This window comes from Punica granatum, chromosome 7 (genome assembly GCF_007655135.1).
Source record: "Punica granatum isolate Tunisia-2019 chromosome 7, ASM765513v2, whole genome shotgun sequence".
Taxonomy (NCBI): domain Eukaryota; kingdom Viridiplantae; phylum Streptophyta; class Magnoliopsida; order Myrtales; family Lythraceae; genus Punica; species Punica granatum.
Genome location: NC_045133.1, coordinates 21788136 through 21928246, shown reverse-complemented (window position 1 = coordinate 21928246; position 140111 = coordinate 21788136). Strand labels below are relative to the sequence as shown.

Sequence of the window (140111 nt, the reverse complement as noted above, 5' to 3'; positions counted from 1 at the left end):
TTTCAAGATATCTCTTCAATTTAGTCGTAGTGTGTGACCCTGTAGGTTCCCAATTACGTTGACAGTAATATCAAAATCTCTATTTCAATATTACAAACAGTGAGTGGCATCTAGCAATGCATCACTGTTACTCAAGTAATCGGAAAGTCAATTTCTCGACGAACCTTGTGACCTCCGTTACCGTGTAATATAATCCCTTTGTCCTCTATATCTCTATTGAGCTCAAGGCATGGTCGATGACATCCTTGTATGGCTCAATATCTCTTTTTCTTGGTTTACCGGGTAAGTCTATCAGAACAAATGAGCTCGATATCATTATATCGACTCATTTGGGTATGCATACACTTTTAGACTTAACCACCAAGTGGCCGTGAGATATCGCTCCCGTTTCGTAGGAGGGACAAATCCTATCTTGATCACTCACATTCCTCTCCATACTCTGTGGTATACCCAATAACTGTCTTTATAACCATCCTGTTACAGTGGCGTTTGACAGTATCAAAGTATATGACATTACATGTAGGAATCTATGGTGACCTCAAGTCAAAGGACCATTACATTATAGTCACTTTGAGATATGCTAATGACAGTCACGTAACAACCCATGTAGCAATCTCATGGCGGATCAGTCCAATACACATTACTCTTAATGTATACATGTGATGTGATTTGATATCTCCATATCCATGACCTGTGAGACTTGGTCATCAATCAATACCCACAATAGTCTAACCGTATTATCGTTGTCCTAATTAACGATAATACTTTGACTATGGACATTTAGGAATAATGTTCAGTAATTATAGGATCTCACAATCAAGTCACACTTGATGCCTATTGAACATACTATTCCAAGGACATTATTGTATAAAATCATATTTAACGCAATCTACACAATAACAGATATGCCTCGTAATATAATGAAATACATGTCATATTACAGAACTGATGATAGATTGCCTCTAGGGCATACACCAATTCCCAACAATCTCCCACTTGCACTAGAGCCAATCTGGCATTTGTCTAATGCCAATAGATCTAGTGTGAGCCTCGTGCTTGCGCTGCACAAGAGGCTTCGTAAGTGGATCTGCGAGATTCTCATCTGTTGGTATTTTGCATATCTTCACATCTCCTCTGTCGATAATCTCGCGAATGAGATGGAAGCGCCTGAGTATATGTTTGGATCGCTGGTGAGACCTGGGTTCCTTAGCCTGCGCAATGGCTCCATTGTTGTCACAATAGAGATCCACTGGGTCTGCGATGCTAGGAACCACAACAAGTTCTGTCACGAACTTCTTGATCCAAACGGCCTCTTTTGCAGCGTTAGAGGCAGCAATATACTCGGCCTCTGTGGTAGAATCGGCTACTGTCTCCTGTTTGGAACTCTTCCAACTCACAGCACCTCCATTCAGGCAAAACACATACCCTGACTGCGATCTACTGTCGTCCTTATCGGTCTGGAAGCTAGCATCGGTGTAACCTCTTACAACGAGCTCTTCTTCGCTTCCATATACCAAAAACATCTCCTTAGTCCTTCGTAAGTACTTAAGGATGTTCTTTACTGCAATCCAGTGTCTTTCACCTGGATCTGATTGGTATCGACTCGTCATACTCAAAGCATACGAGACATCTGATCGAGTGCATAACATAGCATACATGATAGATCCAATAGCTGACGCATATGAAATCCTATTGATTCTGTCCCTCTCCTCTCGAGTAGAAGGACTCTGAGCTTTCGAAAGGCTTATGCCATGTAACATAGGCAGCGACCCTTTCTTAGAATCCTGCATGCTAAAGCGCCGAAGCACTTTATCTATGTATGCACTCTGACTTAGGCCAAGCAGTCTCTTGGATCTATCTCTATAGATCCTAATACCTAGCACGTAGGTAGCTTCGCCTAAGTCCTTCATAGAGAAACACCTTCCCAACCAAGTCTTCACAGACTGTAGGGAAGGAATGTCATTCCCAATCAGAAGTATGTCGTCTACATACAACACCAGGAAGATTACTACGCTCCCACTAACCTTCTTGTAAACACAGGGTTCATCTTCATTCTTGATGAAACCAAACTCTTTGATTGCATCATCAAAACGAAGATTCCAGCTCCTAGAAGCTTGCTTCAGTCCATAAATAGACCGTTGTAGCTTACAAACCTTTCCGGGACAATGTGGGTCGACAAAACCCTCAGGTTGTGTCATAAACACATCCTCGAGGAGCTTCCCGTTCAGGAAAGCAGTTTTGACATCCATTTGCCAGATCTCATAATCATAATAAGCTGCAATTGCAAGCAAGATCCTGATGGATTTAAGCATAACTACCGGGGAAAAGGTTTCGTCATAGTCAACACCATGAACTTGTCTGAAACCTTTTGCCACAAGTCGGCCCTTAAAGGTAATCACATTACCGTCCATGTCAATCTTCTTCTTGAAGACCCACTTACACCTAATGGGTTTTGCCCCTTCAGGTGGATCAACCAAAGTCCATACTTGGTTAGTGTACATGGACTCCATCTCAGATCTCATGGCCACCAGCCATTTCTCAGAGTCAGAGCCTATTACGGCTTCCGCATAGGTTGTAGGCTCATCATTATCTATGAGCAATACGTCATTATCTTGAGTCACGAGAAATCCATATCTCTCGGGCTCATGACGTATCCTACCAGACCTACGAGGCTCCTGTGTCACTTGTGCAGAAGATTGTGCCACAACAACTTGTGGTACTTGTTCTGCAACATCGCCCGTCGATTGGTCAATGTCATTTTGTGGTAGAACTTCCCCAAGTTCTAATTTCCTCCCACTAGTTCCTTTGAAGAGAAACTCTTTCTCAAGGAATACCGCAGTTCGAGCGATAAACACTTTGCCCTCGATGGGATTATAGAAATAGTATCCTCGAGTTTCCTTAGGATACCCCACAAAGTAACATTTGTCCGATTTAGGGCCAAGCTTATCCGAAGACAATCTCTTCACATAAGCTTCGCAACCCCATATTTTTAGAAAAGACATCTTGGGACGCTTCCCATACCACATCTCATATGGTGTCCTTTCAACTGATTTCGACGGAGCATTGTTTAATATGAGAGCAGCTGTCTGTAGAGCATATCCCCAGAAGGAGTCAGGTAAATTTGCATGACTCATTAAAGATCGAACCATATCTAATAAAGTTCGATTCCTCCTCTCAGCTACACCATTCCATTGTGGTGTTCCAGGTGGAGTCAGTTGAGATAAAATCCCACACTGTTTAAGATAGTCAGCGAACTCATAGCTCAAATATTCACCTCCTCGATCTGATCAAAGAACTTTAATGCTCTTACCCAACTGATTCTCCACTTCATTCTTAAATTCTTTGAACTTTTCAAAGGATTCAGATTTGTGTTTCATCAAAAACACATATCCAAATCTACTGAAATCATCAGTAAATGTAATGAAGTAGAGATACCCACCTCTAGCAAGCTTGTTCACTGGTCCACATACATCGGTATGTATGAGAGCCAAAAGATCACTAGCTCGCTCACCTTTTCCGGTAAAAGGGGCCTTAGTCATTTTCCCCATTAAGCAAGGTTCGCATGTCTCGATCGATTCTAAATCAAACGAGTCCAGTAATCCATCCTTATGGAGTCTAGAGATGCGATTCTCGCTAATATGGCCTAAACGACAATGCCAGAGGTAAGTCGGGTTCGAATCATTAGATTTGAGCCGTTTGGTTTCCACATTATAAATAGGCGTATCTAGATCAAGAACATACAGACCATTACTTAAATGTGCACTGCCATAATATACATCATTCATGTACATAGAACAACACTTGTTCTTTATAGTGAAACAAAATCCCTTCTTGTCCAAACAAGAAACAGATATTATGTTTCTACTAATAGCAGGTACATAATAACAGTCGTTAAGATCTAATACAAGCCCAGTAGGTAAAACTAGGTGATAAGTACCTACAGTTAATGTAGCAACTCTTGCTCCATTTCCAACTCGTAGGTCCACCTCGCCCTTTGTCAACGATCTACTGTCCTTTAGGTCCTGCATATTTCCACAAATATGAGCACCACATCCGGTATCTAATACCCAAGATGTAGAAGTAGTAGATACATTAATCTCTATAACATGGATACCTGAAGTGGAAGTCTCACTTCCCTTCTTCTTCTTCAACTCTTCTAGGTATATCTTACAATTCCGCTTCCAATGTCCAGTGTTGCCACAATGGAAGCAGTAATCATTCTTCGCCACCTTGGCTTTAGGCTTCAACGCACCCAAGCCAAAATTAGATGCACCTTTAGCCTTCTTGCCTTTACTCTTGCTCTTGCCCTTTCTTTTGGTCCCTTGGACCATTAGAACGGACGTCCCCTTGCTGATATCATGCTCAGCTGTTCTCAACATACTAAGCAGTTCAGGCAATGGTTTATTGTAGTCATTCATATTATAGCTCATAATGAACTGACTATAACTGCTGGGCAGCGACTGTAGGACTAAATTTGTGGCCAACTCTTGACCAAGAGGAAATCCCAGTCTTCCCAGAGTCTCAACGTACCCAATCATCTTGAGTACATGAAGACCCACCGGGCTACCCTCAGTCAACCTTGCCTGAAAAAGTGCTTTAGAGATCTCGAATCTCTCATGTCGGGCCTGCTCTTGATAGAGCTGCCTGAGATGCACGATCATATCGTACGCCTTCATGTTCTCGTGTTGCTTCTGAAGCTCCGAGTCCATGGTGACTAACATGAGACATCCGACGTTTACGGCATCATCATGATGCTTACTATAAGCATCTTTCTCAGCTTGGGGGGCATCGTCAGGCGGTGGCGCAAGAAGAGGTTGCTCTAAGACATATAGCTTCTTTTCTTGGGTGAGAACAATTCTCAAGTTTCGATACCAACCAAGGAAATTATTCCCTGACAGTTTGTCCTTATCAAGGACGGATCGCAAACAGAAAGTACTAGAAGTGCTCCCTGCCATGGTAACTACCATAGAAATATACAAAATAAGTATTATGACACATCAATATTTAATGAGGACTTTATAAATATTGCTCCCACTATTTATATCAAATCAATGACCCTCAACATTGATTCAGAGAATATCATTCTCATAGTAGCTCAAGATCCAAATCTCACCAAGCTCTGAGTCAGCGAGGGCTGATTCACCCAGAACTGGCTATTTAGGTAGGGAACTCACTTTCCCAATTGCATCACATGCAACTCTTGATTAGTTGAGTGAATAACTCCTTATTCAAATCTATCTTATAGATCGATGCCCAACTACATGCCTCTGAACTCCTAATCCTATTAGGCTTGCTCAGTTAAGTCCGACCCACTGGTAAACACCACGTCTTACTAGGATAGATAAGGGCATCCTACGAAGGCAAGGTCTACACACTCATCGATCTTGGTCTTGACGAGCGTTACACGGTGGAAGGATATGGACTTAATATTTTGAGGGATTTGATTAACATTTAATCGATCTCACTATACACTATTATGTAACTATTACATAATAGTCCACACGTATAACTATTATACTAACACAACTAGGACATAGTCCATGTCTAACAGTCATGCACCGCAAATATCAAACATAATCATACCAGTACCAAGCATAAAATCATATTTTATGCTATTATCTACTCAGATTCTAACTAGCTAGGCTCTGATACCAATTGCTAGTTCCACGGGGCGCAACGGAAGCGAAAAATGAACAGAAATTCAAAATTTCCTACCCGTGAAACTAATTCCAAGACCTACTAGAAGAGTAAGAGTAAATAAAAGCGTACCTGGAATATTTAAAGTTGTCGACCGAGCGTCCCACGCGTGACGCCTCTACTGGTATCCACACCGACTTTGTCGACGAGTTTTCGAGATCGGCGGTGCTAGCGACCAACACTCAAAAGAAACACCCCGATGCGACACCCGAAATTTATTAGACTAATGGACCTTATTTGAGTTGAACAATTCAACTCAAATTATATATATATATATATATATATATATACTTATAGGCACACACATGCATACACTACGTGTATATATATATATATATTAGCAAATATATATGCAGCACACATATATATATATGTCTCTGCTGATTTATATATATATATGCACATTGCCCCCCTTTTTATAAGCAATATGGGGGGGGACAATTCAAGTCCCTGGCCGATGTGGGACTAACCCAAATTGGGTTTCCACATTACATGTGTCCATACACATGTCTATTCACGTAAAAGCCATGTGTCACCATATTGATCGTGCATCAATTAGGTCCATTTAATCTAATAAATCGAGTCTAATTAATCAATAAATTTAATCTCATTAAATATCCGATTAATCGGTCGCACCATAAATCATCTAATCTCTATTAGACGATTTTATTTGTTTCAAGATATCTCTTCAATTTAGTCGTAGTGTGTGACCCTGTAGGTTCCCAATTACGTTGACAGTAATATCAAAATCTCTATTTCAATATTACAAACAGTGAGTGGCATCTAGCAATGCATCACTGTTACTCAAGTAATCGGAAAGTCAATTTCTCGACGAACCTTGTGACCTCCGTTACCGTGTAATATAATCCCTTTGTCCTCTATATCTCTATTGAGCCCAAGGCATGGTCGATGACATCCTTGTATGGCTCAATATCTCTTTTTCTTGGTTTACCGGGTAAGTCTATCAGAACAAATGAGCTCGATATCATTATATCGACTCATTTGGGTATGCATACACTTTTAGACTTAACCACCAAGTGGCCGTGAGATATCGCTCCCGTTTCGTAGGAGGGACAAATCCTATCTTGATCACTCATATTCCTCTCCATACTCTGTGGTATACCCAATAACTGTCTTTATAACCATCCTGTTACAGTGGCGTTTGACAGTATCAAAGTATATGACATTACATGTAGGAATCTATGGTGACCTCAAGTCAAAGGACCATTACATTATAGTCACTTTGAGATATGCTAATGACAGTCACGTAACAACCCATGTAGCAATCTCATGGCGGATCAGTCCAATACACATTACTCTTAATGTATACATGTGATGTGATTTGATATCTCCATATCCATGACCTGTGAGACTTGGTCATCAATCAATACCCACAATAGTCTAACCGTATTATCGTTGTCCTAATTAACGATAATACTTTGACTATGGACATTTAGGAATAATGTTCAGTAATTATAGGATCTCACAATCAAGTCACACTTGATGCCTATTGAACATACTATTCCAAGGACATTATTGTATAAAATCATATTTAACGCAATCTACACAATAACAGATATGCCTCGTAATATAATGAAATACATGTCATATTACAGAACTGATGATAGATTGCCTCTAGGGCATACACCAATTCCCAACAGAAACTGATGCGGCTGAAGAAATCAGAGAGTGGATTGCGCGAGAAGACGAAATATCTTGATTTCCTCTCTGGTAATAGCACCTTGCCTAGTGATTTGCCATGGAAAGACGATTGATCATAGTCGATCTGAATGAAGCCTTTTTCATTTCTTGTTCCTGCAGGTTCGCGTAAGTCTGACTGATGAGATTTGGTTTATATAGACTCTAACCGTGATAGAAGAACGAGAATTCTTTCCTGACGTTTGTTCCGCGTAGAATTCGCTACCCTAGCATTCATCGCCTCCTCCGGGAATGCTGCCTCTTTTTGTTGGTTTCGACTTTTGATGCAGATTACTGTGATACTGTACGCATCGATGAGAGGGCCATGGCAATACTGGATGAGTAGAATGTTGACAGTATAAATGCAAATAGAAACTATAGGCCAAAAACTTGTGCTCTATTACTTTTCCTTACCCCCATTTTTTGGTAGACTTGTAGATGCTCTGATCTAAACTTGTGGTCAGCTCTTGTAATTCCGACTTCATATTGAGGCTCCTTCGTGGACCTTCTAGTCTGGATCCCAATCTTTCGAGATGTGCGGAGAACGTGATTCCAGTCGATGTCTGTCCATATTATTGTGACAGACCCGGTCTTTACCGTGGGGAACCTCTGCGTGTGGCTGTGTGGAACAGTCAAAACCATTTTTAGATGGGTCTGGTACGGAGGCCCAGGCCCTGTCGATGTAGATTCACCCGGTTTCTCAGGTCGTGCCGGTCAATTCCGGCCATCCTGAATGTGTGGCGTGGGCTATTTTCTTTGCATCGTACACGATGCATAATTAACTCCACTGCCGGGTATACCGATGTAGCCTACAGCTGCAACCGAATTGGCAAGACGTTTCCGGCTGAAAAATGTTAGTTATTTGGTGGAAGCCCCAATATTTAAACTATTTTCCTGGACAAGCCTCTCCAACCGATCTTGGTGCTGCATTCACCGAGCATTTTTGAAGCGGTTCTAGTCTTTACAATCGGGATTAATAGCAAAGATTGTTCATTTGCATCCCATCATGATTGTTCGATAATTGTGATTAGACTAGGCGATGATTATGATTGATCCTGTCTGAAATATCAACCCACTGCAACCAGCTTCATCTTCCATCATCGTATAATAGGACTAGAAATGGTCAACAGAGAGACCAACAAACAAACTCAAATTGGTCCTAGATTTCCAATTTCTTACGCCTCGAAGTTCGAAGAATATCTCATGACGAGTTCATAAGGATATACATGAGACTCAAATAAGTATGAAAGAAGTGCCTGCGCTGTTCTGCGCTCGGTACTTTCTGTTGTGATGGATCATTATATATTTAGTCTTGGCTAGGACGATTACATATTCTCATACCTCGTAGAGCTTTTAAGAAAAGACCGACATGAACTGATTATAGCGCAATTTAGACTCAACCCTCCATTGTGCCATTCCATGTATCAACAATGACAGTGGTCTATTGATCATTGAAGCACTACTGAGGGAAACCAAAGTTTTTACAGAGGGCCGAGCGTATTGAAATGATTCCAGGCTTCCTGCAGCCAATCGGGAAGACGCGTTTATATCACTCCAGCATGTAGGCCAAGAAGATATTTACGTAATGTTCGAAAATGAACTATTTCTCGACACATATTCTGACTCATGGAAGTTACTTATCATTACCTGCAATATTTCGAAAACTTGTTGAGCAATGTACTTCTGATGTGGAGCTGCGCCCTTTTGCTGCAACTTATCTGGGTGTAAATACAGCAGAGCCCTCTGGTACGCTCTTTTTACTGCAGGCACTTCAATTATATCGACAAGAGGAACAGGCTTCCACCCACTCCCTGGCAAAAGAACCTGCACGTTAAGTCGTAAAACTTAATAACTTGATAAGTATCATTTAGCTATTAAAACAAGCTCATTCTGATGATTGTCAAAAATATGAAGAATGGCTTGATCAGACTTCTTTCTTTGTTGCCATCACTAGGGAACCAGAAATTGGATCAAAACGGTCTAGGTCTGTTCATTAGGTTCCGGACTGGACTTGTATAGAAAATCAAACCGACTGGAATCACAGTCCAGTGTGCACTTATTGGCCAAAAACCGAACCCAAACCTGATTCTTACCCGTTCTCCATCAGTAGAAAGCCACGAAAGTGGAGCCAGACCGGAAGAAAGGGATTGAAGAAATTTGCCCACTTCCAGATTTTCATTAAATTCGTTTATGGTCCGGTCCCTATACAATTCCTATATGAACTTTGTCCTGGATAATGAAACCGAGCAGAAAATTTTATTCAGTTTCAGAAAAAACTGACCATTCCCACCTCTGCCTGCTACATCTAACGAAAGCTGTATACTTCAACCTAACCCTTAGATTGATCACACAAGTGAAGAAGATATCCCATGAAAGATCGATAAAACTGAGGAGGTATCATTACAGGAAAACCTTTTAACCGTGTCTTTGAGAAAATTTATTTTCCCACCAAGCAATCACAAGATGATCATTTTACCCAAGATCAATTGAGCGGAGAAATTGAGAAGTGGAGCCAAATCTACTCACGTATTGTAGAGTTGAAAGGAGGGATCGTATGTTTCCTTCCTTCCCACGTGACCACTGTCGTATTTTATCATCTATAGCCTGCACGAAGGACGAGTATAGTCAATATGTGTTGCATGAGATCCTTCTCTGCATATATGTGTCGAAAAGTCTACAAAACATTAGCTGGTTTTCTTCGCGATCTTCAGTAGCCTGTCCTTGCTTATTCTCATCTTGGGGTAATTCCTTTTATCTGCAAGGTTGCACATTTCAAATTGAGCAAGGAGGTGTAAATCTATAGCTTCTCGCGTAGGGAAGGTTTCAAGTAATTCCTCGTAATGACACGTACAGTAAAATAAGTACAGGACAATTCGTCAGCTTCTTCAACTGAAATTTTTGCGTCATCGGGAACTGATTCTGAAAAGCCAGAAGATGTCTTTCATATTAAGCTTAGGCAAATGAATTGCAGCTTGTGACTGAATCAACCAGGATGATCATACCATCCAAAACAAAACTCAGACGAATTTGAATAGCTCACCCGTACTTGATGCCGAGTTATTCTTCTGACCAGAAGAAGTGTCGCTGAATAAATCGTTGGCATTATTTGAGGCAGCATATTCTTTCTGAGATTCTATATGAGGATCGACTACCTGAGAAGAAGTTACATGCTAAGTTATACATTGTTTGCTGCAGAAGTACCAAACTCTATACATATTTGGATACTCGGTACCTTGTTGGAAGCATCTGTGGGCTTCTCCGACCGGGTAATGGTTACTTTCTTATCTATGGCCACAGTTCTGTGAATATTTTCTTGTTGGGTTGCTTCTGAAGTTCCTCTCTCTTAGATTCCTGATTGAAATAAATTCTTTGACCTTCCCTTTGGATCCTTTTTCCCCGGTGTCGTCTTCTGAACTCCTCGGTGATCCTTTCTTGATAACTTTCTCGACTTTGCCTTTCTGAACCAGTATCTCTTTGTTCCGTCTCTGGAAACCTTTAACAGCATCACCATTTTTAGAGAACCCACCCTGCACTTCTTCTTTCCGTCCTGCTTGTTCGTCCCGTTTTTCTGTCAATGACATCCTTGCTGTAACCCGCAGTGGAAGAAGAAATATTCATCACAAAGTAGCAGACGGGAAAAGGAAAATTTCCAAAGGAAGCACATTACTTTGCTCATCTTTATTGTAGAAGAAAGTTCACAGGGATTTCAAATCAGCCCTGCTTTCTTCTTGCAACCCTCCACGCATTTCCTTCTCTAAACTCTGTCTCGAGTTAGACAGAGAGGGACTCGAAGACTGTCTATCATTGTTGGTCGGTGTAGATCTAACAGAAATATCTTCAATGGTACTGTTCCATTCACGTGCCACGGCTTCCTGATATTGAGAGGGAAGTACTTCATCCTCAGAAGATTGGGATGCTTCCACTTCGATTTTCGAGCTCAAGTTACGAAGTGACTATTTCTCCGCCTCTCTACTATTCGAAGGGAAACTGACGTTGAGCGGAGTTGCAGAATGATACTCTGATATCTCGCTTCTAGTTTCCATCCTTTCAGTAAAGCTTGGGCTTTCAATTTTGCTCTTCTTCCTCAACCTCAAACTGCTCACTCTCCTTAGAGGCATCATTGACGGTATTCCTTTGCTAGCCCATTTATATATCGAGAAGTGAAACTGGGGACTGCTCGTTACATCTTGTTTATCGCCCTTATCCTTCTGTGGGTTGCCTGGCTTTTCAGGTTTGATCTGGCCTGAAGAGTCCTCTGTTCCAAGATAGAACTGCTGGGACAAAGGGCTCTTTGGGTTGTCTGGCTTTTCAGGTTTGATCAGGCCTGAAGAGTCCTCCTCTGCTCCAATAGAGAACTGCTGGGACAAAGGGCTCGGACGGTAATGAGTACCGCTATTTCTGGTCTCGTCATGGACCTAGACAGTTCTGCTCGAGAATCAGAGTACAGAGATTTTCGGAGAATGTATGTGGCTTGTCCAGTTTGAAGCGGCACCTTTGTACTCGGTTCCGGCAGTGGAGCCGAATGCTGGAGAGTCCACCGACTTGCTCAACGTGTCTGGAAGGCTGCAAGTGACACATCAGGACAGTCTAAAGTTAAAGAACGAAGCATCTCCCAGCTAATGAATCAGCGGATATCAAACACAAAGCACTGTATTGACTAATGCTATGATCAATTAGCTGGGGGAAACTGAAGACATTATCGTGTGCTCGTAATGTCCTGTTCCTTTAGGCCTACCATTAGGCCTATCGACTTTCAATATTTACCAGGAAGAAGCAGCCCAATCGACTCGAGCGCCCCATGTTTCATTTGGCCATTATCATAGCATTGCACTTGCCATCAGATTATCCCAATATTTATTTCGACTTTAACCCCAAACTTTGACCATTATATTTCGTTTTATCATCAAATCATTACTAAAAACCCGTATCGTTAAAACAAAATGTTCCACTTCTGTAAGTCGACAGTTTTGGCGGGTGTATCCTTTTTAAATGATCATTAATTAATAATTGATGACAAAGGGAGATTCTTTGGGTGATAAAAAACCTGGAGCAATAATATCTAACCATGTCTCATATATAGATATTGTGTTTCACATGTCTTCGTCCTTTCCGAGCTTCTTCGCTAAGGTCTGTTGACTAATCACATGAACCTTAGTGACTGCTGCCATACGTTCACTGACATTTTCTTTCCAATTTTGCAATTGTGATTGCTGAAGAAAGCAGTGGCTAAACTTTCCCATCGTTGGTCTTATAAGGTTAGTTCACTTCAACTTGATGTGAGATCTTTACCAACTAGATTATCCCGATTTTGTCAATTTTGTTGCTCACTCAAGTAGGTTTCATTTAGCGGGCCATAAAAGGGGGGGAAAAGTAGGTCTCATTTAAAGCCTTTCCTTAGATTGAAGATCTGACTGAATGTTCAATTTTCGCTCGCCGATATCTTCCTTTGAATAAACTCCTTCCTTAGTACCTGATACGACCAAAGAGGGGAGTGGGACGGGGGAAGAGAGTTGGCCGAAGTTTGAATTTACTGCCATAGTTTCCCTTGGATTCCAGAATGTAGAAACTTTATTTATAGAGATTTTTAACTTGCTGGTTTGCTACAAGAATAAATTTTATCTCGTGACATGTATTATTATATCTGCTGTCCTGGTTTTTATTGAGGTCTGAGTACTGATAGAATGCTTGAATTTTCTTGGCTGTATCTAAATTATTGCAGCAAGTGCCTTGGCTGCATTTATGTTAAGCGGGAGTCGAAGTCATTTGAGTAGAAGCTCAGGGGTATTTCAGGTAGGTACATGTGATATGCGTTATGTGATAACTAACTACTGTATAGATATTTGTTACGATGTTGCCATTTAGCCTCAACCCTCTGTTTTGCCATCTCATGTACGATCAATGATGGTTGTCTACTGATCATAAAAGCACTACTGAGGGAAACCAAAGTTTCTATAGAGAGCCGAGCGTATGGAAATGATTCCATGCTTCCTGCAGCCAAGAAGGAAGATGCGTTTATAACTAGTCCAGAAAGATATTCGCATTTTATATGTTCGAAGTGCATTTTCTCGACATATTATCTGGCACAGGGGAGACATCATCAAGTTTTCTTTCATGGATAAGTTAGACGTGGAAGTAAACTATCACTAACAATGTACTTCTGATGTACATACAGCAGAGCCCTCTGATATGCTCTTTCCACTGCATGCCCTTCAATTATATCGACAGGAGGAACAGGCTTCGACGGCCAAAGAATTACCCGCAAAGTTTTAAAAGATTGTCTGGCTGAGACTATGATAGGACCTTCATTATAACACGAACTCGAGAAGTAGCATTTAGCTATCAAGAGAAGTTTGATCTGATAGTAGTTCAAATATGGAGATGAATGACTTTATCGGTATTCTTTCTTCCCTGCTGCCAGGACTGCACAAGGAAACTAGATATCGGATGTGAACCGATCCCGGTCTGTTTATAGGTGTAATCAACTTGCGGTCAGGATTAGAAAATTGAACAGACTGGAATTATTACAGTACAATGTATTTCTTCAGCCAAAAACCAACAAAATGCTGATAACATCCAACAAAATGCATCTTTGTTTGCTAGAATCATCATATTTTATTAATTTTGCTCTCTACACATATAATGTGTTGTAGGAACCTCATGCAGTTAACTTCGAATGAACCATTCGATGTTTAGATCAAGCCTTTCTCCATGTAACAAGGCAGATGCAACACACTCCTCGGGTTTCCAGTGGCATCATATGATTGAAAAAATTCATTTATGAAGTACTTGTTCGTTGTTGGCGGTTGTACTCTTCAGACAAAGGAGGGCAGGTGCCCGCTGAATGCTAGCTCAGTGAAGCTTTACATGCTATAAAGACGAGATTCGTGTTGACTTTGTGACGGAGACATTAATCCTTGAGACTACAGATGACATGAGAGGGCCATCGCAATACCATCGGAAAAAAAGAACGTTTACAGTAAAAAAGCAAATAGACCTCCTGCCTGGACCTTCTAGTTTGGATCCCAGATCTTTCGATCGAGATGGTGTGGAGAATCTTTTCCAGGCGTCTCCATATTTATTGTGATCGACCCGGTCTCCACACAACGTGTTAGAAAGGAAAACGTTTGCGTATAAAACGAGCTCATCGCTTCTAAGTGGAGATCGTTCATCACTGAAACTATAATGGGAAAGATGGTTTTTCCATTGATCATTTTATGGCTTCTTTTGGCCCGCAGCTATGATTGCAGCCAAATTTACTTTTCCAACCGCAGGGAAATGCCGAACTTCATCGTTGCTTTTGGGACAAACTTAACTAACAAAAGAAAAGACAGAGGAGATCCTAATGGCAGTTAACAAAGAAATAACAAAAATCTCAGCTAGATTTCTTTGTTTTTTTGATGATCGAATTCTGCTTCATTTACGTCGATGTATCTTAATATTTGAGGAAGAACGTTCATTTATTAATCTAATCACGTGAATGAAAATTTACATTTATAGGACAGGTTGTGATTACACCGATTAATCTCCTAAAAAGAACAGAACAAGAAAAAGTAGATATCCGATCCAAGCTGCTGCTGCTCTCTATTTAGTCCCAGCTTATAAGGCTATCAGTATGATAAACATAATACGGTTGACCACCAGGTGGACCAAGTTGGTCGAAATCGACCATCGCAATCTCTCTCCATTCACCAGATCTCATGTCACATGCAAACATCTCGGTCCGTCCGCGTGTGATAACCAAATACTCGTCGTCACCATCTAGAATAGCCAGAGGTAGCAAGTCTGCAGCATCAACATCATAAACAAGACGGGGAAGACTAAGTACCCTGTGCCTGGTCCATACTGGATTATCAAAATTGTCGAGAACCCATATCTCCATGGTGTCGGGGGATGGGTAATGCACATGGTAGAACCTTCCATTTGATGCGAGCCGGTCAGTGTGATAAAACACCGTCTCGGGATAAGGTTCTGGAAAACCGGAGGCGACAATGTTGAACTCCTCGGTTGCTATATCAAGAGAAAGCAAGGCTGCTGCTATCACTTTTTCCTCTCCCGATGGGTATTTATGTACGCTCAACCAATATAATTTCCCGTTTGCATAGAGGTTCGCGTTAATAAAAGAACGACCGCGCATCGGAGGACAGCGGAGCTCCTTCCATGAGACCCAATTCCCTTCTTCTTGTTGTTTATGCAGCTCAAAGTCGCAGATATGGCAATCCAGAATTTCTATACAGACAATCCACCCGATGATCTTGTATCGTCCGAAAGTAGAACTGCATATTATCCTCCATCGGTGGTCTTCTAAACGAGGTCTCTCAAATTTAGATTTCCAGAAAGGCAACAGCTTGTAGCATCTCGTTACGGGATTGAAAACAAGCAGCGGAATAGTATTCTCGAAGAAATAATAACCGAAAATTGCAACGAGGATTATCCCGTCGCAAGAATCGAGGACATCAATACGCAATTTAGAGTACTTCCGCATGCCATGCCGGTGAATGAGGTAGTTAACTAGACATTCTAACCGTAGACTACGGCTCTGGACCCTCTCATCCTTGCCGTTAAGCTCCAAGTTTAGGTAGGAAATAGGACCCTCACCAAAATTAATATTGAAAAGGTTCCTCGGGACCGTTATAGCAATAATTCCACATGGAGAATTAGAACGCCATCTCTCGAGATGAGAAGCTGCAAACTTCTTGCTGGTAATCTCTTTCCACCAGCTGGTAGAAACCGACTTTAGTCTTTGGAGATCTTCAGCAGGAACATGAGTCAGTATTCTGAACCAAATTTCGTCGGGCAACCGAGGTAGCCGTGTTTGCTCCGCGTCTCCTTCGGTCTCATGCATATCCATAAACACATGAAACAAGCTAGAAAGGAACCTTTTTGCGGACGCGTATAAAGAAGAAAGCAATGAACTCATCATCGTTGCTTCCAAGTCCTGATCAGACACAATAATCACTGAAAAATAATAACTTTTAAAGATCTTAAAAAAATAAATTTATCATAGATCGGGTTTTTGCTGTGATTACTAAGTATAATATTATCACTCACAGGAAGAACAAACCTGATTGCGATAGGTCTCGGACAAATAGACCGATGAATCACCCAAAAAAATAAGAAACAAGAATACTGCAGAAGAATTTACGACCTTATTGGAAATAACTTCATCATATATAGTTAGAAATATCGGAGATAATATTTTGTAATCAGGAAATATTTTTATTAGATATATTTTGGAAAGATTTTACGAGCTTAGGAAAGATTTAATTTGATTACAAGCAGATATGGTAGTTTAGATTTTTTTTTTAAAAAAAAATTTCCGTATTGATTATATCAATAGGGAAAAATAAGGAAATTGAAAGATAAATGATACGAATTACCAAAACAAAAGATAAATGATACCGAATTCGAAGTTTAGGTACGGAATTCCATAACCCTCGCTAAAAGTTAGTTGTTCGAGAAAATTGTTCTTCTCTCGTATTGATGCAACGAGGAAGGACCAATAAAATTTCCTTGACGAAAAATAATTTTTGACAATTGTTAGAGTGAATAGTCCCAAATCAATTCTCCATTACATGCAATTTAATTGGTGCTTTTTCATGCTACGTGGCGATATAGAATTATTCGAGGACTTCTTTAGTCATCGAGCCCATGCATTGCACGGTATACAACGTAATCTTTTTATTTTCTAATTTTATTATATAATATGTGTATCATAAATTGTTTGGAACATACCAATTTACAATGGATAACAAGATACTATTGGATATATAACTTATAATTTAGTTTTACGAATAAGATAAGGAAAAAATTACATAAAAGAAGAGAAATCAATATAAATCTTGATAAATCCAATATAGTCAAGAAAATGTATAAAAAAAATTAAAAAGAAATATTTTGACCATGACATGATGAATTTTTGTCTTCAACACATCATTAAGATTCATATGGTGTTATATTAAATCATATATTAACCAAAAAAATAAATAAAAAATGGAGAACGTAGACACTCTACAAAAGTTTATGTGTAAGAAAAAATAATTCAAAAACCTACCTTCAGAAGTCTCTAACCGTTGACATACTGAGATAAACTAGCAGGCCTCCAAAAAATTGAACAATGGATATTAGCTTTTATTTGAAATAAAGAATTTAGGATAATTTAAAATAAATAAACAATAAAATCTTCTAAAAAATTTAAACTAAAAAATTATCGATTTATTAAATCATCGAATAATTAGAGAAAAAAATTCGGATCATGTCACGAAATATCTCTTAAAGTTTTTATTTCCCCGTAAGATCTTTTAAAAATAAAAAAAATATATTTTTGTATTGAAAATCTATCTAAATCTATATATCATTTTATAACAAACCCTCCTCATTCAAAAATAAAATTCTTATTTCCCACATTACTATGTCATCACAATCCTAAATCCTTTACTGTCAGCATCTTTTATTTATCTTTAGTTTTACAAAAATAAAACTTTTTAAGATATAATATCAATATATAGAGTTCCCGCTATTAATATATGGAAAATATTTTTACTCGATATCTTAAATATAATATATTATTGAATAATTGTCTCATAAGGTACGCAATTTAATTGGTGCTTTTTCATGTTACGTGGCGATGTAGAATCATTCAAGGATTTCTTTAGTCATCGAGCCCATGCATTGCACGGTATAGAACGTAATTTTTTATTTTCTAATTTTATTATATAATATGTGTATCATAAATTGTTGGAACATAGCAATTTACAATGGATAACAAGATACTATTGGATATATAACTTATAATTTAGTTTTATGATTAAGATAAGGAAAAAATTACATAAAAGAAGAGAAATCAATATAAATCTTGATAAATCCAATATAGTCAAGAAAATGCATAAAAAATTAAAAAAGAAATATTTTGACCATGACATGATGAATTTTTGTCTTCAACACATCATCAAGATTCATATGGTGTTATATTAAATCATATATTAACCAAAAAAATAAATAAATAATGGAGAATGTAGATATTCTACAAAAGTTTATCCGTAAGAAAAATAAAAATAATTCAAAAACCCACCTTCAGATGTCTCTAACTGTTGATTTCCTGATTCCGTGGAACTTTGACTTGGTCGGGGGGACTTGAACAGTGATTAGTAGTACATGGCATAGCAGTACAGTTCCTGTATGAGCTGAGCTAAAACCTTTAAGCTTGCTAGTTTAATTTTCCTCCAAATTTCCCCTACTCTTGACCATCTGTTATCTACTAGGATCGCATTGAACCTTAAGGGGCGTTACATACATATATATATATATATGTATGTATGTATAAATATTCTGCTCTGCAATTGATTTGACTATGAACCCTAATAATTTAATTTTATGACTCACATGGCGGCTTGGTGGGGTGATGAGGTGGTATCTCACGTGCCCAATCATGGCGTTTGTTGATGATATGGGAGTGGGAAATTGTAAATTGCTTATTTATTTATTTAGTTAATTGATTAAAGCCTTTCCAAGGTCCCCTTAAAATTTGTTATATTAATCGACCAAGAAGATTGATTCACACTAATGGGGAGAGACATGATAAAGAATATGATCGATACATTTTCATGCATGATCCCACATGTAACGGGAACCAGGAAGCTTCAATATATAGTAATTACACGATGACATAACTTGTTCATAAACATATTTATCCCTCTATACGCATAGCCTATTAAAAATTGAGAAGATTTTACAATGTTTCTAATGCTCTATATATATATATATATATATATATGTGCGTGTGTGTGTGTTAGATTTATCAATATTGATCATGAGTCATGACTATATACACCAATTGAGTAATCCTGATAACTAACCAACAAGAGTACGTGAGAATTTTCTGAAAGAGAGGTCAATATAAAGAGATTTCATGAAGTATACATATGTATCTCTTGGGATTCTCTTTGAGATTGATTATGTGTTACAAGTGGTGTACTATAGCTAGTGGGATGAAGAGGGTGGGGCTGGCCCTTTGCCTGCAGAAGTAGAGGCTAAGCCAAGAGGGAAACCTCTCATGTGATGATTACCCTTTTTCGGTATCAACCTGGTCTTATAAGGTTAGTTCACTTCAACTTGATTTGACATCTTCACCAAGTAGATTATCGCAGTTTTGTCAATTTTGTTGCTCAAGTAGGTTTCACTTACTTACTTATTGGGCCCAAAAAGGAAAATAAAATAGGTCTTAGTTAAATCCTTTCGATGCGTTGAAGATATCAATTTTCAATTTTGGCTCGCCAATATCTTCCTTTGAGGAAGCTCCATATGTACCTTATATCAGTATCGCAATACTATTGCAGATCGGCCTTGCATCGTGCTTCTTATTATTTCTGTTGTTGGCTATTCATTAAAAGTTAGGACTGGCAAATAGGCTTTCCTGACTGAATTTTACAGCCACGGTTTCCGTTAGATTCATCAGAAAGTACAGATTTATTTACTGAGATTTTTAACGTGCTGATTTGCTAAGAGAATAATTTTGCTAATTCTAGATAATAGATTCTTATTGAGGTTTGAATACTGACAGATTGCTTGAATTTTTTATCACTCGGCTGTATCTATGTTAAAACAGCAAGTGCCTTGGTTGCATCTATGTCAAGAAGGAGTCAGAGTTATTCGGGAACAAAGAAGCCCAACGCTGGATATTTCAGGTGCATGTGATATATGATATGCTAGGAAAGATTATCTAGGATAATTACTGCATAGTTGTTGGTTTGCACTTTCTCAAATACCTCTTTAATTGGAGAATTTCATGATTCTCGCTTTCCTTTTGTTCAGGACGTGTTTTATTAGTCATTTTGATTACACAGCAGTTCTGGAAGAAAGAATACGAGCAGCTCGTCAGGATAAAGATGCTCCACAGCTGGTGCTTTTTCCAGGTTATCATTTCCTGAACATCACCACTGGTATATGAATGTGGTTTATGGTTGTTTTCCTACAATTTTTGGACTTGTGGTTGAAAGTTACTTCAACTCTTTACAGCCCTTGGCATGACCCATCGCCTTTACTATTGAATATCTGCAGAGCATTACAACTGTTACTGTGAAATGTGAAATAGAGTAATACAACTATTTTGTTTAGTTGGTGCAACTGTATCTGATGATACCTGCATGTTATGCAGAAGGCACTACCACGAACGGAGACTTTCTTCTTCCATTCAGTCCCAGTGCATTATCATCAAAAGCCCCTGTGCTGCCGGTGATACTAAGATATCCGTACGAGAGGTTCAATGTTGCTTGGGTTTCAATGCCTTGGGTCAGTCAGTGGCATGTCTTTTCATTAGCACCTTTTATTTGGCTAAGCATGTTCTAATTTTCAAGATAAATATAAATCCTGAAGCCTTATTAATTTCACTTATCTGGTTGACTTTCACACGATTTGTGTATTCATACAGTAGAAAAAACTGTGGATAGAGCTACTTATTACACCTTTCCTGATTTGGTAATACTAGTTTCACGGGGCGCAACGGAAGCGAAAAAGGAACAGAAATTCAAAATTTCCTACCCGTGAAACTAATTCCAAGACCTACTAGAAGAATAAGAGTAAATAAAAGCGTACCTGGAATATTTAAAATTGTTGACCGAGCGTCCCACGCGTGACGCCTCTACCGATATCCACACCGACTTTGTCGACGAGTTTTCGAGATCGGCGGTGCTAGCGACCAACACTCGAAAGAAACACTGATGCGACACCCGAAATTTTCAGACTAATGGACCTAATTTGAATTGAACAATTCAACTCAAATTATTTATATATATATGCTCACATATATACATATAAAGCATACACACACTATATATCTATAACCCATTCCTGTTAGTGCTTTTTATAAGCAATTTGGGAAATGCTTTCCCTTTGAATTGCCGATGTGGGATGAGGGGAATTAATGTCCCCAAGTGACATGTGTCCATACACATGTCTATCCAAATAAAAGCCATGTGTCACCATATTAATCGTGCATCAATTTGGTCCATTTAATCTAATAAATCGAGTCTAATTAATCGACAAATTTAATCTCATTAAATATCCGATTAATCAATCGCACCATAAATAATCTAATCTCTATTAGACGATTTTATTGTTTCAAAATATCTCGTCGATTTAGTCGTCGTGTGTGACCCTGTAGGTTCCCAATTACGTTGATAGTAATATCGAAATCTCTATTTCAATATTACAAACAGTGAGCGGCATCTAGCAATGCATCACTGTTACTCAAGTAATCGAAAAGTCAATTTCTCGACGAACCTCGTGACCTATATTACCGTGTAATATAATCCATTGTCCTATATATCTCTATTGAGCCCAAGGCATGGTCGATGACATCCTTGTATGGCTCAATATCTCTCTTTCTTGGTTTACCGGGTAAGTCTATTAGAACAAATGAGCTCGATATCGTTATATCGACTCATTTGGGTATGCATACACTTTTAGACTTAACCACCAAGTGGCCGTGAGATATCGCTCCCGTTTCGTAGGAGGGACAAATCCTATCTTGGTCACTCACATTCTTTTCCATGATTTTTGGCATACCCAATAACTATCTTTATAACCAGCCTGTTACGGTGGCGTTTGACAGTATCAAAATATACGACATTACATGTAGGAATCCATGGTGACCTCAAGTCAAAGGACCATTACACTATAGTCACTTTGAGATATGCTAATGACAGTCACGTAACAACCCATGTAGCAATCTCATGGCGGATCAGTCCAATACACATTACTCTTAATGTATACATGTGGTGTGATTTGATATCTCCATATCCATGACCTGTGAGACTTGGTCATCAATTAACACCCACACTAGTCTAACTGTATTATCGTTGTCCTAATTAACAATAATACTTTGACTATGGACATTTAGGAATAATGTTCGGTAATTATAGGATCTCACAATCAAGTCACACTTGATGCCTATTGAACATACTATTCCAAGGACATTATTGTGTAAAATCATATTTAGCGCAATCTACACAATAACAGAAATACCTCGTTTTATAATGAAATAGATATTATATTACAGAACTGATTATAGATTGCCTCTAGGGCATACACCAATTCCCAACAATCTCCCACTTGCACTAGAGCCAATCTGGCATATGTCTTATGCTAATAGATCTAGTGTGAGCCTCGTGCTTGCGCTGCACAAGAGGCTTCGTAAGTGGATCTGCGAGATTCTCATCTGTTGGTATTCTGCATATCTTCACATCTCCTCTGTCGATGATCTCGCGAATGAGATGGAAGCGCCTGAGTATATGTTTGGATCGCTGGTGAGACCTGGGTTCCTTAGCTTGCGCAATGGCTCCATTGTTGTCACAATAGAGATCCACTGGGTCTGCGATGCTAGGAACCACAACAAGTTCTGTCACGAACTTCTTGATCCAAACGGCCTCTTTTGCAGCGTTAGAGGCAGCAATATACTCGGCCTCTGTGGTAGAATCGGCTACTGTCTCCTGTTTGGAACTCTTCCAACTCACAGCACCTCCATTCAGGCAGAACACATACCCTGACTGCGATCTACTATCGTCCTTATCGGTCTGGAAGCTAGCATCGGTGTAACCTCTTACAACGAGCTCTTCTTCGCCTCCATATACCAAAAACATCTCCTTAGTCCTTCGTAAGTACTTAAGGATGTTCTTTACTGCAATCCAGTGTCTTTCACCTGGATCTGATTGGTATCGACTCGTCATACTCAAAGCATACGAGACATCTGATCGAGTGCATAACATAGCATACATGATGGATCCAATAGCTGACGCATATGGAATCCTATTCATGCGGTCCCTCTCCTCTCGAGTAGAAGGACTCTGAGCCTTCGAAAGGCTTATGCCATGTAACATAGGCAGCGACCCTTTCTTAGAATCATGCATGCTAAAACGCCGAAGCACTTTATCTATGTATACACTCTGACTTAGGCCAAGCAGTCTCCTGGATCTATCTCTATAGATCCTAATACCTAGCACGTAGGTAGCTTCGCCTAAGTCCTTCATAGAGAAACACCTTCCCAACCAAGTCTTTACAGACTGTAGGGAATGAATGTCATTCCCTATCAGAAGTATGTCATCTACATATAACACCAGGAAGATTATTATGCTCCCACTAACCTTCTTGTAAACACAGGGTTCATCTTCATTCTTGATGAAACCAAACTCTTTGATTGCATCATCAAAACGAAGATTCCAGCTCCTAGAAGCTTGCTTCAGCCCATAAATAGACCGTTGTAGCTTACAAACCTTTTCGGCACTATGTGGATCAACAAAACCCTCAGGTTGCGTCATATACACATCCTCGAGGAGATTTCCGTTCAGGAAAGCAGTTTTGACATCTATTTGCCAGATTTCATAATCATAATAAGCTGCAATTGCAAGCAAGATCCTTATGGATTTAAGCATAGCCACCGGGGAAAAAGTTTCGTCATAGTCAACACCATGAACTTGTCTGAAACCTTTTGCCACAAGTCGGCCCTTAAAGGTAATCACATTACCGTCCATGTCAGTCTTCTTCTTGAAGACCCACTTACACCCAATGGGTTTTGCCCCTTCAGGTGGATCTACCAAAGTCCATACTTGGTTAGTGTACATGGACTCCATCTCAGATCTCATGGCCACTAGCCATTTCTCAGAGTCAGGGCCTATTACGGCTTCCGCATAGGTTGTAGGCTCATCATCATCTATGAGCAATACGTCATTGTTTTGAGTCACGAGAAATCCATATCTCTCGGGCTCATGACGTATCCTACTAGACCTGCGAGACTCCTGTGTCACATGTGCAGAAGATTGTGCCACAACATCTTGTGGTACTTGCTCTGCAACCTCACCCGTCGATTGGTCAATGTCATTTTGTGGTAGAACTTCCCCAAGTTCTAATTTTCTCCCACTAGTTCCTTTGGAGAGAAACTCTTTCTCAAGGAATACCGCAGTTCGAGCAACAAACACTTTGCCCTCGATGGGATTATAGAAATAGTATCCTCGAGTTTCCTTAGGATACCCCACAAAGTAACATTTTTCTGATTTAGGGCCAAGCTTATTCGAAGATAATCTCTTCACATAAGTTTCGCAACCCCATATCTTTAGAAAAGACATCTTGGGACGCTTCCCATACCACATCTCATATGGTGTCTTTTCAACTGATTTCGACGGAGCATTGTTTAATATGAGAGCAGTTGTCTGTAGAGCATATCCCCAGAAGGAGTCAGGTAAGTTTGCATGACTCATCAAAGATCGAACCATATCTAATAAAGTTCGATTCCTCCTCTCTGCTACACCATTCCACTGTGGTGTTCCAGGTGGAGTCAGTTGAGATAAAATCCCACACTGTTTAAGATAGTCAGCGAACTCATAGCTCAAATATTCACCTTCTCGATCTGATCGAAGAACTTTAATATTCTTACCCAACTGATTCTCCACTTCATTTTTAAATTCTTTGAACTTTTCAAAGGATTCAGATTTGTGTTTCATCAAATACACATATCCAAATCTACTGAAATCATCAGTAAATGTAATGAAGTAGAGATACCCACCTCTAGCAAGCTTGTTCACTGGTCCACATACATCGGTATGTATGAGAGCCAGATGATCACTAGCTCGCTCACCTTTTCCGGTAAAAGGCGCCTTAGTCATTTTCCCCATTAAGCAAGGTTCGCATGTCTCGATCGATTCTAAATCAAACGAGTCCAGTAATCCATCTTTATGGAGTCTAGAGATGCGATTCTCGCTAATATGGCCTAAACGACAATGCCAGAGGTAAGTCGGGTTCGAATCATTAGATTTGAGCCGTTTGGTTTCCACATTATAAATAGGCGTATCTAGATCAAGAACATACAGACCATTACTTAAATGTGCACTGCCATAATATACATCATTCATGTACATAGAACAACACTTGTTCTTGATAGTGAAACAAAATCCCTTCTTGTCCAAACAAGAAACAGATATTATGTTTCTACTAATAGCAGGTACATAATAACAGTCATTAAGATCTAATACAAGCCCAGTAGGCAAAACTAGGTGATAAGTCCCTACAGTTAATGTAGCAACTCTTGCTCCATTTCCAACTCGTAGGTCCACTTCGCCATTTGCCAACGATCTACTGTCCTTTAGGTCCTGCATATTTCCACAAATATAAGCACCACACCCGGTATCTAATACCCAAGATGTAGAAGTAGTAGATACATTGATCTCTATAACATGGATACCTGAAGTGGAAGTCTCACTTCCCTTCTTCTTCTTCAACTCCTCCAGGTATACCTTATAATTCCGCTTCCAATGTCCAGTGTTGCCACAATGGAAGCAGTAATCATTCTTCGCCACCTTGGCTTTAGGCTTCAACGCACCGAAGTCATACTTGGATGCACCTTTAGCCCTCTGGCCTTTACTCTTGCCCTTGCCCTTTCTTTTGGTCCCCTGGACCATTAGAACAGACGTCCCCTTACTGATATCATGCTCAGCTGTTCTCAACATGTTAAGCAGTTCAGGCAATGGTTTATTGTAGTCATTCATATTATAGCTCATGATGAATTGACTATAACTGCTGGGCAGCGACTGTAAGACTAAATCTGTGGCCAACTCTTGACCCAGAGGAAATCTCAGTCTTCCCAGAGTCTCGACGTACCCAATCATCTTGAGTACATGAAGACCCACCGGGCTACCCTCAGTCAACCTTGCCTGAAAAAGTGCTTTAGAGATCTCGAATCTCTCATGTCGGGCCTGCTCTTGATAGAGCTGCCTGAGATGCACGATCATATCGTACGCTTTCATGTTCTCGTGTTGCTTCTGAGGCTCCGAGTCCATGGTGACTAACATGAGACATCCGACGTTTACGGCATCATCATGATGCTTACTATAAGCATCTTTCTCAGCTTGGGGGGCATCGTCAAGTGGTGGCGCAAGAAGAGGTTGCTCTAAGACGTATAGTTTCTTTTCTTGGGTGAGAACAATTCTCAAGTTTCGATACCAACCAAGGAAATTATTCCCTGACAGTTTGTCCTTATCAAGGACAGATCGCAAACAGAAAATACTAGAAGTGCTCCCTGCCATGGTAACTACCACAGAAATATGTAAAATAAGTATTACGACACAACAATATTTAATGAGGACTTTATTAAATATTGCTCCCACTATTTATATCAAATCAATGACCCTCACCATTGATTCAGAGAATATCATTCTCATAGTAGCTCAAGATCCATATCTCACCAAGCTCTGAGTCAGCGAGGGCTGATTCACCCAGAACTGGCTATTTAGGTAGGGAACTCACTTTCCCAATTGCATCACATGCAATTCTTGATTAGTTGAGTGAATAACTCCTTATTCAAATTTATCTTGTAGATCGATGCCCAACTACATGCCTCTGAACTCCTAATCCTATTAGGCTTGCTCAGTTAAGTCCGACCCACTGGTAAACACAACGTCTTACTAGGATAGATGAGGGTATCCTGCGAGGGCAAGGTCTACGCACTCATCGATCTTGGTCTTGACGAGCGTTACACGGTGGAAGGATATGGACTTAATATTTTGAGGGATTTTATTAACATTTAATCGATCTCACCATACACTATTATGTAACCATTATATAATAATTCACACGTATAACTTTTATACTAACACAACTAGGACCTAGTCCATGTCTAACAGTCATGCACCGCAAATATCAAACATAATCATACCAGTACCAAGCATAAAATCATATTTTATGCTATTATCTACTCAGATTCTAACTAGCTAGGCTCTGATACCAATTGCTAGTTTCACGGGACGCAACGGAAGCGAAAAAGGAACAGAAATTCAAAATTTCCTACCCGTGAAACTAATTCCAAGACCTACTAGAAGAATAAGAGTAAATAAAAGCGTACCTGGAATATTTAAAATTGTCGACCGAGCGTCCCACGCGTGACGCCTCTACCGGTATCCACACCGACTTTGTCGACGAGTTTTCGAGATCGGCGGTGCTAGCGACCAACACTCGAAAGAAACACTGATGCGACACCCGAAATTTTCAGACTAATGGACCTAATTTGAATTGAACAATTCAACTCAAATTATTTATATATATATGCTCACATATATACATATAAAGCATACACACACTATATATCTATAACCCATTCCTGTTAGTGCTTTTTATAAGCAATTTGGGAAATGCTTTCCCTTTGAATTGCCGATGTGGGATGAGGGGAATTAATGTCCCCAAGTGACATGTGTCCATACACATGTCTATCCAAATAAAAGCCATGTGTCACCATATTATCGTGCATCAATTTGGTCCATTTAATCTAATAAATCGAGTCTAATTAATCGACAAATTTAATCTCATTAAATATCCGATTAATCAATCGCACCATAAATCATCTAATCTCTATTAGACGATTTTATTGTTTCAAAATATCTCGTCGATTTAGTCGTCGTGTGTGACCCTGTAGGTTCCCAATTACGTTGATAGTAATATCGAAATCTCTATTTCAACATTACAAACAGTGAGCGGCATCTAGCAATGCATCACTGTTACTCAAGTAATCGAAAAGTCAATTTCTCGACGAACCTCGTGACCTATATTACCGTGTAATATAATCCATTGTCCTATATATCTCTATTGAGCCCAAGGCATGGTCGATGACATCCTTGTATGGCTCAATATCTCTCTTTCTTGGTTTACCGGGTAAGTCTATTAAAACAAATGAGCTCGATATCGTTATATCGACTCATTTGGGTATGCATACACTTTTAGACTTAACCACCAAGTGGCCGTGAGATATCGCTCCCGTTTCGTAGGAGGGACAAATCCTATCTTGGTCACTCACATTCTTTTCCATGCTTTTTGGCATACCCAATAACTATCTTTATAACCAGCCTGTTACGGTGGCGTTTGACAGTATCAAAATATACGACATTACATGTAGGAATCCATGGTGACCTCAAGTCAAAGGACCATTACACTATAGTCACTTTGAGATATGCTAATGACAGTCACGTAACAACCCATGTAGCAATCTCATGGCGGATCAGTCCAATACACATTACTCTTAATGTATACATGTGGTGTGATTTGATATCTCCATATCCATGACCTGTGAGACTTGGTCATCAATTAACACCCACACTAGTCTAACCGTATTATCGTTGTCCTAATTAACGATAATAATTTGACTATGGACATTTAGGAATAATGTTCGGTAATTATAGGATCTCACAATCAAGTCACACTTGATGCCTATTGAACATACTATTCCAAGGACATTATTGTGTAAAATCATATTTAGCGCAATCTACACAATAACAGAAATACCTCGTTTTATAATGAAATAGATATTATATTACAGAACTGATTATAGATTGCCTCTAGGGCATACACCAATTCCCAACAGGTAATGTTATTGATTTTTAGGATCGGCGTGCTCTCTTGCTATTATGTCAATTTGTGAATTACATGACGGTGATACGCACGCCTGTCTTCTATCCTTCGCAAGAAGAAAAGGACGACTCAAAAAGTTATGCAGAGAACCTCGGACAGTTGATGGCAGCTAAGGTATATGCGGTTCATCAGAACATTATTTAAGGCTATGAAGTAATATAGGTCCTCGGGAGTTCGCGCAATCACCCTATTCCTAGAAAGTTTAGAACAACCGTATCTGTCAATGCCTTGAATGCATAGCCACTATTGCCTGCTAACTCTCGACCTCTCTGATGGTTTTTCTTGGGTGGATAATTGGGGTGTATTTTGATCAAGTCATCACCAAAAAAATCTGGCAACATCCAGAAGACCCCTGATAAATTTTGGAAAACTGTTAAGTTTAGACCGAATCCCTTTTTTATTGCCATCTAGATATGAGTGCTTCCATTACTTGAGTTACTTGTTTCGATTCGTATCTATTTGCTCTATTTTCAGTTCAGTGTTGCTGATTACTTCTCTTTGGTGCATCTTCTCCTCTGATTACAGAAGAAACTGAAGCGGCTGGAGCCATCAGAGAGTAGATTGCACGAGAAGAAGCAATATCTTAAACTCCCCTCTGGTAATAGCACCTTGCCTAGTGTTTTGCCATGGAAAGACGACTGATCATCTAGTCGATCTGAATGAAGCCTTTTTCCTTTCTTGTTCCTGCAGGTTCGCATAAGTCTGACTGATGAGGTTTGGTTTATATAGACTCTAACCGTGATAGAAGAAAGAGAATTCTTTCCTGACGTTTGTTCCACGTAGAATTCGCTACCCTAGCATTCATCGCTTCCTCCGGGAATGCTGCCTCTTTTTGTTGGTTTTGACTTTTGATGCAGATTACTGTGATGCTGTACGCATTGATGAGAGGGCCATGGCAATACTGGCGGAGTAGAATGTTGACAGTATAAATGCAAACAGAAACTATAGGCCAAAAACTTGTGATCTATTACTTTTCCTTACCCCCATTTTTTGGTACAATCTTGTAGATGCTCTGATCTAAACTTGTGGTCAGCTCTTGTAATTCCGTCTTCATATTGAGGCTCCTTCGTGGACCTTCTAGTCTGGATCCCAATCTTTCGAGATGTGTGGAAAATGTGATTCCAGTCGATGTCTGTCCATATTATTGTGATTGACCCAGTCTTTACTGTCGGGAACCTCTGCCTGTGGCTGGGTGGAACTGTCAAAACCATTTTTAGATGGGTCTGGTATGGAGGCCCAGGCCCTGTCGATGTAGATTCACCCGGTTTTGGTGCTGGACAAGCCTCTCCAACCGATCTTGGTGCTGCATTCACCGAGCATTTTTTATGCGGTTCTACTCTTTACAACCGGGATTAATAACAAAGATTGTTCAGTATCGCAATATCTTCCTTTGAGGAAGCTCCTTATGAACCTGACATCAGTATCGCAATACTACTGCAGATTGGTCTTGCATCGTGCTTCTTATTATTTCTGTTGTTGGCTATTCATTAAAAGTTAGGACTGGCAAAAACGCTTTCCTGACTGAATTTTACAGCCACAGTTTCCGTTAGATTCATCAGAAAGTACAGATTGTTCGATGATTGTGATTAGACTAAATCCTGTCTTAAATATCAACCTACTGCAACCAGCTTCATCTTCCATCATCATATAATAGGACTAGAAATGTTCAACAAAGAGACCAATAAACAAACTCAAATTGGTCCTAGATTTCCAATTTCTTACGCCTCGAAGTTTGAAGAATATCTTATGACGAGTTCATACGGATATACATGAGACTCAAATAAGTATGAAAGAAGTGTCTACACTGTTCTGCGCTCGGTACTTTCTGTTGTGATGGATCGTTATATATATTTAGTCTTGGCTAGGACGATTACATATTCTTATACCTTGTAGAGCTTTTAAGAAAAGCCAAGAAAAGACCGACATGAACTGATTATATCGCAATTTAGCCTCAACCCTCCATTGTGCCATTCCATGTATCAACAACGACAGTGGTCTATTGATCATCGAAGCACTACTGAGGGAAACCAAAGTTTTTACAGAGAGCCGAGCGTATTGAAATGATTCCATGCTTCCTGCAGCCAATAGGGAAGACGCGTTTATATCACTCCAGCATGTAGACCAAGAAGATATTTACATAATGTTCGAAAATGAACTATTTCTCGACACATATTCTGGCTCATGGAAGTTAATTATCATTACCTGCAATATTTCGAAAACTTGTTGAGCAATGTACTTCTGATGTGGAGCTGCGCACTTTTGCTGCAACTTATCTGGGTGTAAATACAGCAGAGCCCTCTGGTACGCTCGTTTTACTGCAGGCCCTTCAATTATATCGACAAGAGGAACAGGCTTCCACCCACTCCCCGGCCAAAGAACCTGCAGGTTAAGTCGTAAAAATTAATAACTTGATAAGTATCATTTAGCTATTAAAAGAAGCTCAGTCTGATGATTGTCAAAAATATGAAGAATGGCTTGATCAGACTTTTTTCTTCGCTGCTATCAAGGGTGCACTAGGGAACCAGAAATTGGATCGAAACAGTCTAGGTCTGTTCATTAGGTTCCGGACTGGACTTGTATAGAAAATCAAACTGACTGGAATCACAGTCCGTGTGCACTTATAGGGCAGAAACCGAATCCAAACCAGATTCTTACCTGTTCTGAATCAGTAGAAAGCCACGAAGTGGAGCCAGACCAAAAGAAAGGGATTGAAGAAATTTGCTCACTTTCAGATTTTCATAGACTTCGTCTATGGTCCCTATACAATTCCTATATGACCTTGTCCTGGATAATGAAATCGAGCAGAAAAATTTATTCAGTTTTGAGCAGAGCTGACCATTCCCACCTCTACCTGCTACATCTCTTGAAAGCTGTATACTTCAACCTAACCCTTAGATTGATCACACAAATGAAGAAGATATCCCATGAAAGATCGATAAAACTGAGGAGGTATTGTTACAGAAGAACCTTTTAACCGTCTCTCTGAAAAAATTCCTTTTCCCACCAAACAATCACAGGATGATCATTTTACCCAAGATCAATTGAGCGGAGAAATTGAGAAGGGGAGCCAAATCTACTCACGTATTGTAGAGTTGAAAGGAGGGATCGTATGTTTCCTTCCTTCCCACGTGACCACTGTCGTATTTTAGCATCTATAGCCTGCACGAAGGACGAGTATAGTCAATATGTGTTGCATGAGATCCTTCTCTGCATATATGTGTCGAAAAGTCTACAAAACATTACCTGGATTTCTTCACGATCTTCAGTAGGCTGTCCTTGCTTATTCTCATCTTGGGGTAATTCCTTTATCTGCAAGGTTGCACATTTCAAATTGAGCAAGGAGGTGTAAATCTTTAGCTTCTCGCATAAGGAAGGTTTCAAGTAATTCCTCGTAATGACACGTACTGTAAAATAAGTATGGGACAATTCATCAGCTTCTTCAACTGAAATTTTTGCGTCATCGGGAACTGATTCTGAAAAGCCAGAAGATGTCTTTCATATTAAGCTTAAGCAAATGAATTGCAGCTTGTGACTGAATCTACCAGGATGATCATACCATCCAAAACAAAACTCAGACGAATTTGAATAACTCACCCATACTTGATGCCGAGTTATTCTTCTGACCAGAAGAAGTGTCGCTGAATAAATCGTTGGCATTATTTGTGGCAGCATATTCTTTCTGAGATTCTATATGAGGATCGACTACCTGAGAAGAAGTTACATTCTAAGTTCTCCATTGTTTGCTGCAGAAGTACCAAACTCTATGCATATTTGGATACTTGGTACCTTGTTGGAAGCATTTGTGGGCTTCTCCGACTGGGTAACTGTTACTTTCTCATCTATGGCCACAGTTCTGTGAATATTTTCTTCTTGGGTTGCTTCTGAAGTTCCTCTCTCTTTCTTCATAAAGCTCTGACTCTGAGGGTGAACACTAGTCTTAGATTCCTGATTGAAGATTTTAATAAATTCTTTGACCTTCCCTTTGGATCGTTTTTTCCCGGTGTCGTCTTCTGAACTCCTTGGTGATCCTTTCTTGATAACTTTCTCGACTTTGCTTTTCTGAACCAATATATCTTTGTCCCGTCTCTGGAAACCTTTAACAGCATCACCATTTTTAGACAACCCTGTACTGCTTCTTTCCGTCCTAGTTGTTCGTCCCCTTTTTGTGTCAATCATATCCTTGCTGTAACCTGCAGTGGGAGAAGAAATATTCATCAGAAAGTAGCAGACGGAAAAAGTACAAATTTCCAATGGAAGCACATTACTTTGCTCATCTTTATCGTCAAAGAAAGTTCGCAGGGGTTTCAAATCAGGCCCGCTTCCTTCTTGCAACCCTCCATGCATTTCCTTCTCTAAACTCCGTCTCGAGTTAGACAGAGTGGGACTGGAACACTGTCTATCATTGTCGATCGGTGTAGATCTAACAGAAATATCTTCAATGGTACTGTTCCATTCACGTGCCACGGTTTCCTGATATTGAGAGGGCAGTACTTCATCCTCAAAAGATTGGGATGCTTCCACTTCAATTTTCAAGCTCAAGTTACGAAGTGACTGATTCTCCTCTCTACTATTTGAAGGGAAACTGACGTTGAGCGGAGTTGCAGAAGGAGACTCTGATATCTCGCTTCTAGTTTCCATCCTTTCAGTAAAGCTTGAGCTTTCAGTTTTGCTCTTCTCCCTCAACCTCAAACTGCTCACTCTCCTCAGAGGCATCATTGAAGGTATTCCTTTGCTAGCCCATTTATATATCGAGAAGTGAAACTGGGAACTGCTCGTTACATCTTGTTTATCGCCCTTATCCTTCTCTGGGTTGTTTGGCTTTTCAGGTTTGATCAGGCCTGAAGAGTCCTCTGTTCCAAGAGAGAACTGTTGGGACAAAGGGCTCGGACGGTAATGAGTACCGCTATTTCTGGTCTCATCATGGACCTGGACAGTTCTGCTCGAGAATCCGAATACAGAGATTTTTGGAGAATGTAGGTGGCTTGTCCCGTTTGAAGCAGCACCTTTGTACGAGGTTCCGGCAATGGAACCGAATGCTGGAGAGTCCACCGACTTGCTCAATGTGTCTGGAAGGCTGGAAGTGACACATCAGGACAGTTTGAAGTTAAAGAACGAAGCATCTCCCAGCTAATGAATCAGTGGATATTAAACACAAAGCACTGTATTGACTAATGATATGATAAATTAGCTGGGGGAAACTAAAGACATTATGGTGTGATTGTGTGCTTGTAATGTCCCGTTCCTTTAGGCCTACCATTAGGCCTATCGACAACCTGTGTTTCAATATTTGCCAGGAAGAAGCAGCCCCCATCGACTCGAGGAGCGCCCCATGTTTCATTTGGCCATTATCATAGCATTGTTCTTGCCAACAGCTTATCCCGATATTTATTTCAACCCCAAACTTCGACTATTGTATTTCGTTTTATCATCAAATCAATACTAAAACCCCCATCGTTAAAACAAAATGTTCCATTTCTGTAAGTCGACAGTTTTGGCGGGTGTTTCTTTTTCAAATAATTGTTAATTAATACTTGATGACAAAGGGAGATCTTTTGGGTGATAAAAAACCTGAACTGCGTGGGCCCAGAAGACAAGCCCTCAGCCTGGGGTGGCAGCGGCCAGGCGGGGCTGAGAGCCCTCGACCCCGGAGACGAGGCAGAGAACACGTCCCTGTCGTGCTTCCTCGGAGTCGTTGGTGACTCGCTGCCTCCGAAGATGTCAACGAAGAAGTCCTCCTGGAGGTACCGCCTCCGGTTCCCACCCTCCCCTCCCCCGCCGAACACCGGCTTCTCCTCGGCGTCCGTCCACGGGTCCCTGATCGAGGGAGTCTCCCCAAAGCCCCTGCTATCCACGAGCGAGTCGGCACCCTCGGTGAAGCTGTGGCGCATCATTTCATGGATTGACGACCTGCGCGGCGGCCCCCCGAAGACGTCGCGGAAGTCGATGTCCGACTTCCTGAAATACGTAACGGTCGGGGACGAGGAGCCATAGCTGCTATATCTGTAGTCCGCCACAGTAGACTCCCTCTCCATCCTCCAATCAAGGCGTTGCACTGCCACTTGCCGGACAGTAAAAATATAAACTTCACCTCGTCGATGCTCGAAATCGAAAGACTCATGCGCGATTCAGGATCGAGCTCTGTCAGGCGAAAACGGGCTGGAAAATGGGGTCGTCGGAGCAGGTGGGTAGGTGAAACTAAGACATGGTTGAAGGGAGAACATGGGTCTGGTTGGAGATGGCGAGGAGGAGGATGGGGAGAGACGGGAAGAAGACGAAGTGGGGGCATGGGGGAAAGGCGGGCCGGCGGGAATTGGAAGCCACAGAAGGGATGGGGACAGAAGAGAGAATCTGGGTGGATAAGGAAGGAAACGACAACAACGACAGATGAAAGAACGAAGAAGAGGCAATTTTCGAATTACTTCCGACGTTTGACATATCAAAATAGGCTCTACCATATAATGTGATGTGAATGATTTTTCGGATTTAGACGATAATTCTCGTGGCCGCTATTGATCGGGGATTTTCTGTGACACCGCTTCTACTCCAAATTCGGCTTTCGTTTTCTCGGGCGATATGCTGCTGCACGATCAGTGGCGTAACCTGCCATCTGTTTAGTGAAAAATTCCAAACTGTCTAAAAGTCTCACATGAAAGTCCATCCAAAGATTTTTTTCCATCCACTAATTCGATATCGAGCAATATACGGTTGGAAATGGTAGGAAAGAAACGGAGGCAATTCCGTATTGAGATTGCAACCTCAGTTCCGGGAGGACTGTAGAAAAGTTAGCCGTCCGGAAGACTCTATATGACCTCTCAACTGACCATTACTAGTAGGTCCACTAGCCGTCGGATTGACTTAAAACGGATACTCACCTTTGCATTTCTTGAGTGTAGTCGCTCGAAGTGATCAAGGAATTCTATTGTGAAGAATATAAATGCAGCCAGCCTCATGTGCCGGACCTACCCCGTAAGTTCATGATGCCATATACTCCCTGTCATTGCATGGATCCCACCCACTTCACTTCACCATATGGTCAGGAACTTCTAGGACCTACTACTGACAGAATCGTGGCAATAGGAGAGTATTTGATTGTCTTGTACCACGTATAAAGGGCAGACAAAAGACAGGGGATACTGCCTGCTAGAAAACTACAATATATATCGGCATATCGTAACTGATCCTTAAAAAAGGAAGTAAACCACTCGATCCAGGGTACGTACTAGACAAAAGAAGCCTCACATTGTTTGTTCAAAAGGAAAACTCGTGTGTAAAATACAGATGAAACATTTCTTGTTGAGTTCGGAAGTGCAATCAGATTGGACCTACCTCTGTGTGCAGTAAACCCAAGCGACAAGAGAAACAACATTTGCAGCTCAGGACAAGATGGCATATGGTTTTGCTCCTACCTACCACTGTGAGCCATCCGGGAAAGGCTGCAGCGCATCTTTCTTACCATTGACATAGAACTCCACAACCGCCTTCATTCTCGGAAGTTTATCTGGGTGATAGTTGATGTGAACAATGACTGGCTTCAACTTGCTGAGCTTAGCGTCCTTCCTAACCTCCTTAAAGAGGACCTTGCTGTTCATGAAAAGATAGTAATCCATAGTTCTCCTGGCCGCATGGAGCCCCTCGTATCCAGGATGTGAAGGGAAAAATAGCTCCTCGTTGAAGACTGCTTGGTCCCAAGAATTTGGTTCCCGAGAGAGCCGACCAGCCACACGATCTAAAAGCTCAATGGAAGGGATAGTGGGCCTGATGTAGAAGAAACCCGAGTTGTAAACCCATATTCTCATCGTGTGGGCATACCGAGCCCAGCCCATCGCAGGTTCATCAAAGACGTCATTGTATCCATAGGCTGTCATGTTGTTGTGACCATCGGTCATTGACTCCACATCAGAATCACGGTGAAGATGATCAAACGGATTCTGCAAGTATACTATGTCTACATCTGAGAGAAGAACACTGTATCCCAGCTGCAAAAACTCCCTCAAGATGCGAAATTTCAAGCCTGAGACTGCGTGGTTACCTCCTGTCTTCCCTATTGTATCGATTCCCTGATCTGGATCTCTCTTATACATCGGAACTTCATTTGCTTTGCAGAACTCTGCAATCTCATCATCTAATGCTACAACCAGATAATTAGGTATGCCCACTTTCTTAATGCTTGTGAACCAAACCTCTAACATGTCCTTCACGTTGGAGTTAGCAAGTGCTACTATAAGCTCCTTTCCTATGGCGACTTCCTCCAATAACTTACCAAGCCTCGGGCTCACAGATTCATCGGGAATCACTGTCGGATTAGTTCTCAAACCCTTGACAGTACCAAAAGGCCCAGCTTTGTGCTGCTCACCCAAGACTAAGAACTGCTTCTGCGCATTATCTTGTCCCTGCTCAGCCAGTCGTAACTTTTCAGTTAACTCTCTGACCTGCTTTTTCAACTCCATATTCTTCTCTGACAGTGAGGCAATATCAGACTTCAGCGCATTAACCCGTTCTTGAGATTCACATGAGGATGAAGCAGTCTAACAAAAAAAATTCATGAAATAATAAGAAAAAAAATATTAACATGCAAAATGTATGCGATGTATCATATGATGTATCCATGCAACCATGAAATCAAATCTGTAACAATCTCAACAGGCCAAATAAGAACCAAGCGGTAAGTGCATTAAGCAACATGATGTGCAAGATAACTGAATCCCGAAAAGGTTATGCCATCAACTAAAATTTATAATAACCCTCGGCAGGATCCAGTTTCTGAGCAGATTAGCCAGTAATATATATATATATATGGTTTTAGTAAATTTCATACAAAAAGCACATGATAGGTGGCTCAAGCATCAAAGACCACCGAAGAGGAAGCGAATCAGCATCAGAGACTTAGGGCCTGTTTGGTCCAACTTAACAATGACGTACTTAAAATTAGCTACAAGTTAGGCAGGAATGACAAAGAGAGGAAGGAAAAGAAGAGGTGGGTGGTGGGCACACATCTAAAGCCCCAATCAAGTGATAAATGACATAGCAACTAGGCAGACTGAAACCCACTAAGTGAAGTCAGTGGTTTTGGTTGATTTAATGCTTGCAAACCTCTAGTGAGATGCACCCGGAATCTGAATGTGATCGGTCCAAAGTTGGAACCAAAAAAGAAAAAAAAAAGTCCTATATCTGACATGCTCACTCCCATCAAAAGGACAATGCAATAGACATCTAATGTAGTCATTTGGGAAGATGACAGGAACCAAAGCATCGTATTACGAAGTCAACATTTCACCGTATTCATCCGTAGCATTTCCCCTGCCCATCAAAAGGACAATACAACAATACAATAGACATGTAATGTTGTCATTTGGGAAGATGACTGGAACCAAAGCATCGTATTACGAAGTCAACATTTCATCGTATTCATCCGTAGCATTTCCCGTGATTGTTGAAGGGAATACATAGACTCAGCTTTCCAATTGCATAGAGCTCATGGATGATTCAATCGCATAATCAAAAGTCAAAGCAGCAGAGCAAAAAGGTCAACTCTTCTGATCCTATGGATATTCACGGGAATTGATCACAAGAACGTAAACGGATCAGAAATAGCAACCCCATCAGCTAATCAGTTGCAGTGATTCGTGAAACTAGGAATTGAAATTAGGGAAATTTAAGCGGGAAAAGGCTTCGGACATGAATCGAAGATGATTTGGTTAAGGATACGGAGTTCGGACCTGGAGACCCGATCTGGAGAGCTTCTGCAATTGACGGGGCGGATTGGAGCTGAAGAGGCCGTTAGGGTAGAGCAAGGCCAAGACGCAGCCCAGCAGGACTCCCACCGCAATGGCGACCGCAATCCGAGATCCGCGGAAGCTCTGGCCTTTCTCCCGCATCAGCGAGCCATCTCTGCGACCCGCCATGACCGAAACTCACTCACACCTCGCACAGGACGGAAAGAAGAAGAAAACGGAGGTGAAAGGGCGACGAATTGAGGTTAGTCTTTGATCCCCACGGCGAATCGGAGCATGTGAGCTCGAGAGCGGTGGCTCACATGGAGGCGAAGCTCCGGAGGGGTTGACAGACTGAGAGCAAAGGGAAGGTCCGCTTCTTCGTATATGTCAGAGAGAGAGAGAGAGAGAGAGAGAGAGAGAGAGACATGGAAGAGAAGAAGTTGAGCTCTGCAATAATTTTATTTTAGATTATTTTTAAATTTTTATGATTATATTAGTTAGGCAATAATTTAATGAAGTTCGTTCATTGACCGAGGAAAAATATCAAATTTTCAATTTGATGACTCTCTTGGGCCTAGGCCTCGAGCCAAGAGGCCCGCTTTCCTCTCGACCCATGTTGTGGTTCGGGATCATTCGAAATGATATGATATGATATGATACTAGTCCGATACGGGCCGTTAGGTACGATGAATGATCATAACTTGTTGAAATCCTGTCCGAATAGATCGGTTTTTAATTCAGTTATAGTCGCCAAGATCGCTTCATGTCTATGTCATCTCCTCTCTAGTCTACTTTGATTCATCAGGCAAGAATAGAATTCTAATTTAAGAAATGTATACATAATTCCGGCGATATCGGAAGTCATTGTAACTCAAACTATGATCATCCTCGATGATGTTACATCCCAGCAAGTATTAGATTTCGAGCAATTATGTGATTTATGATTTATCAGGTTTGCTTCCCTTGCTATGGCAAGGGATTAGCTAGGGAATTGCGAGATCCATTCCCTTGCTAAAGACGACGTAAAATAAAATAAAAATAATGCCCATGTTTGCTCTTCAAAAGTACCTCACTAATTTCCTTCAAAAAACCAAAAATATTCGACCCGGCTTCGTTCTCTGCCTTTTCTTTGTCATTCCCGGATTTCGAAACCGAGACCTCTCCCACTTGTTCCCCCATTACCGCCTTTTGGCCCGTTTATGTCAATCTCCTTAACCGTTGAGTTATATATCAAACATCACTTGTCATGTTTCTACACTTAATTATATTTATATTACTTATAGTTTTTTTACAAAAAATATTTAATATTATGTATTTTTAATTCTCTAAATAGTAAATACCGAAAGTTGCTCCTGTTACAAACCAAACATACGAACATCAACATTAATACAATATCCACTCACAAACACCCACACAAACATGAGACTTACTATTATCCACATACATGACCAAGTCTACTGTTCAATAAACAAACCAAACATACAAAACAACCACTTATAAAAACTATTATCCACTTAACACGTATTGAAAAGAAACCGACTACTCATCATCATCTGAATAATCCTCGTCCTCCCCCTCGCCATGGGCACTATCGCTGCAAGGTTGCTTCCTCCCCATAGCTATCGAGAACGGATTTTCCCGTCAGTTCTGCTATGCAACCTACAATAAATTATAAAAGCTTTTGATGCTCCTCAAATTTCGACTTCAAAGTGCTCAATTTAGTGGTCACTTCCTGGTAACCTTCGTCACTTATCCCTACCGTGCCAGACGGTCTACAATAAGTAGGTAGTGAGCTACTGGAATTGCGGCGATACCAATTAATCCCATGCGCACGACCCTTCTTACTCGTCTTGACCGTCTCTGCTCAAAGCTTGGAAGCGTCCTCATTAGAAAGGTTGGGGCTAACAGACTGGGATACCTGAGTGAACTTTTCATGTTAAGATAATGGGAAAAAAATCCACATATCAATAACATTCAATAACCAACAATCCAAAGTTCTCGTTAAGTATTAAAAAATAAGTCCTTTCAATCTTAATTAGAACTTACCACATTCTCTCATGCATACGGACTAACCCAAGCCTAAGTGATCAAATTTAGGATGTCCTCAATTTATTTGGTCAAACTAATTCTATTCGGACGTCAACTTGAGCTGTCCAGAAAGTGCTTTTAACCTCCACACATAACACATTTTATTACGTCTTAGACTAGCTAGACAGATGCAAATGTAGGATCTGAGCCGGACGTTCAGTAGCTACCAACATTTTACCATGATCAAGATTTTATTTATAGAATAATTTATATTACAAAACTATATGAACTAGGTTGCGTAAAGACCCAAGGTATAAAAGGATCGAAATTAAAAATAAAATAAAATTGTGTAGCTCATTGAATGATCAAGTATATGTGCATAGGTTTATTTATCTCATAGGCCAAAAAAGGTCAGGTATCCAGTTCGGTGTAACATAGAAATGTAAGAGTGCATTTAGGAGTGCAGTGGGCGGTACTATACTATAGGTGCTTTAGGGTGGCGGGCGGTCCAATAAGTGCTTTTCTTACTGTTTCTTATGCGGATTCACTATTTGGTAGAAAATTTTAAGACCACAGCAGAGTTAGAGTTAATTTTGGCGATTAGAAATTGGACTTTCTCTAGTTTGTAATGTTATAGCTTATAGATAAGTATTCAGTTCAATTAATTAATTAATCAACTAATTATTAGTTAGGCAGTAATTTAATGAAGCTTTGGCTGTTGACTGAGAAAAAAAAAATTGATGGCTATGTCTTGGACCTCGACCCTAGAGTGCCCACGTTCCTTCCGGCTTCTCCTGGGTATAGTGATTTGGAGTCGTTCCATCCAGAACGATGATTGTTCGATACGGGCCATTAGCAACAACAAATAATCATAACTCGTTAATTCTCATCCGTAAGATAAATTTCTAATTCAGTATAGTAAATCAACATGATTGTTTCTTATGGTTCGGGATCATTCCAAATGATATGATATGATACTAGTTCGATACGGGCCATTAGGTACGATGAATGATCATAACTTGTTAAATCCTGTCCGAATAGATCAGTTTTTAATTCAGTTGTAGTCGCCAAGATTGCTTCATGTCAATGTGAATTCCTCTCTAGTCTATGATTCATCAGGCAAGAATAGAATTCTAATTTAAGAAATGTATACATAATAACGGCGACAGCATAGTCATTGGAACTCAAATTATGATCATCCTCGATGGTGTTATACCCGGCAAGTATTTTGCTATGTTTGGTTTCAAAGTAGGATTTTAAAATCAGATTTTGATTTTGAAAAAGAGTGGTATAAATGGGGCTCACCATTTGACTTTGTATGAGTTATTTTGTTTTGTTGTGAAAAAAATGATATAAATGGAGTTTACTTTTTGACTTTGTATGAGTTATTTTGTTTATTGTTGGTAGAATTAGATTAAAGTTGTGATTTTAAAATCACATTGGGAAACCAAACAAGCATTGATTTCAAGCAATTATGTGATTTATGATTTATCAGGTCTGCTTCCCTCGCTATGTCAAGGGATTAGCGTGGGAAATTAGCGAGTGATATTTCCCTCACTAAATTAGAGAGGTAATTGCGAGGTCCGTTCCCTCACTAAAGACACTAAAGACGACACAAAATAAAAAAAATAAAAATAAAATGCCTATGTTTGCTCTGCGAGGAATTATCCCTCTCTAATCCCTCGCTAAAGCCGGAATGCAAAAGTATCTACGAGGGATTAGCGAGGTACTAAACCATGCGAATCCCTTGCTAATTCCCTTCAAAAAAACCAAAAAAAGTCAACCCGCCTTCGTTCCCTGCCTTTTCTTTGTCATTCTCGAGTTTCAAACCTAAAACCTCTCCCACCTATTCCCCCATTACTATCTCTCACCCCGGTCATGTCAATCTCCTTAACTGTTGAGTTATATCAAACATCACTTATCATGTTTCTACACATAATTATATTTATATAACTCGCATATTTTTACAAAAAAAATTAATATTATGTATTTTTAATTCCCTATATACCGAAAGTTGCTCCTGTTACAAACCCAACATACAAACATCAACATTAATACAATATCCACTCACAAACCAAACATACAATACAACCAAACATATTGAAAAGATACATAACCAAGTCTACCGTTCGATAAACAAACCAAACATACAAAACAACCACATATAAAAACTATTATCCACTTAACACATATTGAAAAGAAATCGACTACTCATCATCATCTGAATAATCCTTGTCCTCCCCCTCGCCATGGGCACTATCTCTGCAAGGTTGCTTCCCCCCATAGCTATCGAGAATGGATTTTCTCGTCTGTTTTGCCATGCCACCAGCAATAAATTTCAGAAGCGTTTGATGCTTCTCAAATTTCAATTCTAAAGTACTCAATTTAGTGGTCACTTCCTGGTAACGTTCATCACTTATCCCCCACCGTACCAAATGGTCCACAGTCAATAGGTAGTGAGATAGTGGAATTGCGGCTATACTAGTTAATCCCATGTGCACGACCCTTCTTACTCATCCCGATCGTCTCTGCCCATTGCTTAGAAGCATCCTCGTTAGAAAGGTTGGGACCAACAGACTGAGACTCTTGAGTGAACTTCTCCTATTAAGATAATAAAAAAAAATCCACATATCAATGACATTCAATAACCAATAATCCAAAGTTCTCATCATCAAGTACTAAAAAACAAGTCCTTTCAATCTTAATTAGAACTTACCACATTCTGTTGTGCATATGGGCTAACCCAAGTACCATCATTCTTTTGATGGTTTTTCTCATAGACCTCCAACAGAGTGACCTATCTTCCTTCTTTCTTCGACTGCACAAAAAAAAAAGATGAATTCATGAACAATGCTCGGTTAAACCATATATTGGATTGTTGAAAATGTTAATAATTACAAGTCAAGTTCCATAAAAAGGATCATTCCATTGATGATGACAAGCATCGTGGCTTACCATTCTATAGGCAAGGGTACTCGTCGAATTTGATCCTCTGGTATGGAGAGATGCTTCAGCGTTCGAATTTCTATTCGCCTTATTCGCTTAGAAATCTTCTAAAAGTCATGCTTCTCCCAATGTTGGAGCATAAAATTAACGGTCAGACAATCATCAAATCGAGTAAATCTATCATAAATTGAGCAATTTTATTATTTATGATTTGTCATGAATCTATCATAAATCGAACATTTATATCTTGCTCAATTTATGATTGATCATGAAATAATTAATTATGTAATTCTATCATAAATTAGAACGAATATAGCGGACAAATTATAACATCATAAATCGAGCAATTCTACCATAAATTAGCAATTTTATCATGAAGCTATCATAGATCAAGCAATTCTATCATAAATTACAACGAAGAGAAGAGATGGATCACAAAATCAATGGTCAGGCATTCATAAAATCGAGCAGCTCTATCGTGAATAATAAAATCGAGCAATTTTAGCATAAATTCTAGCAATTCTATCACAAATTAGAATTAAGAGAACAGATGGATCTTAGTAAAATACTGGGTATTCTGCCACAATTTTTGATGATTGCGCCATCAAATTTCCCCAAGCTTACAGCCTGTAGTGTCTATCGGCGGCAGTCCAACCTCAAGTTATTGTCGTATCAAATTTTTCAAAAGCATATATATGCTCTTCAAATACTTGCTCGTACGAATTGCTAATTTCTATGAAAACAGATAAATAAACATATATGAACGACATTGTTTACAGCAAGATCGAGTAGGATGGTTTCATATGCAGTTTCTTTCTATTTCTTCGTACCGAACAAGAAATAAGCTATTTGCGTCATGAATTAATACGAACATACTCGTAATTTGGATTACACTGGCCTCTGTTGATGATTGTGAGTTTCCAAAATGAGCACATTACTATTGAGATACAAAAGAGAAACATTATTGTTGAAATACAAAACACAACAGCTTTGGTGAATACATTGTTAAATTAGTCTCTACAGTGACAGCCACCCAAGATAGTGGTCTAGTGGTTCGAAATTTACTCCTACATAGTTTGGTAACCCCAAGTTCCGTGTTCAAATCCTCTCTACGCATTTGTGTCAGAACATTGACCATGTGCTCTTCGCTTGGACTTGGGGGATATTGGCTTCTTTGAACTACACTAATCAAATGGCTTAACTTTCTTTCTTGAGAGCAATTTTGTGAATGTCAAAGAAATTCATCAAAATATTACCCAAAAGAGAGGGAAAAAAAATCATCATATAATAACACGATACTGTAAGTTTGGAAAAACGAGAGGATGCTTCGCTGATATCTGAAGTTGATCGACATGGTCTCTCTTGTGCTTTCATTTGTGTTCAGATAACTATATCTTCGTTACAATAATATTGAAAGCACTTCCTGTATTTACTGGAATCCGATAAATCGGGATTCATTGTCGCAAGCCAAGCCTTTGTAACAACCTTGGTTGAAGTATATAAACTATACATCCAGCGATCATTTGCTTCGTCAAATCAACATGGTCGTAAGATTCAAAGTCTAAACTACCCGGCCAGATGGAGAGCTGTGTAAATAAATACTCATAAATTTAGCAAATTAAGGTTCTACATATTATCAAAGGAACCACATACAGTAAACGCTGAGAAGCTCCAAAACACCCACTGTTTAAGAGATACAACTCATATCGATCCTCTCACTAGACATCAAAACAAAACTTAAAAAACGGAGACCAAAGACAGCTTGACATTCCGCAGCCGGGCATCTAAGAATTACATCCCCTGCAGGTTCTTGGACTTGCCGGAGTTGTTCTCCTCAATCCTTGCTCGAAATGTCTTGGGTGGAGCGAATTAGCTCCCCTCTGGGTCACGAGGGCCATAAAATTATGGAACTTCGTCACTCCATAGCAATCAGTGGCCGTTCTACATCGCTGTGCTTATGGTGGAAATCCAAGGCCGCCTCGATGAGCATCTTGCGGTCCGCTTTATTTCTCAGGATATGTGCATTGAGGTCGTAGTCGTCAGTGGCATATATGACATCTTTGCTGAATGTTTTGAAGGTTTAGGGGCATTACTACCCCCGCCACCTTTAGAGCCCTTCTTTGCTTTGCCGTACTTAGAGCCAGATGGGGTGTTGGGGTCCTCTCCTTCCTCATGGATATTGAGGTTTTCAGGATTAACCTCCATCGTTTCAAATCGGATCGAATTGGATGGCAAGTGGATTGGGACCTCACATAAGAATTTCTCGGTTGGTTTGTCAAGAAGAGGGAGATTATAGAATCCCATAAAACCCTGTAAGAATCAAACCAAGTTTAGCTTTGTAGTGTTCATTAATTTCTGATTATTTTGAAAACAAACTGGGATTAGTATACCTCAACTTCAGCTTTGTATTCTCCATTCAATATTTTCTTTACGAGTTTGGAGGACTGGTTAGGAGTTCTTGGGAAATTTCGCTGACTTCCATGCCTGAAGAATCTTGTCATACCTCTATTTTAAATGAAAATTGATGTCAATGTACTTAAAAGGAAAATGAGATTTCAGTGAAATTAATTTGGTGTCAGATAATTACCGATTGACCTGGTCATTTGTGGAAGAGACCACATGACTGCTCAACCGAGCTGGAACCTTAAGTTAAAAAAAAAAAAATTTAAAATAAGTACACTTAAAACATTTGAAAAGAAGGAAATGAATGATGAATTAATTTACCTTGCTGGTGATCTCAAAAGTTAGGAGATCGTGGCCGAGAATAGCCAGGCCCGCGGAGGCCTCTGTGACGCTGTGGGAACCTGACGGAACCGGAGCTCCCAAAAAAGCCACCAACGGATCCTTATCAACCGAGCGCTGAAGCTTTAGGGGCATTACTAGCCCCGCCACCTTTGGGGTATCTTTGACCTCGTTGCTGAGCGATGAAGGTTCAGGGGGATTACCAGCCCCGCCACCATTAGAGCACTCATTCACTTTGCCTGCCACGCGCAGCTGCAAAATTTCGCCGAAATAAGATGAAAGCTGCTTCCTTGTTGCTGATGGCACTCCTCAATGACCTGATCAGCCGGTTCATCGCCATAATTAAAAATCCCTACAGAATTGGCCAATCAGAAAGGAAAAAGCTCTCAGCAGCAGCAGATGATTACATGTCTATTTATGCCTTAGGACAAACTCCATAGGGCATGGAAATTAGACTAATGCAAGTAAAATATGATCATGATGATCGATTTATTATATATCCTTCAGAAATCAATATAACTGCCATCATATATACACGAAGTAAAAATCAATAGTCCTTTCAGAAACAAATATAACGGCTATTATTCCTTCCTTCCAAAAGAATGTTTTTGCCCTTCAACCCTACCCTACGGTGCCCCTAAATAATCCATGTGCATCAGGAAGAAGTACAACGTTTGAATATATGTCTGATGCAAGAGCAAATATGATTGTAATTATAAGGCTTAGCCAGCACAGATTCTCTTCTTTCTTTCAACATATCTCCTCCAAAAGGATTTCCTCAATATTAATTCATAAATGATTGCAATCAGTCAACGATGGAACGACCGAATTCAACCACACACACTTGATATCCTACAGAAGAACACATCAAATAACAAGGAGAGCATCTCCAAGGAACTGATTACCATCAGCTAGCTAGTGTGTATGCCCCCATGACGGCGAGAAGTACCAAAGTTTACATGCAAAAGAATTCAGGTCACGTCCTCACCAGCCGACAAAACCAAACCAGCCAGATGGTCTTGTTCTAGTTTTACTTATTATTTGCGTAAATAATACATGCAGAGGCCAATGCCACAGCCAACAGACATGTATCGGATGTATCAACGCTGGTGGTTGAAAAGAGGAAATATATGTATATAAACAAAATACGAATCGAATTTTGACGCTGCTTTACCACATAAGAAAGTTCAAAAAAAAAAAAAGAAACAGGACTGTCTTGCTTTACCGCGTCATCACTTATGTATTAAAGAAATTTTTTGTCATTAATTATGCAGTTGAATACATATTATTTGCATATAACACAACAAAATATATACAAGAGAGCGAAATATGCAATAGACTATAAACATTAACTGTTACCATGAAATCTTTTATAATGTAAATTTATGTATATACCCCACACAAACTCAATAAAAAGAGGCAATGCTATATACTATATTGATCTCATTATATCAATATATATATCATCGCATATTCTACATAAGAAATATATGCAATGCTATATTAGTCAGTAAGTTTAAATGCATTTTTAGAATTATATGATAAGGTGTAAAACTATATTAATCGGGAATTATATGCATATTTAACTATAAAATCCTTACTCCATGCGGCACCAAATTTACTGGGAAATCCCTACTCCATGCAAATATTCTTACCTCTCTTCCAAGCTCTATGCAAAGGTTCTCTCTGCCTTCCAAGTTTTATTAGTTATCTATTATACACAATCTTATTAATTTTATTTTGATGAGTATTAGCATATTTACTTTAAACAGTAGTTAAGTAGGTTTAAATTTTTTATAAATAATGCATGTTGTTTGATTGAAAATTTGTATAGATGGTTTTATACTATTTGATGAACAAATCAACAAAGAATGATGGAAGTTAGCATGAGCTAACCATAAAAAAAAGGTCATGTCCATCATGATATACATAGATTTTTATCTTTTCAACTTTTAAGAATATTTCTCTCAATGTTAACTATTTTTTTGGCTAGTTTATACAGTTTTATGATTTCATTTAATTATATTGCAAATTTAGATTTAAATACCGTGATTTCTCGAGAAAATTCTTGGAACAAAGAAATTTGTGATACAACTTAAGTCTTTTTCATCGCTCTCCATTGTAAATTTTGTGTTTTTGAACCATTTTAGTCGTCAATAATTCTTTTCCTTTAAAGTTTCAATTAAAAAATGATGTACAATATAAACTTTGTGTTAATCTAATCTTACATGATTAATTTTTAATATTATTTTTAGTATTTACTGTATATTTTCTCTTTTTATCTTATACTATGTACTCTTTATTAGACAGATCTTCGAATTATTATATTGTTATATTTTATTTTCACCACTGGTTAGTTATATATGGAAATTATATGTAATTCATCTATTAGAAAAGTATACTTTCTAATATTTTTTCTCTCCTAACATAATTTTCTTAAATAGTATGTATGCCTTTAATATCGAGGAACTATATATTCATGTATATATGACTTAAAATATTTTATGTACATATGTCAATGAGTATTTAGGAAATATACTTGTATCTCAAATTCTATATCTATATATATATATATATATAAGAGTTAAACTTAATAATAATAGATTTTTATATATATTGGGTCGACTTTTTATGAAACTTTTAGATTATTATGCTATAAATTTAAATTGAAAGGAATAATATGAAATTAGTATTTACGTTTTAAATTCTTTTTTCCAATTTTTCAACTTATATAAATCTCAATCAACTATTTATGTATAACAACCATTTGATTATTTCATGATTTCTCCTTATGATCAAAAACGATAAAAATAATATATAGTTGAAAAATCTTTCTTTCTATAAACAAACTTCATATATATATATATATATATATATTATAAATATTAAGAAAATCATTGTTCTTTTTCAGTAGGAAGAAAGTATTTTTGTATAGATACAAAAAATTTTCCTTGTGATTTTATTGAATATAATAATAGGGCTAATAGTTATGTAAAGGAAAGTGAACATACCCTCACTCAACAAATTCCTAATTTTCTTTCTCTAATAAAATTTGGGTTTATCTATATTAAATTTTGAGATATTATTTTTCCACTCGATCTTCTATAATTGTAAGTATATTCTCCATCTTCTCTTTTCGTTTTTTTTCAATTTTACATTAGAATTTTACTTTTATTTAAAGATCAGTGATGCTTCAATAATCTCATTTAATTTTCAATTGAAACAATTTCTAAATCAATAATATTTTTAAAAAAACTTCTTATCTTAAATATTACTTTCTATCAAAAAATTATCAATCATTTCCTCACAACGCGATCTAGTTTGAATGAATGAATTGGGGTAGTCAAATAAGTGGGCCTGAAAGTTCCATCAAATGTTGATAACAACTGCTTGCGTCGACTGGGTTGAATGAGACTCTCTCTCTTTATCTCACTGAGTAAGACTATATCCATCTCATGTCTCTGATTGAATATCTGATCTGAGCCTCACACTGCCACATAAGCACCATGTCAGACAGAGACAAACTCATTTAAATCTCTGATAAAGCCCACATACATATTTATATTCATTTAATGAATATAACTCAAAATAATTAAAACTAATTAATTAATAAATCATAATATTAATTAAATAATTAATTAGGAGTAATTACTAAAATTCATAAAATAACTGGAAAATTACATGACGGAAAAAAATACACAAGCAATGGAAAGAAAATTACACGAACAACGGAAGGAAAATTACATGAGCAATCAAAAAAATATACACAAGCAACTAGAAATAAATTTAGCCGATATTGCGGGTATTTTCAAATTGCCAAATATATTCCACCAAGCCCGCCTATAGTTGTCAATGGTGTTCTCTATCCCGAATCCGGATATATTGCCTCTTATGGAGCAAATTTTTTCTCCCCTCATTGAACTGAAAATCAGCTAGCAGAGGAGAGATCCCAGTCGGGGAACTGAAGACGAGAAGAACCGACAGTGGATACAACTAGAAACTAAAATTTATATTGGCATAATGTGATGGGGAAGTATATTAAATTTCCATTGGGCTTATACGGGCTCGGGCCCATATCCACTTAAAAGCTCAAACTAATAAATGGTAGTACCTAAATCTCATATAAACCCATGGATATTCTTTTTCTTTTCCGATGTGGGATTTATCCCATTTTTAACTCCTCAACAAAGTAAACCATTCGATCGGGAGTACTAAACAAATTAAAAGGAGCCTTACATTGCCTGTTCGAAAGGAAAAACTCGCGTGTAAAATACAGATGAAGCATTTCTTGTGGAGTTCGGTAGTGCATCCAGATTGAACCTACCTTTGTGTGCAGCAAACCGAAGCAAGAAGAGAAACGGCTGAGAACATTATGGCTCTGCTCCTACCTATTTCTCTATGTACCATCGGGGAAAGGTTGCAGTGCGTCTTTCTTGCCATTGACATAGAAGTCCACTATAGCCTTCATTCTCGGAAGTTTATCTGGATGATAGTTGACGTGAATAATGACCGGCTTCAATTGGCTGAGCTTAGCGTCGTCCTTCCGGACCTCCTTAAAGAGGACCTTACTGTTCATGAAAAGATAGTAATCCATAGTTCTCTTGGCGGCATGGAGCCCCTCGTATCCAGGATGTGAAGGGAAAAATAGCTCCTCATTGAAGACTGCTTGGTCCCATAAATACGGTTTTTCAGAAAGCCGACCAGCCACACGATCTAAAAGCTCGATGGAAGGGATAGTGGGCCTGATGTAGAAGAAACCGGAGTTGTAAACCCATATTCTCACTGTGTAAATATGCCGAGACCAGCCCATCACTGGATCATCGAAGACGTCATCATACCCATAAGCTGTCTGGTTGTCATGACCATCGGTCATCGACTCCACATCAGAATCGCGGTAAATATGATCAAACGGATTCTGCAGGTAAACTATGTCAACATCTGAGAGAAGAACACTGTATCCCATCTGCAAAAATTCCCTCAAGATGCGGAATTTCAAGCCCGAGACTGCAATGCTACCTCCTGTTTTCCCGATTGAATCGATCCCCTGATCTGGATCTCTCTTATACATTGGAACTTCATTCAATTTGCAGAACTCTGCGATCTCGTCATCTAATGCTACTACCAGATAATTAGGTATGCCCACTTTCCTGATGCTTGTGAACCAAACCTCCAACATGTCCTTGACCTTGGAGTTAGCAAGTGCTACTATAAGCTCTTTTCCGATGGCAATTTCCTTTAATAACTTAGCAAGCCTTGGGTTCACGGATTCATCGGGAAGGACCGTCGGATTAGTTCTCAACCCCTTGACAGTACCAAAAGGCCCAGCTTTGTGCTGTTGGCCCAGTACTGGGAACTGCTTCGGTGCATTATCTTGTCCCTGCTTCAGCGCGTTAGCCCGTTCTTGAGATTTGCATGAGGATGAATCAGTCTAGCCACAAAGCATGATTAGATTATTAGAATATAGGATAAACAAGATAGATGTTTATTTTGTGTCAGATAATGTATCCAAACAAACATGAAACCAAAGTTGTAACCGGATCAGAACTAGAATTACGGGAACTTGAATTAAAGGAACAGAAGACGAATCGAAGATAATCGGACCTGGCGATCCGTTCTCCAGAACTTCTGCAACCAAGGAGGCGGATCGGAGCTGAAGAGGCCGTTAGGATAGAGCAACTCCAAGACCGAGACGCAGCAAAGCAGGATTCCCATGGCAATGGCTACTGTAACTCGAGATCCGCAGAAGCTCTGGCCTTTCTCCCGCATCAGCGAGCCGTCTCTGCGACCCACCATGACTGAACTCACTCTCACCGTAGGCAGATACTCACACCAGACGGAGATGAAACAGATTTGTTTCTGGCAGCGAGTCGAAGGATGCGAGCTCGGGAGAGCTGGCTCACATGGTGGCGGAGCTCTCAGGCAAAGGGAAGGTCTGCTTCGCGCATGTATGAAAGACAGAGACAGAGAGAAAATGAAAATGGAGGGAAAAGGAGTCGTTGAGCTCCGTAGTCGTTTGATGGAGGGAAGAGGAGTTATTAATTTATTTATAATAATTATAATAATTGATTAATTAATTATTAGTTAGGCAGTAATTTTAATGAAGTTCATTCCTTGATCGAGAAAAATTGATGGCTATATTGGGCCTCGACTTAATTATTTTTATAATTAGGGTGTGACCGTGCTATTTGCATAATTGAAAGTAATTTGTTCTTCATTTTACGAGTTACTAATAGGCATGCGCACACTAGACGCGAATACAATAGGACAACTTGAGTAACTCTGTAATATATCTGTAATGACTAATTTATCAAAAATTAATTTTATATTTTAATCATTACGGAAGAAAAATAGAGAATTTTATTTTTATGTTTGATGATTAAAATATCAAAAATTAACTTTTTTTTAATTGGTCGATTAATTTTTAAATAGATAATTAAGTAATTTTAATATTTTTTTTTTCTTATTTTCAAGAATCGAAAAGAGCGGTATATGCCTCTTTACTACATATATAAGCAAGATATGAGGTAACCAAGCTAGATGACCTCATAAAGCTATGTTAATGAATAAACTTTTCTAAATTTTTTGAGTTTTTAAATTTTTTAAATTATCAATAATCTTCCAGACAAAATATTTCAATTTTAAAAAAAAATCAGAAATTAAACAAAATGTTTTTCATTTTGAAATTATATAAATAGATATATAGATGGCGATTGAGAAATATATATATATATATATATATTGCTACGGGCATTATATAGGTAGATCATTTTTGCGGTATATATCCATATATATAGATTACTATTACATAGATCAAAACCCTAAATTAGAATGTTAGAAAATTTTTAGAAAATCAAATTACATCTTTTTAGAATTCTTTGTTGTCCATTATGAATAGTACAAATCGTTTTCAAAATTGCCAAATTGTCTTGAGACGCCACCTTCAAACCTACAAGAAAATTATGGATACGTCTCTTATGCACGAGAACCAAGATTCAAATTTGATGGAATTCTTTTAAAATTATTTCCATTCCACGTCTCCTTTTCGTCGGGGTGTAAATGGCACTGTTCAGGTCCGTACGCACACATCGTGCTTTAGCAGTACCATTAGAAATATCATCTGTGATCCGATGCTAAACCGGCTTTGAACTTTTCGGGTTTGTTCCTGCTGTGATTGGCTTTTATCTGATTGATGGAGTTATGTTAGGATATTACTTAGTAGTGAAAAGAAAAAAAGATCTTGATACACTATTCAGTTTGATAGCATGTACTATTGATAGTAACTTTTTATAGATAACTATTTTCCGCATGTCAGTTTCTATTATATTCTGAAATTTGCTGAAGTGCATGAACTCCCTTATGGCGTATAACTGTATGTGTATGCTACCGCAATCATATACGGTAAGTAGAATACACATACAGTTATGTGTTTACACGTACGGAAACATAAGAACTATATATTTGAAGTCATATGTAGTCTCCCTTAAGAAGTTCATAAGAACCTCAAATATAGACATACGGAAACATATAAACACACACATGTATACAGATACATTAACGTGTACATATATATACGTTAATGTATCTGTATACATGTGTGTGTTTATATGTTTCCGTATGTGTATATTTGAAGTTCTTATGAACACGTTGTCATATTGTCCAACGTTTGCTTTTCTTTTTGCGATTATTATTAATTTTAATTTTTATCTATGCAGAGTGCATATGTTTCTTTTACATGTTGTAATTTGAAACCTTTTTTAAATTAATTGTTAACTTGTTATTTTATTTTTCATGATGTCTTATAATTTATTGAGAGAGCTAGCACTTGAATAAGATTCATGGAAAAATAAAAGTTAGAGTGATGAAATTATGTGATGCTATGAAGACAAAAAGCGATGATTTAACTAGCATGGATATGATTCCTCTAGATGATGAGGTAAAATTTCTTATTATTTGTTATATTATTAATTAATGATGAAAAGTAAATTATATTTTTCTTATTATTTGTTATATTATTAATTAATGATGAAAAATAAATTATACTTCTAAATTTTAGTTTTGATAGAATAACTCAATTTATGCAACTGTGCGAAAATATCAACCGGATGAATTTTGGAGCCAATAAGATGAAGGATCTGTATATGCCATTTAGAATTTCAAACTATCGATAGTTTTTGCTCAATATTGCCCATTCAGGGGTGATTTGAAGATCATTTTTTTGGTAATAATATCCGTACAAAAATTAGAAGAGGGATCTTTAATTCCTAGATATAAGTTTGACTTTGCATATGTGCAAACAATTTCTGATAGATATAATAATGATATATATTAATATACATATATTTTTAAAACACAATATTATAAAATTCCTAAAAACAATTATCAGATTCTATCTCGTGCAATGCACGGGGCTCCACGACTAGTAGTAATAGATACATAGATAGATAGATAGATAGATAGATAGTAGATAATTATATCAATTAATTAATAGTTAGGCAAGTTCGTCGGTTCACTGAGCACAATTGATGGCTTCTTTAGGCCTGAGCCTGGGCCCAGACCAAGAGAGCCGACATTCCTTCTAGCGTCCCTTCCGACATTGCGGTTTGAAGTCGTCCCAATCAAGGCGATGATTGTACAATACGGGTCATTCGGAGCAATGGATGATCGTAACTTGTTAAATCTCATCCATAAACAAAGTTCTGATTTAGTATAGAACGTCACCGGAATTGCTTCTTATCAGTGTTATCTCCCCCCTACTTTGCATCGATTCATCGGGATGGAACGCCACGCTTCTTATTATGTATAGTCGAGTCGTAAAAGCTACGATTGTTTTAAGTGATACATAGACCAACAATAGCATACTCATTCTAATTGAAACTATGATCATCCTCATTCCTCAACGTTATACCACAGCACATATTCCATTTTGAAATTAGTTTAAGAAAAGAACAATACACGATGCTCTCTCATCGATATCTTTCACGACACGGTCCGGGAGCGAGCTTGCCTACAAGTTAGTCCTCCTCAAGATGATGTGGGCGCCATGCTGAGGCTGCAATGTGATGAAGAGGACCGGGGCATGGACATAGGTAGGGGAAACCTCAAGAATGTACTCCCTGATCACCATGGCCAGCACAACCTTGGCCTCGACCAGGGCAAGGTTCTGGCCCACGCAAATTCTCGGGCCCAGCCCGAACGGGACGAACGAGGCCAGGTGCTTCCTCGGCTCAGCAAACCTCAGGGGGTTGAACTCATTGGCATCTGGTCCCCAAATCTCTGGGTCATGGTGTACCGCAGTTAAGGCTAAGTAGAGCTGCGTCCCTGCAGGGACCTGGAGCTTGTCCCCGAGCTTTGCATCTTTCGTGGCTTCCCTCATCAGCATCACGGCCGGAGGATACAATCTCATGGCCTCATTTAGTATCATGCCCACCTGTAATTGTATACGATTGAAATAATCTAAAATGAGTTGACGCCTAAACAAGATTAGTCTCCATTATTGAGCTATAATAATACCTGTGATCTGAAAAAAAGAAGGGGGGGGAAAAAAACTTAACATCATGATATTATATGTGCAAATGACGGTTGGAACAAATATGAGTATGGCAAAACGGTTGGAATCCACTTACAAGCTTGAGGTTGCTAAGTTTGTCTGCCGTTGGAGCGGCTGTCGCCCCGCAGACACGGACCACCTCCTCCCTCGCCTTTCTCTGCCACTCCGGGTGCTTTGCGAGCAGCAGGAGGGCCCATGTCATGAGCGTGGCGGTGGTCTCCTTCCCGGCGAAGTAAAAGGTCTTGCACTCGTCGATGATCTCCTCTTCCTCCAATCCCTCTTCTCCGTCGTCCCCCTCCTGGCTCCTGCCCGGAGCCTTCAGGAGGCTGAGCAGGTTTCTCGAACCTTCTCCCGATACGGTGGCCGCTCTGTTGCTCCAGATCAGATTCCGGATCGAGTCTCGGGTCTCCTTCTCCAATCGCCATCTCTCCCTATTCTTACTTGTCGGAAAGAACCTGAGTTGGGCGGACAGTGGCAATTTGGTAAAAATAAAATTTTCATGTTTCTTTTGGTAATAAGGGAGATACAACGACTTAATATGAGATAATGAAATGTGAAATAAAGAGATATAAGAGTCTTTGGATGTTTTTCTATTTTAGTCTTTTCTTCCAATATTTCTATTGTTTAGATACTATATCGTTGAATACTTTTTTTTATTTTAGTCCTTTTCCTTTTCTTTTTTTTCGTTTTCATCCAATACCTTTAATTACTTTTATATTTTCGTTCTTTTATCAAAAATTTTATTAGAGAATATTTTAACTTTGATCCTCAATCTTTTAAAATTAATCTTTTATCCTAATTCTTTTTTTGGTTTAATTTTTTCTTAATATTAAATGCTTTTTTTCCTTATACTTCTACCCCTCAAATTCACATAAATATGCACACACGATATTTTTGAAATTTATAAAAAAAAATTGTTATTTGAAATCCAAAAGCAAAACAAAATCTATCAAAATATATTTCGTGAGGAAGGATGGTAAATTGATAGGGAGAGAGGCGGCGGTAGCCGGTAAGGGAAATAATCGCACTACTGTCCTAGGGGAGGTCACCTTGAGCCTACACCTCCATACACCATTACACTTGCAACATCATTGCCTGCATCAAGGTTTACCATATCCTTGCATAGTGTGCCACTACCAAGCTCATGGGTGTGGTTCATGGCTATCGAATCACAATCGCCTTTATTTTTCCCTTATTTTTCCATTTCATTAATAGCAAATTTGAGTTACCGATTCTCTTAATACAAACCGCCATTACCCCTACCAAGATTGCCTGCGACCTAAACGCTCGTTCCTGCTCATTCTCTCCAATAGGTTCACGGTTTTTATTCTATTATTTTGATATAATTTGTTTTATTTTTGAAATTAAAATAATAATTTTTGAAATTTTAAAAATACCGTGTGGGCATTTTATGAGAATTCTAGGGGTTAGAAGTATAAGAAAAAAACTTTTAACATTAAGAAAAATTGAACAAAATAAAAGATTTAGGATAAAAAAATAACTTTAAAAGGTTAAAGGCTAAAGTTAAAATCTTCTCTAATAAAAAATCTCATAAAATGATGAAAATATAAAATTAATCAAAGGTATTGGATGAAAATGAATCAATAAAAAGGAAAATGGCTAAAACAAAAAAGTAATCAAATGTATAATATCTAAACGATAAAAAAAAAGTAGAAAAAAAGACGAAAATAAAAAAGTATTCAAACCTAAATGACTAAATGTATAGTTTTTCTTTTCAATATGCGACGTTTCAATATCCCTAGTTAATTCAATTCAAGCCGAATATTTCTCCAATTTTTCAGCTATACGAGAGTAATGTTCTTAGGCAGCATTCAGTCAATTGTGGGCCCCGCCTGGGCTCTACCGCGATGCCGAAAATCACTTGACTCAGTTGATGAGCTAACATCTTGGAATCAATAAAATCTTAAATGGTTCTCTCACCGTACTGGAGAAAGAACCAATAAAATTATTATATCATGTAAATCTATGGCTCACTATTTATGTAATAATGAATTCATTCATCTGTTTACTGCAATTCTATCGGTTTTTCCCTGAAATCATTCGAAGAAAAGAGTGAGGTGAACAAATACCGTTACCTGAATCCTGGAATGTAGATGCTCCTTACGGCCTGGGAGAAGAGATGAACCTGCTGCTCCTGAAGCATGAATATCCGTTTCCCTTCCTCGTAGCTGCTCCCGAAGGCTGTTCTTGATATGACGTCGCCGGAGAGCTCTTGCAACTCTTTCTGCACTTCCATCTCGAACTCCTCTCTCCCTCCTCGGATTTCCTCCCACCCGCTGAGCATCTTTCGAGTACTCCCTACTATCTCCGGCACCCATCCCTGCAGTTTGGATCGGCTCATTCTGCATTATCCTTTGAACGTGTCGCAAAACATGGACCGACTAAAGTGCGCGAAACGATGTGAACGGGATAAAACGGATCACGCTCTTGGGCCAAATGCACGGCAATAGACCCGATTCAAAACCCAAAGTAAAATTAACACATTTGGTCTAAAGGCAATCTCAACTTGTAACCATCCATCACAAGCTTACAACTTGCTGTGTGTCTGCAGTCCAACCTCAAGTTATTGTCTTGTCACATTTTTCGAAAGCATATACACTTTTGAAGTACGTGTTCGTATGAACCTCGGTTCGGATCATACGCTAATTCTTCGAAAACAGATATATCAACATACATAAACCGCATAATCGTTTACAACAATATCAAAGAGAACAGTTACAGTCTCTAATTTTTTTCATATCGTATCGGTCATGACAGTATGACATGAGCTACTTCCATCGTGAATTAATACGAACATACTCGTCATTAGGATTTGACTGGCCTTAAGTCATGATCGTGATTGCGATATTCCAAAATTAGTAACCAATAAAAACGAAAATAGAAAGGGAAGAGAGACGCGCACCTTGACTCTCTCCAAGTTGAAAGCTTGATTGGCTATCCTCCTATGCACAGCCCACTTCTCACCTTCCAACCCCGCCAGCCCCTCCCCGAACAGCATCTTCGCCTGGGGATTGTGACGCACCTTCCCGAACAGCCCGCTCGGATTCACAAGCACCTCCTTGATCATCTCCGGGTCCGACGTCGCGAGCCTGGGCGTCGTCCCGAACCAGTATACGAAGCTCTTCCCGAACTGGGCCGACCAGTGGGCATAGAAGGGGGCCGCCCAGGGGAGGATGTTATGGTGGAAGCAGGGCATCGCCCTCGACTGGGCTTTGGCGTACAGCTGCCGGATCTCGGCACTGTTGCCGAACACGGGGCGGTACCGGGGACCGGAGATGCCATGCCGGAGGAAGTGGGCCTGGGTCCTCCGTGGGAGGTAGAGGACGGAGTAGCAGAGCTTGGAGAGGAGTATTGTAATGGAACAGAGGATGAGGAGAAGGGGAAGCATGATGAGAGCCTTTGACTTCGCATAATGAGAGACAGATGAGCTTTATTAATGGTGAGGTTATTCATCAAAAAAAAAATGGTGAGATTGGCGCATATGATTGTTTTCACATGGAGTAGTTTAATAAAGTATATATAACCTTAGGTCGGGGCCTAAGGAATGGTTTCTCAAACAAATCGGATAATTTTCTGAACTTTGAATCAATTCGAATCGGTTTCAGAAAACAAAATCGAATGTTACTCGTATTACGATGAACATAAGAGATACGAAACACGGAACAGTAATAAATTCGAACAAACATGATTATTGAAATACAAAACACAAACAGCTTCGGCGAATACATTGCCATCTCTACACAGTAACGAATAACTAGCAATATAGTTCCTCTACTTTGATACCAGCAATAAATTAAAGACCAGACTGTACATTATTTCTAGTCCTCCCCCGGAACTATGACTCTGCCTCCGGAAAATCAAAACTGACCAAGTCGATAATTCACGCTCTCTATAATGGTGTTGATACACCAAACTTTCCGGTTGGGGTGTCATGTTTTCTTACGGAAATCACTGGATTCAAGAGAACGAGTTTCTGTCCAATGGGGAATGCATGAAATGAGTTGCTCGGCAGAGAGGCGTTCATGCACGGCAGGTGTTGTAGATCTCGCCCCGCATGACGTCGATAGGCATGTGCTCTGCCGTGTAGCGCTCGGGGCCCAAGTAAACGCCTGTCCTGTCCAAGAGAGCAAGCCCTTCCTCCCGGCCATACCTTGACGAATAGAGCTTCAAGTACTCAAAGTCCTGATGAGATTAATAAGGGGAAACATTCTTAGGAAACTGGATCAGGGTTCACCATAACTGCCATCGAACAAAGTCAAAATTCAATGTGCATATGCGCACCCAGCTTTCTTTCTTGAGCACAATATGCCAATGTAAGAGGAATTCATCAGAAGATACGAACAAGAAACGACCCCTAACGAGGGAGTCCAACTTATTTTGGTTTCTTCCTTACCTGCAAGCCACTGAGAATGCGTTCTAGTCTGATCGAAGCAACGGGTTCATGAGAAGACGAGAAGACCTCTCCAGGATAGTACAACACGCCATCACCAGGGGGGAGGCCTCGCCTAAATCTTACCTGCTCCAAAGAAGCAATAACCACACATAAATATATGATTAAATGATTTGGCAGAGTGCAGAACATGTAGAAGTAATACCTCGGCACTGGGGATAGTTGCCTTCTCGTAACAATTGGCTCCCCAGTACAGGAAACCAGTTCCACCTTCCTTCCACACACGCCACATAACAGCACGATGCTGAGTTCCACGCATTCCGATATGCCAGTTAGGATGAGGATCTGAGGGTCCCATGCATACATATGTCCACCATTCCTGCAAAAGGCAAGCTTCCATGATTTACAGGAATAGACATCTATAATGTGCAAATAGAGGGACCAGACTAAGGCGAGCTTCTCAAATTATTGGTAGCAGAATTTTCCTCATCATAAAATCAGCAGATACATCAATTAAAGAAGACCTAACGGAAAGAATGTCGATAGTCATTAGACAATGCTGGAACATGATAGAAACATTAAAATGTCCTCATCATTGCCACCGGATTTGAAATCCTACGGTTCTAGATCAAATGGAAGTAGAAACAATTGACTAGACTTAGCACAACAGGTATGCACCTGACAACACTAAAAACTCCAGCCGAATGAAAAAAAGGAAAATTCTAAACTACGCTGGACTTGTTATAAGTGGGTGAGCAATACTGATAATAAGCTGACTCAGATACTATGCTATATGTGTGCATTGTTAAAGTTTCTTGAAATCTTAAGCAGCGAGTACTTGGAACCAACCACGTCGTTTTACTGTCTCAAGCCTAATCCTTGTAAAAGCCTCAGTCGAAGTATATAAACTAGATACCATCAGAATCACCGGCATAAACACTGACTCATCAATGCCATCATTGCTCCATCAATTTTTTTTCTTTGTGGAAAGTCTTTGCTGTGGGCATAAAGAGAAAATCAAAGCTCAATATCATCAACCAAGATAACATGACAATGTTGTTGATGAAAGATCTTAAGTTTAATTTCAGTACCCAGATACACTTAATTACCCAACTGTCAGATGCGGCTCAGTTCAGTGGTTCAGAAAGGCCCAATTCAGGCTTTACAATTTTGTGAGTAGTATGCTACCATTGAGCTAGACAAATTTTAGCAATTAATGCATTCAGTACACCGAGGGCTTTGGAATAAGTTAATAAGTGAAGTTTGGTGACTAAACAATGCAACTAAAACTTCCCCAATTGATGCCCCAAAAGCAAAAGTAGCAGCTCGACAAGCCAGATGAGCTTCTCTCATCCTGTGGATTGAAAAAGCCTACTTCCTAATGTGTATAATCTGCAAATCTCAAATTTGATTCATTTATTTTTTGCCGAAACTTTTTTGCAAGGACAAGTACATAAAAGTACACCTCTGAAGAAAGAAGCTTCTCTTCATAAAATTGCACATGACAGCAATTTTCAGAGAAACCAAGCCCTAACCTACCTTTACTAGTTTGTATGCTGGACCCCTTACCAAGAGGTCACTTGGGACATGCTCTGCATGTTAACCGAATCACAGCTTCTATGGACCCTGTGTAACTAATGAGGAGCTACATCAATTGCTTACCTGTTAGTTAACACATTAGAAAGCAATATAGTTCATCATTTCAGAAAGCCTTAACCAAATATAACAGTTCAGAACCCTACAGACTTCACCAGTGAAGCTGCTTCCACCTCCAGCAGTCTACTACTAGCCTTTATAAACTAGTAACTGGCACGCCCAAGGCTCAACAGACTGCAGTTACCAGTTGCCATGTTAGTTTGCAGATTTAGGTTAGCAGACGTCCTTCCCAACCACATGACAGATATCCGATATTTAAATCATCAATAAGACGGAATTTGTATCTGAAAGCTACTTCCATGTTGGCATAATAAATATGTAGATAGGGTGCAAATACAACTAGAGTGACCTGATATGGACGATAAAAAGTGTAAGATGATCAGCACATTTTCTCTGCAATTCCTGGATGAACAACAATTCCAGGAGATAGAACTGACCAGGAAACAGAAACATGGGTGCACATATCAATGGCAGAAAAGGAAGGCTCAATAGATAGAGGCGAACATTCTGAAGCAAATATCTGCTTAATAAAACTCGCATCTCCAGAACAACGAAAAATATTATGCAGTAAAAAGTGTTCTGATGCTACTGTTGAAAACGATAATCAGATCACTGTTTAACACAAAATTCCATGTGAAATTTAATAATACAAATGAAAAGGAAACCTAAAGGGAATATTCCTCGATATTTACCTCACCATTCTCTGGCTCTAATTCAGCAATTATATCCTTGGCCAAATCCTCTCGATTACCAAGCACCCACTCACTGCATAAACACAGCTTTATCATTAAATCCGCACAAAGCAAACAAGGGAAAAGAATAAGCAGCCTCAAAAATTTCTTAAATGACATGTTATAACGAAGCTTGTTCAATCCTTGCGGTATCTGACAACTGGAATCAACGACAAAACTTGTTACAACACCCTGAGGATTTCAACCACCTTGTCAATCGAACAGTACCTCAAGAACAGAGGAAAGTGCCTCCAAGAAAACTTACATAGCTGACAACATTTACAATTGACATGCACCTTATTTCAATAAGACAAGAAACAAAAAGCTGGTGGGATTACTACACAGTTCCTATTATCATGATACTCAGGAAGTCATTCATTAAACATCTAATCGTAATAAACTCATCGTATGCTTTGAGCTGGTAGCAAATGGCTATTCTATATAATGCATGCAAAGAGAAAAGGGAACCAATTTCTCAAGAATAGAACAGGAATTCTTAGTATCATTAGAACAATAACGCAAGTCTTGGGTATGAGACAATTAAATGCCAATCAATTAAATGCGACACCTTGTGCAAAATATTTGGGTATGAGGACGCAAATACTTCGGAACTTTCAGAAACGCCTCAAAGGAATTAGGTGCAAGAGGTTTATCATTCGGACCTGTAACAGAAATCAAAGAAGAAAGAAAGCGATATCAGAATATCTTTATAATTAAAAAGCATAACAAAAGCCCATAAAAGTATATGTAAAAAATTTTAAAATGTTGAATAGGACAAACATGAAGTAGCAACCATGACATGTTCATGTTTCAATCACTTGAACAATAGAGTGGAGAGATAATAAGATAATTTGCTATAAGAATCTAATAAGGCAGCTCTAACCGCAATAGTAAGTTGTTAGCACGCGTGCATCATCAGCATAGGCATGAATTTCCCTAGCAATGTCGCATAAGGAATCATATTGTTCAGAATTCAGGGGCTGCCATGGAATGTAGAGAAGACACGAACATTAGAAGGCATTGGGGCTTGGACCACCCAACATTAACAACAATAATCAAGAAGCAATATCCGGTAGAAGGAAACAGATCTTTAGAAAGAATTTCCTAATAATTGCTTCCTGCAACACTTAACAATGTTGATGGCTGCCCCACAGCATTAGACAACCTTTAGATGAGAAAACACGCCATGGTCACAAAATAATAATTAACACACAACTTTATCGTGCTGATTTATAATGCATCCTACCTCATCCCATAAATAAAAATAGGCCTTTTTCCAGTGAGATTTTGTCTTCAAGATCTCAACTTCTTTTCGCAGGTAATCATCTGCTACAACGTTTCTGTTTCATTTAGAAAGCTGGTGTTATATTTCAGTTTACTGCAAATCTCTGCAAAAGAGAATGAATGCCCAAATTGGCACTCTGTAATACCCTGAGATTGCTGGAGCATATGGTACAGCATAGGCTGCTAGGCGTGGATCTGAAAAGTATTCATCTGATTTTGGGTGATCAGCTGCAAAGTAGAATGAAATTCATGAGTTCAACATAAAATACAATACACCAATCACTTAACTGAAACTCCTCAAACTAATTATTATAGGTCATAATGGATTACCAGGCCAAGGGCAGGTGTACGTCAAAACACGCATGCTGTTTCCCCATCTACAGAAATATGGACTGATTTTGTATTGAAGGAGCCACTTAAAATGCAGATCCAAAGTGCGGAACCAATTTTCGCTCCCATGTTGAACGCCAAATCGGTCCTCGATTACAGTATCAGATATCTAAATGTAGTTAAAGGAGAAGGCCATAACATGAATCAATTGAAACCTCAGGGAAGCAGAAACGACATCGCGCTGAGACTTGCTGTTGCCAGGTTTGAATAGCGAAAGTAGCACGAGGTTCTTTTTGTTTTAGTTTTCTTTACCACTTCCACCATCAATACCAACACATCCCACATTTATTTCCAAATTTCAAGATGATCAATAGGACAGCATATTTTTGGTTTCAGAGTTTCCATGTCTGTTGATCATCTTCACAGGCTAACATTATTATGTAAAACGCCTAAGCCTCTGTCATTTCCATGTCTTTTTTACTTCTGTATCCTTTTCCCCTCTTCCGAGCTTCACTTGAAGAACTTAAAGCAACAGACTAAATATAAAATCAAACTCTCCAGAAATGCAGGCTTTAACTCCAATCCTCATGTTCAAATGCAAAAAGTGGTTCTTTCATCCAAAATACATTACCAATGAGGATACACCAAAAACTGCAGGGAGCGAAGGCGTAGCAGGAAGAATGAAGTCCCAAACGGTCAAATTTATCTTCACACGCACTGAGAGGTTGGAAGTAGCATCCTCATCCATCATATCATCAATTCCATCATCTGACAAGAACTCGGCAAATGATGGAGACAAGAGGATCCTTCTTAAAAATGTACCTGCAGATTTTGCTCTTTGCACCTAAAAGATACTCATATTACATCAATAATGATCAAACACCATCTAGATGTTAAAAGTGAAGCATCATTATCATTACCACTTCATCCAATGGTTTTTCATCTATGGGCTCCACAATGTCCAAACAGCTTTTAAGTTCCTTATATAACTGATGCTTCTCAACTTTGCCAGAACCTTGAGATGATGATCTGCAATTTATGAACAAATTTTCAGCACATAGATAGTAAAACTGATTTTGATTAAAAAATAGAAAATATTAATTCAACTTTTTTAAGGCAAAGAGTTTCTAAACCAGAATAACAAAACCATGAAAGAAGTGAAAGGAGCAGAATAGTACTCCTTTTCGCCTTTAGTTGCGGTGATAACAATCTCTCCCTCGTACTGCCCTGGTGGTTGTTCACTTGGGACATCTATGGAAACCCATATAGAAGTCGTCTCTCTGGAAAGAGAATAAATAAAGCATCTCACTCTTAATAAATATAAATTGGCAAACCTTCACATCAAGTTGCCTTTATACAAATGCACAGTACCCTGGAAGTAGGCTAATATGACTCGAGGGAAGATCCATAGGTACAAGAGCATCAGGAACACCCAGTATAGGCACCACGCGTCTTAATGTTACTGACTGTCCCAGAGCCAACCTGCCCATCATCATATCAGCTAAAACTTCTGGAAGCAGATCAACAGTAGCAGAGGAGGGTATATAGTTCCATGAGACTAACCGATCACCAGAAGTGGAACATAAGTCGCTACTCTGGACCTGCACCACCCCTGCAATGCCAGAGCCAAGCCAAGAAACTTTTGGACGCATAGCAATTTGAAAACTCTCTCTCTCATTCCTAGCTGCCAAAAGATTTGCCTTCAAAGTGAAACAGAAGTTAGATAGAAGATTCCATTTTTCTCTCTTAGAAGGTATCGAATTCACTTACTGTCTCCAGCTGCCTGGGCATCTCTGAGTGTCCAACATTAGCTGTGCTCGGCATGCACCACACATGCACTAAATTGGATGTTGGAACCTCAGCAGGGTCAATACATCCCTTGGGTAGATCAGAACCACGTAAGCCTCCTTCACTCCATCCATAAGCTGTTCCACCACCAGCAACGCCTTCAACTGGTACAGCAGCATCTTGATGATTTCCTGCTGATCAGAATTCCCATGTCATGTAACGAGGTACAGCAGATAAAATTTCCTCCTTTTCATATTAACGACTGTGTAGATGTATTTTGATTTCATGGGAAGTATTGCCCAGATGAAACTGGCACAACATATGAACCATTTACACAGAATATGAAATCAATCATCGTGATGATGAAGAGTGACTAAAGCAAAACTGTCGAATCCAATGCACATTATGATTTTTTTCCCCCTGCAATGTTGCAGCCTCAAAAAAAAAAAAACAACTCAACACTTGCAGATTTTTCGTCTGTTCAGCAATGAAACGAGAAAAAAGTGGATTTTGATCAATTCATCGAAATTAGGAGCACATAAACATCAAATCCTTCATCTAATATATTCATTGAGGTTTCAACTTCACGACTACCACAATCATTAGCATTTCCTGTGTGTAAAAGAAACAAAGAGAAGAAAGAAAAATCATATACGGGAAATAAACAAGCCATTAGAACTCAATTTCAGACAATATCAAATTCGTGATTGCGGACACTGATAACAAAGTCTAGCCAAAAGATGATCAGAGCCAGCTCAGACCTCAGTCAAGCATTCCTCTCCCTAACCGCGCACTACCGATAACAAAGACCAGACAACTAGAGAGCACAGACACTGAATGGACAGAGGATAACCATATATGGCAGCGATCGCCATGAGCTCAGCGCTCGAATACTGAACCGGTACTGAGTGAGAGAGACTTCTGGTACTAACCGGAATTCTCCATTTCCGCTGCCGAGCTGATGGCAGTGATCTCAGGGATCGACGGAGGTGAGGCCGAGGGTACAGGTTCGAGCTGGCTCCGCGCTTTGAAGAAGCAGAAACGTGACACAGAGAGAGAGAGATATATGATTGCTTTGAGAGAGATATGATTGCTTGAGAGAGAGAGAAGGTGGCCCTGCCATTTTATATCTATCTAACGGTTCCACTCTCTCCAAGTGTCGGGTCGGGTAGACCAGACTGGGGAGCAAATTGGAGCACGACATTGGATGTGTTTGGATTTGAAATAATGTTTAACTCAACTCGATTCTACTTTATCTTCAATTCAACGTCACAATCATTACTTTTTTCATTTTTAAAATTTTTTTAACCATTCAATTCAATTTTTAATATTAAATTCTCTCAACTATTCATTACTCTTTCACATTTCAACAACACGATCATTACTTAATCATTATTTTCTCTCAATTATTTATTACTTTTTCACACTTTTTCTCGTAATTCAACAATACAATCATTACAAACCAATTAAAATCAAAACTCAACTCAACTCAACTCTCAATCCAAACGCATAACGTACGGAAATTATTAGCCCCGTAAATTGGTTTCGGAGCTCCGGTTGTGAGACACACGTAGTCTACGTCGAGGCCCGTTTGGCCGGGGCCGCAGCATGTCAGAATGAAATGGAAACAGCAATAAGACGGAATATGAGTCATCAGCCCCTCTTAGGCCCCGTCTGGTCAGGGCTGTGGCATGCAAGAACGAAATTGAAACCGACACGTGAAGGACTGTGAATTGCCTGATTAGACAGCTAATCGGGTCACAACCTCCTCTTAAGGCCCAATTAGACCAGAAGCAATAAGGAACCTGAGGCCTCACCAAATAGCTAAAACGATTACAAGCGCCTCTAAAGAAAGCCCCGTCTGGTCGTGGGTGTGGCATGTTAAGAACAAAATCGAAACCGGAATAAGGCGCAAATCCCCTCACCGCATAGCTAATACGGTCACAAGCGCCTCATTTCATGAGCTCCTCTATCTCAGCACGGCAAGGTATGATCAGGTTTTTTCATTAAGTTGTGTGTCACATGCCAAATTTGATACGGCAACAATAAAGAGTTACAAGATTACCATAAACGAAGCAGAAGAATTTTCTTCTGATTCTCCAATGATCATGTACTGGGATCCGAGTTTGGATCTCACACCATATTCAGCGCGCGAGAGATTTTCTCGAGAAAGCAAAGGGGATTCGACACAACCAACACTAGCAGAAGAGATTCTCAAGATATAGGAGAGAGCTGTGTAAGAATCATTTAGTCGATGAGGATCTTTCCCTAAATATGTATGCGCATAGAATATCAGATCTTACAACTGGCTAAAGACAACATGATGCTACAACAATTACTGGGCAGATCACAAGTCCAAGTTCCATGTTGTCTCCGCGATCAATTTTGGCATCTTCAGCTCTTCTTCTAAGTTCAAGGAAGCCGAGATCTAGGATATAAGCAAGACAGAGTCAGATGCTTCACTCACTGATAAATACATATAATCGGCCGAAACTACATTCAATAAGTAAACAAATCCAGAGAACAAATTCTCTCTTAAGGGGAAAAGAAAATGACCAACCTGTGAAAGCCTTTCCTAACAATTGGTACAATTGCAGAAACACGATTAGTGTAGGTAAGTTCCCCAACTAAGATCTTTCGACCTAAAAGACAGCCATCTATGGCTGCCATTGAAACATGGGTTTCACATATTGTCTGAGAAAATAACCAAACCTTTTCTTTGTCCACTTATAACACGAGACTAGGTGAAACTCTGTATGCCAAGTGGATGTTTAAGTTTATAGATTAAAAAGGTATTGAACATGTCATATTGAAACTTTCTTGACCCATGAAACAGTAGTATAGCAGAGGCCTAATAGTGAAAACTGTAACAATATAACGAAGTATTAGTCATTTGAAGGATATGCAAGGATCTGTTAGGAATTAAAGTGTTAAACCAATAACTAGTTGGTTATGTTGATCTTAAAGCATATCAGGAGAAATAGGAACTATGTCTTTTATTCCAATTTATCCAACTTCTTAGGATTTCTCGTTTCAATTATTCCTTATATGACACTTGATTCCAAAGCCAAAATTCTATTATATATCTTACAAGCTTTCGCATCAGCAGACATAATTATATATTAGCCTGATTTTGCTAACGATCCTTAACAGACCTCCACAAACTCTTCAGGATAACCTTGGATTCTTTACTATTACTATGAGACTCTTGATATGCTACAGGTCATGATAGAAATCCTTTAATTTTAAAAGTAAATGCAAACTTCACTTTCTTTCAGATCCCTAAGGAAGAAGCTGTGGGGAAACTATCTTAACAGCTCCAAACAGATATCAAGGCAAAAAAGAAACTCCATGAGTTACCGACACTAGTAAAAAATAAAAATTCAGATTAAAACATAGAGAAGAGCATATACCTTAAAGCAACCATTCAACTTTGAATTTCTCGACCACTCCAGCCCCAAGGCCTTGGTCAAGGGCTGATACGTCGCCTTGAGCACATCATCATCGAAAACCTTTTGAGACATAGCAAAGTCCCATGAACTCCTTCCCGTATCATAGCTCGGCTCAAATGTTGTCCGCGCTCTGTGCACATACGTATACTTCAACTTGCAATTACTGGAACCGAGAATGTAATTGGCTGAAACCTTGTTGGCAGGGTCGAACACAAAGGACCCCTCTACAATCGTAAGGTTGTCGCCTTTCCCATGAATGTATGTCAGGTTCAGTGGCTTGTTCACGACCTTGACTGTATTCATAAACTGAAACCGATAATCCTGCACAAAAAAGTTCAAAGTTAGTGCTTAAAAGTTAAAATGAAAATAAATGTTGAAAAGTATGGGGGAATATAAAAGAAGACCCTTGCTTCTGTACTTCTCCGAAAATTTAAAGAAAGAAGCAAGGGGAAAAGGGTGATAAATATTAAGTCAGAGCACATGTACAAATTTGATAAGATATTGGAGGAGATCTCCAGGCCACACAGATAATGAGCCATGAACAACTTTACGAATCCCATCATTCCCACTCATGAAAACTTCCCGCTCGTTGAAATTCTCTGCTCAATTCTATAGTTCGACCTCTATTTGCTTTCAACTAGAATTACCAATATACAGTAGTAGAATGTCCCCGGTTCAAATCTCCGGAATCCCATTTGCCTCCATTTTCAAAGCAACAATTTTTGAGCTTGAATCCATCTACTACCTAATACCTACCGCACATTTGGATGGCTAAAAGATTTATGTTCCGTTGCAATAGCACAGGTCCATTTAGTGACAATGGATACTAGAAGTCATCATTCGAAGTCTATCATCTTCCCCCCTCGACTCCTCGAAATACTCCCGAAATTCTCACTGGCCCTACATATCCTCAATCGAAATCAAAGATGATGGGAAAATCATGGGAGGACTGACCAGTTGGGCATCCTTAACTAGCAAAGGAGCTTCTTTTACTCACATTTTCACTTTCTAGCTCGAATTTTCAGAGGATACGAACCTAAAGACCCTCAATCAATTGAATTGAGGGAGCAATCACTAGCTATGAGTTCCTCTACCGCGATTGAATAGACGAAGGAACAGCAGGGAAAGTCCTGAATCTTACATTCTTGGGGACGTTGTAATCGATGATGAAGGAGCCGGGCTTCTCGACGGCGAGGGCCAGGCCGTTCAGGCTGGGGCCGTTGACTATGGTGGCGTCGGTCAGGGAGGCCCTGAGCTTGACGTCGCCGGCGCTGACGCCGAGGGTTGCGGCGGCGCCGTTCTTCTCGACGTCGTACCGGCACTTGAGGGACCCCTTCATCTTTGTACGGAAAGAGGGAGGGATAAGAGAGGGTTTCGAATTGAATGGCGTTGGTGGCTCGCCCTTTCTGTGTCGAGGGGGGCGGAGAGAGGCAAAGCGTCTGACCAGAACCACGAATTTCGGGTCGGGTCCGAAGAACATGGGTCGGGCTGCCGGGAAAGGAATCTACGGCTCCTTTCTTTCCGAGACAGAGAGAAAGAAAGATAAGATACTGTGTCCCAGATTTCTGGCCGTTTGATTTCGAAATTTGATTTTAGAATCATGATTTTAATTTTAATTCTACTTACTAGATAATAAAAATATACATTTCCCAAGTTAAATTTATAATAGCATCTCATTTTTCCTTTTCCACAATCAAAATCAAAATCAAAATTACTTTTAACTCTGAAACTAAACGCACTCTAAAAGTTCAATTTGATTCCAGATTTCATCATCCATCTTTGTTTTCACCTGAAACTCTAATTTTGTCTCATTCCACCCACATAGTTTAGATTATATATATAAAGAGGTTTTTACCGAAAATAGTCCATGATTTATCCGTTTTGTCAAATTTATTTTATATTTTTTTAGTCAAATATATCACATGGTTTACTTTTTTCATCAAATCTATCTCGACGTTACATTTTCCGTCGACATCTAACGGCCGTGCTGACGTATCACGTGGAGAGATAGTGGGCCACACTTGCCACGTGGGCACCACGTCAGCACAGTCGTTAGATATCGACGAAAAAGATAATGTCGGGATAGATTTGATACAAAAAGTAAACCATGGGATAGATTTGACAAAAAAATATATGATAGATTTGACAAAACGGGTAAACCATGAGCTATTTTAGGTAAATTCCTCATATATATATATATATATATATTTGTTGGAATCTCGTAGTTCATATTATATAAAAGTCTCATTTGGTACGCCGTAATGAAATGAAAATGAATTGAATTGATTTTTGTATAGTGAATATAATTATAATTTGAGGAAAAAAAAAAGATCCTAATAATTCCAAAAAAAAATCCTAACAGCACAGTTCAACTTCAATTTTTCATTTGTCGTATATTGATTCACTTGTCGTCACATTTTTGCAACTTAATACAGTCAAAAGATTATTCTCATATTAAAAGACAGTTTGTTCATATTTATAGCAGCTGAATAAAGCCGATAAATGTACTTTATCAACAGTTATTAGTGTGGGGTAATCGTCTTTTAATTATCATAAAGTCAAGCAGGTGCAAGATATGAGTTTGATAACGTAAAATCCAATCGATAGTTGCGAGAGCCGTAGCAGACCGATTTTTGCACAAACTAATATGCTATTAGTTCAAGATTGTCTAGAATCAGTGGCGTTCAAACTATGATGTCGTCGTAAAGCGTCGGATATTGCCGTCCGACGTTGCCCAGCCTAAGCCTTAGATTTAGAAATTCTTAATGGCCTCTCTTTTTTCCAGCAAGTGCTCAAAAATTTTCAAACTAATAAAATGTCCGGAAATTCCCAATCCATCCCACAATCTTCGGCCTGATGTTTTAGTTAGATGGTTTGAACTTGAACACAAGCTTTTGACTTTGAGGTGAACACGCAGCTAATCAATCGTTGACTAAGGACGCAAGTAGGTGACTCCTCTTCCGAATTCCGAGTCTTTCTCTTTGGGAAAAAAATCATTTATAAAATTTATTTGAGATTTTCATTTTGCTTTGCTTCGAGAATGCACAAAAGAAATCAGTACGTGCTGAATTGCATTTTAGAGATCTATTTTTTTTATTAAAATGTAAAACTTTTATGAAAATTAGAAGGGAAAAAATTGAATAGGAACACGGGCAAGGTTGTCAGAATCGCGATTCTACCTAGAATCGGTCGAGGGTCGTAGAATCGTGAATCGCGATTCGAATCGTGAATCGTAAGATTCTATCTGTAATTAAAAAATATATATATATATATATATATGTAACATACTTTTCTGAGAAAAAAAATTAATTCTTGTTCATTCAAATAAAAACACAAACCAACAAATCAACAATAAGTCATATTGTGAGTGGAAATCCCTCCAGCAACTGATAGTACTTCAATGCTGAGTTGCTTGTATCCGATGCGAGAAATATAGGCCCAAGGAAATTGAATCAGATAAGCTACTGGAGAGAGAGATGTTTTGGTTTAGAAAGAGAATTAAATAAGTAAATGGAAAATTCTAGACAGAGCATACAAATGGAGCCATACTAGCACATATAACAGCAAATGACTTTGTTCATAGAATCATGATCAGATAAAGGAGGTTTACATTTTCCAGATCATCAACATATAAAAATCACAGGTCGAACAAGAGCCTCAACGAGAAATCTAAGTCTGATGCAGAGTCCGAGTTTAATGCCCTGATGGGAAGGCTGGACTCGATCGAAAAGGAGAATGCGTTCCTTAAATATGAGTTCTGTGTGCTGGAGAAGGAGGTCTCTATCCGGAATGAGGAGCTGGAGTACAACAGACGGGCTGCAGAAGCGGCCCACCAGAAGCACCTCGAGAGCACCAGGAAGATCACCAAGCTAGAAGGGGAGTGCCAACGTACTCAGGTGACAACAAAGTGAATACGCATTACAAAGTATCATGAACAACTATCATCCCCCTCCTCCTCACCACCACCATCGTCATCATCATTATCATTATCATCATAACCATAGTTATCATAAACTAGGTTAGGGGGGAAAAGAAGTGGTTTTTCTTAACTTTCAAAAGTTCAAATTTGAAGTTACCCTCAAAACATGTGATTTTTTTTTTCGGAGTTGAAATGGCAGTAGCTTATCCAGAGGTAGAGCTACATTTTTAAAAAATTTGAGCTTACAATGAGCAGCAAATTGAGCTGCGAAACAAACTAAAGATTTGCTGGAAGGAAGCTTGTGGATGACAGCATTTCTTCTAAGTGGTAAATTGTATTTAGAAAAGCTCTTATTGGTGGTATTTTTACAAAGGGAAACTGAGGAACCGAAGATGGAACCCCGCGATGGCTGCGAGATGCTCCAGCATCGCCAAGCCAAGAACGGCCACTTCCCTGAGGATATTACCTCACATTTCCATTTCAATACATGTAATCATCAAAGACTCGAAGATTGCCATTTTGATATCGGAATGGGGGATACTCGTCATCTGCAGATAATGCTTCGGAATATTATGTGTGTCATTTCAAAGGGCAGAGGCTGATTTGATTTTGCAGAAAACCAAAAGGTTGATGACAGAGATAGAGATCCGGCCGTGTTTCCCCTTCACTCCAACTGAACAAAAGATCGAGAAAGTGACAAGAAATCAGAGAGAAATGCGAGGAAAAGTACCTGGAATGGAACTATCGAAGATTTCGTCCGCAACCGCAATCGAAGCTTGGACAAGCTAGCTTCTCGGAAGGAAAAGAGGAAGAACCGCAAGCTAGCTTCGAAGATTTCGTCGAAGACATTCGAAGGTCGAATTGGAAGGACTTCAGCAGGGGAGAAATTAGGGTTCGTGACAGGAAAAGAGGAAGAAGGGCGGGTGGGAGAGGGGTTTCGGGTTTGGGCTTTCGGGTCCAGGCTTCGGCCCGCTTATTGGGCCCGGACTTGGGCCGAATCCAGCCTGAACATAGAATCGCAGAATCGGCCCGATTCTGCGATTTTACGATTCAACACGCGATTCAGCTCCGATTCTACAATCCCGACTCACCTAGCTGAATCAGAATCGGTAATGCTCCTTGAATCGTAGAATCGTACGATTCTACGATTCGAATCGCGATTCTGACAACCATGAACATGGGAGAAAAAAAGATCTTCATCTTTCATCAGCGAGGGTTCAAGCTCAAAAACATGTCGGGTTACTGATAGTGTGTTTGGTTTTAGAGTTGAGTTTTGATTTTAATTGGTTTGTAATAATTATGCCGTTGAATTATGAGAAAAAGTGTTAAAAAGTAATGAATAGTTTAGAGAAAATAATGATTGTATTGTTAAATTATAAAAAAATAAAAAATAATTGAGAGAATTTAGTATTAAGAATTGAATTGGATGATTAAAAATTGAAAAAAATAATAATAATTGTGTTGTTGATTTTTGTTGTGTAATTAGTAAAGTTAAAATTGAAATTTTAAAAACATAACTCACAAATCAAATAGGGTATGAAATCTCGTAAGTATTATAAACTGTACAATACTATTTTTCGCATAACCAAATAAGAAGAATCATTGCAGAAGTCCTTTTTTCTTTTTCTTTTTTTTTGGGTATTTGTGGACCGTAAGCATTTATTTGATAATTGAAACGACAGTATCTCGAATGAAAAACTCAGTGCAAACTGCAAAGCCAGGTTAATAAGTATACTCCTATCATATGAACTGATCCGATAGTTTCTTTTTTTCCCCTTATCTTAAAGATCGGAAGAAATTTTTCTTTTTCTTTTTTTTTCCTTGAACAAATTGAAGAAAATGAAGAAAAAGAATGGCAGTTAATGGGAGAAGAGCCCAGCCGCATTAGATCACCGACACGGCTGTTCCCCATCGACAGTCTGCCTTTATTATGTCTACCTCTTCTGACCATTAATTTGAGCTGATAAATTATTTTATTTTATTCACCTGTGCTTGCTAGCTAATATGCATTTGTATTTTACATTGAAGGGTAAAATGAGAAGTGTGAAAGTTTACACCGATATTTACTACAGAAGAGTGATCATTTACCGAGCGACTTCATGATAAGGTAGATCGATACGGAGATGACCTACATCCCCACCAATTGAAATCTTCTTTTTCAAGTTTCTACCAAGGGGGTAAAAAAAAAAAAAATTTAAGCTACGAAAGAAATCCAAGAGTATGGCAAGTGATAACAGAAGGAAAACAAAGGGGCAGTGTGAACCTCGGTTATAGGAATCAAATCAATTTGAGTCGTATGGACTTTCATTGTATTGATATATTTCATTATCATCTTACCTGGCTTCCCATTGTTGATGGTAATTTACCATTAACACAGTCTTATTTTAGAAAACAGTTGAGAAAGATTAGGTTTATATTTTGATGAAATAAAAAGTAAACACTCCAAAGAAGCTAAAAAACTATAGTTAACCTGTACGGACGAGTTCGAGAATCACTGAAGATACTTCTTGATTCGATTAGATTTATATAATGTGTACGAGTAGAGGCCTGAGGGTAAAAATAAGGGTTTGTTTACTTATAGAGATTTCTTAAATTTTTCATGAAATTTTTTAAAAGTAGAGAAATGTAAAAAATTTGTTTATTATGTAAGAATGAAATGATTTTTTCTAAAAAGAATCTTTTTCATTATTCAAATTTGTACAGTGATTGAGAAAATTATCCTTATTTTAGTTCTTCAATTTTCTATTAATTCAATTCTTTCCATTTTCTAATTTTTAATCTATAATATATTCCTTTCTTATTTGTGTATCATTATTTATTTTCATAAGACTTGAGACTCAATACTAAATTAGAGAGGGATTTACTATGAATTATAATTTTCTAACTTTAACTTCAGTAAAAATATTTTTATATTTTTTGAATAAATAAATTTTAAAAATGAAAAGAAAAAACAAAAATCAAAAGTGAGAATATGCAATTTAAAATAAATAGACTCTAAGCTTGCGTTTGGTTTTCGAGTTGGATAAGCGATTTAACTCAAATTAATTTTGTGCAATAACTGTAAGTGTTGACAAATATATTGAATATGTACATATATATGAATGTAAAAGGAGATTGAAATTTTTTTATTAAAAAGTTAATTTAAAAAATGATTAGGAAAAAGTATCAGTGATAAAGAATTATTAAATAGAAGTTTAAAAATGGTAGGAAAAAGTATGAATAAGAAAGTATTATTAAATGGAAGAAAAAGACAAAATAGTAGTTATTATATTATTAAATTTGGAGAATAATAAAGTTGAATTGGGTAGAGTTGGATTATTATATAAAAAATCCTAACATTGCGTTTAGTAATGGAGTTAAGTTTAATTTAGATTGATTAGTTTAATTTGAGGAGATGAAGACAAAGTAGTTGGAAAAAGTATGTGAGAATTTGAAGAATATGATAAAAAAATAATGATTGTGTTGTTAAATTGAGGAATAAATGTTAAAATTGAAGAAAATGTGTTGAATAGTTGAGAAAATTTAGTATTAAAAATTAATTTAAATAATATATAAGAAAAAAAATATTAGAGATAATTCGAAGAAAAAGATAAAAAAAAAGTAATGATTATATTGTTTATAACTAAAATAGTGAGCAGTGATAATAAAATTGCTGTCCTCACTACGCAATGTTCGGGTTCTCGTATTCAATCACGAACTTATCAGACGAACTGAACAACCAGCTCAAGAACTAATCCCGTCAGTGTAGCACCACCGTGGGCCTAATATAATTTACAGAAATTGGAGATGACCCTAGGCGCAAGTCAAAGAGCTCACCCTATCATATGTTCCTAAGGGGATTCGAATTCGAGACTTGAGGGTCTCAAAATCACATGGAAGTGAGTTTCGAACTATTAGACCATCACCCATAATGGTTAATGATTGTGTTGTAGAATTAATGAAAAAATTAAATTAAAATCTTTATTTATTTTTTTGTTACCAAACAAAAAATTTTCTATTGAGAAAAAAAAAAGAAAGAAAGTGGGCACTAAAAATATGGTCAATGAGATGTCGCGGGAAGTGGGTCCCAGAAGCTGCAGGAAATTGCCCTTCCCAAACGTCTCGACTAAATCGAGTTTCTGCTTTGGGTCGCTGAAACCAATAATTCCGTGTCCCAACTTCCAACCCCCACTCCCCCCGCGATCTAATACAATAAGTATTGTGTATCCGTCCCCAAATAAATAATTTTTATAAATAAATAACTGAAATAAAATATTTTATATACCACCAAAAAGATATATGCACATACATATAGTCAACATATATTTGATAATGGTAATAACAGCCGGATCATCTTAAAATAATCCAATCCTAATCAACAAATTGATATTAACGCCCACCCGAATTGGTTCAGATAATTCGACATCACTTTCGCTAGAATAACGTTTTAGGTTTGAATTTTAAAAATGAAAAAAATCTATGATTGAGAGAGTTTCATTTATCAATTGGCCAATCCGACCTCAAATTTGAGTTGGTTGAAATCATTATGCTTTGCTGTAGCTCGCAAAAATATGTTATCAATTAATTATGGTGATCGCTTACCTGACTGAAGCCTTTATAAAGTAACAATTTTTAAATTGACCAAGAGAGACAGATCCCGTGAAGTGATCATGCAGTTCACTTATCTAAGTAATAATCACTTAAAAATGGGGGGAAAAAAAAAGAAGTATTACCGACGAACGAAATCTCTAAAGGACATTAATTTCATCTTCGACTATGCCAAGATGCACATTAACATTTCACAGGTACCACCAGCCAAATATGAAAGGGAAAGATCACAATCACTCACTCGACTTTGAAGGGTTCCGGGTTTCGATAAATCTAGGTATAAATCTAACAGGCATCAATTCCTACACTCCAACGAGTCATCGGAGTTGGGTACTAATTGGTTCTACTCGTACTCGCAATCTAGCCAAAATCCAGAACGTGCAATTATTCATACCAACCTTTTATTTTTCTTTCTTGTTAAAATCACGAGATATCCTCGACATGTTGACCGATGACAACGGGGCAATATATTGATTGATCGATGCTCTTGTTAAATGGCTCTCGTCCAACCCAGTCGGTTACCTTTCTCCTCTGCAAAAAGAGCTGCCATTAACACGCACACACACACACTGTCTGTGTGAGTGAATGTGCGGAGGGGACGAGTGACAGAGCGAGTGAACTGATTGGTGGTTTCCTCGGAGTCAGAGCAGCAGCCCAATCCGAATTCCCCTCGGAAACCTCGCCCGACATGAGCAAGGACGACCTTCATCATCATCATCGCTACCCACCGACAGCATCGGCGGCAGCAGCTGCAGCTCCTGTTCCTCCGCCGGCAGCAAAGAGAGAGAGCTCAGAGGGCGGCGGCGGCGGGCTGTTCGGCAAGCGCAAGTACAAGCTGTGGGTACTCGCCGCCATCCTCCTCCTCGCCTTTTGGTCCATGTTCACCGGCTCCGTCACCCTCAAGTGGTCCGCCGGCAACCTCACCCGTCTCTCCGACCGCCTCTTTGATGCTCCCCTTTACGAGGATCTCGATATCCTGGTAAACGAGCTGTGCTTCTGAGCTGAAATTCATCGTATTTTGTTTCTGGGTAGGACCGGAAACCGAGTTTTATCCGCCATTGATGCCTGCTCGGAAGCTTCAGGGCTGCTGAATCTGACGGTAAAGTTGTAATTTTTATTGGTCTTCTTTGGGCAGGAAGTGGAGGAGAGGGAGAAGGTAGTGAGGCACATGTGGGAAGTCTACATTCACAGCAGCAGCAGCAGCAGCAGGCTGCCTCGGTTCTGGTCGGAGGCTTTCCAAGCGGCCTATGATTCCTTGGCCAGCGAAGTCCCCTCCGTCCGAGAAGCCGCCATCTCGGAGATCGCTAAGCTCTCCCTCGATCCGACCTTCTTATCCTCTTCTTCTTCTGATGATGATTCCTCCGACCTGTATTTCCTGCTTAATCGTTGGTCAGTTCTCATTGTCATCTGTTTTATTATTGCAAGCGAGCTTGCTCCATTACTTCTGACGCCGCCTTGTTTTTTCCCCGTCCAGAGTGCACATTAGGCGAAGGAGCTTTCCCGATCGAACAAAGGAGGCCGAGAAGCCACCGGATATTTTCCACAAGCAGGACTATCAGGAGGATGTTCGGGACGAGCTACCATTTCGGATGGGCGAATGTTATGAAGCCTATGCATAAACCATATTTACTAGAAGTTGGATCATGATAGAGATACAAAGAATAGCATTTTCCACTCTCCACTATGTAAAATCTTGCCAGTTGAATGTAACTGTGAATAAATCTGTGCCTTGGGAATATGTCAGACCCTTTACATCTTATGGCTTCTCCTTCCTATGATGATTCGGAATTTTCTCTCGAGGGAAATAAAGTGTTAATAACAAACGAAGAGGCAAGAAATCGAGATGCTGGAACCGTGTTCAGCTGAGACTTCTTTTGCACAAAGACGGAGTGAGCCGGTCCGAAATGAGATGTAGAGGCCTCAACTAGTTTTTATTTTCGATGGCTCGGATGTGACTCGACTTGGTCCAATTACTCACAGCCTTGAATCCCGAAACCAAAGGACTCTCATTCGATTCATTCCCTTCGTCTTGCTTCCACCCTCAGAGGTCGTTCCATCTGCTAAATCACGGTCTGTCACCTTTTCTGTTGCTCAGGTACTTGAGCCTCCGTGCACAAAAGAGCTTCTCCGAGCTGAGGAATTTATTGACGAGCTCTTGCTACCCCAGCTTGATGAAATTGAGACTGCAAAAACTGAATAATGTCCAATGTCAACTAAGAACTCTGACTACACGTAATGATGGGGGCGCCACCGCGTGAAAAGGGAAAGGGGCTGTGCTGGCCGGATCCAATGGCAGAAGCTGGAGCACAATTGGTTTAAGCTGTTAACGTAAGTGTCGGCGAGACGCTTCTCGCCCGGGAACGGCTAGTGCATGGCACTGTTCAAGTCGAGGGCGCAACACAAATGTGTCAGCAAGAGGCAACCCGGGGGTGGCTACTGTGGATGGCAACCAATGAACCAAATCTTTTAAGTTCATTCTGAACATCGGAGTCACTTTGTCGGTGGTTGCAGAACTTCTGGGGGCGCGACTCTGCAAGGATCAGATTACAAACTCGTCCGGCAGATCCATATTATAGGTCGATAACAAGGTGGTCTTTGTGTGTTAATGGGACAAGTAAAAACCTCGGCAAATCGCAGAATTCAGCTCAAAACGAATGAATTGAATATCTAACTTTGTCGACTCCAACTGGCACGGAGAGGCAACGACTAAGAGCGGACCTCAAAGTCAATGGGTTTGGTCAAAGCTTCCATTCTTCATAAGTATTAACCAAAAACAGCCTCTCCCCAAGTCCCAAACTATATCCTACAGAACAAACAAAACTTCTGGAGCAGATTCAAAACACTTCTGCAGCCATTCGGTCTATAATTAGAAGGGAAAATCACAAAATCGTCTATAGATACGCACAGAACTAAAGATCAATTTGTATGTACAGTCAGTGATGCCGCAGCATTGAGAAAGCTCCCTCCCCAGTAGTCTTCGATGGTATGGATCTCACCCATCGTGATCTGGTTGCAGCTCCTTTCCACTAGTCTTCAACGGTTTGGATCTCACCCATCATGATCCGGTTGCTCACGACGTTAAATCCCAGAACCGAGGGGTTCACTTTCTTCCCTTTCTTCCCCTTCTTCTTGCCCCCACCTTTGGAGGTTGCCCCATCAGCCAATTCCTGTTCTGCGTCATCTCCTGCGCTGCCCGTTTTCTCGGCGGACTTCTTCTCGACGATGTTGAAGCCAGTCACCTTCCGGTTGCCTGGGTTCTGGAAGGCTATTTCGAGCACGTCTGCAGGTAAGAGCTCCTTGTAGTTGAGGAACTTGTCAATGAACTCGTGATTGGGATCATATGCTCCCAAGTTCTCTTTCAGGAGCAACTCTGCCTCTGACCTCGACTGCTTCACGCAGAATTCCAGAAAGCTCATATCTGGCAAAGTGTAAACAGAACAAGTAGGTATCAAAGAAGATTCAAAAGACCATAAGGACGTGAGCTAAGCTTAGGGGGGGTTATATCACTTCTTCCTCGAGATTTGTGTTTTGATTGGCATGGATTAGGCCTAGAATTTCCTTCTAGAACTAGCTTGTTAGCAAAGACACATCTCAAGCCATTTTCAAGAGTAAAAACAGTGGTACTAGAATCCGTAGGAAAAAGTTATGCCGGACTATGTACATAGGAAAGACATTGGAGGGCCTCACGACCAGAGGGAGGGAATAAAGGACACAGAGACGAGAAGGAAAGAGCAGAGATATCTGACATTCTATTTTAACATTCCCTAATCCCAAGAGTATTGTTTAGTATACCCACCATTAACTAACCGCTGTTTCTACAACCCTCTGTGATAACAAATACAAATAAACTGCTAGCTGCTCGTGGAAAATTAACTCCTTTTTAGGAAAAATACTACAGACGTGTTCTACGGGTTTTGTCTGACATCTCTGGATCATCAAATAAGAGGGAGACAAAACATTAGGTTAGGTAATAATACCTGTTGTCCCAATGAGCCTCGCACACTCACTCTGGCACCAATCTCGGAAGTCCATTGCCTCTGCAACGGAAGATTAAGACAATAATAAGTCAATACATCATGACAAAAGTAAAACCTTAAAAGGGAAGTATGCATGGGTATGCTGTCATATAACTCGCCTGAATGGTTGTTCATGGCTTCTTTCTTCCCTTTCAAGGATGCTTGAGCTGATGCAGGTGATGATGAAAGAGAACGTTCAACAGGTTTGACTCCAGCAGATTTTTGTCGGTTTAATGACCCCCCAACCATTCCTTTCACTGGAGTACTTTTGGTAACCCAGCCACCCTGATTTCCAAGTCCAGGAAAGTCCATTCTGCTTCAAAGAAACCAGATAAGGAAAACCAATCAAACCTTTGACCCTCAATACCCCCTAAATAGAACTATAACAATCAAACTGCAACTATGTAAAAGGAACTAAGCAATGCTTTGGTGATAATTGCTAGCAGGCAAAGAGTGAGAATACAAGAAATCCGAATCAGAAAAACTATTAATCCCATCTTGGCAATCCAATTCTATTACCCTGAGAAATCTATTTAAGCGATGTATTACATCCACCAAATACCGTACTTGGAAGTGGGTATTTCCATCTAACTGGATAATCCACGAATTCCAACACAATTGGTTCTTACTAATTATATTATATATTATATATATATATACCCATTAAAAAGCATGACATTGAAATAACCTCCGCGTCAATCAGTGAATCCCTGATATCTGGCTAAACTAAAAAATCATAAAATATTATACTGGCAATCCTAAATGCACATCAGAGCAGCAGATACGAGTAGGTAGATTGATGTCTAAGCATTCAAGAGTATTAAGTAATGGAATCATACCGTTGCTCTTCTTCCTTCGACTGATCAATCGGACCCCAGAATAAATCATCGTCAGCCTTATGCTTCAACTGAGATGAAGCAAGGGAATTGAACTGGATGGGAGAGGCTGCTTTAGCAGGAGATGACCCAGAAAGCGACCATGATGTGCTTCGTTGAGCACTCTGAATGGGCTGAGATTTTGGAGGTGCGGGCATTGGATTGTTTGCGACAGAAGAAACTTTCTTTTCTTGCTCCCTCAAGATGTCCCTCAATGATGTGGCTGGCTTGGCAAGCTTCCCAGAGTCAATGGACCAAGCAGGTGCAGGGGTAGAATTTGATGACTCCACCTTCCAAGGAACAAAGTCTCCCAGAGAAGGACCAGATGGAATTGCAGGCAGTACTTCCCTATCCTCCTGTACAGCACGAGAGCTTTTAACTTTATCGAGGGGACTTGAAGCAGCCGGCACATCAGCTGCAACAGCAACTGGAGCCTTCGCCCCAGCACTCTTAGCTTTAGCAGATTTTTTGCGGCTCTTCTTACTTTCCTTGGCCTCAATAAATTCATCATCCTCCACAGCCGAAACATGAGTTGGAACAGGAAATTCTACCTGCGTTTGACTGGACTTGGGTCCAACTTCATCCGCAAACAGATCGTGCAGTTGGCTCTTCCGACTCAATGAGCTAGGAGAAATTTCACTTTTTGCCATAATAGGCGCCACAGCGCTGGCATCTCCAGCAGTATCCCTAAAAGTTTTACTGTCTAAGTTGGCCACAACCCCTGCCCAAGGTGTTGACACATTCATAGTACTGACTGAAGTGGTGATCTCCCAGACTGCAATTTCCACCTGCGCTCTCCTCTCTTCTTCCTGTTGAATTTCCAGCAGTGACTTTGCCCTAAAACCAGGAGCAGCTTTCCAAGCTCGTTGCCCAGGTTGAGCACTTGGAACTGAGACGGACCCATTTTGCCTGGAATCAGCCTTGACCTCGGCCCTGTCAGCTTTAATATCTTCAGGAGCGCTTTCCTGAATTGAGGTCTTCCTGTCCCGAGACTCCACAAATGGAATGTTCTCCTCTACTGTTTTAGGCTGAGATTTCCCGAGTGTCTCAGACTGTGCCGCCTGCAGTGTCGCATTAGCTTTCAGCCCCTTTGCCGGTTCAGAAGCAGAATTTGATTTGGATGACTTTTGCTTTCTGGATTTCTTCTCAGGGACTTTCTTAACCTCACGCTCTTCAACAACATTTACATCTGATGCCACCTGCTCTTCCATGATATTTTCTTCAAGAGGCTTATCAAGAGTAGCTTCCTGCTGAATCTGGTTGCCATCAAGTTGTTCAGGCACAGCCAATTCATTTTCACAAGTTCCAGCCATGACTGGACGCTCGCAAGTAGCAGGATCAGCTGTAAGCTCTGATGTTGCAGTCATGACAGGTTGAACAGCAGCACCACCAGTGTGTGGAATCAGATGTTCAGGAGCATGCGGTGCTCCCACAACATGGGGTCCCCCCACTGAAGATCTACCTGAAACATCCAATGGTATAGACATTTCAACAGTAGCAGTGAAGGGCAATTGTTCCTTCTGATGGATAGTTTCGGCTAGCCCAGGGACTGGAGCAGCCAAGCCCATCTGATGGTTAAAACTCCCAAAAATTTGGTGAGGCAGATGCAAAGAGGCCTCGGTACCAGCACTATGGCCAATATTTTGATTGACTTGTGGAGGTAAGTTCGCAGAGTTAGAACTGTTCACATCATTGTTTCCAACACGAAACAACTCCTGTAATGGCCTCTGCTGAGGATCCATAGGAGCAGCTCCCATCTGTGAGGGAGCAAACGAAGGCTCAGCAAAATGCTGGTTCGGAGGATGATTTGATAAAATCTGAGAGAGTAATTGTTGTTGCCTCAATAGCTGCTGCTGCTGCTCCTGTTTCTGCTGCTGCTGCTGCTGCTGAAGCAGCAGGACTTTATCTAACAATGACAGCTGCTGTGCAGGAGCTTGCACCTGTGAATGCAACCGCAATAATTGCTGCTCTTGCAACATACTCAATAGTCGCGGATCTTCCAACAAGCCAGAAGACATTAACTTATCAGCTGTTAGATTAGCAGAAACACCATCCACAGGTTGAGGAAACAAATTAGAGAAAGAAGGTTGACTCAGGGATTGAAGCCTCTGTTGTTGCAAACCCAGCAGACCTTGAGAAGAGAAGTTCTGGGCATGATGCAAACCTATTTGCTCCTGAATTGGGTCCAAGCTACCTTGGCTGGGCAAGTTGGACCAACTGGTCACACTAGTATTAACACCAGCAAATGGTCTCTCAGACAATCCCTGAAGGATCGGTATCAACTCAGGACTCTGTGACTGAGGTAATCTAGTACCATCAGCCACTGACGACAGAAGGGTTGAATGAGGAATTGAATTCTGGACAACCTCTGGTGATGGGATCACAGGATCTCTTCCCCAATATTGGTTGGGGTTCAACATCGACCTTTGCCTTTCAAGCTCCATTCTCTTAGCCATCAGGAATGCATTTCCACCATCTATTTCAGCAGTGGCCCCGATAGTCGGATGCCTCTCTCTCTGTCCTTGCAGGCCTACAAGTAGCACACAAACATAGTAAAAATGATGTCTCAATTTATAAATATGACACCGCAAACAATCACAAAAGGCAAGCAACTCTTTTTGCAGAGCAACCTTCAGAGAAGGGGGGCATGCTGCTAGCACTTCCAGACATCAGTGACTCCAGAAACCTATTTTCAGCTTCTGTTCTTGATGCCTGCTTGCGCCTCAGATCATTGCCTATTAAATCGATCCCACCCAAACCAGCATGAGCACTACCAACACTACTCAAGTCTGTCCTACCTGCCGGCTCATCCATTTCATTTGGTTTTGGAGTCTTAAATCCTGGCGGAGGTCTTGCTTTAGCACGTAGATGGGGCATAACATCACCAAGAAACAGGAATGGTGAGCCACTTGGAGCATTTGCCAGACGAACAAGCAAATCTATGCCGAAGTATCCAGCCTCAAACCATCCAATAATATCACTGCCTGAAAAGGGTCCCTGAATTTCACCCTGGGGATCCTTATAGCACAGGATCAAGTTTTCTGGAGGTGTCTGTTGAAGACCCCTTGCTTCCTGCTGGGCAGCTGATTGTCTTTCAAGGATAGGGTCTTCATTTGTATGCCATTTCTCTTCATCTTTCAGAAAAGCTGCAGCAATAAAGTAACAACTTAAAAGATAAATTTGCATGCATATTCAAGCGAGAGGACACTTCTGTTTCACAATAAGGAGAATAAAGCTATAATCAAACTATGCCAGGCATTACATGAGCCTTGATCTGGTAAATGATATTTATCAGAGAATTATACTCAACAATAAGAAGAAAACAGGACAACTAATCAGTAACTTGTTAGGCACATATAAATTGGATTAGTTTCTAATTGATCAGCAAGATACTTTAAACACAATTTCCTGGATTTGATCAGCGAGTTCAATATAACAAATCCTCAGCAGGTTGCATTTATCCCTGTTCATCTATCGCATGGTTTTTAACTTTACCTTTTGAGTTCCTGTTCTGATCTATCTTCTGAGCTTCTACAGAGTCCTGCTTCGAGCTGAAGTCATGTGAGAGTTTTCGTTGTTCAGGAGGTAATCCCTCAACAGTATTGGCATAAAATCCCTTTGATGTTTCAACATGTTCACCAGATTCATCCACATGAAAGGGCAGCTCTTCTGTACTTCCTGAAATGGGAAGCAGAAAACCAATTCAATCACTGGTTAACTTTCACGTGAATAATAGAATATTACAACCTCTGGAAAGGATGATTACCAAATTTGTTTCTTCTGGATTGTGAACTATCCAGCATGTTTCTTCCAAATGATCCATCTTTTGCTATTTGAGGAGCGCCACTACTCACTATATCCCCAGCATCAATCCCATTCAAAACATCCTACTCACAGCAACAAACAAATCAATCCACAAAGAGAACATGTTTCAATCACCAATAATACTGAATAATGAGTATGCTTATCTGCATGTGTATATATAATAATATATTTACCGTTTCCTCCACACTGGGTCCACAAAGAGCCAAAGGTTCTACTGGTTCTTCCTGTGTCAGTAGTGGAACTTGTACCAACCCATCTTTTAGATTTCTATAAGATCTCATATCCATTGTTCGGTACACACCCAGCAACTTCATCCGATTGTATCTGAAAGTAGAAGCCTCTCCGTGGCTAATATCACCCTTGTCGCTGGTTGCCCCTAGAGAATGCATAGAAGCACTATTTGTCGGATTCCCGACAGAAATATTTCTTCCACGTCCAAAAGAAAAGGTCATAGGGGCAGTTTCCGCTCGTCCCCTACCAGGGGCTAAGGTGGGCTCCTGTTTGTTCATTATTGGGCTTTGCTGGAGAGGAGGCTCTACCCTTGTTCGACTTTGCATGAATGAACCTCTCCACGGGCGGTAGTGATCTCCCTCCCTGTCATCCTTCATATGGTTGCTTGCGTGACCAGTGCCTTTATCAGCAAGTATGTCACCATCTTTCCCAGAGTTGTTAAACCTCTCACGCGACACTTCTCTTTCCTTATCATCAGGTCCCCAACGTGTATTCCATTTGCTCTCGCGCCGTTGGTCATTAGTGTTCTCCCTATTACTCAGATCATTTCGCCGCTCAGATGGAGCACGGCGACCCTCTCCAAAGTGTTGTCTTGCTGGGTTGTCCCAATGCTCCACTCTGCGAGTGTCACTGAGTTCTCGGTCACCATCCCTCCAATGATCTTTGCGAGCTGAGACATTAGTATCTCTTTCCTCATCGCGCCAACGGTCACGGTTACCAGTCTCCATGTCAAGCAAGGATGGCCTGAAAACATCCTTCTTCTTGACAGATTCACCTTCTCCAGAGGACTTGCTGCCAGAGAGATTCCCAGGAGCTGAATAAGGAGAAAAATGGCTTTCCTGCATTAACAAAAAAGACACATCTTTACTCCGATGTGGTTCCTCTCGTACTATCTTCCAGTTAAGCACAGAGTGGCAAGTTCATAAACTGAAAACAGTAGCAAGCTAGAACTAATGTCTGAGGAGCGATCACATACGCCAGGTCCTGTTCCAAGCTTCCCATCGCCAGCCTTCGGCAGAAGCCACTGCGGTGAAAGCGGGACGGGATTCTCCAGCCCTTGAACATCTGCACAAGCAACCACACAAAAGGCATAAGTTTAGCTTCCAATTACGCCAATGAAGAGCACCCACGACTGATATAGCTTTAGCAAATCAACATCTGCATTGAGCTCAAATTCCTCAAAGGGAGCACGAAAAACACTGGGGGAAGGAAAGAGCTTTCCCAGAGCTAAAACTTCGGGATTAATTGAATGCATTATTTGAGGCATTCGCATTCAAAGAAACCGCGAAAGGATGAAAATTCGAAGCTCAAACAGGAAATGGCAGCTCGGGGACGGGCCAAAACCCTAGCCCCGTGAGTCAATGGATTGACGCAGCTTTCAAGAGGGAAGGCTCGCCGGCGATGAGAAGATGTGACAACGGAGAATCGAACGAGTGACCCCAGCAGACAAATTCAAAGCGGAAACGGAGAAGGGGAGGGAGAAAGGGAATACCTTTGGAGATCGGGAGTGGGGGTGCGACGGAGAGGTGGTGGGGGCGAGTGCCGGAGCCAGCGCTATGAGCCATTGGTGATCGGAGGTGAGCTGCGGAGAGCGAAGTCCGAGACGCAAAAACCCTAAAATTGAGTTCTGAAACAGCCGAGAGAGAGAGGGAGGGAGAGAGAGGAGGGCTGCAGGGCTTAAAGAGGAGGAGATGAAGCGGCTCTCTGCGCAGGTTAGCGAGTTGCGCCCAGCGCAGGTTAGCCAACGCCCCTAGATTTGGTAAAAGGATTATGTTCGTGGGTCCCTCGTCACCAATTTTCTTTCCATTTTTCAAGATATTACCTTCCAAGGTATGAGTGAATTTTTCGCACAAAAATTTTAGAAGAAAAATAAATAGGAAAAGTACAAAAACTCCTATTGTAGTTTGAATTTGAGATAAATTAAATCCCGTAATTTTTTTAAGGACAAATAACATTTTGTGATTCACTTCGTCACACATAATGGACCTCACCGTTAATTTTTTCGTCACTTTTGGTACTCGAACTAAAAGTGATGAAAAAATTAACCAGGAGGTCTATTATGTCTCACGAAGTGAACCATGTTATTTGTCCTTAGAAAAATCACATGATGCAATTTGTCTCAAGTTCAAATCACAATGGAGAGTTTTTGTGCTTTTCCCAAATAAATGAGTAGATATACTGGATTAACTTACCCGTGCAATATATGGGTCTAAAGTCTTTAAATATTATTTTTAAATTTCATTCGTTTTTATTATGTTATTATATTGTCAAAAATTATATAGATTAATTATAATCATAATCATAATGAAGGTCTGCATTCAAGTCAGAAAACTCGAGTTGATATAGGAAATTGCTGAGGTGTTGAAACCATGCCCGTTGTGCCTATTTGAGACCATATAGAAAGCGATGGAGTCTACAAACATGATCAAGACAAGAGGAATCGATAAACCCAAGAGGTTGAGCCATATAACTCCTCAAACAGATGTTCATGGAGAAAGGTATTATTTGCATCAAGCTGTCTGATAAGCCACTGCAATGAGACCATAATGGAGAGCACTATACGGATAGTCACTAGCTTGTTAACAGAACTGAATGTCTCATCATAATCAACTATATGTCTAATTGACTCCTTTGGCTACGAGTTGAGCCTTGTAACGATCAACAGTCTTGTTAGGCTTTTGCTTGACGCGATATGCCCATTTGCAACCAACGACATTCTGGGTGAAAAATGGAGGGACAAGATCCCATGTATGATTCTGAAGCAGCGCCTGATACTCCTTCTACATAGCCGCTCGCCATTGAGGGTGTTTTCAAGCTTGAGCAAAAGACCTTGGCTCCTGGAGAGCAATGGAAACAGTGAAGGCAATAGGGTGACGATAAATCACAAAATGATGAGCAAGAAAGGAACCATCTTGGGACCATGTGACCATGTATTGAGTCCTCGGGGGTGCCTCAATAGTAGCCACGGGAGCTTCCTCTATAGGAGCTACATAACCTGCAGATTGATCAGAGATCCTAGGAGCTGTTGCTCTCACATCAACTTTAAAACTAGTAATTACAAGATGATGATTAGTAATGAATGATGGAAGGGAAATATGAGGTTCGGAGGGATAGTCAGGAGGATTATTAGTCTTAGAGAAGGAAATAGATGACATACCAGGAGATTGTGTCGAACCCAGTAGTAATGTCTCCGAGTTCATAGAGATAGGCATACTAGATCGATATGGGAATGAAGCGTCATCGAACACAACCTGAGGAGAAATGAAAACTTGACCGGAGGCAGAATTAAGACACCGATATCCATGATAGTTAAATGGATAACCAAAAAAGACACGCAAGCGAGAACGATGTTCTAACTTGTGACAATTGTATGGACGCAAGTATGGGTAACAGAAACACCCAAAAACTCCAAGTACAGAGTAATCAGGGCAGCGACCATAAATAATCTCATATAAAGACTTGAAATTAATGGTGTGTTTGGTTTTAGAGTTAAGTATAGTTGAGTTTTGATTTTAATTGAGTTGTAATGATTGTGTTATTCAATTATGAGAAAAAGTGTAAAAAAAAGTATGAAAAAGTAATGAATAATTGAGAAAAAGTAATGATTGTGCTGTTGAATTATGGAAAAAGTAATGGATAGTTGAGAGAATTTAATATTAAAAATTGAATTGAATGGTTAAAAATTGAAAAAAAAAGGTAATAATTGAATTGTTGATTTTTGTTGTGCAGTGAGTAGAGTTAAAGTTAGAGTTAAAATTTTAAAAACATGAATGTAAAACCAATCGAAGCGTAAGAGACTTAGTCGGTAGTTAATTAATGAAAAAAATAGACGAGTCGAAGGCATAATCCCAAAATTTCATTGGGAGAGACGAGTGAAAGAGAAAAGTGAGACCCATGTTGACAAATGTGTCGATGCTTACGTTCGGCTGACTCATTTTGTTAGGGAACATGAGGACATGAAAATTCCATTATTTTGTAACTCAGTCTGAAAGTCTGCAGAGAGATTTTTTGGCATCATCGGTTTGAAAATATTTATAGTGTGATTGGTTTTAGAGTTGAATTGAGTTGAGTTTTTATTTTAATTGGTTTGTAATATTTATGATGTTGAATTATGATAAAAAAATGTAAAAAAGTAACGAATAATTGAAAAAAAGTAATGATTGTATTGTTGAATTGTGAAAAAAGTAATAAATAGTTAAGAAAATTAATTATTAAAAATTGAATTGAATGGTTAAAAAAATTGAAGAAAAATAAAAAAAGTAATAATTGTGTTGTTGACTTTTGTTGTGTAATGAGTAGAGTTAAAGTTAGAGTTAAAATCTTAAAATCAGATTATAACGGGCTTTTACTTTTCCGTCCAAAGAGATTTTCAATCTGCAAACGAAAGGCACGAAAACTTTGAAGAACATCATATCAAATCCTCATCATATTGAACCAGGAAAATTTAATGTAGTCATCAAGAAAGTGGATATAATAAACATGACCAGTATGAGAAGTGACAAGGGCAAGACCTTAAATGTCTATATGAACGACTTCAAACAAAGACATGCTTTTATTATTTGTAAGGGAAAATGAACAATTGGTTATTTTTCCTTGTTGGCAAGCAAAGAAAACACAGTGAACATGATCATTATTCAATTTAGAACATAAAACACGATAAACTGTAGGCAATGGTGGATGATCCAGATGTTGGATGCCACAACCAACTGGAATAGGAGATAGACAGTAGTGCTGGAGGATATCCAGTACGCCTGTCCCTCGGCTGAAAGCTATATAGTCCATCTCCGACTAGGCTCTGCACCAGTTCTTGGTGTGTCCGACGGTCCTTAACAACGAAGCAATCATGGTGAAATTCAACGAAACATGTAAAGAATATTATTTAGATGTAAGGGACGAATGGGTAATTCTATGGTGGAAGAACCAGAGGCAAGGACAGGTAAAGATTTGCCATCACCTAGGAAAATATGGTCGGAGCTCGGATAATCATCCTTGATACTCATATAACTTAGGTCTAAAGTGATGTGATGCGTCGCCCTTGAATCCATGTACCAGTTAGAAGTCGACGAGGAGACGGGGGTAAAATGGGCTTGAGGACCATAGACAAAAAAGGCCCGACAATGAAGAGCAGTGTGGCCCAAGCGGTTGCATAATTGACAAAACATAGAGGAGGAAAGCCCATAGAAATGGGTCTGGCCCGCTTCAGACGTGGGTAGGAAATTAGGAGGTGGACCGCGAATAGATTGCGCCGAGCCCAACCTGTTTCCAAGTGGGTAAGAGGGCCGACTCGAACGGAGCGCGGGTCGGTAGACGACCCAGCTGGAACGCGCTAGTCATAATTGTGATCCGACCCGAAGGAAAGAGCTCCTTCTCCACCCGAGATAGGATTCGGAAATCCATAGGTGCCGTTCACTACCCTTTCCTTTCCCATTGACTTTGTTCTTGCTCTTCCCATTAGAGTTCTTCTGGCGTTCGTCCGCGTAGTGGATTTCGACTAGACTCGACCCAAGCAGACCAAAAAGAGGAGCAATCGGTGGTAGTTGTCTGACAGCTGCGACAGCATAGGATCGGTGCGACTCATGGCCGAGAAGAAGCGCGGTCAGCTCATCAGTGGTGGAGACGGTTAGAGACCCCAGTCGGGCAAGAATGAGAGGCTCCCACTCAAGTCCGAGACCGGTGAGCATCCTCCGATTGAGCTGGGCTGAGGTTTTCGGTTTCCCAATTTGGGCGAATTGAGTAGCTAGTCTTTTGGCAGTGCTATTATAGCTTTCGTCTAAGCTACCTTATGAAGATCACGCCATTTTTGCTCTAGAAATTCCTCTTGAGCAGCAGTCTGAGAGATGTACTGAGTCTCAAGACTGACCACGCTTCATTCGAGGTCGAGGCTGAGAGAATGTTGCAGCCAATATCTTTAGTGACCGCAGGCATTATTAGAATATATTTTGGGGATTCTTACCTTTGATAGATGATACACATACTGTGTATATTTACTTACCATGTAATCCTGAGATTATAAATACATCATGAGCCAACCCTATTGTGGTGTGAGCATTAACTATTCATATGGTATCAGAGCCATTAACCCTATTCAATTTACCCGGCCTATTCAATTTTCTTTTCTCAGCCTTCTTTTACCCATGGCGTCAGAAGGGGAAAATGTCAATGTCAATCAACTCACCTCTGATAACACCAATTCTTCTTCCCCCCTTTTACCCAATCCATTTTCTTCTTCGACCTCCACCACCATTGCTGCACAACCGAGCTTTACTGCCCAGATCCTGCACACCAACAACGGAACCATCACCACTCCTAATATCACCAATCTGATTACAATTACCCTGAATCAGAAAAATTACATTATTTGGAAATCTTTGTTCTCCACTTTTCTCCTCTCCCATGATCTCTTTTCCTACGTTGATGGCAGCTATTCATGCCCGGAGTCAACAGATGTCAACTTTGCAGGGTGGATTCGCACAGATCAACACATTAGATCCTGGATCTTTGCAACTATTGCTGAGGATCTTCTTGAGGAGGTTCACGACCTGTCCACTGCGAAGGCCGTGTGGGATTGCCTCCAGACCCGATTCGTGGAAAGAACACGTTCCCGTGCTGTCGACATCAAGATTCTCCTCTCTCGTGTGAAGCTAACTGATCAAGGAACTGATAAATACCTTCGTGATTTAAAGGTATTGGCTGACGAACTCAGGGAAATCGGGAAACCCCTTTCAGATGAAGATCTCGTCACTTATGCCCTAGCAGGTCTCCCCAAGGAATATGAGTCTTTCGTCACCACAAATGCAAATGATCGTGATCCACTGACCTTCGAGACTCTTCGAACCAAGCTCACACATCAGGAGAAGAGACTTAAACAATTTTATCCAGAATCCAACTCTGTTCCAGCACCCAATCCTCCAACGGCACTGCAGGCACAAACTCAACCCGCTCGAGGGAGTGTTGTTCGAGGGGGTGGCCATGCCCGTGGTGGTCGTGGCGGTCGTGGTCGTGGCCGTGGAGGACGCAATCAAAATCAGTGGAATAACAACTGGACACATCAGGTGTTTGGGGGTCGCGGTAATGGTGGAAGAGGTGGATATGGCAGAGGAAGCTTCTACCCATCTTCTTTGGGCAAAGCTGCACCACTCCAGTCTTTGGGTTCGGTAAGAGCATTCCATAACTCTCCGTCTGCTACTGATGGTATTTTGGGACATGGCCCTGCTGTTGTGATTTGTCAGATTTGCAATAGCCCAGGTCATACTGCCATCCAATGCTATGAATTATATAACCAAAATCCCTCTCCGAGTTATCAGAAGTCTTTAGCTGCTCTCAATCTAAATGAACCATCAAGCCATGATGCTTATCTTGACTCCGGTGCTTCGTCTCACATGGTCAACACCGAAGGTATTCTTTCTCACTCAACTCCATACTATGGGTCCGATGGTGTTATTGTCGGTGATGGATCACTTCTGCCTATTAAAAGCATTGGTTCTATGACGATTCCTGCTTTACACACTAATCTCCAGCTTAAAGACACTCTTTATGTCCTTGATCTTGATTACAACCTAGTCTCCATAAAACGTCTATGCAAAGATAATAATTGCCATGTTATCTTCACTGATTCTGGGTTCATTGTTAAGGACAACAACTCGGGGAGGATGTTGCTCAACAGCCATACTGATGGGTCCTTATATCCAATTCCTCTGCCTCGTCCTACTGCCCTCGTCGTCCCCACCCATTCTCCTACAACCTGGCATCGCCGCCTTGGACACCCGAATAAAGTTCCTTTGGAAATTATTAGATCTCGTAATTTGATTTCCAAATTTTCCCCGTTTAAGGATTTCTGCATATCCTGTAATTTGGGAAAATCTACTCGTTTACCATTTTTGCATGTTGAACATTTATCCTCCTTTCCTTTGGAAATAATACATGCCGATGTGTGGCAATCATCTATTCTATCAAATATGGAATTTAAATATTATGTCATTTTTATCGATGATTTCTCCCGATATACGTGGATTTTTCCATTAAAACGCAAATCTGAGGTGTTTCAAAACTTTTGCACATTCAAAACACAAGTTGAAAATTTACTTAATCGAAAAATCAAAATTTTTCAGTGTGATGGAGGATTAGAATTCAATAATTCTCAATTTCGTACTTTGTTCCATGAATCAGGAATTTCTCTCCGAATGTCATGTCCCCACACACCACAACAAAATGGTGTCGCCGAACGCAAACATAGACACATTGTTGACATGGTTCACACTTTGTTAATTCAAAGTCAACTACCTCCAAAATTCTGGGTGGATGCGGCTTTAACCGCGGTCTACACGATCAATCGTTTGCCGTCTCCTTCCATTCAAAATCAGTCCCCTTTCGAAAAATTATTTAACAAAATTCCTGATTACAATTTCCTAAGGGTGTTCGGGTGCGCATGCTTTCCCAATTTAACTCCCTATACCTCTCATAAATTGGAACCTCGATCAAAAGAATGTGTTTTCTTAGGTTATGCCATGGGCTATAAGGGTTATCGGTGTTTTGATCCAACGGAAAATAAAGTTTACACCTCTAGACATGTAAGGTTCATTGAAACTTATTTTCCATATCAAAAACTCACTTCAGCAATTTCTTCCTCACCTCAAACTAAGAACAGGCCTCACCTTCGCATAATACCCACATTCCATCTTGGTCCAGCCCATACACGACAAATGGACTCTTCAAACCAGAAAAATCATCTCTCACTCAACCCAATTGAGGCCTCAATAACCCTTCGGCCCAGGCTCCCTTCAAGTCAGCCCGTTGATAACACATCCGTCCAACCAACTCCAAATGAGCCGGCCCAATCTTCTCATATCCACCCTGTTTCAGCCCAGCCCGTCTCTGCCTTATCTGATTCAACCCAAATTGATCCTATGTCACCAAATGGATCCAATAAATTCCTCAAGGCCCAGCCCATTCCTGCCCAATCTGACTTACCACAGTCTCAGCCCGTGTCATCACTCGGTTCCCATGAGCCCATTCCGGTCCAATTCATCTCAAATTCTCCACAGGCCCAAACTTCCTCCCTTCCTGTTCATCCAACAACCACAAATCAACATCAAATGACTACTCGTGCCAAATCCGGCATTCACAAGCCTAATCCTAAATTTTCTTTGCTCACTTCCTCATGTGATTCAGTCATAGAACCAACATGCTATTCGCAGGCAGTCAAAGATCCTAACTGGCGTCAAGCCATGGCTGATGAATTCAATGCACTAATTCAGAATGGTACTTGGAGTCTAGTTCCTCCGAATGCTGAGGTAAATGTGGTTGGAAGCACTTGGAAGTACAAGATTAAGTATCGTGCTGATGGGTCTATAGAGCGATACAAAACTCGTCTTGTTGCTCAGGGATTTCGTCAACAATCTGGAATAGATTTCCATGAGACTTTTAGTCCCGTAGTAAAGCCATCTACAATCCGTCTAGTTCTTTCACTTGCTCACTCTCATTCTTGGCCCATACGTCAATTGGATGTCAAAAATGCCTTTTTACATGGATTTCTAGCTGAGGAAGTATACATGCGTCAACCACCAGGATTTGTCCATCCACAATTTCCGCATCACATATGTCGTCTTCATAAATCCCTCTATGGACTGAAACAAGCTCCTCGGGCTTGGTTCACCAGGTTCAGTACCTTTCTCTTGACATTACGATTTCATCCTAGCTCTGTTGATTCGTCTTTGTTTATATATCGTAATGGTCCACACACAATCTTACTTCTTCTTTATGTAGATGACATAATTCTTACAGGCAGTTCTCCTAATCTTCTCGAGCGTTTCATTAAAATCCTCTCGGATGAATTTGCCTTGAAGGATCTTGGTCCCTTGCATTTTTTTCTTGGCATTCACGCTAAACCTTCCTTTGACACAATGTTCCTTTCCCAGCATAAATATATTTCGGACATTCTCTCTCGCTTTGGACTTGACAAATCCACAGCAGTCAAGACACCTTTACCGTCCCGATCACATCTATCATTAACAGATGGTGATTTATTGGATGATCCAACCGAATTTCGAAGTATGGTGGGTGCTTTACAATACATTACTATTACGCGACCTGACATTTGCTATGCAGTGAATTTAGTCAGCCAGTTCATGCACGCTCCTCGCAAGCCTCATCTTCAAGCGGCCAAAAGGATCCTTCGCTATCTTCGTGGCACGTCCAATCTTGGACTTCATATCCATCAGTCTTCTGATCTTCAGATCACCGCCTACACTGACGCTGATTGGGCTGGATGTCCAGACACCCGGCGATCCACGACTGGCTATGCTGTGTTTGTGGGACCAAACTTGGTCTCCTGGCGATCTAAAAAGCAACCCACTGTATCTAAAAGCTCGACTGAGGCTGAATATCGAGCCTTAGCTTATGCTGTTGCAGAGACCTTGTGGATTCGACAATTACTTCTTGACATCGGGTTTCATGCTCCTAGCCCGATAATAGCGTGCTGCGATAACATCAGTGCCACATATCTAGCTGCCAATCCCATTCAACACCAGCGGTCCAAGCACATTGCGGTGGATTATCATTTCGTTCGGGAACGAATTCAACGAGGGGATCTCCTTGTACGCTATGTACCTACCTCAGCTCAATTGGCAGACATACTTACCAAGAATCTCTCTGTTTCCTCTTTTCAAGCGCATTGTCGCAATCTGTCAGTGTTTCGCCCCCATCAGATTGAGGGGGTGTATTAGAATATATTTCCTCTTTTCAAGGGCAAATTTGTCCCTTGATACCCACTTCCGATACTCTCTGGATTTGGATTATAGGAACCATTTACACCGGTGATAGCTGTACTTGGTGCAAGAACACGACCCTTGACATAGTCGAGGAGACCGTATGTGTCGAGCAGCGGACTCATAATGCCTCTCAAGAACGGATAATTCCGTCCATTGAGCTTCATTGGGACTATGGGCAACGAGGAAGGAAGCTGATTAGAGGCTGCAGAGTTGGCCCTTGAAGGAGGAAAATTGTTCAGAGGTGAGTGTAGAAGAAAGCGGAAGTTGATCAGAAGCTGTTCGAGGTCAACGAAGGTAGGTTGACGGGCTAAACATGATCAGAATAGAGGTTACAGGAGTTGCCCGATTTTATGGCTCTCATACCATAAAAACAAAGCAACAAAGCTATGAATGGCTGAATTTCTCACTTACTGTATGTGGTGATTTGCATTAGAATATATAGTCGTATATAAGATTCTATCTATGGAAACTATTTATACATCACTAAAATATAATGACGGTTATCTAGGATCTTTTGACTATTCTATTAGGTTCCACCATGGGTTCCCCCCCCCCCCCACCCCGAGAGGTACGTAGAAAAGTGGGGCATTTTCAAAATCTAGTTGTGTACCGAGCAACAAGTTGTCATTTCCGAAAGGGAAGAGGCAAAAGTATGAGCATCGGGTCCTTATTTAGACTCGTGAGTCGCGTCTGGTGCAAAACGAGATGGCAAGTGGAATTACGATTCCATCCGAACTGACCAAAGAGTCGTGTTTCCTTTTCCTCGGCCACCAGACGGAGCAATTGCGAAATTGCAATCGGTGTTTGTTAACTGCCAAACAAGGTAATATTCGTGAAGATGAATTGGCCCAACCGATACAGGTGCATGTAGTAATAGAACATTTTGCTAGTTGTTCTACAAAAGGAAACTGGCTATATACCCATGCCCCCTTACGGTTAACCGCTAACGAATTGGCTCGGTCAGGCTCGATGTCAAAGTCATGTGACAGGAACATACTCCAGATATATCATGCAATAACTAATGTCACCTTTCCTTTCTCTTTCTCTTTATCATTTTCTTTTTGCGGGAAAGTCCATGTTGGGTTATCGGTCCAATGGGCACCGTATTGGCACCGGGCAGAAGAGAATCGGGGCGCATAAAATTTATGGTGAGTTCTATTTTAGTTTTAGCCCATGACAAGTCTGTCTCGTATTAACACACCGTTGAGGTTTGCTTGAGTAGGAGGGGATGCGAATGAGAATTCCCGCATGCCAACGAGATTCCCGTTTCCGACTCTTAATTTAATATATATATATATATATATATATAGTACGTGTCGAATTTTTATGCCGCCATATCATCAATAAAAAAACGGAGCTCTTTCTCTTTGCCTGACTTATGTATTAACAATTTTTTTTATATATTTTTTATCACTAATTATGTAATATAATATATAGATTATTATATGCATATAACCCAGTAAAATATAGATAAGGGAATAAAATATGCTGCACTATGTATACAATGTGCAATATATAGATTATCTATAACCTAAATACGTTAAATATAATAGATAACAGATACACATATATCAATATGTGTATACAGATTCCATATTGAATAAGAATCCATATATCCCAATAACAGTGTGCGTGATAATTCAACGCGCATGTGTGTGTATATATATATATAGCACGAATGGCATGGACAAGTAATCTAAGGTACAGTGTGTTAATTTTTAGAGGAGAACAATAATCTAAAGCGCAACGTGAGCAGAGATAAGTATGATATTTTCTTCCCATTAATCTTGCTCGGAGATAGCAACAAGCCGTAAGCAATTATTATTATTATTATTATTATTATTATTTACTTAATTTTTTTTGTTAATCCGGGCTGTTCGGACTTCGCCCGATTAATCCCTGGAACCCCCGGTGGCGCACGGAGTGGGTAATTACGTCAAATGCGCTCCGATGGCCCCAAGGTGATTCGAACTCGGGTCTCGGTGCAAACTTGGGTACATATTAACCACTATGCCAAACCGTAAGCAATTATTACTTTAACAAACTCTCTGGTATTGCTTCAACTTTCATAAATTCAAAGCATAGTCAATAACTTTACACTCCATCCAAATTTCCAGTTACTAGTATATACTAAAACGGGTATATGCCTCATTTGATTATTCCAATTACAACAATGCCTATCCAATTACCGTCAACTGCTTTTATGTGCTTTAATTTGAACTCAAAAATTGGAAAATCTGGCGTTTTGCCTTCGTGTGTGTACTAATCTTTATATAATTTCTTGGAAGTATTATGCCATTTAATTGTTGTATGTGAGAGTTCACCGAAAAGAATCCTCCATGAACTTCGAATTCAGTAGCTTTATTTATTTAATTTTATTTTTTGGTTGAGTTTTGATTCATAGAATGAATTTTTTAGTGTAAATTTCAAACTAATTGCTTTAATATTTTAATTGTTTTAATAATCTTCTCCAAAATTTTCTTTTTCTTGATTGAACTTTAAATTTTTTGAATGAATTTTAATGCAAGTTCGAGTTTGACTAAGCAAAAAGATAAATTCAAATATAGACAAAATAATCTCGAGTGATAACATATTTTAAATTATATATTGATTAAATTTATTTTTCAACTACCAGTGAGTATATACTTTAACTATTTTTGTAACCATACACGGTTTATCATGAATATATTCAACCTAATTTACCCAATTTTTATACACGTTTGCCTTAATAATAAAGCGTTGAAATCTAACTCAAGGAGATAGATATACCAATAGCTTCCCAAAATCTTAAAATTCAATAATTTTGAGATAAAATATATATTTACTAAATAATGGAAACACAATATAGTGCATATATATATATATATGTATATATATATATATTCAGGATCATTTTCTGACAAAAACAAGGGAAAAAATTCTATATATTTTGTTCTAAAAGTGCACTTGATCTAATTAACTATTCTAATATTACAATATATTTCTTACTTAATATATGGCAGATCTCTATATATATATATATATAAACAAAATAACCAAGTCTTCACTCACCGGAGACCAAAGAATGCATATGAATGATTATATATATCTAGTTAATGAACCTCCTGTGTAGGCATACTAAAAAACCTTCTTATTATGTATATTCCTCCATATATCAGTTTACACCACTTTATATAATTATTTCCTTTATCAGTTTAAACCGCTTTATATAATTATTTTATTAATAATTAAATAAATATATTGTTGTTTTTATCAATTAGGACAATTTAAATGAGAATATTTCCTTAATGAAAATATAAATATTATAAAAATTTCCTCAGTTCTTTTTTGTATATTTGTCGAAAATACATCCACTGTATATATAGTATTTCCTCAATAACTATATGAGAATATATTCTGCATTTTTTTTGTTACAATATAATATGCATATATTCAATTAGGATGATCTAGATAAAAGAACATAAAATTTTCCTTAGTACATAAATGATAAACGATGATGTGGCAATACGGAAGAGCTGAGTGTCCGCGCAACGAGCATTCACCTATATATATATATATATATACTCATATATTTATCTTCGTTTGTCTGAAATTACTCAGCATCAAATTAAAAAGGAAAAAGAAATTCCTCACAAGAATTACAAGTCCCGAATCCGTTAGCAAACGGGGGATAATTAATTTGTTTATTTATTATTACAAAAGGGTTCAGACACCCCATTGGCTACTTCCACGTCAAAGATGGAGAAAAATAAGGAAGCATAGCAATTGCCATTGGAGTCGAAGTTCCCCGGTGTTGATGTAAGTATGGGAAGCGGCGTACCGTGAAACTCGAGCAACCAAAACTTTCCCCCGAACAATCTGCACTTTATATCCTTGGCAGCAAAGTAGGAGGATCTACAGGGATATCCGAAGTTGCCTGAAGGCAGAGTAAAAAGCTATGAGACGATGTCATGAAAATGTTCAGGACAAAACTAATTGCTCAATTTTGAGAAGAATGATGAAAGGCTACAATGTGCATCTGCGTTCAATATACAGTCTTCTCGGTACATTTAATGCTTTATTCTTGCAAAAGTTTATCTTCTGCGAGAAGGACCGGAAGAAGAATCTGGCTTTCATAAGTTAAATTTCACAGTCCAACTCAATGCATAAAATTCAATACTTTAATAAGGGGTGGCTATCTAAGATTTTGGGACTGGTTTCACTCGAAGTAATGAGTTATTTCAGAATTGTTTATGGATGGATTCATTTCAGATGTATTTTCGAGCGGATGAAAGTTTTATGGTACCTTGAGGTATTTCGTGAGCATTGTTGTAGTACTGAAGTTGAAGCCCTCGACAGATTCTCCTTTAAAACGTGATGCATGGAGTTGCTTTCGGACTTGAGTTGCCAAAGACTGTATTCACAAAGAGAACCAATCAGCTAATTAGTTCAAAAGAAAAAGAGAAGCAGATTAACTCGTGAAGATGTCATTTCAATATTATTCTCGAGGATCAAGAAGGATCCTTCGCGCTTTTGATCTCTGCAGTTCGATGCAGTTGTCTATCTAAATTGTTACATCTATTGCCTCTACAACAATCATTGTCCACAGAAATTTGAATCCTTTTGTCAAATGATTTTATTTGCACCAACCGTACAAGACATCAATAGCAAAGGATCTCTGTTCCTTTCATGAAATACGGGAAACAAAAGACTTGAACTGCGAGGAATGGGATAAAAGCTTTTCAAGTGTTGGATCATACCTTTCCCAGCTCCACTCCCCACTGATCGAAAGAATTAATGCCCCAGATGAATCCTTGCACGGCAACTCTGTGCTCATATATAGCCAATAGCTGAGAGATAATAGCAAGAAGGTGCACATTAGCCAAGAGAAGAGCATGGATAGACTCGACAAAGCATTGATGCACTGACATGTAATGGTCAGATTAAAGCAATCACAGACCTGTCCAATATTGTATGCATTCAATGATGGAAGTAGAAGGCTAAGAGATGGTCTGTTGCCAGTGAAAGTCTGCAGAAGAGGACACAAAACAGTTCAGAGAAATGGTGACTAGAACTTCTAAGCTGAAATAGTGAAAAGAGATTGAATCACCTTGTGAGGAACGAGATGCTCAGGCACGCTTTCCTTTTGAAGCTGTTCTGGTGTCTGTATCATAATGAAGAGGAGTTAGATTTCCCTTATGGTAAGAGGCTTATTTACAATTATTCACTAGGCGCTTAATATACTTTAACCCCACAGGTTGATTGAGAGGGCTACTGTGTGCAACGCGTACTTTTTAACTTCTAATGTACAACAAATTGTGCCGCTATGGGTTTATGAAGAAGCTAGACTCAGTTCCATGTGATTGTCGAGTCACACATAGAAATGGATAGCTCCATGACAATGCTTTAAATAGAGAGAGGTAGGAACCGTGCAATGTACCTTTCCATATGCTAAAGCATCAGGTTGGGCAAAGAAGTTGGACATGAGCTCGTCATGATTATTGACCATTTCGCCTGTAATACGAATTAACACAGTAGGACGTCATGAAAGGAACTAAATGTCGAATTATAACAACTCTGGACATAGATTGCTATAGGCACCTTTGAGGTAAACTGGTTGCTGGCTCCTTATGACCCCAATGAAATCACAAGGTATAGCACGGCCCTGTAATTTCACGAAGAAAATGACAAATTTGAAAAATTATTGGAAATAGAGATTAAGCTGAAGCAGTTTGGCAGGAAAATGAAAGCAAAAACAAATTTTCAAACAAACTATCGGCAGCCCTTTACAAAGGAATCACAACTTAGGACCCAATATGAAGTAGATAATGGCAAGTGTATGAATAAAAATTGAGAAAGAAGGGACGATATAAGAATTTTTAATGTTGCAGGGCAAGAAGTCGAGGTTCCTGTATTGTTAAACAGTCTAACATTCAGTGTCTTTGGTTTATTCTCTCCTTCCCCCCCTCCTCTCTCCCTCGTTAAGCAGTATGTTTAGTTCACTAGAGGGGATTTTAGTATGAGAAAATACAATAATTGGTGACAGGCTTAAGATAGAAAACCATAGGGAATTAAAGGCAACGCTTCAAGAAAATAGTGACTACTGTGTTCATATTATAAGTTGTAACAAGAGAAAAATTCACTAAGTGCAGAATTTATGCTTCATGTAACATTTCAATATGAAAATAATTTCTGAAACTATAGCAAAGGGATAAGGGATACGCTTCAGACATGCAAAGGATAATAGAAGGGCAAACAACACATATGCCACATGGAATATACTATTCATCCTCTCTTATATCAAACTTTAGGATTTCATAAAAAAAGGTTGATTATAGGTCGGTAGGAACAGCCTCATCTCAAGCTGAATGCCCCCAATGCACTCAGAGCAATCCTGTTTGACAATATGTTGCAAGAACATAGTAGTGAAATCAGATCTTGAAGGTTGTTTTCGTGGAAAGTGGGGATAAGTCAGGCAAAGCATAGAAAAATCTTAACTCGAAGCATTTTAGTCCCTCACAGTAATGTATATATGCTTGACTACAGTTACCTGGTGAATCAGTTGGTAAAAGCTGTGCTGCCCATTTGTTCCAGGCTCACCAAAGTCAATTTCACCAGTCTCAAATGGAAGAGGTAATCCATCTATAGATACCCCCTTGCCATTACTCTCCATGCTGACCTATATTCGCAATAAATACGGAAGAAAAATGATTATAGAACAGTTTCGAAAAATTACTTAGCAAAAGCTGATAGCTAACGTGCCTGCTGAATGTGTGGGGCGAACTTCTCAAGTGCTTGGGAGTAAGGTAATATGGCCTGGAAATATTAAGTCTTAGTTTAAGAATTATAATCAAATGTATCCGAAACTACTCAGCAATTTAGAAAGAGACCATGCACTCACTCTTGCAGGATATCCAAGAAATGATACATTCCAAACACTCAACAACCCCAACAGCACCTGAATAAATTATCAATGCTAGGAACTTGTCACCAAACTTTCATGACAATGCGTCATAGTAGCATCAGCTGTCCAAAGCCCAACACCTCAAAACATCTGGGAAGGATACAACTTTGGAAACTTACAGGTATATTTTTCTCAAAAGGTGCGGTGTAAAAGTGCTGATCAATGCTTTGAGCTCCCTTTAAGAACCTTCACATAATGAAACAGATGTTATTCAAATATAGCCACTGGTCTTTAGCATGCCAGTAAAAGCCTAAGGATGGAAAGAAAATATCGAAATCATCGTAGACTGTGAAATAATTAGAGGTTTGCATACTTTTCAACAACCTCGAAACCATATTGAAGAGACAGCGGCAGCACACCAACAGCACTGCAAACTGCAATATTGAAATTTAAGCAAAATGGAGAGTACCACATGAATTGTTCAAATTTGATTTGAGTATAACAGATGATTTACCGCTATATCGGCCACCAACCCAGTCCCAAAATGCAAAAGCATTATTAGGATCAATCCCGAACTTTTCAACAAGCTGCATGAGGACATAAATGATGCATTGGTAAGGATACTAGCAAGGTTCAATACAGACACCATTAAATTAAAGAAATACGTATCACCACAGCAAGGATTATGCCTACTATTAGAGTACAAACCGACTCCAGTCAAAATTGCAATATAAAAGAAAGATCATGCCTATCATGCTTCTGTTGCTTAGCATGAAGTGTACGAAGAAAATGACAGAGTCAAGTGCTTCAATTGGTCGGTTGTCACAAACACCAAATCGAGTAGCTCAGCCATTTATTTTGTCAACGCAGGTCACAAGAATAAAAAGCTGCACGGAGGCAAGAACCTTTGCAACAAGAAAAGATACAACTATACATACTTCAATGAAGAAACAACAATATCACAATAAGCTTTGCAGATGGAAAAACCTTTGAAACAGAGAATTAGATACAACTATACATATAACTGATAAAGAGTTTCGCACGTTTGCTCAAAGCAAGTGATGATAGGAGGCAGAAAAGGAAAGAAACGAAAGAGCCGGCGTACCGGGAGATTTGTACTAACAGCCACCATGTGCTTTGCAACAGCAGAAGGCCTGTAATGAACATTTTAGATGCGCAAAGAGAGAGGCAGATAAGTTACTTTCAGCATTTCCAACACAGTTAATAAGTTACCTTCAGCAATGATATACTCTATTATTCTACGTCTACCAACTAATAATAATAATGTTTCTATATAATTTCAAAGGTACACCAGCTTTCGGCACCAGTATAATATTCTCTATCACCCCAAACACTTCTACAAAATTTCCTCTCCACAGAGGAATCTGCCACAAAAGTTTCCAAGAACCTTAGTCAACAATTGAAATTATATTGACTGGACAATGGATGGTATGTTGCACTAACCCAAGAGCGGCAATAATCCACTCCCTCAGAGTCCGGGCATTTAGCATAGTTTCCGCTGTTGTAAAGGTCTTTGAAACCACCACGACTGCAAGCATTGAAAGGTGCATTTTATCAAATGAAGCAACAAAATAGGAAAAATTATATCTCTTGAAAAGTACACAAAGAGTACAAATTACCGAGGGTAGTCTCTGGGTCTAACCCTGTAATGTTCTTTGCAACGTCAATAGGGTCCACATTAGCAAGACTGTAGTACACGCAAATAAATAAGTGAATTTTCATGACATACGCATGTTGCCAATTTGCAAGGATAACTGTAGTTTAAAATTAACGAATTACATGGCTCTAAAAGGTGAAGCAGCAGCATTTTTAAGCTACTGAAGCTGCGAACTTAACTAAAATAGAATTGCCTCTTCATAAGAAACTAATGTGCATTCATGCACGAGATTGATCAAATCGTCAACTTCTTGTGAACTTAACTAATAACAATATACAGTTTTAGAAGGTTCTGAAAGGTGAGCAGCAGCCTATTTAAGTAAGTGAAGCTAAGAACTAATATAGAGTTTTCCCTAGGGATAAAAAGCTGATGTGCAGACATGCACAAGATTGATTAAATGATAAACTTCATGTACATTCTCTAGACACCAAAAGGTATTATTCCAAGGGTGACATCTATCACTTACCATCCCAAGGGGGGAACAAAAAGGGATGAGATTCAAGAACCAAAAACCAATTATCAAGTGCATCTGTGTAGCTTGCAGGCTATCACTTTCTGACCTCTAGATATAACACATTCAGGAACTGACTATAGCACAATGAATTCTTGAGCTACCCAGATATATCTACATAATGCATTAGTCTCAATAATGCTAACAACAATGATTGACTTGCTATTTTTAACCCTCTCATTAAGTTTATTAATGAATAACCAAATCTAAGTGATGTACATGTACCCGAACAAGAGCAAGAGCAAGAGCAAGAGCAAGAAAAACTTACAAACGTAACTGGCGTCCTTTAGCATATTCACCAGCCTCAGCATCTACAAGTATCAAACAGGAATATGGTTTTAGCAGGATCTTCCTCTTTATTCCTTTCTCTATCTTTATTCCTTTTCTTATTTTAACAGAAAATCGCTCTCTCCAAAGAAACAAGGAATGGTCAAGCAGAAACCAGACAGAGGATTATACCTGTTTGAAAAGCTGTATGCACAAATAAAGGGCCAAGAAAGCTTCCACCAATACCAATAGCAATTACATTTTTAAGTTGTTTTCCTGTGGCTCCAACCTGTCGAGAGTTCTCAGTTATTTGAAGGGAACTCAATGATCAGGCATCAACATACAGATCAAAATCAAAATCAAAAGCACTAGATTACCCAAGAACCATTGCGGACCCTCTCTGAGAATTCTTTGATCTGGTCAAGTACACCCCAAACATCTGGAACTACATTTTTCCGATCACTGCATATAACTGCATCCCTTGGGGCTCGGAGAGCTACATGCAGCACTGATCTATTCTCTGTACTATTTATCTGCCAGGGCAAACACAAAATTTTTAAATTAAGAAGATGCAGAGGTTCACCGGTATAGTCACTACTGCTGTTCTGTGCTCCCACAATCTCAGTAAAAACATGAAAGGTCTATCATAAATGCCAATGGATTCCCTGATGTTTGCATAATAGGAACATTTATCAATATCACTTCACTAAATAAGAAAATTATACATCCCACATTCTTGAGTACCCTATATTCTATACAAATGGAATTGTTTTTCTTTGACAGATTTCACGCCAAATTTAAGCTCTAATTGATTCAGCAGAGATTGTTAAAGGAAAAAAAAGGGAAAAAAGAAAAGAAAAGAAAGTTGAATCACTCCATAGGAACAGGGCTCAGAATCAGAATGCTGTATATATATTGATCTCAAGGGAACAGTTTTGCTCAACCTCACGTGACTTATTAACAAATGTGAATCGCACCTTACCTTATCTCCATTGAACATGCGACTGATCTTCTGTTTGAGACATGCTGCCTGGAGAGGTTGCAGTGAAGCAAAAAAAAAAAAAAAAAAAAACATCAAAATCTTGTCTTCTTGGCTACTCATATGATTAATAGAAAGATAGGGAGTACAAATTACAAGCTTAGAATACCTCTGCCAACTTGAAAAGCTTATCGATTGTGTCAAGAGTGGCGCGTTGCCTTGAGTAGTCCAACAACATGTCATCAAACTCACTGCAAATTTAACATCCGGAATTAGTATTTATCACAATGCCTCTTCCACTGGATTACACTTCATTCACTGTAGACAAGTAATCTCCACAACCTATCCCGAACCCTAAGATTGGATAAGTAAAACTGAAGCAACCGTAAGAATTAAGAGAGGCCGGCAGAGAGACATACACTGTCATGGACTGGCACCGACCCATGTCAGCCATCAATTCACGGAGATGAGTCTTCTTGATGTCCTCAACATGATCCTGCAAAGTCGCATACTTTCTCCGTCAGGAAACACGCCAGCCAGTTAGGCTACTGAATACTCTTGCACGAGCCAAGGGACCTACCTTCAAGTCCTTCCATGGACCAGTTTCGCTGATCAAAGCTGGTGAAGCCATCTATGTCACACAGATGGAGCGGAAAATAATCGCTGCAACGAATGAGACCGCCGATCAATCTGGTTACATTACAACTCTAAGAAACTCGAATAACACGAAACCAGGAGCGCAAAGCGTAATGGTAAGCTCAGCTCCGTCAGCTCGATTCAGCTGAACAAGCGCAACGCAACATTTTACTCAATCTGAATAGTCAAAGGATAGAAACCGGCAATGAAAACGGGAGTACGAGCTCCACCGGTCGGAGCAGATCCATCAAGCATCGACAGAGACGATCGTTCGTTGCACAACAGAAAGGTAAAGAAGTGGCGATTACAGAGATCGGAGAGACAGAGAGAGAGAGGATTACATTGCAGAGCCTGAAGAAGAAGGTGGCGACGGAGAAGCGGCAGAGGAAGCCGATGCGCGCAGAGGATCAACGGCTGCTTCTATTGAGAGAATCGGAGGGCGTAGCGGAGAGAGAAGGAATGGAAAGAGCCGGAGAAGCCTTATGAATGAGCGTGCTGGCTGGGCCTGGGAGGGTCACGTGGACGAGGAGGAGCGTGGAGCTACGCGCGGGGCATCTGACCAACTGGAGATCCATTTTGGATCGGACTAGTCGGGAATGGAACATCGTTGCTGCCGCACCTCCCGTACCCCCTTTCTCTTTTTCTTTTTATAGGATCCTTTTCCCCTTCCTTTTTTTTTTTTAAAGTAAATTCTGATATCTGAAGAAAAAGGAGTGCTGACTAATCTAATCAAGCTGAGCCAATTTCTCCCAACGTGAATCTTTTGCATTGACATGAACTCAAATCCGAGACTTTATTTAAACTGAATAAGCGTCGAACCGCTTGAACCGACCCATATTAATAGGATTATTTTTTCTTTTTAGATTAGAAATAGAAAAGGAGCCTAAGCCAAACTCAAATTAAACCATACACAAATCGGATTTAGCAGTCTCCAAAGAGTCATTTAATAAAAAATGGCCGAGATAGTTAGGTAATAAATCAAGAATATGAGTTCCTAAAAACTAAAAAGGATAACTTCACCGGAAAAATAAATAAAAAGAAAAAGTAAAAGGATAAGTAAGAGAACGACGAATTAGCTAATCCGTACCGAAGTTTTTTCAAATAAAAATGTTTTAAGGCTTGTTTGGTAATAAAACTCAACTCTATTCAACTTTATATATATATATATATATATAGTTGAGTTTTAATGATTGTATTGTTGCATTATGAGAAAAATTGTGAAAAAATAATAAATAGTTGAAAGAAAGTAATGATTGTGTTATTGAATGGTGAAAAAATAATGAATAGTTGAGAGGATTTAATATTAAAAATTAAATTGAATGGTTAAAAGAATTAAAGAAAAATAAAAAAATAATAATTGTGTTGTTGAATTAAAAATTAATGGAATTAAGTAATTAAACACTAAAACCTAAAACCAAAGTAAGGTGTTGACTTCCACGTTCCAATCTCATTCCAAGAAGCCCCTGTACCAGGTAGACAACCCCAAATCCAATTACCATCATTATCACGTTCCAGTTGCACCGGGTAGGGACCAGCCGTATCTTTTTTACATTTTGTTTTCATTATCAATTTCTCCTTCTTCTTTTTCTTCTTCTTTTTTTTTTTCCTATTTTTTGGTTCTGATATGCTCTTCTTGTCCTCTTCTCTTTCCTTTTCATGATTCCTCTTTATAAGGGGCACTAGACAGGGACTCCGCTTGATGCCGCGGGTCCCCAAAAATTTATTCAATGATGTGCTATTTTATTATATCAAATTTGCGTAGTAACTTGTTTAGTATATTCCAAGTTAATTTATCAGAAAATGTTATGTAAATAGTTTTTATGGTGGAGAAGTTATTATATCGAATTAGCGTAGTAACTTGGTTCGTTTGGTGTTGGAGTTGGAGTTTAATTTCACTCAACTCTACTCATATAGGATAAAATAGTTAATAGTAGATGGAAGAATTAATATTAAAAAATATATTTTTTATATTTTTGTATTGAACTCATATGCCATCTCTCTAACCGAACAAAAGAGGGGGCAAAAACAAAAAAAGAAAATCAAAGGTTGTTGAGAAATCATATAAATTAGAAAAGAGAAAGGCAAAAAAAGAAAGAAAAAGAAAATAGGCCATGTGTCAAGTTGTTGTTGACACGGACCTATTTTAACGCGTTTCTATAATGATATAATCCTACTTTTAACGTTGTGGTTAGCGGTCCTGAGGTTGTCATGGCCGGTGGCCTGGTCAGCATCTCAATTTAATAAAACATTGCCATTCAACCCAAAAAAAAATCCTACTTCGTATGGACTAAATTTAAGTTTTCTTTAATACCTATCTATATTTTTCCATTAAGTAATCTCGAAATATTTTCCTAAACACTTGCTATTAAGACGAACCCTCTAATTTCTTGATAAAAACCATTCGGTATGTTCTATTGAGATATTTTTTCGCTGAATTGTTCTATTGAGATATTGTTTGGATGAGAAAGGAGTTTCGATACCATGACACTCGCTCTCAATTTCGAAGTGTGATACTTATAAGACTACAATTCAATTCTCAAAAGTAGAATATTCCGCATTCATTTGTTCTCCTTTTGTACCAACGGCTTCTTTTGGTAATTGAAAAAAAAAAAAGTTGTGCTCATATTGATATTTTTCTCGCGAAATTATTATGGAACATTCTGTCTTGTTTGGGATTAGAGTTGAGTTAAACTCAACTTTATTCCAGCTTTATATATATATATATATATATATATATTTAATTGGATTATAATGATTGTGTTGTTGAATTATGAGAAAAAATGTGAAAAGTAATGAATAGTTGAAAGAAAATAATGATCGTATTGTTATATTGTGGAAAAAGTAATGAATAATTAAAAGAATTTAATATTAAAATTAAATCGAATGGTTAAAAAAATTGAAGAAAAAATGAAAAGTAATAACTATATTATTGAATTGAAAATAAGTGGAGTTAAGTGGAATATAGTTAAAAATAAAATATATAACCCAACAAAGCATTAAGTCTAGTTGTAGGTAATAGTTGCATTTTCAATTTTTTTTTGGGTAAAAGAACGTGGTGGGCCGATAAAAATTGAAAAGAAAAAGGTTTGACGTTGATTGACCTTTACGGAGGAATTAGATTCTTGTTGAACACGTGCCGGACGAAGCCATTAAAGACCACGGAGGCCCACGGAAATTGAAATCCAAGCCTCCATCACAGCGGCTCACTGGGCCCATCCGAGATCTTATGGTGATGTCTCTTTATTTAAAAGAAGACATTACATTGACCAGTAACGGCACAAATCACTATTCGTTGTCACGTGGTGTGACTGATTTTAACAGCATGAAGATGTAATTGTGATTCATTATCAATGGTTTCATGGAAGATATTATATTCCATGAAACCATGGGAAAATTAATTTATAAACAACAATTCGGTAAAAGGGTTCAAGATGCGTCAAAGAAGTTATCGATTTTCATCCCGACTTTCCGTTCAAATGGCTATGTCCTAGCTTCTTTCGAGTTGTGGGGCAAGTCAAGCTTGTGGGCTGGGCACCCGAGCCCAAAATTTTGGAAAGTTGTGATGTGTGGGACAAGGAAAAACAACCACAATCAACAAATCTCCCTCCGAATGGGAATTATTCAAGTAGAAGAATCAAAGTGTACATGCGCAAAACAAAAAGGACACCAAATTTAACGCGAAAACGTACTAGTACAAGCACAACGTAATGGTACCGATAAAGCTTCCGCAATCTACCCTCAATAATTTTTTGGGGCTATTACCCCATATATACTATAGTTTCATCGGATTCTCAAAATCTATCATATATTTTAAAAATTACCCAAAATACTTCATGGTTTACATTTGGTTCCAAATCTATCGTGCCATTATATTTTCCGTCAATATTTAACGATGTTGCCGATGTAGAACGTAAGTGGCCCATTTTTGCCAATGTGACCCTTTATCCGAGATAGATTTGAAAAAAATTAAAATTATGGGATATATTTGATAAAAAAATAAAATCATGGGATAAGTTTGGAGCTTACTTAGTTTCATTAACGGATAAATTCACAGCAGAATAGATTTGGAACCAAATGTAAACCATGAGATATTTATGATAATTTTTAAAGTATATGATAGATTTAAGAATCTGGTGAAATTATAGGATATATGGAGTAACCTGTAATTTTTCTCTAGCAATTAACTACTAAGAGTCATATACCAATCGACCAATTCATACACCAATCAGTCAATTGCTATACCTAATTCTTGGAAGCCACAACTAATACCAAAAAAAAAAAAGAAGATTAGAACTAGAGTTAAAAAGAGATTATCACTGAAAACATGGGGCATAATGACAAGAGTCAAAACGCAGGTTGCAGGTCATATGCCAATCTCCATTATTCAAGTTGAAAAAGGCAAGTTTAAAACCTCTCCTCAAATTTTGAGCTCGATGTAACGGTGAATGACTTTCAGGTTGTCGCGTTTTCTAAAACTGCAAAAGATCAAATTTGAACAGACAAGCAATTTGTTTTTTTCCGTTGCTGCGGATCTTTCCTCTTTTGTTGTTGCACGAAATTATTGTTGTCGGTGTCTCCAAAAAAATTCCTTGTGATGCCCTAACTATTTATTTATTTATTTTGAATACCAAGCTCTTCAATCTCTGTGGGTGCTCTTCAAATGAATTTTAAATGGAAAGCTATGAGTGTGTTTGGATTGAGAGTTGAGTTGAATTTTAGTTTTAATTGGTTTGTAATGATTGTATTGTTGAATTATGAGAAAAAGTGTGAAAAAGTAATAAATAATTGAGAGAAAATAATGATTAAGTAATGATTGTGTTATTGAATTGTGAAAAAGTAATGAATAGTTGAGAGAATTTAATATTAAAAATTGAGTAAAATGGTTAAAAATATTTAAAAAATAAAAAAAATAATGATTGTGATGTTGAATTGAAGATAAGTGGAGTTGAGTTGAGTTGAGTTAAACTTTGTTGCGAAAACAAACACACCCTATACTTTTGATCCTTTATTTTTGCCCGCTTTTTTATTTTCATCATTTTCTATTTTTTTTTTCAACTTTTGTCATGTACTTTACGGTACTTTTTTATTTTCATCGTACTGTTAACTTTTCTGTCAAGTATATTGAGTTGGATACTCATAGACAATTCACATCATAAAAAAGAGCCACGCGGATTAATTCTTTACCATTGAACCAAATTGGTGGCCCCTTTATTGGTTTTGTTCAAAATTCTCTCATCAAAATGAAAATATGCATCTTCCTCCCATTAGGTTAATTAATTTGTTAGAGAAAAAATAAATAAAACCTAAAGAATGAAAATAATCAATTGAACACTGAAGAAGACAAGGAACATTGAACAATAGCGAGTAGATCAACAATTTCTTTTTATCACCAATCAAACTTCTATTTTATTCAACTAGGATCAGTTACATCAAGAATGTCTATTGATAAAAGAAAAATTCGCTAAGCCATTATCGGGAACAATCATCTTAATAAGAAGACGTTATCTAATTGTGGAAAAATCGCAGCTAAACAAAAATCACTCGACATGAGCAAATCTTGACTACAAATTCCATAAATTAGGGTTTCAATCCATAAACGTGTTGGAAAATCAAGCAAGAATGGGGTCCATAGAAGAATTTTTTTCGAATTAATAAATAAAATCAATATTTTTCCTTAAAAGAATTGCAATAAACCCCACGAAGAGGAATATGTAGATGTGGACATGGATTGTCTACGGGGATCTAAGTCAGCATATTTAACGGAAAAAAGGTAACAGTATGATGAAAATAGAAAAAGAATTAGAAAAAAGATAAAAATAGAAAAGTAAGTAAGAGATAAGGGACCAAAAGTGTAGTTTTCCCAATTTTAAACCCATAACCATTCATGTGAGTTTAAATTACTTTGCTCTCCTCATTGAAGAGAAACGGGTCCAATAAATCTCCCCATTTCGACTATGTAGAGGGACTTGTTGCAATCTCCGTAATGAAAACAAACTTTGTAGAAGCATAAAGTTAAAAGCATGCAAAAGAAATATTTAGGGCAAGCACTATAAGCTACACAAAAGGAAATTTTTTTGAGTTCTAATTGGACAGACAAGCATCATCTAATATCACTTTATAATCATCACGGTCACGAATAACACATTGAAAAACCTGATTTACGTATCGGGATGCTTGTTGGCTATACCATTCTTCTTCAGTAAGACCCTGCAAGGTTGTCTACTAACTTAGACTGCCAACTGCCAGGAAATCTAGAGGAACATACTTCCAGCAAAAATAACACAAGTTACCTTGCTCCCACCCTTTCGTGACCACGTCGCCTAAATACACATGCTTTAGTTGAACCTACAAATGTTTGAATAAAACAAGGAATTGAAGACAAATGGCATGTACAGAGATTAGATTAATCGGTTGACTATGGGTCTGAACAGAGTTCAAAAATCATAACAAGCAGTAAGCAATTCCTCCATTTAGGTGATTTATATATACGCAGCAAAAATACAATGTAATGGCGACAAAAAACTGATTTCCTCGCTCACCAAACATGGCTCCAGGGAAAGCTTTTACATGCCAAGCAGATATTAGGTAACACATTAGTAACATAATGTGTAGTTCATTTAGATCGAACCTCGGTATTAATCCTTGTAACAGATGGAAATCCCATAACCACGGCCGTTCTCCTGGCATGATCAACAAAACATAATCCTTCACTTACCTTGAAGCAATGGAAATTCCATAGTCACATCCATTCCCCTGGCATGATCAACGAAATGTAATCTGTCAGTTACTTGGAAGCAATGACGTGCATGTAATGCCACACTTGGAAAAGAATGTCGAGTTTTGTAAGGAATGTCTAAGAATAGGATGAGCCCTCTCTCACTTTGCCAGTCAAAACACGGGTTAAAAAGATCTTGAAAACACGGTAAGTTACAGTCAACTTGCTATAGGGATAACATGAAAGGCTTGACCTTGGAAGTGTTGGAATCGCGAAAGAACAAGAATTTGAAAGTACAAGAAGCAAACTAAGTGCCATGAGATGAGTAACTCAACATGATGCTCACTAACCAACTGATATATTTCGTTATCAGGGAAAGAATAGTTATGCCCCTTTGACGCAAAGCAAACCATATCTCACGATTCCTGTCCGTGGACCATGGAAGGCACCTTAAGAGCAATGCCAGGTAGTTCTAAGAGGGACGGGATTTTGGGGCGGAGGAGGAAGCCGTGACGAAGCGTTTGGTCGGGAGCGGGAAAAAAGTGAAAGGGCAATAACAGTGACAGGGCAATATTGACGAGCGCGTATGTGCCCTGGCAGAGCGTTTGGGGAGAACATAAATAAAATGGATAAAATGAACCGATCGGTTATCCGAAAGGCTTTTGAAAAAGAAATGACACAATTTTTTATGTGGCTTCCAATTGGGCATACCCGGTATCATCCATAAGGATCATAACCACAGCAGCTCCATTGCACTTTAACAGCTCGTCAGGTCACTTCTAATTCACTCTGCCTAGGTGCATTGCATCCATCCGCTTATGTGCAAAATATACAAATTTGTATAATAACCCCCCATAACCATATTCAGACAAGCGGTAAAAGAACACCATATTCTCAAAAGGCGTTCGGTTTAAAAGGAAGAGGATACTCAGAATGGAAACACTATACAAATGGCCACATCTACATATGCACCTCATGTAGTGCAGACTCAAATTGATGATGCTTTGTGGGCTCTAAGACCGATGGCTCGGGAGTACTCGGCTTTCTTCCTTCTATTCAATTTAGCAAATAGTGCTCTGCATGGCTGGTAAAAGGGATGTGCGTACATCCATGTATAGGTGGATAACATGTAGTGTTCAATGCCTGCATTTGCATTATGATACAATGCAGCTCTGTTATGATGTGTTGTCTTGCTGCTATTTTCTGCAGCAGTGAGAATCTGTCCGTAATTGCTGTCCCCGAATGATGGATAACACAAAGTCACGTGTTTGATAGTGTAACATGGACATAACCCAATGGGAAAGACAAGTCTTTTTCATTTCGATACGAGAATTACATTCTGTTTTTTCTTGTGCTTGTCGCTCGCCAATTAATAATCTCCTTTGGCTTAGATCTTCTCTTCTCCTCCACTCAACTCCTCTCTGTTCTCAAACGGCAGTTAAATCAAGAAAAAGAACGTGCATATATTGTAACTTCTCCTCTCACTTCCGATCTCAATGCCTTGCAAGATTCTTCTTTGAGATGATGAACCTCGATGACGATCGCCATACAAGGCAGCCTTAGGCTAGCAGAGTTTATTTTTTACTGGAAACTTTATCCGCCCATCAGATAACTTAAAGTGTTTAAACTTTCAGGGATGCCAAATTGCTGAGTCTTGATGACGGGATGACTTGAGTGTCGATTGTGGTCAATATTTGCGGGATCGACATGCCTCCAGAAATGACGATCTCTGCACATCACATGAGATTTCAAAAGCTAAGTAAACCACTGCATTATCGATATATAGAGGCAGAAAACCGAAGAAACAGTTAAATTGTCTCGAGAATCGACACAAACAGGTATGTTCAGTCTACAAAACTGATTTTAGCTCTCATTTTCCTCATCTTAAAAAAAGATATTATGTTAGATGGCACGTCAATGATCCAGCATGTTCTGTATCGGTGGTCGAATGCACTTTTTCCCCGTATTCCTCATTCTCTTAACAGCATAGGAAGAGAGAGTTGAAAAACTTCAGTTGGAGGGTCCTACCTATCCCTTCCCGAACCGATAGATTCGGCCTTATGATATCAGTTGTATTAATCAGGAAGATATCTCCGATGTACAGGTGGTTAGAGGGAACATAGACGCAGCACAGTTCCTCCTCGCCTGAGCTCCTTTGGAGAATGACTGTAGACGTGATGAAACCAAACGCGTATTCCCCAACTCGAGGATGCCTTATGATGGCTACTTCCTTGAAGGCATTCGAAGTCTGATCTGCAAAATCAACACCGAGTTTAGGAATTCCATAGGGACGATGATCCTGCTTAACCTGATAAATAAACTTCCCATTACCTGGAGATATTGCCGCACTTATTTGCTTCGAGGCAGAGTAGATGTAACTCACAAGGGGCATTTTCTTAATGAACCACTCCCCAAGCGTGAGAACGGAAGCACCTAACCACGAGGACATGAAAACTCCGACTATGAAGATAAATGTGATGGAGGTGACAAACCCAAGACCTGCAAAAAATTAGGCCAGCATTTCAAGAAATTTCGGATGAACTTAGCAGAGATACAATGAGGATACTTCGAGAACTCTTAAATGTAATGGCCGTAGTATCGAGACTTGAACTCGGTATTGTAGAGGAGAGATTAGAAGTTAATCACTAGAAGTTTACTTGTACTCACCAAATATGTTGATCCCGAGGTGATCATAAATCGGGGAAAAGAAACCATCCACAAAATGTATGAAACCCCACGTGACATAGAATGTTATCGCTAATGGAAGGAGAATGACACTGAAATAAAGTTAATCTCAAGATACATGAGAAACTGTAATCGGAACACCGCAAAGTAAAAAGGAATGAAAAAAATCTCCAAGAAAAGAAAATTGGCCTGATCATACACAAATTTGTTTAATGGAAGGACAAGATAATGTACCATCCAGTCATAAACTTCTTAGACGCCCAGCTACGGACGACCTTAGAGATTGCCTACAAAAAGATGACCGAAACAATGGACCAGTGAGCACAGTCGTCACAAGTTGACTGACTCAAACATCGAAGATCGGGTTCATTACATAAGATACAGTATGCGAGTCGAATAGAAGAGTTGATAGATATCAGTTTGGAAACAATAATCTGTTTCTTGAAGCTTGCAGAACAGACATTTTGCGAGCACAGTTTTCCCAATGATGAAATCAACCCTGGCATAAGCATCGGGCAACAACTTGCTCCGAAGAACAAGGAAATGACGGACTTTCAAATCCTACACATATCCTATCCTGAATTCCGTAATTGCTGATAAATTTTTCGGTTGGCCGTATCAATCAAACTAAAAGGCTTGCCGGTTCAGTCACCACATGCAGACAGAAATCCCGTATCTCTGTGTGCATTTTGCACGAATAAGAAAACCGACGGATCTACCATATCATGTGAGCGGAATGATCAAAATGTCCACAGAGAGATTAAATGGAGAACCTCACGGCCCGAGTGGTGATGGGGAGGAGCGGTGACAGCCAGGGGAGTGGATGACGCAGAGGAAGATTTGGAGCATCCGTTGTCGGAGATCGAAGCCACCGGAATCAATAGTTCCCGATCTCTGTCTCTGTCTCTCGAAGCCATTTTCGATCTCTTCCTCTCTTGCAAGTGAATCTCTTCCTCTCTTGGAAGTGAACTATTGGATCGATAAATCCATCGATCTATGGACCGACTTTTGTTCCTTTCACGGATTTTGCTTTGGTTCTGTGGGGTGATTGCTCTAGCCGGTTGGTTACAGGCTTACAGCACTACGTGAAGAGGGAAGGAGGGAGGTCCCGTGGGATCTGAGAGTTCGTTAGGGAAACACGCGGGGGCCCCACTTTTAACTGAAAATCAATTTGACCCAGATTATATATTACAAGAAAAAAATAACGAAAGATCTAATAAATTTTTTTTATTGATGAATGATAAAAATGTTCAATAGATGAATTTAAGGTAAAGTTCTTAGCTTCAATGTCGTCGCCGATATGATTAGTTTTAGGCTTTAGCAAATAGGCTGGGGGCATGTCGTGTTTTTAGTAAGAAAAGAAAAACCGTAGCTTCATATTAAGTGACTCTTCATCTCTTTGGATTTTTTGAATTTAATGAATTTCAGTACATTCTGATGAGATGCCACTGTTCTTCACACGATGTATCAGAGACGACCGCATAGCATGCGAGTATGCAACTATCTTAGCATGTTTGGTTTTCCATCATGAATTGCCTATATAAAGCGTACCGAGGGTGTAAAAATTATGAAAAGCGATCTGATCACATGAATCCTCCAATTGCCAATGCTCAGTTTCTGCAATCCCTGCATGATAAGATGAAAATTTTGGGAACTACTAGTTTGTTCGAGAAGATTATATGCGATTTCAGTTGAATGTCGAAAAACAGCATCACTGGCCCGTGTTTTCTGTTGAAACAGCACCTGTCGTAACTTCCAACTGACAAACATCATATCCCTCGCTCCAACGGGATAATTTATGTCTTCTTAAGAAGCTTCTATCCTTTCTAGGACCAAAGCCGAGCAACATTTCTATCAGATGATTACGATGACCAAAAGCTATTTTGATGAATAAAGAATATGTTGTCTGATTATTATTTTGAAACAAGATGGATGGAGGAAAACCAGAGTACTACTGACGACCATACATACATTTCTTCCCCGATTTGCCGCCTATTTTCGTCGCGACTAAACACCCTCTTGTGCAATGTAGAAGGAGCTTCAGGCTCCTAGGTGTAACAATAATATCTTTACATGTGAATATTCCAGAGTTGGGAACCTCCACTGCATTTTTGTCATGGACTAATTTCGTTTACTCCGAAGGAGTTACGATCCTGAACCATGCTCAGCTGCTCCCACTTGGGTAGATGCAATTCTTGTAACCTGCAAAAGAGATGCAGGACATCATAAGTGAGGAAAGGACGGGCTTATATTTCTTTCAATTGAAGAAAGTCCTGTCAGCGTAAATGTAGTTTCTCTTGACATATATCTTCTAGTAGACTCTTGAGTTGCTAAAAGCAGTACTCGCAATCAACCGAGATCTTAAGTACATGGTTTGTCCCGAACTTACTAGGATTATCGGATGAGAGAGTGGCGGTCTGCGAGAAGTCACAATTCCATGGGTTTCGATCCGAATTCTGATAGAAGAGGTTCATGGCATAAGCTGCATGAGATGCCACAGTGTTGGGCTCGAAGCAAGGTCCGCCTGGCTGGATGGGACCGCAATCTATTCCGTGCCCACAAGCATAGTCCAGGTTCGCCTGCAACTGGGAATCTGATACACCGGACTTTGGCACGCACCATAAACCTCCTTTCTTCGGCTTTGGAGACGGAGACACGGGAGTCTTCGGTGTTGCTGGAGTCTTCAGCAGAAATAGAAAGGAATCACAAAAGTCTTAGCAGCAGTAGTGATTTAGAATTGACTAGTACCATAAGGGCATGTAATGCATAAATATTCTCACCTGGCTACTCTTGGAAAGGCCAACATCATAGTTCATGGAGAGGTCAGTCTTGAAAAGCCCGAAAGCTCTCTCGGAAGCTGGCCCGGGCTTCAGATCCTCATCATACAGGGCAAACAGGTATGTGTCCACTGACTTACCTGGCATCAGTGGAGTTCCGACCATTGAGCGAAGGTGGGCAATCAAATTACCATTATAGGCTTTGGCGTTCTCCACGCTTGGGGCAACCTCGTTGCTGTCCCCTTTGTAAGGCCATCCCGTCTCAGCTACTACTATCTCTACGTTCTTAAAGCCCATCGAGTTAAGTGCAGAATGAACAGCATCGACCTGCCCAAATGTATTGTTAGATAGGAGCAAAATTTTCACCATCTTGCTATTGCAGATAAACCAGGAGAAGTGTAATCATGCACCTGAGCATCAAACATGTTCATATACTTAATCTTGGTGTTTGAGTCGAATCTCCCTGCGTTGGGCTGGAACAAGCAAAAAGCCAAAGTTTCGGGCCTTGGGTCACTCCTGTATGCAAAGTATGGGTACGGGTTAATTGCGAAAGGAGAGCCCGTCCCATTGTTGAACCCCAAGAGCCCCTTCAGCAGATCACTGAGGCTCGGGTGGAAACTCCCTGTGGAAGGCGGCTCCGAGGTCTTGAGCACTCCCATTGAGTGTACCGTGGAAACCTTAATCTTGTCCCCTAAAGACACTGCATTGAGGGCATTCTGTACGTTCTGCATTGCTGGCAGTAACTGGGACATCAGATTCTGGTCATTCGAGGTCATCACCTGCCAGATATTTAGGAACTAGAACATTGGCCACATGCCTTGTTGAAAGAAGAAAAAAATAGCGTAATGAACTACGAAATGAGTCAATTTAAATCGGTTCATTCTCCGGATATGAACTATCTATGCCGGGTTATTCTGCATTTACAGATTCCACATGTGGAAACATTAACGACCGGCTGGATTTATAAACTGACATTTCCACGTGCAGGTGAGGGTGTGCACTCTTATTCCTATGAACCAACCGGCATTACCTCATTCCCGACGGTAATAAGGATGATCTTGCTATCAGGATAGAAGGGGACAACATTTGTGCTGACCCAGCTCTTCGCAAAGTTCGGGTCGTTAGCCAAGGCTGGGATGTCCCCATTGGCTGCCCCAATCACGATCCCAATCCCAGTGTTTGCTAAGGATTTGATTAAGGCAGGATCAGAACCATACAACCGGACCTTCTGGATGGAGGTTGACTGGAGGAGCTTCGCTGTGGCAGGCGGTGGTGGCAGGTTGTCCGCGACTTGGCCATAGTTTACCCCAATAAACGATTCCGACTCTGCAAGATTGCCGAACAACAGACATAATCAACCACGTGTTAGTATTTATCATGGAAATATAAACCACTGAACCAAGCAGAACATAACTGGAATCCGAATACACGATGTTTAATTGGAAATCTTAGTGCCGAAGCAACTAAATATTTGACATATCAATAGACAGGAGCCGCATAGTTTCGGCTTTAACACCTCAGGGAACTCACTGCCATTGGAATTTACACGGAACTGATACAGACAGAAGGCGGCTTTGGCAGAACACTGCAACGGGATGTATGTACGTCAAGCATAGTTGTTTACATATGCGGAAGAAAACTCACCTCCAAAGCGGGCGGCATGTAAGAGAACGACAAAGAACAGAAGCGAGATGGGATAAGTTCGGGCTGCCATAGCCGAAAAGGGGAGATCTCTCTTTGCTGTCTGTGTGCTAAGAGCTTGTCTTTGGCATGTAACAGACAACTCTGGGACGATGAAGGGACAGAACAAGAGGATATAAAGACTTGGGGAGATGAAAACTCAGGGGACAGGGGCAGTTTTGGAAAGAGGAAATTTCGGTGGCAAAAAGATTATGCAGTATCCAACGTGAGTTGATTCAAGCGGTTTGACACTTATTCCGCTTAAGCAAGGTCTCAGATACGAGTCCTTGTAAATGTAGAAAATTTATGCTGTGAGAGATTTACCCCTTAATGGACTGACCCAGTTCGATTGGATTAGTTGGTGCCCAATTAAATTTCTGAATATCAGGATTCATACCAATAAAAAGATTGCGCAGTAAGAAAAAATAATAATAATTCAGCAGAAAAGGGAAAGAAGAAAAAATATAAATTATGCAAGGGGAAAAAAAAAAGTTGAACATTTTGTCTAATGAGTGAGGTTGGAGCTTAGAATATATTCCCTCTCCCAACCGTAAAGATAATTGTCCGAGAAATGTTGTGAACAATTCTCCTAAGAAGGATAATCACTTTCCTACTGTAGAAAAGGATTTTCATTTCATAATTTTATTTAGTGATACATATTGAACGGTATTTCTTAGGATACAAAAAGATCTTAAGATCTTAGTTTTCTTTTAATCTTGTCTTATATACATCTATATATATATATATATATGAAAACAAAGTTCGAACTAACTTTTTAGGACGTCACATTATTAAAAATAAAAAATGAAACTCTCTCACTTTTCCATGTTGTTACTTATGTATTAAGGAAAATTTTATAATCTTTTATCAAGAAAAAATTCTCGTATATATTGTCCACATATATCTAATGGAACATATATGCATAATACACAAGGCAAGAATATACAGTAGAATATATACATTACCCAATATATAGATTATATACAACATAATATACAATGTAATTTGCATTTTGTCCACATATATCCCACGAAATATATAAACATAATACACAAGGTAAGCCTATATACTGAAAAATATACATATATACATCGCCCGGATATAGATTACGTTATAATATGCATATATATAGATGTTGTTTGCGTTATACCAACATATATATATATATATAATATAATGGTATATGCATATGTATTGCACGCGAATATATATATATATATATATATATATATTATATAAGTCTCCAACAACCTAAGCAGCAACATCAGCGAGTAACTTATACTGCTATATTGCATATACTATATCAACAATGATTTCCATGAAAACATCTCATCACCTTATAATATTATCTGCTTTATATATATGTATGTAACGGGAAGCAAAATGTAAAGCAGAATCGGATATTGTTTATATATTTATGAACCTTACTTTTTCCCTTCTCCAAGTCTTTCTATTTCTCAGTTGAACTATGATTTGTTGAATGTGTTTTTTAATGTAAATTTAAAACTTATTGTTTCGATATTGATTGTTTTGACATGATCTCTATTTTAATTCCATTATGGATATCACTTCAATATGTAATACTCTTCTCAATTCTATGCCTCAGATATTTCTTTGTTATCTTTATTTCATCATAATTTAATGAAATCATTTTTTTCATGAATTTCGAGACAATAGCTTATTTATTTATTCTTATTCTTTTGTTGAATTTTGATTTGTAGAATGAATTTTTAATACAAAGTTCAAACTAGTTATTTCGATATTGATTGTTTTGACAAGAACTTTACTCCAATTCCACTATTGATATTACTTCAATAACTGTAAGACTCCTTTTTTGAATTTTGATTTATAGAATGAAATTTTTAATGCAAATTTCAAACTAATTGCTCCGATATTGATTGTTTTAAGATCTTTATTCCACTTCCATTTTAGGTATTGCTTCAGCATTGAAAATCCTTCAATATTTCTTTTTTTAATTTTCTTATTCTATATTACTTTTCACTATCAATAATTGTAATTCTATCCTATGAGATTTTTTAAAACTTTTTGTTTATTTTACTTTTATAAGATGACTATATTAGATTGTATAATGTCGAGGAAAGATATTTTAGATATTTCTGATTTAAATATTTTTGTATATGTATATTCCTGAAAGTAATAATGAAATATACTTAGTATTTCAAATTTTATATGGACAATCTTACTTTATAAGAATTAAAACTTAATATTTTAAATTTTTCTTATCATAAGTCATTTTTCATGCATGTTTTACATATTATAATGGAATAAAAAAATACTCGGTTATTTTTTATAGTTTTAGATTCTTTTTCTCATTTCCTTATTTTATATAAAACTCAATCAATTAAATAAATAAATATATATTTATTAAAAAAATTGCATTTTTAAGCGAAGCAAATATTTTTTTATAGTTCAATGTTTCTATCTTTATATTTTTCGGTAATCGTACGCGCAACGTGCGGATCTTCATCTAGTTTAATTAGATCTATTTTCTTCATTTTCTCAAAACAACTACAAGTCTTCCCATTATTTATATATATATATATATAATATACATATAGAAAACATAGTTTCAGCTGTATCTCAACTCTTATTGCCTTGTTGGAGCACTTCAAATTTTGTTCAGACTATATTTGCTTCGAAGATCTTGAATGCAACTCTGCATTCTTATTCTAGTCTATATATATTTTATGTTAACACACGAGAAAACAATAATCAATAAGTGAAAACATTATATGTATAACAATTTCACGGCTATTACGTGTGAAGTTTAAATTTACTTGACAATAAACGATATCAATATTTTTAAGCAATTATGATTATCATAGGAATCATTCAACCTTCGATCATCTATATCTAAAATTCAGTTATTTGAGGGCTATATCCTTGGATAATCTTATTTATTCAACGAAAAGAAAAAGGAAATGGCCCTTTTCCATCTGAAACCAAAATTTCATGAATTGTTCAAAAAAAAAAGATTTCATGAATTTGCTATGCGAATTGACTTAAAAGCCCCCACTTGTGACCGTTAGGCCAGATTTGCTTCAGTTGACTTCGTACGGCTACGGTGACGTGCTTCCCGAGCCCCGATAGGCACGAGACATACATAATTGTTCCATTGGCCCACACATCTTAATCCCCTAAGCTAAGAAAACATATGGATAAATCTTCTTCACGATTTCCTTTTTTATTTATTTTTATAAACACCTACACGACGACAATTATCGATTGGTTCACGAATAAACATACACGATTTGAGAAATATATTCTTCGCCCGAAATTTAACTGTGTTTAATTACAAACGAATTGCAAAAACATGCTTATGAGCGCATTTTGACTCTCTCGTTACTGAGTGTTTTCTTGAAAGAACGAATAAAAAGAAAATCCGGTATCTAGTAACCAAAGTAGATCCATACTATTCATACGTTCAAGTGATTAGTGAACCTGCACGAACGAAATCCGTGAGTGTGTTCCTTAGAAACTAAGGATTCACATTATTCCCTTTTGTACAAAAGTGAGCAACAGCCACGTCACAAAAGTTGGGGGGCCTAACTTTGAACATCTAAAGGAAGCAAAGCACACCTTCCATTGTGAAAAAAAGGAATATGTTTTACTTTATTGAGTTACCATTCAAAGAGCACAAAGGTGGAGGGGCTTTTGAGTAAAATAAGAATGATTGTTGCCCAAGTTATGCTTGGAGTGTCCATTGTGAATAAAACCTTCGAGATTAAGCTTTTGATGGGATGAACCTTCCCTTGTTTTCCTTTTACATCCAAATGGAAAATGTCACTTTCCGAGAAAATTCATCGACTAGAAGAGAAGGTAAAATCAATGAACTTCGTTTTTTCCCCCCGTAAAAATCGATATTTCATTTTAAAGAGGACATGTCGTTTTGACTTTTCAAAAATTTCGTTATGAATTTTCCTATTTGATTTAGTAAAGGTTATCTTTAATTCTTCGTTGCTAGGGATGAATGGATAAACAATACCCTTTACTTCACCCATTTGACATTTCAAACTTTTTTTTTTTCTCTTTTTTTGGGTATATCCACAAGCATAAATCAGGCTGGGTGCACACAGCAACACTGGACAGTCCGACCCGATCCGAAAAATAAAGAAGAAAACACAATTATGCAATTTTCTATTTAGTTCTCTCAAATGGTTTGGATAAAGGGAGTCTTAGCTTGTGTTTGACTACTCCAATTAAGTGCTGAAATTTTAAAATTTCAACACTTAATTGGATTACGTTTGTTTGATAAACAAAAAATAGAAGTGACTAACTTAATGAGTAAGTTAAAAACGTGTTGAATGAGTAAGTAAATGAGAACTTATTTAGTAAGTTCCCATTTACTACTCATTCAGCATTTTTTTTAACTTAAGGTGTGTTTGATAACCAAAATTAAGTGTTGAAATTAAGTTTTCATCACTTAATTCAATTCAGCTTGTTTGCTAAATACAATTAAAGTTGACTTAATTGATTAGGTTAAGTAAAATATTCTATGGATCATGACTTAGGCTTGGTTTGGGAGTGCCATTGCTAAAATATAAGTGATGATTTTAAAATAAGTAAAAAACGTTTAGGAGATAACAATTGAGAACTGTTAAAAGTAAAATAAAAATAATAATTAATAATACTTGCAACAGAATAAGCATAAGCAAATTTTATAAGTACAAATTAACCTGCTTAAGAAAATTGCGTTTGCAACCGCAATTTTGACCCAAATCATGGTTTCAAAAACTCTCACCAAACACCAAATCTACTTAAAATTATAAGAAAAAGTAATTATAAAACCTCCCACCGCACTCCCAAACGAAATCTTAATCAATTAATTAGAAAAGTTCCACTTATTTCTTCACTAAATTCGCTCAGCTATGATCCATTTTAAGATATTAGCAGCGGTGTTGTACAGCTTTTACAGAGTTCGCAAATCAGTCCATGCAGTTTTGAACAAAGAAGAAGAGAGAGAAAGAGGGGGGAAGAAGGGCGGTGGTGGCCTCTGATCCTGATCACCACTGCCCTGATCGAGGTCGTCGACGATTTGGGGGGGGGGGGGGGAGGAGAAGGGCGACGGTGAGGTAGCAACGCCCTAATTGAGGTCGTCGGCAACATCGTGGGTCGACGGCGATCCAAAGAGAGAGAGAGGCGATTGTAGGCAGTGGTGGCCCCGATCCCGGCCACCGCTGCCCAGTCGGAGTTGCTGGTGACCCCTGACGTCGTCGGCGAGCTCGATTAGGGCGGTGGTGGCCAGAATCGACGGCACCACTGCCCTTTTCCTATATTCGATCTGTTATCTCCTTTTATTTTTAATTTTTTATTTTAATTATTTTGAGAAATGATAAAAATAAAATAATAGTAAAGAGAGGGGTCAAAAGTGAAAAGAAAGAAAATAGTGGGTTGGCATGTGAGTACTACACCAAAAACTCTAGACTTTCAACAGTTAACTTTATTAAACAATTTTTACTTAATCAATTAAGCACTTATTTGATTAAATCCTTAAAATTTCAGCACTTAGAATTAAGTCCAAACAAACATAATAAATTAAGTCACTTTTATTTTATATTTATCAAACAAGTTTATTCCAATTAAGTGCTGAAAATTGGAGGAATCAAAGATTCAAACATAGCCTTAGGCTTTGTAAGGCAGAAAATAGGGCGCCACTATTGGATCAAAAGCATGGGTCTAAGCCCGAAACATGGACCCGACATCGGCCCAGCTCGACCGGTGACTGCAATTATATGAAAGTAGACTATATGAGTATTGGCATTGCCTCGTCGATGATGGCGGAACTTCAGGGTATATTTTGCGGGACTCAAACATTCATGGGAGTTGGGATGCAGACGACTTATTCTTGAGATGGACTCCTTGATAGCCCGGGATATCATTCCTGGCAGGATTAACTGCTCTCCCTTGCTGCGGAGGCTGGTGGATGATATTCGATGTTCGCTAGATCAAGATGGGGAGGTTTCATTACATCATGTTGTGCTTGAAGGAAATTCCTGTGTGCATTGGTTTGCTCAGCGAGCTGTCTATCTTCCGTTTGGAGTTCATGTTTTATCTTTTGTTCCTAACGGCTTAGACAATTTGTTGTTAAGCGACATAGGGGTCTTTACTCTCCGTCTTTGCTCTATTTAATTACTTGCAGGGCCTCTGCCCCGTTAATTTACCCCCAAAAAAAAAACTATATTGAAAATTTGAATTTCACTTACAGACAGAGTTTATGAACACAAACTGCAAATTAATCTGCAGACAGCCAAAACTGCTTACTTACATTACAGCCACATGAATTTCCTTCCATCTGATACATACCGAAACATATTTGACGATATCATAGTGTTCATAAAATAACATGATCGACTTCGAATCCAAAGACAACTTCTCGGAGCAATCGCAAAATGTTATCTCGAATATCCTATTTATGCAAGAGATCTCTAGCCATCTCATCAATGAGGCCGCTGATTACCAGCTTCTCCACATCCTTCACGACCTCATCCTTCTCGAGAATTGCAAATGTTGGACCATCCCAGCCCAAATCCCACATACAGTCAGTCTCTGGGTCCCTCGCATGGATGTCGAGCTCCAGCATTCGGGGCAAGTAGTCCTCGACTTCACAGTCGTGCCATCCATTCCTGCCGTGAGATCTCAACCCCTCGAAGCTCTTATCCAACTGCCTGACCACGTCGTCGAAGTTCATGATCGTCATGTAGCTGATCCCTGCTGCCTTCCTGGTTAAGGGATGGACTGCAAGCTCTAGCCTCTTGCCCTTTCTTTTTATGACCTCGAAGGCGCAGTCCAAGGCGAGATTGTCATCATCATCTTCGCGAGGATAATCTTGACCACTCACATTGAGGATGCTGATGGGAATGTTGAGCTTCAGGAGAGCCTCTGCCGTGTTAAGGAAGAGTCGGCTTTTCATTAATACGCGTTTAAGTTGGGTTCCAGATTCTGTGAGCGGCTCCTGAAGTTCTGGCACCGGCATGTTCTCTTTGTCGAGTGGGTGCGAAAACGATAAACTTCTGGTGTCTGTTATGGTTCCTGCAGCGTTAAGATTGTTGCTTATAATAAATCTGTGAAGTGTAAATATGTAAATATAGTAGATTATCTGTTACTTAACAATCCCGGTCACATGGGGGCCGGAGCAAAGACGAAGAAATAACACATGGGAAGCATGGGCTTGATCTCACCATTAGACGGGTTAGGGATGGCTTTTGCTGATCCTAGCTTTTCATCTACATTAAGGACAACTGCACTATGCCAATCATTTGTGACAGGGGACAATACACTCCGGCCCTGCATCAGATCCACCAATACAAATGAGAGATTGAAAAGAACAATATGGAACATAAAACTCGCGTGCTAACTTAGCTTACCGTGTCCTCAGAAGCTAGACTTGGCCTTTTCTTCATGCCTTGGGACTCTTCGGAGTTGAGACGACTAGCAGGAGTAACCACTTCGCCTTCTCTTTTGGGCCCTTTCCCGACATTGCTCATCACTTCTGTGGTGACTTCCATTTTTGCCAGTCTAACCGTGTTAGCTTCTCCTCTGTTCAACTGCTTAGCTTCTTGAGAAGCAGATCTGTAAGGCAACGGCTTTGCCACATCTTCTAAAGTGGTCCCGCGTGTTTTCTTCAGTCTGCTGATCTTCGGAGTCTCGGTTTTATCCTGTTCTGTAAGTTTTCCTCCTCGGGGACCTTGCTGGCCATGTGGAATTTCCTTCGATGGCTTTAGATGAACCGCTTCATTAGGAACATACTTCTTAGGCTTCAGTTGGTTTGTATTTGGACGTGCCCTCTGCAATGGAGCTCTCGAGATTGGCTCGTTGCCTTTCTTCTGCCTCACCGTCTGCTGCTGCTTTTTCTCCGACTCCGGCTGTTTTTCCTTTGGACTTTCACTGTTTCGCGAAACATATGACTGCCCGAACTGAACATCAGTTCGCATCCTGTTCTGATTTCTCATATCTGTCAGAGTCTTTTTTTCCTTCACTTCCACTTTTTCTTGTATCGCAAGTCTCGTTTCAATCTCGTCGGTTCCTCTTCTGTTATTCAGCTCACCATTTTGATCCCCGACTTGTTTTCTCAATTGGCTTATAAATGCCCGATCCATTGCCATCATTGCTTTGGCACTCTCAGGGTGCTTCCATGGTGGTTTTTCTTGAAATTTGGCAGCAGCATTCCTCGCAGTGCGACTAGCAAAATTTTTCTCTGCTTGCAATACGAAACTAACTGCATCATTTGGAGTCATTGGATTATTCTTGCCGGATTTTGCTATGTTGGGCTTTGCTATGTCGGGTTTAATAGGTGGAACCACTGGACCAACCTTCCCTTTACTCTTAGTTTCACTGGCTTTACCCTGATCCCTCTCTGAGCCTGTCTTTCCGGGAACTTCTTCGAGCCCCATTAGTTTAGCAATAAGGTTCGACATCCTCCCCTTTTCCACCTTCCTGTTCAATGGATTAGACGCATTTTTCTTTTCTTGGAGCGAGGGAGGGGCCCCAGTCTCATTCCTGTAACTCGTCGATCGCTTGTGAGCTGCAACTGAGTTTAAGGTTTCTGAAGGGTAAACAACAGCAGGTAACCTCTGCTGTTTCTGAGGATGTCTCTGCCTCGTTGGCTTGTCAAAGGAGAATCTAGGGAGGAGATCGAGCTGCTTCTTTTCGATCTCTTTATCTGAGTCCTCTTCTTCTTCTATTTCTTTATCATCCTCAAGCAATACTATGCGACTCTTCCTCTGTGGTCGAACCATGAAGTCGGAGGCCTGCTGCAAGTTCACGAGCATTTTTAGTGACTCCTGCAAGTCCATGGCCCCCTTGAGAAGCTCTTTCCCAATCTCAATCGAGTACTGATCGAAGTTCATTCCGTTTGAGCATGCCCTCAGTATCTGGTTCAGCTTCTGTGCGCCCTTCGATATTTCCTGGACATGGAGGTGCGAGATAGCCGGAGTCCGGCTACGGTTCCCTTGACTTTGCAAACCAGTTCTTCCCGTCTGAGGAAGGAAAGTTAGCACTGAACTTCTCCCTGAAGAGTCGATTTGTCTCAGCTTTCCTCCGTTCTCAAGAGCAAAAGCGAGGGCCATGGATAGATCTCCGATCTGCTGTGAGCCCTGGCCTCTCCCAAATGGAACAAGCTGTGCGGATGATTCTTCCCTTGGAAGTGCTCTGGTGCCTCCATTGGTCCGCCGTTGAGTGTTGTCGACTCTCATCGCAGCCTGCAGATTTTTTAGACAGTTAAGTGACTGAACTTTGCCCACAGAAGTAACTAGACCAGCATAACTACTTACCTTTCCGTGATTGGTCGACCCCCGGAATGTCTGCTTTGGATAGGCATAAGCATCTGCAAATTTGTACAAAAAAATAAGTACAAATTATCTACAAGTTTCTGCTTCCAAATCCGAAAATGCGCAAGGTATGAACATTGTCTCATATTTCCTCAACTCCAAATTGCCTTTTACATAGTAAGATCGCGGAAAGATAATCATGAACATGGCTATTTATTTTTACTTATTTTCTTTTCCCGTCTGTGTCGAAAATTGTCAAGGTCTCCCCATCCCAATCCGATCCTCTAATCACTGCATCTGCTGCTAAGTTCTACAAAACACATCTGAAATTATGACTGCATCCTAATGCTAGGAGAAAATCCGACTTGATTTCTATCCGCCAAAATAACCATTTGTGTTTGCAGTATTTCTGAGAAAACAGAATTTAATCTGAGTTGTGATGAGTTTTCATCTCCCTTTCTGTTTCTGCTGCTCATTGATCTTCAAGTGGCACCGATTAATGTCCTATGATCTCTAGGAAACAGTGATTACAGATAATAAAGATTAATGCCATCAAATGAACACATCATTTTGGTATTCCGACTGAAATAAGTATCCACAGAAGACAGCATTCAAGAGTGAGGGAAGTAAGGGAAACAAAGAAGGGAAGCTCGGAAACAAAGAATATGGCAGGGGAAAAATGAAAACTCGCCTCGAGTCTTTGCTTTTGGGGCTCCCCCCGAATTCTGAGCCCCAGCAAGCCGTTCCTTGCGCAACCGGAGATCGTCCAACAGCTTCTGCGCAAAATCCGACCTCTTTGCCATCTCTGGAGCTAACTGCACCGTGCCCCGGATGACACTCTCAGCTACCAAACGAAAGGGAATCCTCCGGGATAGTTCTGAAGATGTTTTTGTTGGGAGCAAGTGAGTGGAAGGATCTCAGGGAGAGGTGCCATAGCTCTCATTTTCTGGTTGCGAGAGTGCTTTCAGAGTTGGGTGTGGTGGAAAATTAAGTATCAGTTCTAAGAAATAGACATTAGGCCTTTGAAAAACTCATTCATTCCCTGAAAGATTGACATGAAAGTCATCTCTCTCTCTCTCTCTCTCTCTGTGTGTCTGAAAGTTGAAACAGTAAAGAGGCTTTGATTGCAATCTAAGCAATGGTGGCAGAGAGACACATTCAGATGGACTTCCATGCCAAGTCTCCTGTTGATACCCTCCTCTTCTTTTCCTCTTCTGTCTTTTCCCGAGGCCTAGGACGAAGGATTTCGGTCGGGAATCTCTCTATGTCCATGTCTTCAAATCCCCAGTTACTCGAAACAAAGCGTCTGTTTGGGAAGGGATCCAGTCGAGATTTTACGGATGAGCAGTGGATTAGATTTTGTGTTGGTGGGAGGTTTAGATGGGTTGATGCATATCGGTGCATGCATGTACATGTAGTTGGGTGTTTTAAGGTAGGAAGAAAGAGATCTTATTGGAATCAATGGCTGTAAAGTGGAAGGAGGTGTACTTCACAATATTTGTCTCACATCATCATGCAGTTGATAGATTTGAGATGCAACTTTCTCTGTAATCTGTACCCGCTGAAAAACACAAAAGGAAGTGTGCCATATATATTATCAGTTGCAAATAGATTTTCATAATCACGACATTTTCAGTTACAACATGTGCATGGCATAACATTAACCTCCCATACCAGTGAGGTCGATTTCGATAGTTTGTACGAGAATCAACCTCATCAAAGTAAAATAAAAGAACAAAAGGGAAGTTATTCCATTAGTTGAGTAGCCAATATTTTGAAAAAAAAGTTATGTTGAGAGTAAAAAAATCCCACATGAAGAAAAATCTAATGGATTTATAAGAGATTGAGTACCACTACTTATCAGCTTGAACTTTTAAGTGGAAATGGGCCCGGGCCTTTATATACCAAATGAAAATTTAATATGATATTAGAGCGGGTAATGCTTCCGCACGCATGTCTGTGGATTTATATCGTGTCATTTAAAATGTCTCATTATCGATGGGCAGCACTCTCTTTGAAATCTATATTTGAAATCTGAGTGCGAAGAGAAACCCGCGACCGTTTTAGGAAAAGCATGCAATTTTTTTTCCTGGTTGAGAAGGAAAAGCAAATATATATATATATATATTATGAGTATTAAGATATTTAGAAGCCTAATTAGTCTCGGCTAATTTAATTCGAGTCGGATCGACTCATCAAGAGGTAAATCTTTCCAATTAAGATTTTTTTTTATTCATAAAACTCGAACTCGATATATTATTTAAGAAAAATAAGTGTCAAACCGCTTAAACCAGTTATCATTAATTGGAAAAGCATATGTTCGACCTAGGTTTTTTGCTTATTTTTCTATATTAGTTAATTTTCTCTTTTCCGGTTGGTTTGCAACTTTACATCCTATTTTGCATTGTTTCTTCTAATCTACTCTTTTTTTTACCACTTCTAGTTTAGTCATTTTTTCATATCCGTTTTTGTCATATACCTTTAAATTATTTATCTGTTTTCATTCTCTCATCTAATCTAATTTTTCATTAGAAAAATTTCAAGTGTTAGTGCTTACCTTTCGTCATTTTTTGGTTACGTCCTAATTCTCTATTTTTCCCCTTTTTTCTTTTCCAAATCATATTAAAATCAATATTGTGTTCTCTTTAAGTTTTTTTGTTTACAAAAACTCTAACAAGAACGTTTTTTAAATGAATTTTTTTAAAATAAAATTAAAAATGATTGAGAAATGGAAAAGGAGGTGAAACAGTAGAAGCATAATGGTGGATATACCATAATGAGACCAACCACCTTTCATTTTGTCCCCATTTATCTTCGTAAAGAGAGTGATGGATAAATATGACCAACCAAGAGCGTTGCTATATCCTCTTAATAATCAATCTAAAAGTTTCAGTAATAATTGTATGAGTTATAATTATATAATATTTCAAACTATTCAATAGATATAACTGAAATTTTGAATTAGGAAGATTTTAAACACACAAATTAGGAGGATTTAGCATTTTTTACTCGAGCAATTACCAATCAAAACAGTACAGCATAAAATCGCATAGTCCAAGGAAAAGTCACTGTTGACCTCGCCTTCGAACAATGTTTTTAGGACTCGATGCTAACCAAACTCGTCGGCGACATGGGTCGAAGCAATGATAATCAAGTGCTCAAACTCAACTAAAGTTGTGTTGGTCACTGCTCAAACCATAAAGATGAAGGACAAATCTAGGATCAGATTGGAGTAGTGGGGGACTTGAGCCAACCACACCACCTCATGGATGTCGGTGACTTTGCCTAAGGTGGTGGTGATTGACTTGGCCATACTCGGTAGGTTGGCTGGTCTATGCAATTAATGTCCACAATTAGGCTCCATCATTTCTCTCCCTCTTCAATCCTTGTCCTTTTCTTGTTAAATACACACCATTTGCTATCCGAAAAGAACAGTCGTCCCCAATAATTCACGATAAGACGAGTGAAGTTTATTAAGAAATATAACTCTTACATAAATTTTTTCTATGCACGTGATGCAAACACAAAATCTTGCTTAAATAGAAGAGGTTTCGAATATCCTAAATATCGGTAAATATTTAATTTAAAAAAACATCATGTTGGCAATGGATTTAAATTAAATAAAAGACTAAGACAAGTATAGTGTGCAACATCAAGAACGTAATTGAAATATTAAAATAATTACGACCAAGTTGGAAAAGCAATTAAAATTGAGAACTAAAACTTATCAAATTGAAATTTGAATAATAAGATAAAATGGCAGGTAAAGATATATTATGAAAGCGAATAAAGAAAATAAAAAGTACTAAATTAGAAAGCATCCAAAAAGATGAAAGTGAACGGTGAAAAAGTAATGTGGACTAAAATAAAAATATAAGTAAATCTAGTAGGTGAAATGTATAATTTCCCATATTTTTTTAAATGACTTGAATAAACTCTAATTCAGTATTAGATGGAAATAAAAAAGCAAGCAATCGTATAAAAGGAACTAAAATTAGAAAAGCATCCAAATTTAAAGGCTAAGAGCGAATGGAGAAATTATATGGACTGAAATAGAAAAAAGGAAAACCTTGTGGGTGACGTATAGTTATCCCATGACTATATATAAAGGGACTCATAAGCACAAACACGAAGAGTAGGGGCCAATTTGGGACAAAACCCTTATATTTGGACTAATGTGATACATTCACAAATTGAAGGACCAGATGTCACATTGCGCCAAAGTCTCTCCGGTTATTCCCCACTCAAGGCTGTCCTATTCCGCATTTACGGATATATTCCTAAACCGGTCTGGAATACGAATAACCCCGTCGCCAAACAAGGCGCCGGAATTAGGTGCCCTTCCCACATCATTTACACGTGGAAGTTGGGAAAAAAAAATCTGATCCACGACAACTCCGCCATCGTGGATCGCGAACCTTCCAGCTAATAATAGCCGTCGATCTGTCCTCCTTCTCGCATCTGAACCGTCCATCTCAAAAGCGCTGGGACAATCACAACCGTTGGATTAAACAAATGGCGCGAATAAATATGCGACCTTTTCCCCTGAAAGTTGCTTATACCATTCGTACATTCATATCTCGTCGTCTCTCTCTTTCTTCCTCGCCGGCCACAGTTTCTCCTCTCTCTGATTTCTTCAGATCTGCGCTAGTCCGTCTACGATCTCGCCGGTCCTCCTCCATATTTGAGCAGATCGGCAGACGATCTATCGATCGAGCATGGGTTCGAGCTGCTTCCGTGGTGGTGAGGGCCGTACTGGTCCGGTGCTGCGTGCGGATGCGTGGAAGGAGCTTTGGATCGGATTCTTTCCGATCTTGTGTTCGTCTTGTGATGAACGAATCGGAGGAGGCCGGTCGAATTTCGCCGGTGTTGAGGCGTGTCTGCAAGAAACCTAGTTCAGAGCAGGCTTTGTGCTTATGGAGACGTGGAAAAGGAAGCTCCGTGAAGATAGTTTGCTGTACAGGTAATAGTTTCCTCCATCTTTCTCGTTGAGTTCGTCGTCTTTTTGCATGGTGAGGTGATCGACTGATTATCGTCTTTGATATGCTGTTTTAGGGTGCGGTTGCTTGAGCTCATACTCCGGGCTGCTTCGTCGGGGTTGGCCGTGGCGGGATCTTTTGGGAAGTGCTTGCAGTGACAGGCTTCGGGCTTGAGCTGAGGACGACGAGACTTTGATCACCGGTCAACGGCGGAAAGATTGGTTAGATATCTTGTTGTTGTCTTTGGAATTATGGATTTACTCTGTCGCTGGTAAGTAAGAAATGAAGATGGGTGATGAAGATGTGAGCTGAGAGAGACAGTGAGGTCTTGTGTGGAAAGAAAAGAGAGTCTGTGATCGACCTTTGCCATGACAGGTGCGCTTGCATGGCAGGTCAAAAGAAAACTAATAAAAATCGATCATCTTTGTGTTCTTCGGGGGAGATGGCACGGGGATTTGGTTCTTTGCCCCGGCTCTCTCCCGATGTGGTGCCCTGTGTCTTCTCCTCTCCCTCTCTTCTTGCTCTTACTGCTGCTCGTGCCCCTCGATTGGTTCTACGCAAACGATTATCCCCAGCAAACGTTTAAGTTTGTCTGCTAGTCGTAACTGCTGAATCGCGGAACTGGGAAGACCCTTCAGAAATTCGTCACCAAGGCAAGGTACCATTTGATATGTCGTTATCTATTTTGGCAGTTCATTCATAGTTTGCCATTATCAGCGCCCTATGCATTCCATCTCACTGATTTGCATGTTAATCATCAAGTCTGATCTAGACATACCTGACGTAACTTGCTCAAGAAAGAGTACATGATCCTATTGACAGATACGCTGAATATCTGGATATTGGTTATATTAATTAAAACCTTGGTATAAACAGGTGGCTCTGGCATGAATTCCTAATGATGCAGTAAGGAAGAAACTCTTTTTTTTTAATTATATTGACTGGTTATGATTTGGTCTTTACCCTCTAAAAAGTTTTGGAAGTGGTTTTCCCAAGTTTGGATGCTTGGTCGGTTGAAATTGCGACAGCGAGGCAATTGTGAGAATATTGTTCGACATCTCAGTTGCCTGATGGCCATATCCAGATTGTTTTGCACGGCCTCTTTTATGACCTTCAGAGTACATCGCCAAACCACAGTGGCCCCAATTCTGGGGCTGGTTGTGAAAAGTCTGAATTATGTGTCAAGCAACCGATTGTCAGTGAAAATCTATTGAGCCATGATTTCCAAAATTTGAAGAAGAAAGATTGGCTTTGGCTGAAATTATTGTTATATAAGTCGTCCAATGCATAATCAGACTTGCGAAAAGACTGAACCTTTAATTTGATCCAATATCTTCAATTCTGGAAATTCTCATGCGTGATTTGTTATTGGTAATTTTCCTGCTTAAATTACATCTTTGCATTTATCATTGTTAATAATCGATGTAGCAATTCCATGCATGTAGATGTCATGTCCAGGATCTTTGTATATTGTAAAAGTTGCAGCATTGTAGGAGTCTGTAGAAGTGTTTGTACCATGTTTAGGCAACTGAGCAGGTTCTAGTATAAAAGTGGGGACTCTGGGGGAAGCTGTTTGCAAGGATGATCCTATCATTTGGAGGGGGTACTAGCAGTTGCTCTGGTATCCACTCCAAATCATAGGAATCATAGGATGATACTATTATCTGGAAAGGTACCAGAGCAACTGCTGGATGGAGTGCTGATCATTTTGATTCCGGCGCATGTGGGGAGCGCACTTGGATGGAGTGGTGGCTATCTGTTGACATGGAATTAACTCCTCTACTGCAGGTATTTTCATTTTTCTGGTACTGGTCTCCGATTGATTGCTTTGGTGTTTTTCTTCTCTTGCTAATTTTTCATTTAACTATATGCTGCAGGAAATGATTCCTACTGTGAGGGGTGGATGAACCAGATTGAAGAATGACCTCTGTCCTCTTTGCTGTAAGCATCTGTTATTGAAGTTATTTTCTCTATCGGTATGCGTTCATATATGTCTCTGTGTAAGCATTGAGAATGTCTTGTGGTTTTGTGATATGTGTATTTGTTTCTCGTGGGAATGTTACATTTGCTGTTGGTTTGCTGTGGTGTTGGAACTAGTAGCAATGGTGAGGGTGAGATGGAACTATTTACTATTGGTGTTCTATCTGAAAATGTATTTGTCTTGCTATGTTCTCTTGTATGTATTGGTTGGTGATGAGTGGAATCCTGTTTCATATGCCTGTTGTCTATATTCTGGTGTGTTGAAGTGTGCTGATATTACCTTCTAATGGGTTGATGCAGGTTCAGATGCAGTAGGCTCTATGCTGCGATGAAATAATCTTCACTGGGTTTGGCAAGGGCCAGAGGTCACGCTGACTAGTTTTCCGTCAGCCAATTTGAGTCGGACCGACGAGCTGCTCTTAGGAAGACCAAAATGAAGAAAGTGTTTGGCTTCTGGGAGCATCTGTCCGGGTGCATTTCAACCAAATCATTATACTACGACGACCTCCGAGAGAGCAAAGATTTTGGAAAGCCTGATGATTATGCTTTGTCATCAAGATCTGTCACTTTCTGCTTGATGGTTTGATGTCCTTCCTTCTCTGTTCTAGTCTTCCTTGTCGAAGTTTTTGATGTTTACAACTTGAGCTATTATTACTACTGTGCATTATATATGGGCGTGAGGGCGACTTCATTATGGTTGCCGTGCTGCCTTGCCCTGAATGTTTTTAGTAGATTCCTATCAGCAAGAGTAGCTGGTGTGATTTTTAACTAGGATTTTACTTCTTTGTTTATCTACTGGGGGTTTTTTGGGTGAGAGAAGAACGACCTTTATATGGACGGGATATTTTTTGGATGAGAGGAGGGCCACCTTTATGTGGACAACGTGCCCTATTGAATACAAGCAGCTTATCTTGTTCTATTTTGAGTTGCGAAAACCTGTGGACAATATTTCTTTTGGATAATGAATCTGGGGGTAGAGTACGAAATTAGTCGATTAACAGTGTCGTTCAAAAGTCTCACCTAACTGTGGTCCGGTTGACAGACCTGCAGTTGAACCAAGGCCAGAGTATTTCCTTCTTTCAGGAAATTTGAAGGTTGGTTTGAGTGACAGAAAAACTGTAGCCTGATGGCGTGGTAATGTGAACAGACCAATGGCTGGCTTATCAGGTAGATTTCGCAAAATTATTGTAATCGATACTGAAGGAGGAAGAAGGGGCGTGCAACGTTCAGTGTGCTTTGTTAATTGTTAATTGTCCCTCTCAGTGTTGTATTTCAGTTTGTTAATTTTGATAATCGTGAGTTGTCCCTTTTTTGATTTTTTTTCCCTTGTAATTATTATCAAGTAGGTTATATGGAGAGGGAAGAACAAAATTTGAG

At 39.3% G+C, this 140111-nt stretch overlaps 15 protein-coding genes and 1 long non-coding RNA gene across 33 annotated transcripts in view; 3 read left to right on the top strand and 13 right to left on the bottom strand.

The window, feature by feature from the left end:
* The window catches only part of LOC116213191 (lysophospholipid acyltransferase LPEAT1-like), a 12215-nt gene extending 4269 nt beyond the window's left edge, over nucleotides 1–7946 (top strand). The window contains exons 9-10 of the mRNA XM_031548040.1: nucleotides 7357–7428; nucleotides 7519–7946. Coding sequence (XP_031403900.1) covers nucleotides 7357–7428; nucleotides 7519–7538 — 92 coding nt within the window. The 3' untranslated portion in view covers nucleotides 7539–7946. The remainder of the gene's footprint in view (nucleotides 1–7356; nucleotides 7429–7518) is intronic.
* Nucleotides 7947–8716: 770 nt separating this feature from the next.
* On the bottom strand, nucleotides 8717–12635 carry LOC116214500 (J domain-containing protein required for chloroplast accumulation response 1-like). The gene is made up of 9 exons (XM_031549901.1): nucleotides 12546–12635; nucleotides 11896–11958; nucleotides 11369–11810; nucleotides 10770–10981; nucleotides 10436–10547; nucleotides 10247–10314; nucleotides 9922–9999; nucleotides 9043–9219; nucleotides 8717–8915 (listed from the first exon to the last, which is right to left on the bottom strand). The coding sequence occupies exons 1-9, from the start codon at nucleotides 12633–12635 to the stop codon at nucleotides 8877–8879; spliced, it is 1281 nt and encodes a 426-aa protein (XP_031405761.1). The 3' UTR covers nucleotides 8717–8876.
* Nucleotides 12636–30493: 17858 nt separating this feature from the next.
* Nucleotides 30494–35316, bottom strand: LOC116213397 (J domain-containing protein required for chloroplast accumulation response 1). Of its 3 annotated transcripts, XM_031548296.1 has the most exons (9): nucleotides 34399–35283; nucleotides 33096–33904; nucleotides 32617–33020; nucleotides 32425–32536; nucleotides 32236–32303; nucleotides 32074–32139; nucleotides 31912–31989; nucleotides 31033–31209; nucleotides 30494–30905 (listed from the first exon to the last, which is right to left on the bottom strand). In XM_031548296.1, exons 1-9 carry the CDS (start codon nucleotides 34860–34862, stop codon nucleotides 30867–30869), a joined length of 2217 nt encoding a protein of 738 aa, XP_031404156.1. In that variant the 5' UTR covers nucleotides 34863–35283; the 3' UTR covers nucleotides 30494–30866. The 3 variants fall into 3 exon arrangements, 2 of the variants coding, with proteins under 2 accessions (XP_031404156.1, XP_031404155.1); XM_031548295.1 differs by lacking the exon at nucleotides 32236–32303 and having other exon boundaries at nucleotides 32074–32234; nucleotides 34399–35300; XR_004158086.1 differs by lacking the exons at nucleotides 30494–30905; nucleotides 32236–32303 and adding an exon at nucleotides 31486–31614 and having other exon boundaries at nucleotides 31069–31209; nucleotides 32074–32234; nucleotides 34399–35316.
* Nucleotides 35317–35968: 652 nt separating this feature from the next.
* LOC116213398 (arabinosyltransferase RRA3-like) lies at nucleotides 35969–38992 on the bottom strand. The gene is made up of 2 exons (XM_031548298.1): nucleotides 38547–38992; nucleotides 35969–37355 (listed from the first exon to the last, which is right to left on the bottom strand). The coding sequence occupies exons 1-2, from the start codon at nucleotides 38730–38732 to the stop codon at nucleotides 36237–36239; spliced, it is 1305 nt and encodes a 434-aa protein (XP_031404158.1). The 5' UTR covers nucleotides 38733–38992; the 3' UTR covers nucleotides 35969–36236.
* Nucleotides 38993–50548: 11556 nt separating this feature from the next.
* Nucleotides 50549–52080, bottom strand: LOC116214499 (arabinosyltransferase RRA3-like). The gene is made up of 2 exons (XM_031549900.1): nucleotides 51861–52080; nucleotides 50549–51687 (listed from the first exon to the last, which is right to left on the bottom strand). Exons 1-2 carry the CDS (start codon nucleotides 52050–52052, stop codon nucleotides 50656–50658), a joined length of 1224 nt encoding a protein of 407 aa, XP_031405760.1. The 5' UTR covers nucleotides 52053–52080; the 3' UTR covers nucleotides 50549–50655.
* A 2950-nt stretch (nucleotides 52081–55030) lies between these two features.
* Nucleotides 55031–59561, bottom strand: LOC116214498 (cytochrome P450 734A1). Its single transcript, XM_031549898.1, has 5 exons — nucleotides 59539–59561; nucleotides 58730–59255; nucleotides 57903–58147; nucleotides 55883–56261; nucleotides 55031–55686 (listed from the first exon to the last, which is right to left on the bottom strand). Exons 1-5 carry the CDS (start codon nucleotides 59559–59561, stop codon nucleotides 55264–55266), a joined length of 1596 nt encoding a protein of 531 aa, XP_031405758.1. The 3' UTR covers nucleotides 55031–55263.
* LOC116215680 lies at nucleotides 59481–67113 on the bottom strand. Of its 10 annotated transcripts, XR_004158525.1 has the most exons (18): nucleotides 66939–67112; nucleotides 65989–66200; nucleotides 65782–65918; nucleotides 65590–65700; nucleotides 65397–65498; nucleotides 65139–65247; nucleotides 64862–65062; nucleotides 64219–64387; nucleotides 64035–64116; nucleotides 63851–63944; nucleotides 63488–63584; nucleotides 63173–63266; nucleotides 62566–62638; nucleotides 62223–62305; nucleotides 61960–62047; nucleotides 61757–61879; nucleotides 61067–61214; nucleotides 60443–60596 (listed from the first exon to the last, which is right to left on the bottom strand). XR_004158525.1 is itself a non-coding variant. In XM_031551489.1 (16 exons), the coding sequence occupies exons 1-16, from the start codon at nucleotides 66949–66951 to the stop codon at nucleotides 59848–59850; spliced, it is 1953 nt and encodes a 650-aa protein (XP_031407349.1). In that variant the 5' UTR covers nucleotides 66952–67109; the 3' UTR covers nucleotides 59481–59847. The 10 variants fall into 10 exon arrangements, 2 of the variants coding, with proteins under 2 accessions (XP_031407349.1, XP_031407350.1); XR_004158522.1 differs by lacking the exon at nucleotides 61067–61214; XR_004158523.1 differs by lacking the exon at nucleotides 61067–61214 and having other exon boundaries at nucleotides 61757–61851.
* A 1092-nt stretch (nucleotides 67114–68205) lies between these two features.
* LOC116215747 (outer envelope pore protein 24A, chloroplastic-like) lies at nucleotides 68206–70882 on the bottom strand. Its single transcript, XM_031551587.1, has 3 exons — nucleotides 70600–70882; nucleotides 69420–69779; nucleotides 68206–68434 (listed from the first exon to the last, which is right to left on the bottom strand). The coding sequence occupies exons 1-3, from the start codon at nucleotides 70795–70797 to the stop codon at nucleotides 68354–68356; spliced, it is 639 nt and encodes a 212-aa protein (XP_031407447.1). The 5' UTR covers nucleotides 70798–70882; the 3' UTR covers nucleotides 68206–68353.
* A 2055-nt stretch (nucleotides 70883–72937) lies between these two features.
* LOC116215661 lies at nucleotides 72938–74285 on the bottom strand. Its single transcript, XR_004158510.1, has 2 exons — nucleotides 74108–74285; nucleotides 72938–73327 (listed from the first exon to the last, which is right to left on the bottom strand). It is a non-coding gene; the product is annotated as an uncharacterized LOC116215661 (long non-coding RNA).
* Nucleotides 74286–78295: 4010 nt separating this feature from the next.
* On the top strand, nucleotides 78296–79723 carry LOC116214886. Its single transcript, XM_031550374.1, has 3 exons — nucleotides 78296–78943; nucleotides 79100–79353; nucleotides 79439–79723. Coding segments are annotated over exons 1-3 (546 nt in total). The 5' UTR covers nucleotides 78296–78652; the 3' UTR covers nucleotides 79440–79723.
* Nucleotides 79724–80603: 880 nt separating this feature from the next.
* LOC116214885 (protein ESSENTIAL FOR POTEXVIRUS ACCUMULATION 1) lies at nucleotides 80604–88575 on the bottom strand. 2 transcript variants are annotated; one of them, XM_031550372.1, is made up of 10 exons: nucleotides 88404–88575; nucleotides 87888–87976; nucleotides 86854–87750; nucleotides 86622–86742; nucleotides 86351–86533; nucleotides 85486–86001; nucleotides 82820–85385; nucleotides 82100–82293; nucleotides 81942–82001; nucleotides 80604–81382 (listed from the first exon to the last, which is right to left on the bottom strand). In XM_031550372.1, the coding sequence occupies exons 1-10, from the start codon at nucleotides 88474–88476 to the stop codon at nucleotides 80991–80993; spliced, it is 5091 nt and encodes a 1696-aa protein (XP_031406232.1). In that variant the 5' UTR covers nucleotides 88477–88575; the 3' UTR covers nucleotides 80604–80990. The 2 variants fall into 2 exon arrangements, with proteins under 2 accessions (XP_031406232.1, XP_031406233.1); XM_031550373.1 differs by having other exon boundaries at nucleotides 85654–86001.
* A 12622-nt stretch (nucleotides 88576–101197) lies between these two features.
* On the bottom strand, nucleotides 101198–109252 carry LOC116214697 (glucose-6-phosphate isomerase, cytosolic). 3 transcript variants are annotated; one of them, XM_031550118.1, is made up of 24 exons: nucleotides 108973–109252; nucleotides 108576–108685; nucleotides 108415–108491; nucleotides 108165–108246; nucleotides 107999–108046; nucleotides 107394–107549; nucleotides 107209–107305; nucleotides 107018–107060; nucleotides 106201–106268; nucleotides 106025–106109; nucleotides 105666–105714; nucleotides 105075–105147; nucleotides 104934–104994; nucleotides 104740–104806; nucleotides 104558–104614; nucleotides 104419–104472; nucleotides 104207–104335; nucleotides 103258–103321; nucleotides 103097–103170; nucleotides 102767–102820; nucleotides 102617–102685; nucleotides 102417–102506; nucleotides 101963–102070; nucleotides 101198–101593 (listed from the first exon to the last, which is right to left on the bottom strand). In XM_031550118.1, exons 2-24 carry the CDS (start codon nucleotides 108624–108626, stop codon nucleotides 101543–101545), a joined length of 1707 nt encoding a protein of 568 aa, XP_031405978.1. In that variant the 5' UTR covers nucleotides 108627–108685; nucleotides 108973–109252; the 3' UTR covers nucleotides 101198–101542. The 3 variants fall into 3 exon arrangements, with proteins under 3 accessions (XP_031405978.1, XP_031405977.1, XP_031405979.1); XM_031550117.1 differs by having other exon boundaries at nucleotides 108576–108658; nucleotides 108973–109251; XM_031550119.1 differs by lacking the exon at nucleotides 104558–104614 and having other exon boundaries at nucleotides 108576–108658; nucleotides 108973–109219.
* Nucleotides 109253–116634: 7382 nt separating this feature from the next.
* On the bottom strand, nucleotides 116635–119746 carry LOC116215479 (protein LIKE COV 1-like). Its single transcript, XM_031551202.1, has 6 exons — nucleotides 118805–119746; nucleotides 118266–118318; nucleotides 118014–118123; nucleotides 117678–117845; nucleotides 117375–117599; nucleotides 116635–117075 (listed from the first exon to the last, which is right to left on the bottom strand). Exons 1-6 carry the CDS (start codon nucleotides 118946–118948, stop codon nucleotides 116969–116971), a joined length of 807 nt encoding a protein of 268 aa, XP_031407062.1. The 5' UTR covers nucleotides 118949–119746; the 3' UTR covers nucleotides 116635–116968.
* Nucleotides 119747–119912: 166 nt separating this feature from the next.
* On the bottom strand, nucleotides 119913–122613 carry LOC116215478 (glucan endo-1,3-beta-glucosidase 7). Of its 2 annotated transcripts, none has more exons than XM_031551200.1 (6): nucleotides 122453–122613; nucleotides 121839–122134; nucleotides 121219–121587; nucleotides 120812–121135; nucleotides 120421–120712; nucleotides 119913–120233 (listed from the first exon to the last, which is right to left on the bottom strand). In XM_031551200.1, exons 1-6 carry the CDS (start codon nucleotides 122520–122522, stop codon nucleotides 120196–120198), a joined length of 1389 nt encoding a protein of 462 aa, XP_031407060.1. In that variant the 5' UTR covers nucleotides 122523–122613; the 3' UTR covers nucleotides 119913–120195. The 2 variants fall into 2 exon arrangements, with proteins under 2 accessions (XP_031407060.1, XP_031407061.1); XM_031551201.1 differs by having other exon boundaries at nucleotides 122034–122134.
* Nucleotides 122614–128665: 6052 nt separating this feature from the next.
* Nucleotides 128666–133248, bottom strand: LOC116215255. Its single transcript, XM_031550893.1, has 5 exons — nucleotides 132467–133248; nucleotides 131779–131831; nucleotides 129874–131706; nucleotides 129688–129793; nucleotides 128666–129538 (listed from the first exon to the last, which is right to left on the bottom strand). Exons 1-5 carry the CDS (start codon nucleotides 132576–132578, stop codon nucleotides 128916–128918), a joined length of 2727 nt encoding a protein of 908 aa, XP_031406753.1. The 5' UTR covers nucleotides 132579–133248; the 3' UTR covers nucleotides 128666–128915.
* A 3027-nt stretch (nucleotides 133249–136275) lies between these two features.
* On the top strand, nucleotides 136276–139669 carry LOC116215513. 3 transcript variants are annotated; one of them, XR_004158481.1, is made up of 5 exons: nucleotides 136322–136738; nucleotides 136831–137412; nucleotides 137631–138542; nucleotides 138632–138695; nucleotides 139035–139669. XR_004158481.1 is itself a non-coding variant. In XM_031551250.1 (2 exons), exons 1-2 carry the CDS (start codon nucleotides 136291–136293, stop codon nucleotides 136926–136928), a joined length of 546 nt encoding a protein of 181 aa, XP_031407110.1. In that variant the 5' UTR covers nucleotides 136276–136290; the 3' UTR covers nucleotides 136929–138102. The 3 variants fall into 3 exon arrangements, 1 of the variants encoding a protein (XP_031407110.1); XR_004158480.1 differs by having other exon boundaries at nucleotides 136831–138542; XM_031551250.1 differs by lacking the exons at nucleotides 138632–138695; nucleotides 139035–139669 and having other exon boundaries at nucleotides 136276–136738; nucleotides 136831–138102.
* The last annotated feature ends 442 nt before the right edge of the window (nucleotides 139670–140111 follow it).

Coding starts and splice junctions, on each gene's coding strand:
- LOC116214500 (XM_031549901.1), bottom strand. CDS start 12,635: ATGGGAAAGTTTAGCCACTGCTTTCTTCAGCAATCACAATTGCAAAAT. Junction 11,811..11,895: donor GGCTCCACTGCCGGAACCGA/GTACAAAGGTGC, acceptor AGAACTGTCTAG/GTCCATGACGAGACCAGAAA. Junction 10,315..10,435: donor TAACTCGGCATCAAGTACGG/GTGAGCTATTCA, acceptor CTGGCTTTTCAG/AATCAGTTCCCGATGACGCA.
- LOC116213397 (XM_031548295.1), bottom strand. CDS start 34,862: ATGGAGAGGGAGTCTACTGTGGCGGACTACAGATATAGCAGCTATGGC. Junction 33,021..33,095: donor TGACGATAAAGATGAGCAAA/GTAATGTGCTTC, acceptor CTCCCACTGCAG/GTTACAGCAAGGATATGATT. Junction 32,235..32,424: donor TAACTCGGCATCAAGTATGG/GTGAGTTATTCA, acceptor CTTATTTTACAG/TACGTGTCATTACGAGGAAT.
- LOC116213398 (XM_031548298.1), bottom strand. CDS start 38,732: ATGGCGGGTCGCAGAGATGGCTCGCTGATGCGGGAGAAAGGCCAGAGC. Junction 37,356..38,546: donor TCTCCAGATCGGGTCTCCAG/GTCCGAACTCCG, acceptor TTTTTTTGTTAG/ACTGCTTCATCCTCATGTGA.
- LOC116214499 (XM_031549900.1), bottom strand. CDS start 52,052: ATGGTGGGTCGCAGAGACGGCTCGCTGATGCGGGAGAAAGGCCAGAGC. Junction 51,688..51,860: donor TCTGGAGAACGGATCGCCAG/GTCCGATTATCT, acceptor CTTTGTGGCTAG/ACTGATTCATCCTCATGCAA.
- LOC116214498 (XM_031549898.1), bottom strand. CDS start 59,561: ATGGCAATGTATTCGCCGAAGCT. Junction 58,148..58,729: donor TCAACTTGGAGAGAGTCAAG/GTGCGCGTCTCT, acceptor TCCAAACTGCAG/GGATGGGTGCCGGAGATAGT. Junction 56,262..57,902: donor ATCTACATTCCAGGATTCAG/GTAACGGTATTT, acceptor CGCCCAACTCAG/GTTCTTTCCGACAAGTAAGA.
- LOC116215680 (XM_031551489.1), bottom strand. Junction 65,919..65,988: donor TGCCCAGGCAGCTGGAGACA/GTAAGTGAATTC, acceptor TTCACTTTGAAG/GCAAATCTTTTGGCAGCTAG. Junction 60,010..60,220: donor GCATTCTCAGTGGCTTGCAG/GTAAGGAAGAAA, acceptor TAATCTCATCAG/GACTTTGAGTACTTGAAGCT.
- LOC116215747 (XM_031551587.1), bottom strand. CDS start 70,797: ATGAAGGGGTCCCTCAAGTGCCGGTACGACGTCGAGAAGAACGGCGCC. Junction 69,780..70,599: donor ATTACAACGTCCCCAAGAAT/GTAAGATTCAGG, acceptor TTTTTTGTGCAG/GATTATCGGTTTCAGTTTAT. Junction 68,435..69,419: donor AGTTGAATGGTTGCTTTAAG/GTATATGCTCTT, acceptor CTTATATCCTAG/ATCTCGGCTTCCTTGAACTT.
- LOC116214886 (XM_031550374.1), top strand. CDS start 78,653: ATGAGCAAGGACGACCTTCATCATCATCATCGCTACCCACCGACAGCA. Junction 78,944..79,099: donor ACGAGGATCTCGATATCCTG/GTAAACGAGCTG, acceptor TTCTTTGGGCAG/GAAGTGGAGGAGAGGGAGAA.
- LOC116214885 (XM_031550372.1), bottom strand. CDS start 88,476: ATGGCTCATAGCGCTGGCTCCGGCACTCGCCCCCACCACCTCTCCGTC. Junction 86,002..86,350: donor TCAGAACAGGAACTCAAAAG/GTAAAGTTAAAA, acceptor TTATTGCTGCAG/CTTTTCTGAAAGATGAAGAG. Junction 82,294..82,819: donor TCGAAGGAAGAAGAGCAACG/GTATGATTCCAT, acceptor TCTTTGAAGCAG/AATGGACTTTCCTGGACTTG.
- LOC116214697 (XM_031550118.1), bottom strand. CDS start 108,626: ATGGCTTCACCAGCTTTGATCAGCGAAACTGGTCCATGGAAGGACTTG. Junction 107,306..107,393: donor GGGTCCGCAATGGTTCTTGG/GTAATCTAGTGC, acceptor AACTCTCGACAG/GTTGGAGCCACAGGAAAACA. Junction 102,821..103,096: donor ATGCTTTAGCATATGGAAAG/GTACATTGCACG, acceptor ATTATGATACAG/ACACCAGAACAGCTTCAAAA.
- LOC116215479 (XM_031551202.1), bottom strand. CDS start 118,948: ATGGCTTCGAGAGACAGAGACAGAGATCGGGAACTATTGATTCCGGTG. Junction 118,124..118,265: donor AAGAAGTTTATGACTGGATG/GTACATTATCTT, acceptor ACTTTATTTCAG/TGTCATTCTCCTTCCATTAG. Junction 117,846..118,013: donor CCTCGGGATCAACATATTTG/GTGAGTACAAGT, acceptor AATTTTTTGCAG/GTCTTGGGTTTGTCACCTCC.
- LOC116215478 (XM_031551200.1), bottom strand. CDS start 122,522: ATGGCAGCCCGAACTTATCCCATCTCGCTTCTGTTCTTTGTCGTTCTC. Junction 122,135..122,452: donor ACATGCCGCCCGCTTTGGAG/GTGAGTTTTCTT, acceptor GCAATCTTGCAG/AGTCGGAATCGTTTATTGGG. Junction 120,713..120,811: donor GCCTTTCCAAGAGTAGCCAG/GTGAGAATATTT, acceptor TTTCTGCTGAAG/ACTCCAGCAACACCGAAGAC.
- LOC116215255 (XM_031550893.1), bottom strand. CDS start 132,578: ATGGCAAAGAGGTCGGATTTTGCGCAGAAGCTGTTGGACGATCTCCGG. Junction 131,707..131,778: donor GGTCGACCAATCACGGAAAG/GTAAGTAGTTAT, acceptor AAAAATCTGCAG/GCTGCGATGAGAGTCGACAA. Junction 129,539..129,687: donor CATCCCTAACCCGTCTAATG/GTGAGATCAAGC, acceptor TTAACGCTGCAG/GAACCATAACAGACACCAGA.
- LOC116215513 (XM_031551250.1), top strand. CDS start 136,291: ATGGCGCGAATAAATATGCGACCTTTTCCCCTGAAAGTTGCTTATACC. Junction 136,739..136,830: donor GAAGATAGTTTGCTGTACAG/GTAATAGTTTCC, acceptor ATGCTGTTTTAG/GGTGCGGTTGCTTGAGCTCA.